General features: G+C 36.8%; 10 protein-coding genes, 7 long non-coding RNA genes and 1 pseudogene across 31 annotated transcripts in view; 6 read left to right on the top strand and 12 right to left on the bottom strand.

The window, feature by feature from the left end:
- LOC147481151 (HAD-superfamily hydrolase, subfamily IG, 5'-nucleotidase) overlaps positions 1-12834 on the top strand; it is a 19054-nt gene extending 6220 nt beyond the window's left edge. For 2 of the 5 annotated variants that reach the window (XM_086578308.1, XM_086578307.1), the window contains 11 exons: positions 2847-2918; positions 2993-3040; positions 4722-4799; positions 4878-4997; positions 5512-5617; positions 7566-7729; positions 8298-8432; positions 9033-9163; positions 9543-9605; positions 10313-10391; positions 10483-10893. In XM_086578308.1, coding sequence (XP_086434434.1) covers positions 2847-2918; positions 2993-3040; positions 4722-4799; positions 4878-4997; positions 5512-5617; positions 7566-7729; positions 8298-8432; positions 9033-9163; positions 9543-9605; positions 10313-10391; positions 10483-10548 — 1062 coding nt within the window. In that variant the 3' untranslated portion in view covers positions 10549-10893. Of the gene's footprint in view, positions 1-2846; positions 2919-2992; positions 3041-4721; positions 4800-4877; positions 4998-5511; positions 5618-7565; positions 7730-8297; positions 8433-9032; positions 9164-9542; positions 9606-10312; positions 10392-10482; positions 10894-11296; positions 11942-12227 lie in introns of those variants that run through there. The other 3 variants (XR_015205304.1, XR_015205305.1, XR_015205306.1) reach the window with 3 other exon arrangements.
- Positions 11059-12686, bottom strand: LOC147481152 (HXXXD-type acyl-transferase family protein). Its single transcript, XM_086578309.1, has 2 exons — positions 12234-12686; positions 11059-12077 (listed from the first exon to the last, which is right to left on the bottom strand). The coding sequence occupies exons 1-2, from the start codon at positions 12684-12686 to the stop codon at positions 11205-11207; spliced, it is 1326 nt and encodes a 441-aa protein (XP_086434435.1). The 3' UTR covers positions 11059-11204.
- Positions 12835-14513: 1679 nt separating the features above from the next.
- Positions 14514-16188, top strand: LOC147481150 (uncharacterized). The gene is made up of 3 exons (XR_015205307.1): positions 14514-14653; positions 14738-14798; positions 16073-16188. It is a non-coding gene; the product is annotated as an uncharacterized LOC147481150 (long non-coding RNA).
- Positions 16189-16542: 354 nt separating this feature from the next.
- Positions 16543-17689, top strand: LOC147481149 (uncharacterized). Its single transcript, XR_015207024.1, has 3 exons — positions 16543-16630; positions 17184-17251; positions 17332-17689. It is a non-coding gene; the product is annotated as an uncharacterized LOC147481149 (long non-coding RNA).
- A 9360-nt stretch (positions 17690-27049) lies between these two features.
- Positions 27050-33074, bottom strand: LOC147481148 (uncharacterized). Of its 10 annotated transcripts, none has more exons than XM_086575748.1 (17): positions 32677-33074; positions 32209-32302; positions 31976-32120; positions 31775-31893; positions 31615-31635; positions 30505-30650; positions 30320-30411; positions 29912-30241; positions 29639-29760; positions 29427-29476; positions 29260-29324; positions 29047-29112; positions 28797-28895; positions 28611-28688; positions 27738-27890; positions 27539-27614; positions 27050-27168 (listed from the first exon to the last, which is right to left on the bottom strand). In XM_086575748.1, the coding sequence occupies exons 1-8, from the start codon at positions 32792-32794 to the stop codon at positions 30059-30061; spliced, it is 918 nt and encodes a 305-aa protein (XP_086431874.1). In that variant the 5' UTR covers positions 32795-33074; the 3' UTR covers positions 27050-27168; positions 27539-27614; positions 27738-27890; positions 28611-28688; positions 28797-28895; positions 29047-29112; positions 29260-29324; positions 29427-29476; positions 29639-29760; positions 29912-30058. The 10 variants fall into 10 exon arrangements, with proteins under 10 accessions (XP_086431874.1, XP_086431870.1, XP_086431871.1 ...); XM_086575744.1 differs by having other exon boundaries at positions 28611-28693; positions 29639-29722; XM_086575745.1 differs by having other exon boundaries at positions 28611-28693; positions 28808-28895; positions 29639-29722.
- An 11863-nt stretch (positions 33075-44937) lies between these two features.
- On the bottom strand, positions 44938-49083 carry LOC147481147 (uncharacterized). Its single transcript, XM_086575752.1, has 12 exons — positions 48971-49083; positions 48810-48830; positions 47701-47846; positions 47519-47609; positions 47113-47440; positions 46841-46924; positions 46629-46678; positions 46464-46528; positions 46252-46317; positions 46000-46098; positions 45814-45896; positions 44938-45093 (listed from the first exon to the last, which is right to left on the bottom strand). Exons 1-5 carry the CDS (start codon positions 49039-49041, stop codon positions 47398-47400), a joined length of 372 nt encoding a protein of 123 aa, XP_086431878.1. The 5' UTR covers positions 49042-49083; the 3' UTR covers positions 44938-45093; positions 45814-45896; positions 46000-46098; positions 46252-46317; positions 46464-46528; positions 46629-46678; positions 46841-46924; positions 47113-47397.
- Positions 49084-49175: 92 nt separating this feature from the next.
- Positions 49176-49774, bottom strand: LOC147481146 (uncharacterized). Its single transcript, XR_015203674.1, has 3 exons — positions 49654-49774; positions 49403-49496; positions 49176-49315 (listed from the first exon to the last, which is right to left on the bottom strand). It is a non-coding gene; the product is annotated as an uncharacterized LOC147481146 (long non-coding RNA).
- A 6409-nt stretch (positions 49775-56183) lies between these two features.
- LOC147481145 (uncharacterized) lies at positions 56184-57191 on the bottom strand. Its single transcript, XR_015206055.1, has 3 exons — positions 56942-57191; positions 56645-56758; positions 56184-56503 (listed from the first exon to the last, which is right to left on the bottom strand). It is a non-coding gene; the product is annotated as an uncharacterized LOC147481145 (long non-coding RNA).
- A 3909-nt stretch (positions 57192-61100) lies between these two features.
- LOC147481144 (uncharacterized) lies at positions 61101-63075 on the bottom strand. The gene is made up of 3 exons (XR_015205729.1): positions 62943-63075; positions 62778-62852; positions 61101-61219 (listed from the first exon to the last, which is right to left on the bottom strand). It is a non-coding gene; the product is annotated as an uncharacterized LOC147481144 (long non-coding RNA).
- Positions 63076-63615: 540 nt separating this feature from the next.
- On the bottom strand, positions 63616-67827 carry LOC147481143 (uncharacterized). 2 transcript variants are annotated; one of them, XR_015205730.1, is made up of 4 exons: positions 67445-67827; positions 67062-67267; positions 65210-65275; positions 63616-63715 (listed from the first exon to the last, which is right to left on the bottom strand). It is a non-coding gene; the product is annotated as an uncharacterized LOC147481143 (long non-coding RNA). The 2 variants fall into 2 exon arrangements; XR_015205731.1 differs by lacking the exon at positions 63616-63715 and adding an exon at positions 64580-64711.
- Positions 67828-74954: 7127 nt separating this feature from the next.
- LOC147481142 (uncharacterized) lies at positions 74955-75552 on the bottom strand (annotated as a pseudogene).
- Positions 75553-80244: 4692 nt separating this feature from the next.
- Positions 80245-82143, bottom strand: LOC147481141 (acyl transferase 4-like). Its single transcript, XM_086580298.1, has 2 exons — positions 81643-82143; positions 80245-81234 (listed from the first exon to the last, which is right to left on the bottom strand). Exons 1-2 carry the CDS (start codon positions 82048-82050, stop codon positions 80359-80361), a joined length of 1284 nt encoding a protein of 427 aa, XP_086436424.1. The 5' UTR covers positions 82051-82143; the 3' UTR covers positions 80245-80358.
- A 2351-nt stretch (positions 82144-84494) lies between these two features.
- PDE320 (pigment defective 320) lies at positions 84495-101256 on the bottom strand. Its single transcript, XM_086576316.1, has 5 exons — positions 100935-101256; positions 98628-98874; positions 97529-97880; positions 85899-86227; positions 84495-84816 (listed from the first exon to the last, which is right to left on the bottom strand). Exons 1-5 carry the CDS (start codon positions 101210-101212, stop codon positions 84619-84621), a joined length of 1404 nt encoding a protein of 467 aa, XP_086432442.1. The 5' UTR covers positions 101213-101256; the 3' UTR covers positions 84495-84618.
- Positions 88646-91043, bottom strand: LOC147481140 (uncharacterized). The gene is made up of 5 exons (XM_086576180.1): positions 90700-91043; positions 90278-90450; positions 89457-90161; positions 89316-89328; positions 88646-89191 (listed from the first exon to the last, which is right to left on the bottom strand). The coding sequence occupies exons 1-5, from the start codon at positions 90899-90901 to the stop codon at positions 88764-88766; spliced, it is 1521 nt and encodes a 506-aa protein (XP_086432306.1). The 5' UTR covers positions 90902-91043; the 3' UTR covers positions 88646-88763.
- Positions 101257-101375: 119 nt separating the features above from the next.
- LOC147481138 (two-pore potassium channel 5-like) lies at positions 101376-105181 on the top strand. Its single transcript, XM_086576317.1, has 2 exons — positions 101376-102556; positions 104511-105181. The coding sequence occupies exons 1-2, from the start codon at positions 101589-101591 to the stop codon at positions 104662-104664; spliced, it is 1122 nt and encodes a 373-aa protein (XP_086432443.1). The 5' UTR covers positions 101376-101588; the 3' UTR covers positions 104665-105181.
- Positions 105182-113666: 8485 nt separating this feature from the next.
- LOC147481137 (rust resistance kinase Lr10-like) lies at positions 113667-116343 on the bottom strand. Its single transcript, XM_086581522.1, has 2 exons — positions 115555-116343; positions 113667-115249 (listed from the first exon to the last, which is right to left on the bottom strand). Exon 2 carries the CDS (start codon positions 115162-115164, stop codon positions 113893-113895), a length of 1272 nt encoding a protein of 423 aa, XP_086437648.1. The 5' UTR covers positions 115165-115249; positions 115555-116343; the 3' UTR covers positions 113667-113892.
- Positions 116344-117036: 693 nt separating this feature from the next.
- LOC147481136 (uncharacterized) lies at positions 117037-125531 on the top strand. Its single transcript, XR_015206993.1, has 2 exons — positions 117037-117085; positions 124749-125531. It is a non-coding gene; the product is annotated as an uncharacterized LOC147481136 (long non-coding RNA).
- A 997-nt stretch (positions 125532-126528) lies between these two features.
- LOC147481135 (uncharacterized) lies at positions 126529-132370 on the top strand. Its single transcript, XM_086578851.1, is given in 2 exon segments — positions 126529-128561; positions 128563-132370. Coding segments are annotated over 2 exon segments (5487 nt in total). The 5' UTR covers positions 126529-126732; the 3' UTR covers positions 132221-132370.
- The last annotated feature ends 11809 nt before the right edge of the window (positions 132371-144179 follow it).

Genomic DNA, 144179 nt, shown 5'->3' with positions numbered 1-144179 from the left:
TCGTTAAGTTTAACAAGTTTAATTCATGGAAATAGAGTTTGGTTGAACTAAATTGAATTAACTTTCACTTGGTGGGGTTAACGTTTTCAAAGAAATATAGTTTGGGTCATTATTGGCAATGGCTAAAATATCCTAAGTATAATTCCAAAGTGTATCAATTTTCTTTTTGCACTAACCCCATTATACCAATGTCTCATGTTTATATTCCATGAAGAAGGAAACTAATGAAACCACTAGATTGAACTGACTCAACTAGAAGTAGCAAAATATTTGTGAGTTTGCGTCCCATTGGTCTTATTGGAAGTGCTTACAAAATCATTTCAAAGGTTCTCTCTATTAGGTTAAAAAAGGTGTTATCTTAGGTTAAAAAAGGTGTTATCTAGAGTGATCGCTCAAGAGCAAGGGGCATTTTGTTTTTGGATGACAAATTTTGGATGGGGTGTTAATTTCTAACGAGGCCATTGATGACAGGAAGAGGAGCGGTAACCCGGGCATCTTATGTAAAATCAATTTGGCTAAAGCATATGATCATGTGAACTGGGATTTTCTAGATTACATTATGATGCGTTAAGTGGAGGGGTTGGATAAGAAGATGTGTCTCCTCGGCCTTTTTTTCTATTCTCATAAACGGGTTGCCTGCGGGGTTTTTTAAGAGTTCTCGAGGTATAAGGCAGGGGGATCTTTTATCCCCGCTTCTTTTCCTCATGGTCGTGGAGGCTTTTGGTAAAATGATCGAGAGGGCTAATAGGTTAGGGTTTTTAGAGGGTTTTAGAGTTGGTAAGGACCAAGTTTTGATCTCTCATCTTCAGTTCGTGGGTGATACAGTGGTTTTTGTTGGGCAGGACTTAGAGCAAGTGAGGTATCTTAGGGGTATCCTATGCTATTTTGAGGCTGTATCGGGTCTTAAGGTGAATATGGCGAAGAGTACTATTTTTGGTGTGAGTGACGGGGATAATTTGGATCCTTTGGCGTCCTCTGTAGGTTGTAACATCGGAACTCTTCCCTCTAGATACTTGGGTCTTCCTTTGGGAGCTAGTTATAGATTGAGTTCTATTTGGGATTCAGTTATTGAGAGATTTAGTTGTAGGCTAGCTAGGTGGAAAGAACGTTTTTTGTCTAAAGGCAATCGAGTGATCTTGATTAAAAACATTTTTTCCAGTCTTCCTATATATTATGTCCCTTTTCCACATGCCTAAGAGTGTTGTTGCTAAATTGGAGGCTATTATTAGAAATTTTCTTTGGGATGACAGTGAGGAGAGGCATAGGTTTCATTTGGTTAGGTGGAAGGTGTGTCGTTCTAGACAAGAAGGTGGTTTAGGTATTAGAAGCTTACGAGAGTTTAATCTTGCTTTGCTAGGTAAATGGCTTTGGAGGTTCGGGGAGGAAAGAGATAGCCTTTGGAGGAAAGTGATTGTGTCTAGGTTTGGAGAACATGGTTTGGGGTGGAAGAGTAGTCATGTGGCCATATCATATGGTTGTGGTATTTGGAAAGGCGTTCAGAGAGTGGGAGAGGCGTTCTACAAACATTTTAGATTTGTTTTAGGCAAAGGTGATAGCATCTGTTTTTGGGAGGATATATAACTAGACGAGAGGCCTCTGTCACACGTTTTTCCTAGATTATATGCCGTTTCTGATTTAAGGGACCTGCCAGTTCGATCATTCATGAGGGAACACAATGGTTTTATTGTTTGGGACCTGGGTATTCATATTGCTCTCTCTTACAGAGATATAGTGAGTGTGGCTGCTCTCATGATGATGTTAGACTCTATTCCTTCCGTGAGACCGGACAGAGATAAGAGGCTCTGGTCTATTGACAAGAAAGGGAGATTTTCTTCTAGATCTTTTTACTTTAAGTTTCGTTCACTAATCTCTTGTCATGATCTTAATGCCCTTCCTAAATTTCCTAGTCATATTATCTGGAGTTCTAAAGTTCCGTCAAAAGTTGCATTTTTTGTTTGGTGTGCATTTCTTGGTAAAATCTTGACTATTGACAGTCTCAGAAAAAGACATGTCAAAGAAGTTTTTGTCAACTTTTGTCCGTTGTGTTTAAGAGATGGGGAGTCTGTGAATCATATTCTTTTGCTTTGTCATTTTTCATGGCAGGTTTGGTGTCATTTTATTCTAGAGTCGGGGTTTCTTGGGTTTGTCCGGTTTCGGTGACGATGTTATTAGCCTCATGGGACTTGAGAGTCCACTTTGAGAAGGGGAGACGACTTTGGAGCATGTTGCCTTTTGCGATTCTGTGGGGTATTTGGTTGGAGAGGAATCAGAGACACTTTGAGGGAGCAACAACGCCTATGGAGAAAGTTGTGCTTGCAATCAAAGCTCTTTTATGTTTATGGTCAAAGATGCATATTGAGACACGAGACATACCTTTTGAGGCGTTTGCGTTTCGATGGGAGTCCATAATGAGATGATCGGGCTAAGAGACTTGTCACTTTATGTTTTTTCATTTCTTTTCTTTTCTATATGTATGTAATGGAGGATATCTCATCCTTATGTATCTATCTTTAATTATATTAATAAAATTATACTTTACCGATAAAAAAAAAAAAAAATACGTGTTGTATACAATTTCAAACTAGGGTTTCTTCTATATCCTAAAAAAGACAAAGAAAATGAACATTAAAGATATTGTCACATAGAACATCATCATTTTTCATTCTTGTTATAAACAGCTATCACATTGTTTCAAATGATTATATGCATTATTCCGGGTCCAAGAATCCCAATTGTTTGGTTCTAAGTCAGTTGAAAGCGTTTATACCCTTTTACTAACCATACTTCAAGTACTTCCACATGCATTTTCTGTATTTTTGTACAATTATTTGGTCTCTCTTTTTCAGATGGTTGACAGATTGGATGGAGGGGCTATACCAGCAGAACTTGGTAGACTTGATTATAAAGGGCTTTACAAGGCAATATATCCCATGATTTACCTTGTCATACTGGTCTGAGCTTTAAATGACTAATGTTTGACGTGGGTTTTCAGGCTGTTGGGAAGGCTCTTTTCAGAGCTCATGTAGAAGGTCAGCTTAAGGTAACCAGGACATCCACATGTTTTGTACTCGAAAAAAAATCTCTCAAAACCATTTCTATATTAGAGTTCTGTTACGAGACATACCAGAGATTTCAACACTGGTATTCTTGTATGTGCCGAAATTTCTGAAATGTCATTGATGTTTCGGGGGGAAATTTTCTTTTTCAGCCTTTTGAAATTATAGCCAATTAGAGATTCAAACTACACACCGTTCACTTTTATTAGCACATCTGATTGAACACTTGAGAGTGAAATATCTGAAGGCAGGTTCATTGTATTGATACTTTTGGGTTTTTGATTTTTACTTTTATTCTGAGACGTAAATAGGAAGTTGGAACTTAAAGATTAAACTCCAAGTGAAAAGCTTTTTTAGTTGAGAAGGTCTGGTTTGAGCTGAAGTGAAATTAAAGGCTTTTGCCCAATCTTTTGCACAACATTTTAGTACATAAAGTTATACCCATAACCTGTACTAACATTATAAAATGACAAAATCATCATCGGAAAGTCATTGTTGAATAGCTGTGGACGGTTTTGCATATTTGTTGCTTAGAGGAATGAATTATAAGCAGTGCGTCACAGACTTACTCCATTTCAGACATTACTTTACCTATACAAGTTGCACAGTAATTTGATGTGGCATCTGTGCAGAGTGCAATAATACCTAGATAATTATATACTCATTCCAGATTTCTGGACAAATTCATGTAGATTTAAACTGGTAGAAGCAACAGATTAACGAAAATCTACACTTTTACTAGTAAATCAAAACCCTAAATAAAAGCTCTCTTTATTTCTTCTATAAAATTCAATAACATCAACTGAAAACACCAAAGCCTAAATAACCCTAATCGTTATTATCTTTTTATAACTTAGGTTTCTTGCTAGCCAAGAGACCAACTCAAACAAGGAAACTAACTAAACCAAAAATAGATAATACTGGAAATAAAATAAGTTAACGGGCCCATGATGGGCTCACTAGCAGCATCATCGACTAATACATATCCCGTAGAAGCATTTAGAGGTTATAGCTCATGCCGGTCAGATACTGGCAAAGGTTATAGCTCACACAGTTACATGGTCCATATGGTTGGAACACAATCGTCAAACTTTCGACGATGAGTCTAGGGATGTCCAACAGCTTATCGTCAAATGTAAAACTCCTATGTGGGCATGGGTGTCTTTCTTACCTAGTGTTAGAGGTTCGAAATTGGAAGACCTCATTTTTAGATGGGAGTCTGTGGTTGAGGGGTAGCATTTATATGTAATTCTAGTAGTGTGAACCTCTCACACTACATCTTCATTATTATTAATATAAAATATTGTTTTGCTGATAAAAAAAAAAAGAAGCATTTAGATGCTCACACATCATATGACCATGGAACGCCTTTTAATTGGCATGGCGAGAACCATGCGCACTATGCTCTGCTTCACAAATTAAATCACTAATATTGTTTGCACACCATTTTAATTGACAAAAGTGTACAAACCTTTATTAACTTTATAATATGAAGAATGTGGTTATTGCATTGAATTGAATTGCTGTGTATGGTTATGGCATAGCAATGTGGCAATGTGCTATAAGCAATGAGTCATAGGCTTACCATATTCCGAACTCAACTCTACTTTTACAAGTCACAACTCACAACTCACAAGTCTAATTTGATGTGTGGCATATGTGCAGAGTGAGATCATGTCTAATCCGGAACGTTTTGTAGAGCCTGATCCAAAGCTTCCACTTGCACTTTTGGATCAAAAGGAGGTATTTGCTATAACTCATTATAGTTAATATGTCAAATCATTGTTCTCGTCATTATTTCATGTAGATGTCTTTCATCAGGCTGGTAAGAGGCTGCTGCTTATCACCAATTCAGATTATCATTATACAGATAAAATGATGCAGCATTCCTTCAATAAATTTCTTCCCAATGATATGGAATGGCGTGAGCTCTTTGACATAGTAAGTCTGTCATATCTGGCTATGAACTTTTTTAAAAATTTAACAATCTCGTCCTTTTATTTTAAACGCTGTTTGCTTAATTCCTTTGCACTTAACTTTTCAGTGATGACTGCTACATTTGAAACTAAGATTGGAATGAGCTGACAGCCCTTGATAACATAGTACCCAATCACTGTTACTGAGATTCTTGAATTACAAATCTTTCATGAGCATTTGTATCACACTTTTTTCCCCCTGTTAAATAAAGAAGGAAAAATATGTGGAATCATAGCATCTATAGGCAATATTAGTACCCCAATATGGGGGTAGATTGCATTTTTCAGAGAAATAAACTATGTGTAAAATTGTCTGATGTGTAAATATCTGTAAGATGTTGACTAAGATCCTTGTAAAAGCTGATGTAAAATTGAAAGAAATAATGTAGGAATGTAAGATATTGGCAAGATTATAAGTGTTCTAGCAAATCGTAAGGCACTTGTCAGTACATTTATGTGATCTAGCTCTTCTTGGCCAGGTCATAGTGTCAGCAAATAAGCCGGAATTCTTCCAGATGTCCCATCCCATGTATGAGGTTGTTACAAGCGAGGGTTTGATGCGACCATGCTTCAAGGCCCGGTCAGGTTATTTTTCCTTTTGGTTCACTTTATTCTCAACCATACATCATACTAGTGACATCCCCAATATGTAAAATATACTAATTGCAGACTGTCTAATATATTTTTGGTTTAAATTTAAGTTTCCGTGCATAAAGAAGGTGGTACTGGTTGATAACGGTGTCTGGTAGTGGTTGCTTGTAAGGCATCAACAGTTGGAGAAGTGTTAGTCATGGAGTTCAATATCCGAGTAACACTTTCTCTTTGAGTCTTTTACCGTTACATCATTCGACTCTCATGTGCTATTGTGTGATTGACACCAACCTTTATAAGTAATGGGTGGTAAGACATATCGAAAAACATAGAAATGGGAAGTCATTGATGATAAGAAAGCAAGGAATGAGATACATATTCTTAGGGTTTTTCTGGCATATATATTGTAATAAACTAATACTTGGTTTATGGCGTTTCAAACTTCGGAAGTTTCATGTGGAACCTTTCTTTGAGAAACTTTCTTTCTTTTTTTTTTTTTGAACAGTAAGATGTGATGTGTATATAATATATAATTAAAATGTCAAACTTCGTAAGATTAAATATCCCACTCAAATACAACAGATGGAAAAAAAAATACAAGATCGATACTAGAAAACGCTACAACTGTGAGAGAAAACGTTTTTTTCTTTGAGAAATTGCTTGAATGTTTCGAAGTCTATTATTTATTCCATTATTGTTATGTCCCTGATGAATCTTATGTAGCACCCTACTGAAACACGGACACTCCTCTAAGGGCAACGTATCCGTGTCGGACACATAACCGACACTCCCCAATATGCCTTTGACACGTGTCGGATACTCGATTTGGAGTATCGGATTTATTAATTAATTTATAGAATTTCCGACACTCCATGGACACGCTGGGGACACACAGGGGACACTTATACATTTTACTATAAATTTTTAAAAAATGAGTAAAATACTTAAAAGAAGACATGACTTGGTAGGGGTTTTATTTCACTCTTGAAATGAGGCACAATGCACAACCGCACACTTTTGATGATTGCCAAGTCCTTTTTAAGTTTTCATATATATTTGTTATGAATCTTCTGTAATTGTTATTTCTTTCGTTGGCATTAGCTTACATTTTTGGACATGTATGTTGTTGTTTAATCTTTTAGAGATAGACATGTTCAAGACTAGTTTTCATATTTTGATTTAAACTTAGTGGAGAGGGTTAAATTTCATGACGTATCCATATATATATATATAATTTTTTCTTTGCCGTGTCCATGACGTATCCGTGTCCTACTTTTTTGAATGATGTCGTGTCCGCATATCTGTGTCGCGTGTCGGTGTCCGTGATTCATAGTCACCCTAGTGCTTGTATATATGCCCTATGAAGCACCAATACATCCCTAAGGGTGAAGTATCTGTGTTTGATACGTGTCCGACACGGATACGCCCTAATACGCGTCCGATACGTGTCAGATACGCGATTTGGAGTATCCGATTTTATAATTAATTTTTTAATTTCCGACACGCGGGGGACAGGAATCTCACACATACAAGAAATTTTTTTGGAACTTCAACAAAAAAAAACAAGTGAAATAAAATCCAAGTTAAGAAGAGATGCAAGAGAAGAAAGATGAAGTGAATCCAAGTTATACATGTAAGTTGCTGCTTAATGTGTTTGAATTGGTCATTTTATGAAGTAGAATTGCCATTTTAATTTGAATTTGTTGAAAAATGCTCAATTATATAATATTTATATATATATTATTCAAACGTGTCAATGACGTATCCATGTCCGCATATCCGCGTCATGTCGTATCCGTGTCGCGTATCAGTATCCGTGCTTCCTAGTATATGCCTTATTGTAGGTAGCTCATCTAATGGTCATGCAATGCACTAGTACAATGTATATACTGCTAGTTTGTCTAATAGACATCGTTTCAACACTCATTCATTTGTTTTAAAGGGGGCTTGTATTCGGGTGGAAGTGCTCAAATGATCGAGAGTTCCTTGAAGATCCATGGAGATGAAATCTTATATGTTGGTGATCATATTTACACGGATGTGAGCCAATCAAAAGTTCATCTACGTTGGAGGACAGCACTGATTTGTAGAGAACTGGAAGAAGAGGTCAGCGTGTACCTGTTCATTCTGTATACAACCCTTTCCCCGTTATATCCAATACTTGATTCATAGTTGGTTGCTTAAAATGTCACGAAATTTCATAATATCTGCTGGAACTTCAGGTAACCTTTGTCCAAATTTTCATTAGTTTCCACGTTATAACGGAATTTCGGCCACTTAATGTAGAAAATCATTATCAATTCCAGTTTTGAGTATACCAAAATAGCATTTTGTACCCTTAATGGTGTCATTAAAGAAAGTACCATTGATGTTTTTACTGGGCAATCATTACTTGCATGTGATGCTTCGTCCTGACTCTTAGTGTAGATGTAATGTCAGACCATAAACGTTTGCTGGAAATACTATAATTAAACTACAGGACATAGGTAAATGGAGAATGAATCGAAATAATTTGATACTTAATCAAGTCCAAATCATGAATGCTAGGAATGGTAATGAATTAGAATTAGCTTTGCTGTTCATGGTATCTCTAATACTTGGTATTAGTTTCTCTTTTTGGTACTTGGTTGTTGAGACAGAGGTTTGTATTTTGTCCTTAAATTTCCAACTGCAGTATATAGCTCTGATCCGTGGTCGAGGTCACCGAGCAGCACTTATAGAGCTTATAAATCAAAAAGAAGTTGTAGGTGACCTTTTTAATCAACTCCGTCTAGCTCTACAACGAAGAACTAAAGGTCGGCCAGCTCAGGTATTATATTCGTGGTCATAACATGTTGTAGATGTAATTTTCTATACATATTCTAGTTTATATATATATATATATCATGATGATATTGAATTCTTAATAATTAGTACTGCTATACTTGTTTCACTCACCAATTCGATCTAGTCTTTATTTATTTATTTTTATTAATTTTCTTACTAGTAGCTATAGTTGCTAACTCTTCTTCCTTACTAGTTTTAAGATTCCACATAATAGCCTGTGCTTACCCCATTCCATATTTTGGAAGGAGCGCAGTTAGGGTGTTGTGTTCTTTACAGATTTAGAGAGAACATGTAATACAATTGTAATGACAGCACTAAGCTGCAATGTAGTATGATACCGGTTTTTCTCTATGTCGCTTGTAGTTCAGGGGAAGTTTGAGAAGTATAATGAGAATCTTGTGCTTCCTTTTACAAGGTGTGACGTTTGTTTCATCAGATTTTGAACAAGTTGATATATTTTAAGAAAAATGAGATGGGCATGGGATAAATTTGCAGTGACTCTTATTTATTATTGGAATTCAGTTCTCATACTCTGTGATCCTATATCTATTGTGGGTTTCATTTTGTTGATCCGTTTTTTTAGAGCCTTGCTGCAACAAATATGGATGATCAAGAGCTAACGGAAAGCATGCAAAAACTTCTTATTGTCATGCAAAGGCTGGACCAGAAAATAGGTCCCATGTTAGAAGCAGATGGAGAGGACTTCAACAAAAGGTAAGATGGGAAACTTTATTGCTTTGAGAGCTGATATGACTGGGTGTGTCTTGACTTCATGACATGTTAGCTTAGCAGATTGCTAAATTGTATAGTTTTCTCTGTCATCCATAGATTAGGGAAACTTATATGAATATGAGAATTCTCATATTTCAAGCTGAAAGAGACCTAATAGCACTTTGATTTGTCTAAGAGTTAGATAATTCTGATCAAGACCCTAAATCATTTAATTGGAATTCCATCTGTTCCTTCTGCGGTTAGATTGTACATTGAGACATTGTTTTTCCTTCAATTGGTTACTCCAGTTAAAATGATTCAGTCGCATGATCCACCGAAGGAGTTTTAGAATACCTGTACTGACTTTTTTTGTGTCTTCCAGGTGGGGTTATCTATCCCGTGCAGGTCTTTGGGATAAGAGTCACTTGACAAGACAGATTGAGAAGTATGTTCCTTGTTTCTAAATTTCAGAGGATTTCTTATCAATTGTTATTGTCATAACAAAAACTTTGTATTCCTCTGTTATTGTTTATATGGACTACTTAAACTTTTGTGTTCCTTGAGGTAAAGCACACAAACTATTTTGAAAGCAGAAGATCATCTGATCCAAAAAAATTACGAATCCTGGTTCTTTTGAACGCAGACCATGTATGTCTGTTTTAAGAAAATAAACCTGCCATTAGACACAGGATTTGTTCAAAAGTATTAGAATTCCAGTTGGGATTCAGTGTCCTTGTGTAGGTTCCCTAGTCAATTTCTTGGCACCCTATACTGTAGATTGTATTATAGTTATTGAAAGAGAGGCATCTCTAAGATTGTAGGTCACAAAGCTCAAAGATTCATAGATTATGATCTTGCTATTTTTCTCCGGAGTAGCAGGATATGGCCATTCTCTCTATCTCTCTCTCTCTATATATATATTGGAGTCTATTTACAAATGCTGTATAAATAGATTTCTTGGTATTTCATCAACACAGTTTTATGTATGCTTTCAGAAGGTCAATATAAATAGATATTATCAAAGCCAACTTTTTTTAGAAAAAAGTAAACACAGGTTTATTAGTAATGTCTAACTGGCACGTCTCCTAGATATGGCATGTAATTGTGTATTTCATATTTGTTTTGTTATGACATTTATTTTTTTAATTGCAGATACGCTGATATATATACTTCTAGGGTGTCAAATTTCCTACACTATACACCATTCATGTACTTCCGCTCACAGGAACAGGTTAGTAAATTCGGACTGTTTTGTTTATCAAATTCTTAGAGTTTTCTTTACACTAAATTATACTTTGGGTATGCGTTTTTTCTTGTTGCAGATGCTCGCTCACGATTCATACTGTTATTCCCCGCCATATCCTAATGGCTTCACTGTTGATGAATGAACAAGGCCCCTTCCTTGTAATTTAGCTGTGGTAAGGACCACAAGGGGAATGCAGAAAAAGGGACGGGATGTGTGGTATATATTGCAGGTCGTGGAATCTGGTATGGTAGCAAAATAATTATTTATTTTGGGTTCTCCAGCTTCTAAAATCTCTTTTTTTTCGTAATTTGGGTTTTTGCATATGAAAGAAACAAGCATTGCATGCCATTAGTGTTCAGGTGGTTCTCCAGGATATGTAGAAGACAAATATACCCTAATGCATTTATGTTTTGGGTATCTGCCTTCCCTCATTATGTAAAAGATGATTGTTTTTATAGCAGATCAACAACGAATATTCTGTCATAAATTCTATCAGGAGTTACTTTACCTTTTTAAACTACACTAAAGATTGCAACTTTCATGCTTTATTTTTTTGATGTGTATGCCTTTTCTTATATGCGTAGTGCATAATGAGGTCCATTAAAATATAGGTATCTTTGAAAACTGGTATTTAGAAAATATCCACACTAAGTGACCCTAAGATGCCGATATATTGTGATGCATCGCTTAAGTATCATGTATCAGGATTTTCAAAAGCTGATAAATAAAGTAAATATATCGGGATACATCGCGGCATTTTTTACTATTGGTTAGACGTGTCACTTATAAAAATAGCTATTATGATTGGTTCATCATCTGATCTAGAAAGGATGGTAGGTGTGCACTGTGGACACACCACGTCATTAAGCGAGTACCCTTCTTTGGTGTAGGTGGGGATCCTACAAGGCTAACTGGCATTATGCTGGAGGCTTGTATTGGCAAAACATGGAGCGGGTGACCCCACCCGTAGTCGATCTGATTGAACCCTAAACGACTCCATTCTGATATGAATAGTGTTGTGTATTCGAGTGGGGAGGCAAAAGCATCCTCACTGTCATCCAACTGATCATTCTTCAGCCAATTTCTGAACGTAGTTGGAAGTCTCGCCTTTGCTTCTCTAATAAGTTTCACAGCCTGTGCATTTGAGGCTTCTACAAGCCATCCACTTGAAATTGTGACTGTCACTGGAAAGAAACAGTTTCCGTAGAAGCCTTCTGGCAGTGGTGGGTCCAAGAACTGGCGTGTATTAGCGAAGAATACTAACTTGACACTAGTGTCTGTTTCCAAGCGGATGGCTCGAGTTCGATGGCGCCACAGACTGGCAGCTACGACGTCGAAAGTGGAGCAATATTTCCCAGTCAACTCTAAGAACTCGTTCTTGAGCCAGTAGATTTGGTCAATAGAAATGTCAAAAGAGGCATGCTCTAGTTGGTCGCTTGGGCTGAGTGGAGATGGAGGTGGAAGTGATAGTTTTGGCTCTCTTAAGGCGTGGGCCAGCCATGCAGGAGCAGGGATAGTTTCTCTGTGCCACACAGGTAAAGTTCTGTGATGCGTAAAACCTCTAGCAAACTCACCAACTGTGTTTAGAAACTGCGCAGCCCCAAGGCCATCGCAAACACTGTGGCAGAATGTGACACCGATCACGAACCCTTCACATGTGAAATGAGTCACCTGCAAATAATAATAAAAAAAATCAATGCTAAGATTTTTGCTTGTTTCTCATTAATATAGTGTCCTATTGATTAAGTCTATGTGTATGTTGGCCAAATCCGTTTTAAAATATGACAGAGCTGCAAATTTTGAAAGTTTTCACTATTACAGAAGTACCTGAATTTGCACGAGCGGATCTAAGCTACAGGTTTCAGGTGGTGGGGTTGGCAGGAGATTATCATTTGGAATCATGGGAACATTATCTAAGTACTTAACAGATTCAAGGCTGCAATCTGTGAAAGCATCGACAAACCACACTCCTTCTCCACTACAATAAATCTGAAGATCGCCATAAGGTGATTCTTTCAATCTTCCTGCAAGAGGATAATATGGAACCAATGCTTTGGACAAGGCTTCCCGTATGACCCTGGCAGTTTCATGTCCATGCCTGAAGACATGAAGTGTCTGAACGTTGAGTCGTAGGTTTGGCAATCTATCAATCACAGAGAGATTGAGAGTGCCAGATGGTGTAGACTCAGATGGCTGAACTATTACTCCAGTTGATCTGGTAACAGTGAAAGTCATGGCTTTAAGCTGGGGTGACAGTGGAAGTACTTGGCAAGCATGCATATATATAAACTTTTCTTTTGCTCCGTCTTGTTCAGCTTACGTACTTTTTAAATTACTTTTAGAAGCACAACTAACAGGGCCTTACTACAACCTATATGAAGTTTAGCATGCTTAGCTTGCAAGCTTAGATTCAATAAGTTTGGTCATAGCACATTGGCAATACGATAACTTGGCCTGGATATGGATTCACTCCTGCAAGCTGACTCAGTTAGGTGATGTGGTTACTTTATATTTACTTGTAGAATGTCCAGGTTTGAACAGGTCTGCATGATAACCACTATTACTGCTGTGGATGACACTATGACACTATGACATCGAGTCAGTTTAGCATGTAATGGTCGAAATTGTAACATTAGTCAACTTTACAGAAATTGAAATTTTAATCAGTCGCAGTTTCCAAAGGGAAATTATAGAGTAACACAAGGTGTGACACTTGCAATATAACACAATCCACTTTAAAATAAGCCACCTGTAATTTTACCCATTCAACTTGCAAGAGTGGTAAATAATTTTTTTTTTTTAAAAAAAAATTTCAATCATCACCAACGCCATTACGCCAGTGCCACTACAAACCATCAATGCTGGCGACTTTTATACTTCTAGTCTCCGTTTTCATCACTGGGCGGTAGTAGTGGCTTGAGGTCTTGATGCAGACAGTTGTGTACTGACTTACTGGTAGTGGTGGCTCGAGTGCATCTTCCTCTTCACAAGTATTTTCTTTTTTCTCCTGTGTACCGGTTATTCTTGTAAAAGGTTTCCCAATCCACGTGGTGTAACCATACTAGTTTGTGTTACACTAGAACGACTCTTTTTCAAATTTTCCTGGGACAATTATATGTCGCTTCAGACTTTCAGATTTAATATTAAGTATGAATTGATTATGGAAAAAAAAAATGTATTATAAGATTTTATAACAGGTCTGCAGCATTTTTTTCTCGGTACAGAAAGCTCTAGATTAGGTAATTTTTTGACTAATGAACTTGAATCTTTTAGCCACCAAACTGGTGCTGATAAATTGATAATTACCTTGAGTTTGACCCCCAAAGGCCAAAAAACTTTACTATGGAACGTATGCTATCTGATACTCTGAACATTTAAAGTCTTGCAACAGAAGTATTATCACCCATGTATCCTCTTCTTTTCTATAGATCAAGTGGAGGTCTTCGTAATAATCATGATGACATAAAAATTTGCTATTGAGAGTTAGAACTTAGAAGGTGATATAGGCTGTGTGTTTTTTGTTTTCAATGATAAATTTATGTGTTGAAAACATAAGAAAAAAATAGAATGGAAATTAAATTTTGGTATTGTATTTTTGGTAAATTGGGAAAAAAAAAACCAATTAATGGAATACGAGAGATTTAAAAGGCCTTACGGTATCAAAGCCCAGCCCAAGCTCAACAATCACCGTTGGCAGTTTCAAAATAACAAAAGTCGCAATTAACACCAAAGCAAAATAGAAAGAATGTATTTAGAAACTAAACTCTTTTTAGAACCTTCCTTATTTTACTTTCTTCCTTGTATAAATAAATGAGGGCTTCTTCAGTGCGCCAAATGTACCAAAACTCTTGGTGCGCATGATTATCAGCCACATATTTTAAGGGCAAAACCGGAAACGACCGGAACAACAAGTTTTTGCTATAAGCGCAAAAGAATGGATTTTTCCTTTCGCGTCTCGTTCTAAAATCGAAAAAAAAGTTGGGAGATATTAAAAGAAGAAGGGCTTTATTTTTCATATTTTCTCATCAACAAAATCACAATTTGAAGAAAAAAATGGAAAGAAAAAAGAAAACAAATGCCAGTACTTGTCAGCCACATCACCCAAGATGTCTAGTTTCACTTCTTCTTCAAGCATTGCACTAAAAGCTTCACTCTGTCATTCCCATTCCCATTCCACCACTTTTTCTTCTCTCAAATGTCTCCGTTCTTCTTCTTCTTCTTCTTCTTTATTCCTCGAATCACCCGAGGTTGGTTATTACAATCTTACCTCTCATTTCCACTTCTCTTTATTTCTCAGTTTTAAGTACTGACTGTTTTGGTTTGTTTTGCAGACGCTTCAGAGAAGAAGATCACTAACTCATTCAGTTGGTGGTGGTGGAGCTGTTGTGACTTGTGAGTGCTCCGACTTTCTTTGCATCAAATCCTAATAAGTTGAAAAGTGCCAGAGAATATATGAAAGAGCTTCTCAAGTCAACATTTTCACACCCCATCATGCTACTTCCAACTCTTTACTTGTTTCTTTTCTTTGTTTTAGTTTTGATTGGAATTTAATTTTGAATACAATATAGTGATTTTAGGAATTTTATCTAGTGAGTTATATTGCGGCATGTATGCATTTGGGATTGTCGAGAAACTGCCTTATAAGATGGATGGTCTTCATCCCTTTTTGGTGTTATACAAAAATTTCTGATTTCTAGATTTTATGTTTAAATTGGGTAGATAAATTTGTTATGCTGCATTACATTTAATTGCAATACCCATAATTGTTTACTAAGTGGAGATTGGAATGTTGAATGTCACTCAAATGAATCTTCATATCAAAATCTAGTCCAATTTGTAATATTATTATATTAACACTTGGTTGTGGTTGTAGAATATCTCGTATGGCAGTTATGTTTATTTCAAATATTGTTTGAAGTAGACCTAAAATTGTTTTTTAGTGTTTTTGTGCACCCAAAGGTGTTGATGCATGTATTTAATGTAAGTAGCACAGCTGGTTCGGCCTTGGGTTTGCTCCCCAATGGTCACTAGTTTGATTCCCCTCAGGGCCATTGGCGAGGCAGTACTCTGTCGAATGTTTAACCAGGGCCCCGGGATTAGTCGAGGTGTGCATAAGATGACCAAACACTTTCGGTTAGCAAAAAAAAAAAAAAAATGTATGTATTTAATGTAAGTAGATAACCATAAAAATGGTACACACATGGTGCTCCAAACTTGTGTATGGTGTTTTTTAATACATCTTTTAGTTGTAACGAATATTTCTAAGCTTACAATATTTCTATAGATTCCACACAACACAATGTGCCTACAGTTGTTGATATTTACCTTTTTGTAAATGTTCTACGGTTCTAAAAAGGAAGTTTCATTATGCTATTTAAATCTAAAAAGACATCTATTTGCAAGTGGCTACTATCTTCAAAGATTGCTCAACGTATATTGGGCTCTTTACGTAGCCTTTAGACGTAACATCTTGTTATATCTATGTCTAAATGTTAGGATCATGTCATTGCACTTGAGAAAGTAGTATGGAAGGTTATAGGCTTATAGCTGTTTTGCATGTTTATTTACAGAGGCCTTTATTGTATAGACTACGCATATCAATACATCGATAGGAAAAGTGAAGAGTTTGTTTTAGTTAATTATGAGCCTATGTTAATACTTAATAGGTTCGCTTGGGATGGCATGATGCTGGTACTTATGATAAAACTGTTGAAGAGTGGCCAAGAAGGTGGAGCCATTGGGAGTTTGAGAAATAGAATTGAAACATGCAGGTAATGCAGGTAACAGTTCTTATCTATGCAAAGCCTTAGCCTTATCTTTGGTGATTATGTGGCTTACTCAAATCTATCACAGTGTCTTGTAAATGCATTAAAGCTTCCTCAACCTATCAAGGAAAATTATTTAGGAGTCACTTATGCACTTATTTTTCAGTTGGCGATCTTTCTACGGCTATGTAGGTCTTTCCTAAAATATTCCTTTTTTTTTTACTTATCATATCCTTTTGATTAAATAGCGTGCATTATGTTGAAAGTAAAGAATGTATGTTGATACTATTGGAATCAACAAAAGTAGTTGTTGTATACTTCTAATTGCTTGGCAACCTTGCTTATAAAAACAACTCATTGATAACTCTCAGGAGGCTGGAGGCCCCAAAATTCCCATGAAGTATGGAAGAGTGGATATTTCTGGACCTGATCAGTGCCCATAAGAAGGGAGGCTTCCAAGTAATTTGTTGTGCATATTTCGAATATTTGCTTGTTAGATGGTGATAATAGAGGGTTCCTGCTTTTTTGAAGTTTCTTTTAAAGTAACCATTGACATATGCAACAGTATACAAATTTATGTGTCCGTTAGTTTCAGAAAAAGCTCTTAAACTTTGGACTTTGGAGCATCCTACTCAAGACCAATTGGAAACGAGTGGAGAGTCCCCAAGATCATAACCTATATATATTACGACTTCTTTTATTTACTTAATCATATACTAGAGACATAGTACCTGTGGCAAGTATTGTATTCTTCTCAATCGGAGAAGAACCTAGTTTGATTTGATAAGGGTTTGTTAAAGACATGAAATCCTTATCTTAAATCCTATGTTAAGAATTTGCTAATTTATTTTATCATAGCAACTTCCTACCTTTGAAATTTTCATCAGTTGGTTATTTTGATCATAAATAGTAATTTGTTTATTTTGATACTTTCCAACACTTTATTTGGATCCATCACTATTCCGTATTAATATACTATGAACCTGACATGTGGAGCTTTGTTTTGTTTTAGATGTGAGGCCTCCTTCGCCTGCTGGCCATGTACGTGATGTCTTCTATATTACAGGATTGAGTGACAAGGTTATACTCATCATGATACTAAAATATTCTCACTCTCTTACCCACTTCATGGATCTGAAAGTTTGTTGTTTGACTTGTAGGAAATAGTTGTTTTGTCTAGTGCACACACATTGGGAAAGTCTAGATGAGAGCATAGTGGTTAGAGCAAGCCAGAAACAAAGTACATTGTTGGTCATCAGATCATCCTTCTAAATTTGTAACAGTGTCTTACGCTCTTACTTTGATTGTTAAACTGATGACCTGTGATTTCCACGGTTCTTTGCTGCTGCACAAATAATTTAGACACTCATTGAGAAGAAAACAGTATCGCGATGTTTTATTTAAGATTATTAAATTGGTGTAGGTTAAGTCTACAAACTAAACGATTTGATCTTGTTAGTCTCATACTATGTTTGTATGTTTGTATGTAACAATATGATTAATGGCACTATGGACATTTTTTTTCAGTTGTTTGGAATGGAAGAGAACCAGTTGTTGTGAGTGAAGCAAGTTTGGATTTTATTTGCATGCATAAAGTAGGTGGATATTGCTTCTCTTGGCCCTTTAGAATCTTTGAGATGTTAGTTACTACTTTACCTCTTGGATGGTATTGTATATATATATATATATATATATGTTTTGGTTTTTAGAATATGAAAAGTTATATATCTTGATAGAGTTGATCAATGAGAATTGTGTTGTTTTAATTTTTAGGTTATGATAGGTTGTATGTGTTTTAAATGTCGAAAATGCAGAGGAGACTCTGTTCGGATTTTATATGATGATTTATCGTTGATTTATATTAATTAATTTTGAATGTAGTTCTATTAACGCCTTGTAATCTTTCTTTGATCCTGAGGCGTTGTAGTAAAGTCATTGCATTCATTTGGGAAGTTTTATTCTTGCATCCTAAAAGTAGGTGTAATATGTTTATAACTACTCAACTTTGGTTAGATATTTTCTTTTGGTAAAGATAATGCATGTGTCTTATATTCACTTTGGATAATGTTGTAATTGGATCTTTAGCTCAAAAGGGAGAGCACTTGGAATTTGAGTGTATCTAATCTGTATTCCAAGATATGGTGGTTCAATTCCACCAAGGTCTTTGCAGATATTTTCTTAGTTTGGTACTTCAAAACTTATTTTTAGTGTTGGACAAGTATTGAAATGCAAAGCACGTATATGTACTTTGGTATGTGTGGTCTTTTAAATCTTGGAAAATTAGGTTGCATGGTGGTAGGTGAAAATGAAGAAATCTATTAGTCTTTAGAGAAGAAAACCCATGTTGTGGTAGATACGACTATACATAAGACATTTTCCAGCACCAACATGGATCTATATGCCATTTGGAATGACATATACCATTATTATGCCACTTAAAATGACATAAATATAACTTGTTTCAATTAATTTTTGGTATCATGTTTCTTATTTTTTTGTATGACAAAAAATAGGCATAATAACATCGTATGTCATTCTACATGACTTATTTGCCATATGTAGCATTTCCCTCGTTTAATCAATATATGTCATTTGCAATTACATATATTTTTACTATGCCAATTGAAATGATATACCATTTGGAATGACATGTACCATTATTATGTCACTTAGAATGACATAAATATAGCTTGTTTCAATTAATTTTTGGCATCATGTTTCTTATTTTTTTGTATGACAAAAAATATGCATAATAACATCGTATGTCATTCTACATGACTTATTTGCCATATGCTTATAAAAATGACATGTAGCATTTTCCTCGTTTAATCAATATGTCATTTGTAATTACATATACCTTTACTATGCCAACTGAAATGATATACCATTTGGAATGACATATACCATTATTATGCCACTTAGAATGACATAAATATAGCTTGTTTCAATTAATTTTTGGCATCATGTCTCTTCTTTTTTTGTATGACAAAAAATAGGCATAATAACATCATATGTCATTTTACATGTTATTTGTCATATCTTATAAAAGTGACATGTAACATTTCCCCTCGTTTAATCAATATGTCATTTGCAATTACATATACATTTATTGTGCTTGAAATGATATACCATTTGGAATGACATATACCATTATTATGCCACTTAGAATGACATAAATATAGCTTGTTTCAATTAATTTTGGCATCATGTCTCTTATTTTTTGTATGACAAAAATAGGCATAATAACATTGTATGTCATTCTACATGACTTATTTGCCATATTTATAAAAGTGACATGTAGCATTTCCCTCGTTTAATCAATATGTCATTTGCAATTACATATACCTTTATTATGGCAATTGAAATGATATACCATTTGGAATGATATACCATTATTATGCCACTTAGAATGACATAAATATAGCTTGTTTCAATTAATTTTTGGCATCATGTATGACAAAAATAGGCATATATAACATCATATGTCATTTTACATGACTTATTTGTCATATGCTTATAAAAGTGAATGTAACATTTCCCTCGTTTAATCAATATGTCATTTGCAATTACATATACATTTATCATGCTTGAAATGATATACCATTTGGAATGACATATACCATTATTATGCCACTTAGAATGACATAAATATAGCTTGTTTCAATTAATTTTTGGCATCATGTCTCTTATTTTTTTGTATGACAAAAAATAGGCATAATAACATTGTATGTCATTCTACATGACTTATTTGCCATATGCTTATAAAAGTGACATGTAGCATTTCCTCGTTTAATCAATATGTCATTTGCAATTACATATACCTTTATTATGGCAATTGAAATGATATACCATTTGGAATGACATACCATTATTATGCCACTTAGAATGACATAAATATATATAAATATAGTTTGGCATCATGTCTTATTTTTTTGTATGACAAAAAATAGGCATAATAACATCGTATGTCGTTCTACATGACTTATTTGTCATATGCTTATAAAAGTGACATGTAGCATAGGATTTTTTCCTAGTTTAATCAATATGTCATTTGCAATTACATATACCTTTACCATGCCAATTGAAATAATATACCATTTGGAATAACATAAATATATATAAATATAGTTTGGCATCATGTCTCTTATTTTTTGTATGACAAAAATAGGCATAATAACATCGTATGGTAAAGGATAGGATTTATGTTATTTTTTGTAGCATAGGATTTATTTCCTAGTTTAATAAATATGTCATTTGCAATTACATATATCTTTACTATGCCAATTGAAATGATATACCATTTGGAATGACATAAATATAAATATAGTTTGGCATTATGCCTTTTATTTTTTTGTATATGACACAAAAAATAGGCATAATAATTTATTAAGTCATTTTCAATGACTTATTTGCAATATGCTTATAAAAATTATGTGCATACATAGGCCTTTTTCCAAGTTTAAACAATGTCATTTGCATTTACATATATCTTTATTATGCCAGCTAAAGTTACATAAGTACGACTTGTTGCAAACACCACATGAAATTTTGCCTCATATGACTCCAAATTGTTTGTGCATGACACAAAAATACGCATAATATATTGTATATAATTCTCAATATCATTTCAAATGACATTATACTTTATTATGCCAGTCAGAATAACATACAATTTTATTTTCTAAAACTACTAGCCGTCACATCAAATTTGGTCCCATTTGACTCTACATTGTTTTTACATAACACAAAACGTAGAATAATGTTGTAGCTAGCCCCTCCTTTCAATAGAAAAATGATCTGGACATTAAGAAGTTTTGGCGCCTAGGCATTAAGCCTGTAATTCCTCCCTAGAGTTCAAAATTTGAGCATCATATTCAATAGCCATTTTTTTGCTATCATCGGTCACAAAGTATGAACAGATATATATAACCACATTCAACTTGTATTCCTTCAACAATGTAAAGGCTTCCTTCGACAATGTAAAGGTTATTCTTGGAGCTTTTCCCTTCTTTGAACGTGTTATCATGCCCTTTCGGCCCACCTTACTCATTGACATCAACTATTAAACTTTTGCCTTCATAGTTGTTATTTGCACTAGATCAGCCACATTTGCTAGTCATTGTCTTCAACACGCAACACTGTAAGGCAAAATGCAACATGCATATAAATACCACAAATGTAAATAAAAATGACAAAATCTAATACATAAAAGCATGGATTACATCAGCTGCAAGATCATTACATGATGAGAAGGGATATAGCCACTCCCAAAACATACAAAGTCATATGTCGTCCTACAAGTTGAATTAAAGGCTGGTAATAACATGGGAGAGAGGTCCAACAATACCTCTGTTGACATAAACTTCAGCTTGATAACAAAAGCTTTAATAGTCTTAATTGACCTGGGTTTGTACGAGCTGCTGCCACCTGAATGTATCAAATTTGATTTAGTAATGTAGAATACGGATGTAAATCTGAATTTGAAATAGGAAAGTAGAAGCCTCACAAACCTAGCTTGATACCCCAACAATTAATCCTTGTGCGGAACAACAGATGTGATTGTCCCATTCCAAGCCAAGTCGTTCGTCTTTGAACCACCTTGCCTTACTAACTCAGCACCAATGTTCTCAACAGGTCTTCTAACTCAACCAAAGAAACAAATCACAAAATTATCAACCACAGGATCCTACCATTTATTGCATCTCGTTATAAGTTTGTGCATAAAGATAAACCATATATAATTAGTCAATTGATTGAATCTCTCAAGCAAACAAATAACAACTAGACGAATACTATGCAAACTCTTTGAAAACAACAAAGAAACAATGAGAAACACACATATATGGATGCTCAATTGACATTGCTTCCGCAACAGTTAGCACCATCTTATCTGCCACATGTTCCTAATAGTATTATGAACATGGTAAAATCTCATGTCACTTTAAATATCATGTTTGCCGAATGTTTATTAAAATGGCATACGTAAACTTTTTTAAACATCTAAGTTCAATCCATATGCCATTTGGAACGTCATATACTTTTATTATGCCAGTTAGAAGGACATAAGTACAGCTTATTTCAACAAATATTGATTCCATCATATAAAATGTTACAAATAGTTCATATTTGTAATTATGACATTAAAACTTCATTCAATAAGTCGATAGTTAAAGAAATTCCATCATGTCAAATCAATCAAATTCATTCAAAGGTAAGTTAAAGAAACTTCATAAGAATCATTATGCATAGTCATGATTTTGATAGCCCATCCTTGTACTAAAGAAGAAGACTAAAAAAAATTGCATTCCGTTTGTATAGATGCAATTTTCGGTGCTATAAAATGTGATCCTCACCGAGATACGACACAATTCACCTCATCTATATGTTTATGCTTTTGTAACTAGTTTAGTGTAACTAACTACTCAATCAAACCACAACACTACCTAGAAAGACTACTAAAAAGAGTACTACGGTATCTTCTAGTATAGGCTCTAGAGACATTGACTTAGTTATACACAAATGAAGACGCAATTACCTTAAGACCAGGGTGCCCATGCATTGACTGATCAATGACACAAACAATAAACAACTGTACTGAACTCAACAACACAAACAATTAACTCAAACAAAAACCAATAATCAATACACTACTAAAATTATAACTAGTTCGTTAAGTAGTGTTCACAATTGATTGTCTCATTTCAATTAAATTTTAAATAAATGTTAATAAAATTGAGTACCTATTGTTGATGTTAGGTGTAGCTTGCAACATTTTTGGCTTCACAGCTACATAAGCTCCACAATTTTTGACCTTCAATCTCTGGCTTCTTATGATCTGAAACATGAAACAATACGACATATATTTTTTTACCAATAATCCAATAATCACCCTAACAAAAAGAGCAAATCATTAGAGGCAAACACCAACAAAAGAACTTTTCCAATGTGAAATTTTTTGATGAAACTATATCGGTAATATTGAGATTCTATTTTGTAGTGTGTCCAACTCAATCGGACTAGAACCATCATGGATCTGTAATTCCTCATGAAGCCCACACACTCGCTACAAAAGAAACAACTTTACCCGACAGACAATAACTGTCGCCAAAAATATTACCCGACAACCAAAAATTGCCGCTCGACCGTCAGAAAATGCTCGGTCAGCATAGGCTTCCGACAGTTATTAACGATCAGAACAGGCCGTCGGGGTTGATGATCTATGCTAACGGTTATTTCCACTATTTTGGACCGTCAGATATTGACTGCTTGCTGTCAACCGTTGGCTATATACATCTTTGTCACTAGTCAGTCCGGATAGGATAAGTGTTATAGGCCATGTATAACATGTATCCTAACCATGTATCTGTTGGCTAATTCTTTCAAGTATCCCAATCCCAACATTACATTCTTTCCCCTCCAATTACATCCTTGCAGGTTCCCACTCAAATGCTACAAGCTCCAATATATTCATAAAGAAACAATTAGAACAACAAAATGCTAAAATTAAAAGTACCTTGCTAAAAAACATTGAATAGTTTGTGACTTGCATAACTACAATAATCTTGCCTAACATGATTGTTCAAAGAAGAAACAAGACTCCAAACTAAGATAAGAACAATATCGGGGCAAAATTTAAATTTAAGACCTAACAAAAAATGTAAGACTGAACAAACATCCCTTAATATATTGCTAAAGCTATTCCCAATAACTTACAAGGAATGGTTTTACTAAAACCAACATTTACAAAGTATGAAATTAAATCTAAGAGCACTCACCCTATTTCACATAGCAACCATCAGAATGTACATTTCAAATTTCTGTACGGAGAAAAAAGACAGAAAATGAAGTTGTTAACACCCCTACCGAAAAGCTTTGATAATAGTATAATATTGATCCTACAAAAGCATCCACACCTTTTCTCCTTAACAAAATGAGCCCTTTGCAAGAAGCTTGTATCCAAGAATGTTCTCTATTGCAAGGTTGATAAGGATGGCAATAACCCCAGTTAGCAGGCCAATAAGGAAAGCCAATGTCCATTTTAGGAAAATATATTGCATAACTTCGATTTTTGATCGACTCCTCCAATCATGCTTGAAAAGTTCTCATTGATCCTGCATCTAGGACATTAGAAAAAAAAAAAAATCATTATTCATGGCAGAAAGAAAAGTTGCACATAAGCAGAGAAGCTCAGATGCTGATCTTTAGTAAGGAACAAAGGTATTGTATCTGTTTTTCTGATATAAAAATGCAAAGAATCAAAGCTGTGTAGAACATATGCATGTAACATTTTCTTCAATGATTGACAGTATGCCTTTTTATATTGTTACTATCTTTTATTTATGTTGTTGGGATATCTGCTTTGCATCAAAAATACATTTTGTCCTCTTAAGAGTCAATGAATTTCATTAGAATAGAGTACTAAAAGTGGTGTCCTGAATCCTTAAAAACAAAGAAATAAATCACGGTTGGAAAGCTCACCCTAATGGTAACAAATTCTGGAGACGCGCGCTCAACTTTTGCGCTTCCCCATTCTTCTTTTGCCACTACCTTGACTAAATAGGTTGTCAGGTATAAATCTCCTCAGCCGATAACTCCCAGAGGAATCAGTTCATGTTTCCTCATAATAACCTTTTGATTCTGATCGGGCTTCCACAAAAACACCTTCCTTTGGCTGGCCAGAGAGTAGTGAAATAGTACCCATAGCACTGGAAAAAATTCACACCATATAAGGAGTTTACTTTTGAAGATTGTAGTTAAAATAGTTTTCATTGTCCTTATAAAGGAAACAAGAAGTGAAATACGCATATGAACTACTAATACTATGGTGATTTATTGCAGCATTGAGCCAAAAGTCATAACGATCACTAACAACCTTTCCTGACTTATTGCAGTTTGGAGCCAAAATTCACATTGATCACCAATATGTGAAGACAATTTAAAAACAATTAGGTGCAAATCATAGACCAGTTTGTTTATTACTGTTGACATATATAAGCCTCTAATATATTAATAGAATTGACCCTTCACATAAGTTCGAGCTTATAGAGAAATTGGCAATTTAACATGGTATCAGAGCCACTGGTTTCTGAGAGGTCTCGGGTTCAACTCCTACCAGGTGAAGATGTCCAGTCTTTCTACTTATGTATTTCCAAATATGTCCTCACTGGGAGAGTGTTGACATATATGAGTCTCTAATATATTAATAGAATTGACCTTTCACATAAGTTCGAGCTTATAGAGAAATTGGCAATTTAACAATTACCAATACCACTTTAGTTTTCAACCCATGCAATCTTTAAAACGTCTCCATATTTGATAATTTTTATATAATAGATATGTTATATAGCTATTACCCTACAAAAATAAATTATAATGAAAACAACGGTGACATTGCTATAACCCTTCTCTTTAGCCTTGCATTTTATCTCCTATTGACAAGACGACATTAAATGCAAAGCATTAATTTTTTAGACATCAGATCTAAGTTTTTTACTTTAACACCACTCTACATATAGATATTATTGAACTAGAGGGAAGCTATACACCGACAAACCTGTAAGCAACATGAGTAGCCTGGAAAACGACCTCTTTCGACTCACCAGAGCCAAGTTCTATCACATGTGCTGAAGGTGAGAACGAATATTCCTACATCATAATATAAAAATAAAAGTTAGCAGAGTTTGGTATAATATCATTTGCTTAGGCGCTTAGCTTTTACAAAGTAGCTTATGGAACCCTTTCCTAAAAAATATAAGGCGTAATAACTTTGACCACATCATCCAAAAGAAAATAAAATTCCCTTAACCGACAGGGCATGGCAATTATTTGACACGCACTAACCAACATATATATGAATGTAACCAATCATATGGAAAAGAATATATATGAATGTAATCACAAGTTTAATTATAATAAAAAAGGGGTAGGGACCTCTCTAAAATCCTCGCCTTCTTGGTAAAAAAAAAAAAAAACAAATAAATTTGTTCTATACACAACAACACCATCTCTTTTGAAGAGATCAACCCCTAGCAGATATATGAAATCGGGTAAGCCATAGCCCTATAGTCTACCTCCTCAAGACTCAAACGAGCCACAAGGCTTTCATTAAAAAACTATGCCTACTCAAGACGTTGTCCCCGTTACGTTCAATATAACCGATGCTCCTTACACTGGGCCAATAACATTGAATATAGCAGCCGGATTATATAAGATCTGATTTTGAACAAGTGGATAATTACTCCTTAAGGTCAAATCTACAGACTAGAATACTATGCTCAAGCTGGGTATGTTTATTACCTGTGTTCCAGTGTCAACATTCTTTATCTGTTTATGTTTGAACGTGATTATCAATATGTGGGTGTATTACTGTGTTAAGGTGTAGTATGTAAGTTGGTACATATTCTTATGCAAGTTGCCCACAACTTAATTATACTAATATACAAGTATGAGGAGAAAAGACCAAACATAGAACAGGCCAAACATCAATCATCTCTCTGTTCTCTCCATTTTCTTCATTTTGTAAAACTTCACTTATACTGAAAAGAGAATGATATGGATGGATGCACATATTTAAATACTGGTCATATGCTTTTGACCAGTGTGAGCAATCAGATGGGAATTACGGATGAACAGAGAATTAAATATAAAATGACAAGCACAAAGGGAAGAAGTATTCTAGTTTGCTTTATACTTGACAATTTTTTTAAAAACGCAAACTATTGACAATGCATTTTTTGTTCGGTGGGAAAGTTAATTTTAAAGATCAATATGGAATTAAACGAATAGAAGATACACATGAATTGTAATTTGGTCACAGAATCTAGTTATACTTGGAAGGTGGATGTAGGAAAAATACAATGGAGAAATTGAGACACTTACCAGTTTATTCAAGAGATGCAGCACTCTCATTTGAGCTTGGGGAAGTAACAAGTGCCAACTCCCAGCCTGCTCCACTAGCAGAATTGTAACCAGTAGAGGGGCATCAGCTGAGGGAGTAGCTACAGCAGCAAAAGAAATTTTAATTTAGTTGAGCTGCAGCTTGACTCATCCAAAATTTCAAATATTATGAGAAGAAACTTTAATGTAGTTGAGACTCGAGCAGACTTGCCAAGTCGAATTTAAGCCCAATGGTTTCAACGTGGTGACCAAGATATGGATATCACAAAAGGGCAAGGGAAAACTTATTTCCTCACTCAAGTAAAACCTATAGCGGGTTATAAGTATAATTACTCTTGCAACTTCCCCAAAATAATCTTTCAAATCTTTCTATATACCGTGTAACTTATTTATTTCTCTTCATCTTCTTTAGTTGAAATCTTAAGTTAATTGTAGATTTTGCACTATCAATAATAAGATGACAGAGATTACCAACTGGAACAATGGCAAGAGCAAAAGCATTTTTCTCATCAAGGTCCGAAGCATATGGAGTAGCATCATTCAATCCCTGGAAGCCATGTGATTTTCAGAATTTTCAGCAAGGATCACAAATTCCGACTAATATACAAATTGGTAACAGACAAGTATACAACCGTAAATCATGAAAGACGAAACTGGTTTGACTAGTTACCAATAGGTCAGGCGGTTCAGAAACCCAAGTTTGAATTTCCACTTCAACTGTTTCTGCTGGAGGGGAGATAGTGGGCGATGGTCTCCTCTTCTGAAGTTTTATTGTACTCAATGGCTAAGATCTTTTAGGAGCAGCAATTTTGTCAACAGAAACCTGCTTAATGATATGAAGAATCACAGATGAGGGGAGATTATTTTATTAAAAAATAAAAAATAAAAACATTGCAGAGCAGGGCAGTATGGCAAAGACTTCCTTATTGGACAGAAGATGGACTTGGGTGAGATACATAATAGGAATAGAGCATCAGTTAGTGACAAACTTCAACATTGACCAATCAAACCAGTAATTCTTAATCATAAGAAATTCCCACAAGTCAATATCCCCATGTTTTAATACTTCTACTCACAAGACCATTTTTTGTTATTAAAAAAAAAACATTTGCTAAGAGTTAAGACCATTTGTCCATTTGTTGACACCCATATCTGTCCAAACTCATCACCTCTGTGACGAACAAAGACAGCTAGCATGAACACCATGCAGATGAAATTATAAGTATTGCAAATGTTTCAAGCTGTATAGCCACAAGAAAATGACATCTCCATGTACAGCTGCAAGCAATTATCACCATGTTACTCTATTCTAATCAATAAAATGGAGATTTTACCCTCTGTTTCAGATATATTAATAAACATTTTCTTTTAAACGAAACGGTGTTTTTACAAATTAACATGATGTTACTAAGAGCCGATAAACAGGATTTCAATTTTTGGTCAGCAACAATTAAGGACGGTCAATTTTAAATTCGTATAATGATGACGCATTTATACATCTCAACAAGTTTTCCTGACATTTAAGAATAGTAATTGTCCCTACCTTATTACTGTGAACTGATGAGGCTCGTGGAGCATCTCTCACATACTCTTCCATAGCTGTTAAAAATGATGCTGGGGCCTGCACTGTTGATAAACAAAATAGTTTAGTAAGGTCTTGTATAATAGCAACAATAGCCTAAGCTGTTCACTTGTTCAGGTATCCGTTAAAAAAACATTCAAAAGGCACCAGTAGAAAACCAGAAATCTGTTCAATCTTGATAAACCTCTCTCCACGACCAAGATCGATGCTTTTGCATATTTCGTAAAACTCAGACAGTCTCTCCGCCTGGAACTCGAGGGGAAAAGAAAAGGAAATGTTACGAGGCTAAGACAGTTACATCATAACATAGAAGAGCCCATATAAGATATCTCCCTAGAGAAAAGAATACAAGGATATAGGAATTAACAATATAAATAAATATTATGACAAACGATACCTGCTGACCAGCCCTCCGGTATATATCAAGTGCTAATACAGCATCATGGCGTGGCATCTCAAAGAACTACCACAATCCCATTAAAGAAAGCATTAAATTGCAGAACGGCATACTAAACATCCATTACCAAATAATTGACCGCAGCACCACTAATAGCAGCATAGCATGCCACAATGAATTGCAAACTTTAAGTTTAAAGGGGAAGGACTATACCTTATCAACATTTTAACTGTACCATCACTAATAGCACTGTAAATTTTCTTGCTTTCTGCAGCAACCTATTTGACATTACCAAAAAGGACAAAAAGAACTGAATTTACATTTTGCAAGAATATCATCCTAGAGAAATAACAGAGATACATCACATGTTGGTCAACTACCATTGAAAGTGCTAGCTGAATAACAAAATTATAACCGCTGCTCCTTGTGGCTGCACATCAAAAATCATAAACAAATTTTAATCTTCCACTTATTTACTTGGAGAAATTATGTAGTTGTGTGAATCTATTAGGTTCTATATAGTTCTAAGACATGGAAGAAGTATTTAATTTGGTATCCTTTGACACTTGAATGGAAAATCGTCAATGTGTACCTGGCAACCAAGAACACGAAAAAGAAGCTGTTGCAAAGCTGGTATTTGCTCAAGTAACTCAGCAGTATCCAGATCCCTTGTTCTCTGGAGATAATATCCAAACCATACATCATCATGGACTACTACAGATAAGAATATGTATGGATTTAAACAAATGTAAAAGGAAGAGATGGGTTGTCAATGCAATACAAAAGGTTCGCAAGGTTTGAAAAAAGATTTGCATGCAGCCCAGTAATATATTATCAAGGAAATCAAATCATTTAGATTTCAAACCTTTGAAGCCTCAATATTGTAATCAACATCATCATACAGAGGCCCACCAATAAAGAAACCATCTGGTCCAGTTGTCGTTTCCAGCACTAATTCACCTTTCTGCAGACCCTCGATATACAATCCCGGCCGACCAAAAAGGACCGGCCCCTACAGATTGGAACTGTCGGGTAATCTTTCTCGAGTTTGTCGGGTAAAGTCATTTTTTTTTTTAGTGACTCTTGGACTCATATCATTCACTGAGAGCTCAGATCCTTGTGTAACAGATATTTGTGATGTCACTGAATCCTTCATAATATGTTGCTCAGTGTGTATAGAGGAAGCTTGCCAACCCTTGTTACCAACAGCAAGCTTGTAAGCATCACCTAGATCCATCAAATTGAACTTTGATTGACCCGGATTATTTGTTACCTGGTTCGTTTTCAAACCCTGCCCAGCTGTTGTAGGCAACACACAATCTGACAAAGATACTTGCCCAACATCAACACTTCCCAGAACATCAACTACAACAAAGCATACCATAGAAGAGAAAGGTCATAAAGGAACTTAAGATTGGAGAAGGAAAAAAAAATAGAGAAACAAAAAAATCCACTCACAAGTTTCTCCTGATACTTGAACCAAGTCTTTTTCTAAGCCTGATCTTGTTGCAACAAACAAACCAGTTTCTGATTTATAGACTCCTCCGCTCTCATTTGTAGATGTTCTTACAAGATTACCGGTACGGCGGTACCCATCACACCAGCTGAGATAAAACAATCGACACAACAGAGATGTCAAATAGGTAAACATAATATTTGAAAAAAGTAAAAGAAAACAATGAGATGAAATTTCAAAATACAAGTTCCCTGGATACTTCAACAACAATTTCCACAAATGTGATTGTGAGGGAACATCATCTAGTGAAATGAGATCCAACACTGCTGGAGTGTGGGACTTTTGCTCCAATTGTTGCCAGTTGAGCTCCTCCAAACCATGCCCAGTAGCCATACCAGAGGCTGAAGATGTCATATGATGCAGTTCACCAATATCATGTTGTTCATGATGAACTAAAAGTGACGGAGGTATGGTGTCCTAATCTATCAACTTATTTGGGACCAAAACCTCAACAGATGCATTGAGCAAAGTGTCTGAAACAATGGTGCGAGGCACTGGTTGAACAAACCGAGCAGCCATTTCTTTCTTGTGGCTGTTGATTTCACGACCAGAGTATTTGTCATCTGAGAGAGGAATTTCCGACTCAGAATCAGATGTAATCTTCAGCTTGCTGTTTCCAACACAAGATAAAGGATCAAATCCACAACTTGGGTGAGAATGTGCCACTGACCCTTCACCTATACAATCCATCAAAGAAGTTGAATTCACTATATCCCACTGAACCTGGTAAGGGACCATCACTTTCAGCAACCTTATAAGCAATTATTTTATTCTGAAGCAATTTGGGGGTATATGGCCTTGTGTCCCAAAACTCTTAAGCAACAGGAACAGTGTCTTTCACTTTCGATGAAGCAAGCATACGATGCTTAAGTAGCAGTTTCTTATCTACAAAACCTTCATGATCAATTACCAATTTACCCACCAATAACCTATATGTTTTAGAGTTGGATTTCTTTTCTGTGACAGATGAAAAGAGACAAGCTTCACACATTCCATGTACATCAGAAAGCTTAAAATGTTAAAAAGGAATCATCAATGGCAAAGTTAAGAACCTTATCAACTTTGGTTCCTTGCTTTTCCAGCATCCCGTCAAGTTGCACAAAAGGAAGATACAAACAAGAGAAAATTTCAATAAAATGATATTCAAACCAAGAAAGAAAATATGGGACGCAAAAGAATAAATTTATAACGATAAATGAAAAGATTGTAAACCTTTTCTGCTTGAACCACAGTTCTAGGTAATCCATCAAGAATGAACCTTTCTGACATGATGGCCTCTTCATTGCTTCATCGATTATTCCAACAACCAAGTCATCAGTAACAAGTTCTCCCTATAAACGAGCTCCACAATCAGGAATCGACAACAAATATAAACTTGTCTCATGACCAAAGAACACTTTGTAAAGTGTATACCTTCTCCATTGCTTCTTTCGCCTTAATTTCAAGAGGTGTTTTAGTAGAAACAACAGCTCTGAGCATATCGCCTGTAGCCAAGTGGCACAAACAACAGTCATCCTTGATAATAGGAGACTGGGTTCCTTTTCTGATCTGGGTGGACCTGTCAGTCAACTAATTTTTTATTAATAGGTTTATCATATGTATTTAAATAAATCTTTAATCTAAAATGATAAAAAAAATACACATACTTGACACCATAATCTGGAATGGAATTTTTTTTCCATGTGGACCAAAAACCAGAATGCTGACAATGGTATATAAACATTGCAACAACACGTTCACCTAATCATACAAATGTTTTATGTAATATTCGATGTTGTCACTCAATAAGACGATAAGGAATTATCCCCTTGATAATCTAGAAAAAATTGTTACAAACAATTGAAATCAATCCTACTCACTTTATAAAGCCTTAAAAGGCAGTAAAAGTTTTTAATACCTTTGAAAGTTTGAAACTCACATCCAAATTCTAAGCTACAAACACAGACAAAGTACGACTTTACAGCCAAAATTATAGTCAAATCAATCAATTAGGGGTATAATATAAATCAAAATAAAAAAATAAAAATAAAAATCATAATGTTTAAAGCCCCAAAATGAAATACCCATTCATCTCGCTCAAGAATCAGCAAAAACATTAAAAAAAAAATGTATACCGATGAGAATGAGACGCTTATCGGGTTTGGATTGACACTTGAGCCGACGAAAAAAATCGATCATTGTATTATCTACTGATGGCACGTTCTCCAAATCCACTGCGGTAGAGCTCGCCATTATTTTATTTTTTCTGTCTCTCTCTGTGAAGAACCCCCGGGATTGGAAAAATGAGGAGTTTTTTTGGGTTGGTGTAACCAAATATTGAAATTATACCTGCCTGCCAATTTGCAGACGTTGGTTTCAAAGCTTGAAATTAGCAAAAGCAGATCAAGTCTGGAACTGAAATCTTTAGTGGCGAGGTGGAGAGAGAAGATAGTAAACTTTATGACGGTCTCTAAATGTTTTAGTGGGAAATTGAAATTTGGGCGGCATACTTAAATTTTTCACCGAGGCGGGAAGAAAATGGTTAAGGGCTGTCAGTCACATCTTCTATCTAATCTATCTAACAAATAGAGAAGTGTGGGGCCAAAAGGACCTATCTAATGGTAGGTAATCATTCTTACCAAAATATGATTCGGTAGATCTAAGATCTAAGTGTGTGGAGAGTTTGTACAATTTTGTTAAGTGCAATCAATACCATGAAATCTATCCAAAAATCAGCCTAAATGTCAACAATTGCTGCTAGACTTATAAATTGTTCGGCTAAATTTATAAACCGGCATTGGGCCTCCAATTTTGACATGGTAGTGCACAATTGCCTGACCCAATTGATGCTATTGGGCTTATGAATAATGGGCAATTGGGATGGCCTTGCGCCGAAAGTGCGACAAGTTGTTGGGGTAGCGCCGCAGGCGCGTCGAGGTCTCGCGGGCCGTAGGCACGGGCATACCCTCGTAAACGTACAAAATAACGACTTTGGAAACAACCTGTGACAGGCACAACATGGTTTCCACTTTCCATAACCAAAATCGGTTCTTTTAACCAGATTGGGACCCGATCCCGGTTCAAACCACTAGTTCAACTAAAACTCTTATGGTTCTTTGTTAAAAAAAGTAGTAAACTATATATTTAATTAATGTTAACAAATATAAAATAAAAATAATTAATATTTGGGTTGAGTAAAAATCACCGAGTTGAACCGATTTTTTAACCGAGTTTAATGGCTTCTAACTTGAATCGAATAGTTCAAATTGGTGTTGAAACTGGTCTATGTTGAACCAAGGGTAGCTCCACTCTGCTTCATGCTTGAACTAGCCGAATCGTGAAAACCATGGGCACAAGCACTTTCGTACTAGAACAAATGCTACTAACCCTACACGACTTTGGTTCGATTAAGCTTGACGTGAAAATTATGAGTTGGCAAAAGATAGCTTCAATCATATTGTCAACCGTGCACTGAGTTGAAAGACTTGATGGGCATATCATAATTGATGTAGATCTCAACATTTATGCCAACTTGGTCTATTTGAAAACGATATTACTTAACCGGCTAGATGATTAAACATGATAAAACTTTAGGTTTGCATTAGAATCACATAACACTAAATCTTAATCTATATAATCTTAATCTTACTCTGTATAACTAATAACTTTACGTTGAGTAGATGCCTTATTTGAATTTTGATTCCCAGGGCATAAAGGATGTAAAACATGGGAATTAGCTAAGCTAAGCAATATTTCTCTAGAGATTGCTACAAACTTCGAGTCAAATGTAATAAATCACATTACATACACTAAATTGGTGTTGCTATCCTCAGTTAGTAATTACGCCTAAGCAATCACCTATAAATAGGAGAACCATAACTACTTAGCATGACTTTGATCCTTATCTACCAAGGCAACTTCTATCATGGGGTGAATATTGTTGTTATTATACGTGTCACATTGTGATTATCTTGTGACTGGGGGATGAATTTGTAACATTTGTAAATACATTACTTACATTTCTCGTACCTCGGTATTTAAAAGATTACTCAATGAATCTTCAATTGGACACCTTAACTATAAGAGCATAGGATAATTCCATTTCATTGATGACTCGGCCTATTCACTTGTTAAACTTAGTTTCATGTAAGAGTTATAATTGGACAAATTTTTTACGAAGAACAAAGAATCTAAAGAGTTATTATTGAACGAAATAACCCTAATTGAAAAGTACCTCTATACAAATCATATTAAAATGAATACTACAACATCTCGACACAAATCATTTATTTCAAAATTTCAACATAACCTCTTTTGTATTTTTAACGTTTTTAAGAATGTGAGACCTGTCATAATGCATTTTCAACCAAATCCAATCATTTTCCAATCAATCCAACAAAAGCAAGGAAACAATAGTTTACAATACATTACGTAAAAGAAGATAACATCGCTCTCCCAGAAGACGTTATTACATATACAAACAACACTAAAGGTTACACGTAGGGTGCAACATGTTCCAATCTTAATGTACACGGCACGAAGAACATATTATGTCAAATCACATACCAAAATTCATTCATAAAACAAGATTCAAATGAATACATTTTATTTCTTCTTCATTTAAATCATATAAACGAATTCCCCGCGTATTTAACTAATTAACATGTGAAGGTAAAAGACATGCATTAAGCGACTTCATCGTTTCTGTATCATCTTACTCAAGGTAGACCTGGAATTCACAGATTAATAAAGAGAGGTCAGTGTAGTAAAAGATGTAGATCGAAAAGCTTCAGGCTCCAAAACTTTAAAGGACATTCATACTAAATATTACACGAATATTTGCAAATGCCAATTTTAAATCTAAAAGTGTAGCAAATATATGAAAACTTAAAATTCTTGATGAGCCCAAGGCATTCTGAAAACAGTAATAAAATTCAAGTTCATGCAAATACCGGAGAAATAAAATACAAAACCAGGTTATTTCACTAACAACAAACTCAACCATACTAACATTTAGTTCTGATTTTAACCATACTCACATGCCACGGATTAAATAGTGAGACCACAAAAGGTCGAGGATGGTAACAAAGAAATGCTTGAGAGCTAAAATTCAAACCCCATGAACAGTTACAATGTATATTTTAGGTTGTACATGTATATAAAATGTGTCATTGCTTTAATGCTTAGCATTAATCTTAATAGTTAGTACAAATTGTCCACCCCAAACTTCACCACAAGTATTTCCAAATCTCCCAATATCGAATTCTCAATCAACACAAACACATATATTATAAGATACGTTTTAATCATAAAATACCTATAAGGGCCTACCTTAATTGGATGAGATTTATAAAGAAGATTTTTGCAACTACAAACGCTCTATCTTCGTGACTCTTTGGCCTTCAGCTAGTTCAGTTACACACTCCTTTACCTCAGATTCGTATGGTATTTGGCCCTAACTAGAAATTAGATTTTGTTCTCGAGAAACAAAACAACTTAGACACCATTTTAGTGAGAAGTATTGAGCATAATATGGTGAAATGATCGAGACTAACAATTTAGACAAACACACTTTCGTAAGTCATAATTCTCAAAGATTCATGACCCAACAAAAACACAATCGAGTAGCCTCCACACATAATTTTTTTAATAGTTTTCCAATCTAAACCACTCAATTCTATATTTTCATATCCATGAACATAGAATAAACTGCATTATAAGGGAATTCTCTTATGTAACCATAATCCTCAAAGAAAGAACTAAAACTACCTAATAAGCACTCTAAACCCAACAATGTCAAATATAGTAATAGAAATAAGAACACTACATATGTGCTAGATTTTACGCTTTTAACCAATAAAAATCATCCCAAGTCAAACAATCCACCACCAAAGTAATCCAATTAATACCCCCACCTCACTAGTATACCAAATACCCAATACCACCAATGACTTTCAAAATCATAAAATTTTTGTAGTATTGTGTTTCATTAAAACAACGAAAGTCTATTCACCTAATAACTATGAGAAGAAGTTGTGTTTTATTAAAAGGTGGTGCTATGGCAACGTAGGGATTCAGTTATTCAAAATTAATAATTAATCTTCAACTGAGGTTTTGTAGTTAAGGGGCACTCCTACAACTTGCTTAAACACCGAAGTTGTATCAATGGCTTGAGTAATATTTGGAGGCTAGTAGAGCACCTTTGCTCAAAAATTGCTCTTGGGTTGCCTCAAACCAACGACAAATTTAAGCTAAACTTAGTCGGGTATATTGAGGAGAGTCTTTAAATTGTTGGTTATGGTATATGTTAGTTAAGAGTCTTACATATTACAATAAACCTTCTCTATCCTCACTACCTCATGTACTCTAGCAATTGGACAACCACTATATTAGTTTATGATGTATCCAAGTTTTTAAGTCCCCTTTTTACATCACCTAGTGAAGTAAGACTTAAAGAATGGCCTCCTTCCTCTTTTTAAGTCCCGCTTCTCAACACATTTATAATAGGGGAAGAAACAAAAAAGGACACTAGACTCACTCGATCCATAACATTGTGTTTTGTCAACCATGATCCGGATATAAATCACATAACAACCTAAATAACAATGGCAGATTAAGAATTCAATCAATAGAAATTGACTAATATCTCCGATCACTAATCATATATTACCATGATGCTTAAAAGAAACATCGAGATTAACTGAAGGATTTCTGCATAATGTAATATAAAATGCCTCCAAATCAATGGACGATAACGTATTGGTGTTAAGATATCATTATTTACATTATGCCTCATAAAGTTCTCTTTTTTCACTCAAGATCCCCAAAACTTCCCCAATCATATCGGTTCTAAGTACCAAAACAAACTAGTCGCTGAAACGTGAAAATAAAAAAACCACACCTATAAGATACTAATAACAGGATTTTAAATTATGAAACAAAAATGTGTTCAAGATCATTTCTTCAGTGTCACAACTCACAACACAAATTTCTGTAACAATTCCATCGACAAATGATTAGTGGGATTCCCCAGACTAGCTCAAGCACGCACCCATAATCAAGGACTGAGATGGCAAGGGAAAACATTATTTGAAATGCAGAAGCATAATTATGATAATACCTGCCCGACAAAGACATGGACAAGGAAGTGATTATCCTAGAATAGTTATTAAATGATGAAATGAGATCATGTTGACATACCAAATCGTCATCAAAAACTGTGAAACTTTTTTTTTTTTAATCTGAAAAGAAAAATGTCAACTCACTCTATTGAAATTTGCGATTGTAGAAATGGATACCCATCCTTGCCCATCCATGTACTTCTGCAAGTAAATGTCCTTGCAAAGATTCTCAGGATTGAAACAACCGATCAAGTGGATCACAATATAGTAAGTTAGACAAGTGATGATTAAAACAAAACTAAATTGAATAACACATTCAAGACAATACCACATATTGATTACCAGGAGTAATACTCTATTTGTTTTGCTAACCTAGCGAGGTAAAATAGGGTCTAGAGGTGCTAAAACATATAAGTTGTTGAATAAAAAATGGGAACACCCGTGCTGGTCTCAGGTTGGGGAACATTATATATTGGGGGAGGCATATTTGCAAGTGAAAAAAAAAACGCCAATAACATAGACAAATTAGATTACAAAAAATTCATATAATGAAAAATTACCCGAGGGAAGCCCGAGGGATTGACAAAAGGCGAAGAAGTTGGGGAGCTAACAAATGGGGCAATACTAGGTGACATATGTCTCACAAAATTTCTTTGAGGAACCCTCGCTACATGTGTCAATCCCTACTACCATTATAGCCCGATGAGTAGTGTTTTGAATCATGATTAGCAACACGATCATGCTCACCACTACTACATAAAACTCATATATACCACCTGTTATATACAATGGTAAAAAGCCTTTAGCCACTGTTTTCAAACCGTGGTAACAACCACCGTGACAAATACTTCTAACAAAACCGTGGTAAAAAGTGCCTATTATATACCACGATTTTAGCTAAAACAGTGGTATTAGGATTTGCGAACCGTGGTTAATAGTCTTTATAGTTTTCTCTATCCGAGGTGAACCGTGGGAAATAGTGATGTTATATACGACAGTTGGATAAAAACCGTGGTTTATAGAATATCCTTATACCTCAGTTCTTACAAAACCGTGGTTTATAGACATTTAAAAAAAATAAAATAAAAGCCCCAAATTATTCGATTTTCATCATATTCAACCCTGCAACCTGTCCATTTTCACCATATCCACATTGGATTTAAAAACACATTGCTCAAATAAACAATTCATAGTGCAAAAAAAAAAAAAAAAAAAAAAATAGACATTGAATTGCTAAAAGAAGTTTGAACTTGTTCCATTTGGCCAAAACATCAAAATAATAATGACCAACTTGTTCCATCTAAAACATCAAAATAATAGCGACCAACTCCTCCATGTCTAATACCATTATCACTCTCCAATTTCAAGTCATCACCAATATAATGAGCTGCAGGGAGCTTGTTTCAAAGTAACTATATAAACCGATGCCCCTCATTTCTTTTCATGAAACAAAACACCCCAAGTAAGTTAAAACTTTCTTCTTCAACAAGAATTTCTAAAACTTTTCTAGTACTTAGCTCATTTCTTTCAAGTACTAGAAAAGTTAACCAACAAAACTAAACACACTAGTCTTCAACTACTTTAACACAAGTTTAAAATGTGTCCCATCCAGAATATTAGGCGTGGCCTCATTCACCTTTGTCACCAAACATGACCTGCAGTTGAAAGATTTTGAATGTAAGGGACCGAGGACTAATGAAGTTTTCTTATAGCTATCGGGTGTTAAATGCTAGCACAAACGTAAAGATATAATGTTATGTATGAATAGCAGAATTAACTTCAGGCATATGGCATACCACACTCTCCGAACTCCGTGGTGGCAAGGACAAAGTTTCTTGGTGGAGGACCCGCGAAGATACGATCTCTTGTCGAGCGCCACTCCCCAAATTTTCCATATGTTAGCTTCCTGTAAATGTATCAATTAATAAAATAGATAACTTTAGAACCAATAATGCATCTATCCCATTCATGTGAATGCGTCAACAAAAGGAGGATTAGCATTACTTATAAATAAAACCAAATGAGAAAAGAGAAAACCATCATCAATTCTTAAAGGTGTTTACAATTAAATGGGAAAAATGCGACCCACCTTCAAAGAGTAGTCACATCCATAAGTATAATGGATAATAAAATTCTTTCCAACCTCAAGATCCCATGGGGGCTATTTCACCAATTTTGAAACGTTTTAGCACATAACATAGATAATTTTTTTTTATCTATCACAACTTATAAGGGATAAAAAAAAAAAAAACATGTATCATAAAGTCATCTGTTAAGACTATTCACGCTGAGTTTCCACCAGTTTTCTTCCTTAAGAAGATACATTCAACTAAAGGATATAATGCTTGAACTTGCGGTTTCAAAACAACTTTCCCAAATACTATGTTTAGCAATAACATTTTCACGAGATGCATCTTTACCCGGTCCAGCAAAGATATGTGTGGCCTTTTCCCTGGATTATCTACGGACCTCTGAGAATCTGTCATCCCGCGATCGTGAATGTTCTTTAAGCCGGACAACTTCTTGCCAAATCTGAAGTCTACAAGCTGTATTAATGGGGAAAAATACATGTTAATAATCTAATATCTAACTTGTGGTTGGAATGTCAAAATTTGCTACATCCACGATACCAAGAAAAAAAGGCCACTAACGAATCAGATCATAACAATGACGAATTTCTACAAAACTTTCAGCTCCATAATGACTACAAACTTTTGAAGAAATTTGAAACCACTGTCATATGTCATAAAAAGACCTTCCCAGGACACAATCTAATCCGTGAAAACGGATCCACCCCAAATTTTGCTAAGTAAAATTTTTCTATTGCTTTAGAAAATTATGCATATCAAGGAATATGTACAAATACAAACACCCATAAATGTAGCTTATAGTATTTTCCAAGACCAACCTGTACATAGCCTGCTACAAACAATGACACAGGCGGCACGGACAGTCGCGGATGATTCATCCAATGGGTACGGAAGGTATTGAAACAAACGGGCATGCCGGGCATGTGTTGATAATATTCCAATGTGTGTTTGATCAAAGCACAAGTGCATATAATTTGTGGTATAAAAGCAGATGGAATCAAGCTCTTCATCGTCTCTTTCTCTTTCAAGACTTGTGCTTCTTTACCCGGTTTGCTTAATCTTACGCTTTGAGAACCTTTTCAAGCTCGGCATGTTTTGTTAGTGGTCAAATATGTAAAGAATCAACTATCACTATATATTAAAGCGCCAAATTAAGAATATAAGCAATCACCAACCCGAGCCTCGAGAAAGAACAAGCCGGTGTCCGCTGTCTGGAATACATACATGTTCTCCACTCCTACTGATCGATATTATTGAGTAATTCAGATGTTTATCTAATAAGCATAGCATCACAAACACCATGAACTGAAGAAGGTTTAACAAGAAAATGTATTTTTGTTTAGGTCACCTTACCAAATCGAAAAGCTAAACTTTTGCCAGATTGGAAGCATCGGTTCTCTCGGCCAGATTCCTTTGGATAATTCAAAGTAATATCCTTCAACCTGATTTCCATGATATCATACAATTAGGAACATGAAATATTAGTTAACCGGGATAAAAAAAAAAAAATCAAAAAGATTGAAACATACTTCAACAGGAATCAAACTTCTCCTTTGTTACAAGAACACATACCACATACCACATGCATGCCTTGAAGTCTATACAATTTGCAATTGGTTTCACTTTAGAATTCTAAGTGAGACATAAGTAAGACACTCCTCAGCGTGCACAGGTCGGAAGTGTCCCTGTGTCGTGGGACCCCTTGATCCCCAATTTTTTTTTTTTTATGTTTCTATATTGTAGTCGGACTAATTTTCCTATATAAAAAGTGTGAGAGAAGGCCCGAAACTAACTTAACAGATCCTCCCATTGCTAACAAAGAAATATTAAACCGTGGGAGTAAATTGTCCTAAGAAAAACAAAATGTTGATATCTTAATACCTTCAAAGAAAGAATAAATCACATTTAAATAGACTCACAAGTCAAACAAGAAACTTATAAATAACCCAAGACAATATGTCTTACATCGATGCTAGCTCCCCGAAGACAACAACTTTTCACCGTATAAAGTTCTTGAAACCACGGAACCTCTTCATTTTTTCTTCATGCAATTCCAAAATTAGTTATCATACATCACCAAGATCATTCAAAGCATGCAAGAACGGATCAACCAAGACTCGCTACCTCTATTAGATATTATAAAAAAAAAAAATAGAATCAACTAGCCTACAACAATTAGAATGGAATCAGATATTTAAAAAGAAATTTCAATCTATTTGGGAAAATATTAATTGAAAGAAAAAAATACTAATCAAATATATTTTGACACTATTACCGGGTGGCCAAGACCTCAAACTCACTCTGCCAACAACATAAAAAAGCAATCCCCCTCTCCACCCCGCAACACAGAAAATTAGTTCAAAGATCCGTGAAGTATCTAAAGATGCACAAGAAAACTCTACTATATGTTTAGCTCGAATAGCATATTTATAGTGTAAAATAACCCGAAAGTCTCGGGCTTGGCTCGCTTAAGCTCTCGGCTTAACATACTATGAGCCGAGCTCGAGCTCGAGCTCAATTTAAAGCTTATTGAATTAGCTTGAGCCGAGCTTGAGCATGGTAAAGCTTCGGCTTGTTTAGCTCGAATTCCACCCTTATTATCGTATGTGATGTGAATCTTAATACATGCAGTTATCATTGTACCCAATAGTAGATTGGCGGAGATACACCCACTAAGGTTCCATAAGAGTGGTTATCTTAACTTCTAAAACGGACCTAAGGCGTGCATTGGTACAAAAAATAAAATAAGAGGAATGAGAGTAAAGCATACACTAGATAGGGGTCCAAGTCTATCCTACCCTAATCGCGATATATTAGACAAATCTTCCATAAATTTCTCATCCGCAATTAATGGCGTTGAAACTTTTCAATAAATTATGGGAATATGGGCTAAGCGAAAGGAAATGAAGAGCCCAATCCGGTTAGTATATGGATGTACACGGAACACCATACGTATATGGATGTACTTCCTACGAGTTTGTGTTTCTCTCAAGACATAACCTAGCTTGTAATTTTAAGTGAAGTTGCCAAGTTGGTGATCATCATTCTTCAAGAAATTTAGAAACATGTGGGGAAAAGCAGGTTGTATACAATTATCAAATATGATTAAAACAATGAGAAAATATACTTCATACACTTAATTAGGTCGGTGGGGCGTTATTGTTCTCTTATAACTAACACAAAGTCCCAAATACCACTTGTTTCTCAGCTCTTTGCATGAAATCGGACATAGCATTACTAATAAACAATTTAATCGAACACTTTATAGGCGGACTACAAACCAAAACAAAAGGAGATAAAATCGCAAACAACACATTATTTCCAGTTAAACAGAATTAAGGAGTTAAGAAGGAAGACAACTTATAGAGGGATGCAATCTAAGTTTGAGATTGGTAGAACTACAATAAATTTTTCCAAACCAACAAGAAAAAATAAATAAATAGAATGATTCCTCTTTTCAGTTCCAAATTGCCAAGACATGAGGATTTCAAAAGAGCGTAATTTGACGATAATCGTGATTACGACTATGAGCTTTGAATTAAAATGACAAATTTAATTTATAAATTTTGAAATCGCAATAAAAAGAAACACATAAAAATTTTGAACTAAAAGTTTAAATTCTTACCGTGATCAATTGAAAATGGAGATTTTTGAAGTGACCAAAATTGCAACGTAGATAGAACAACCTTGTCCTAAATGATGAACACGAATCGAGAAATCGAGAGAGCGTAAAACCCTAATGACTGTCCCGTTCACGTTCAATATAACGATGCTCCTTACACTGGAGCCAATAACATTTGAATATAGCAGCAGGATTATATAAGATCTGATTTTGAACAAGTGGATAATTACTCCTTCGTCAAATCTACAGACTAGAATACTATGCTCCAAGCTGGGTATGTTTATTACCTGTGTTCCAGTGTCAACATTCTTTATCTGTTTATGTTTGAGCGTGATTATCAATATGTGGGTGTATTCTTGTGTTAAAAGGTGTAGTATGTAAGTTGGTACATATTCTTATGCAAGTTGCCCACAACTTAATTATACTAATATACAAGTATGAGGGAAAAAAGACCAAACATAGAACAGGCCAAACATCAATCATCTCTCTCTGTTCTCTCCATTTTTCTTCATTTTGTAAAACTTCCGCCTGCTGAAAAAGAGAATGATATGGATGGATGCACATATTTAAATACTGGTCATATGCTTTTGACCAGTGTGAGCAATCAGATGGGAATTCTGGATGAACAGAGAATTAAATATAAAATGACAAGCACAAAGGGAAGAAGTATTCTAGTTTGCTTTATACTTGACAATTTTTAAAATGCTTAAACTATTGACAATGCATTTTTTGTTAGGTAGGAAAGTTAATTTTAAAGATCAATATGGAATTAAACGAATAGAAGATACACATGAATTGTAATTTGGTCACAGAATCTAGTTATACTTGGAAGGTGGATGTAGGAAAAATACAATGGAGAAATTGAGACACTTACCAGTTTATTCGCAGATGCAGCACTCTCATTTGAGCTTGGGGAAGTAACAAGTGCCAACTCCCAGCCTGCTCCACTAGCAGAATTGTAACCAGTAGAGGGGGCATCAGCTGAGGGAGCTTCTACAGCAGCAAAAAGAAATTTTAATTTAGTTGAGCTGCAGCTTGACTCATCAAAATTTCAAATATTATGAGAAGAAACTTTAATGTAGTTGGAGACTCGAGCAGACTTGCCAAAGTCAATTTAAGCCCAATGGTTTCAACGTGGTGACCAAGATATGGATATCACAAAGGGCAAGGGAAAACTTATTTCCTCACTCAAGTAAAACCTATAGCGGGTTATAAGTATAATTACTCTTGCAACTTCCCAAAATAATCTTTCAAATCTTTCTATATACCGTGTAACTTATTTATTTCTCTTCATCTTCTTTAGTTGAAATCTTAAGTTAATTGTAGATTTTGCACTATCAATAATAAGATGACAGAGATTACCAAATGGAACAATGGCAAGAAACAAAAGCATTTTTTCTCATCAAGGTCCGAAGCATATGGAGTAGCATCATTCAATCCCTGGAAGCCATGTGATTTTCAAATTTTCAGCAAGGATCACAAATTCCGACTAATATACAAATTGGTAACAGACAAGTATACAACCGTAAATCATGAAAGGCGTAAACTGGTTTGACTAGTTACCAATAGGTCAAGGCGGTTCAAAACCCAAGTTTGAATTTCCACTTCAACTGTTTCTGCTGGAGGGGAGATAGTGGGCGTATGGTCTCCTCTTCTGAAGGTTTATTGTACTCAATGGCTAAGATCTTTTTTAGGAGCAGCAATTTTGTCAACAGAAACCTGCTTAATGATATGAAGAATCACAGATGAGGGAGATTATTTTATTAAAAAAATAAAAATAAAAACATTGCAGAGCAGGGCAGTATGGCAAAGACTTCCTTATTGGACAGAAGATGGACTTGGGTGAGATACATAATAGGAATAGAGCATCAGTTAGTGACAAACTTCAACATTGACCAATCAAACCAGTAATTCTTAATCATAAGAAATTCCCACAAGTCAATATCCCCATGTTTTTAATACTTCTACTCACAAGACCATTTTTGTTATTAAAAAAAAACATTTGCTAAGAGTTAAGACCATTTGTCCATTTGTTGACACCCATATCTGTCCAAACTCATCACCTCTGTGACGAACAAAGACAGCTAGCATGAACACCATGCAGATGAAATTATAAGTATTACAAATGTTTCAAGCTGTATAGCCACAAGAAAATGACATCTCCATGTACAGCTGCAAGCAATTATCACCATGTTACTCTATTCTAATCAATAAAATGGAGATTTTACCCTCTGTTTCAGATATATTAATAAACATTTTCTTTTAAACGAAACGGTGTTTTTACAAATTAACATGATGTTACTAAGAGCCGATAAACAGGATTTCAATTTTTGGTCAGCAACAATTAAGGGCCGGTCAATTTTAAATTAGGTATAATGATGACGCATTTATACATCTCAACAAGTTTTCCTGACATTTAAGAATAGTAATTGTCCCTACCTTATTACTGTGAACTGATGAGGCTCGTGGAGCATCTCTCACATACTCTTCCATAGCTGTTAAAAATGATGCTGGGGGCTGCACTGTTGATAAGCAAAATAGTTTAGTAAGGTCTTGTATAATAGCAACAATAGCCTAAGCTGTTCACTTGTTCAGGTATCCGTTAAAAAAACATTCAAAAGGCACCAGTAGAAAACCAGAAATCTGTTCAATCTTGATAAACCTCTCTCCACGACCAAGATCGATGCTTTTGCATATTTCGTAAAACTCAGACAGTCTCTCCGCCTGGAACTTCGAGGGAAAAGAAAAGGAAATGTTACGAGGCTAAGACAGTTACATCATAACATAGAAGAGCCCATATAAGATATCTCCCTAGAGAAAAGAATACAAGGATATAGGAATTAACAATATAAATAAATATTATGACAAAAGCGATACCTGCTGACCCGCCCTCCGGTATATATCAAGTGCTAATACAGCATCATGGCGTGGCATCTCAAAGAACTACCACAATCCCATTAAAGAAAGCATTAAATTGCAGAACGGCATACTAAACATCCATTACCAAATAATTGACCGCAGCACCACTAATAGCAGCATAGCATGCCACAATGAATTGCAAACTTTAAGTTTAAAGGGAAGGACTATACCTTATCAACATTTTAACTGTACCATCACTAATAGCACTGTAAATTTTCTTGCTTTCTGCAGCAACCTATTTGACATTACCAAAAGGACAAAAGAACTGAATTTACATTTTGCAAGAATATCATCCTAGAGAAATAACAGAGATACATCACATGTTGGTCAACTACCATTGAAAGTGCTAGCTGAATAACAAAATTATAACCGCTGCTCCTTGTGGCTGCACATCAAAAATCATAAACAAATTTTAATCTTCCACTTATTTACTTGGAGAAATTATGTAGTTGTGTGAATCTATTAGGTTCTATATAGTTCTAAGACATGGAAGAAGTATTTAATTTGGTATCCTTTGACACTTGAATGGAAAATCGTCAATGTGTACCTGGCAACCAAGAACACGAAAAAGAAGCTGTTGCAAAGCTGGTATTTGCTCAAGTAACTCAGCAGTATCCAGATCCCTTGTTCTCTGGAGATAATATCCAAACCATACATCATCATGGACTACTACAGATAAGAATATGTATGGATTTAAACAAATGTAAAAGGAAGAGATGGGTTGTCAATGCAATACAAAAGGTTATAGAGTTTGAAAAAAGATTTGCATGCAGCCCAGTAATATATTATCAAGGAAATCAAATCATTTAGATTTCAAACCTTTGAAGCCTCAATATTGTAATCAACATCATCATACAGAGGCCCACCAATAAAGAAACCATCTGGTCCAGTTGTCGTTTCCAGCACTAATTCACCTTTCTGCAGACCCTCGATATACAATCCCGGTCGACCAGAAAAGGACCGTCCTACAGATTGGAACTGTCGGGTAATCTTTCTCGAGTTTGTCGGGTAAAGTCATTTTTTTGGTAGTGACTCTTGGACTCATATCATTCACTGAGAGCTCAGATCCTTGTGTAACAGATATTTGTGATGTCACTGAATCCTTCATAATATGTTGCTCAGTGTGTATAGAGGAAGCTTGCCAACCCTTGTTACCAACAGCAAGCTTGTAAAGCATCACCTAGATCCATCAAATTGAACTTTGATTGACCCGATTATTTGTTACCTGGTTCGTTTCAAACCCTGCCCAGCTGTTGTAGGCAACACACAATCTGACAAAGATACTTGCCCAACATCAACACTTCCCAGAACATCAACTACAACAAAGCATACCATAGAAGAGAAAGGTCATAAAGGAACTTAAGATTGAGAAGGAAAAAAAAAATAGAGAAACAAAAATCCACTCACAAGTTTCTCCTGATACTTGAACCAAGTCTTTTTCTAAGCCTGATCTTGTTGCAACAAACAAACCAGTTTCTGATTTATAGACTCCTCCGCTCTCATTTGTAGATGTTCTTACAAGATTACCGGTGCGGCGGTACCCATCACACCAGCTGAGATAAAACAATCGACACAACAGAGATGTCAAATAGGTAAACATAATATTTGAAAAAAGTAAAAGAAAACAATGAGATGAAATTTCAAAATACAAGTTCCCCTGGATACTTCAACAACAATTTCCACAAATGTGATTGTGAGGGAACATCATCTAGTGAAATGAGATCCAACACTGCTGGAGTGTGGGACTTTTGCTCCAATTGTTGCCAGTTGAGCTCCTCCAAACCATGCCCAGTAGCCATACCAGAGGCTGAAGATGTCATATGATGCAGTTCACCAATATCATGTTGTTCATGATGAACTAAAAGTGACGGAGGTATGGTGTCCTAATCTATCAACTTATTTGGGACCAAAACCTCAACAGATGCATTGAGCAAAGTGTCTGAAACAATGGTGCGAGGCACTGGTTGAACAAACCGAGCAGCCATTTCTTTCTTGTGGCTGTTGATTTCACGACCCAGAGTATTTGTCATCTGAGAGAGGAATTTCCGACTCAGAATCAGATGTAATCTTCAGCTTGCTGTTTCCAACACAAGATAAAGGATCAAATCCACAACTTGGGTGAGAATGTGCCACTGACCCTTCACCTATACAATCCATCAAAGAAGTTGAATTCACTATATCCCACTGAACCTGGTAAGGGACCATCACTTTCAGCAACCTTATAAGCAATTATTTTATTCTGAAGCAATTTGGGGGTATATGGCCTTGTGTCCCAAAACTCTTCGCAACAGGAACAGTGTCTTTCACTCGATGAAGCAAGCATACGATGCTTAAGTAGCAGTTTCTTATCTACAAAACCTTCATGATCAATTACCAATTTACCCACCAATAACCTATATGTTTTAGAGTTGGATTTCTTTTCTGTGACAGATGAAAAGAGACAAGCTTCACACATTCCATGTACATCAGAAAGCTTAAAATGTTAAAAAGGAATCATCAATGGCAAAGTTAAGAACCTTATCAACTTTGGTTCCTTGCTTTTCCAGCATCCCGTCAAGTTGCACAAAAGGAAGATACAAACAAGAGAAAATTTCAATAAAATGATATTCAAACCAAGAAAGAAAATATGGGACGCAAAAAGAATAAATTTATAACGATAAATGAAAAGATTGTAAACCTTTTCTGCTTGAACCACAGTTCTAGGTAATCCATCAAGAATGAACCTTTCTGACATGATGGCCTCTTCATTGCTTCATCGATTATTCCAACAACCAAGTCATCAGTAACAAGTTCTCCTATAAACGAGCTCCACAATCAGGAATCGACAACAAATATAAACTTGTCTCATGACCAAAGAACACTTTGTAAAGTGTATACCTTCTCCATTGCTTCTTTCGCCTTAATTTCAAGAGGTGTTTTAGTAGAAACAACAGCTCTGAGCATATCGCCTGTAGCCAAGTGGCACAAACAACAGTCATCCTTGATAATAGGAGACTGGGTTCCTTTTCTGATCTGGGTGGACCTGTCAGTCAACTAATTTTTATTAATAGGTTTATCATATGTATTTAAATAAATCTTTAATCTAAAATGATAAAAAAAATACACATACTTGACACCATAATCTGGAATGGAATTTTTTTTCCATGTGGACCAAAAACCAGAATGCTGACAATGGTATATAAACATTGCAACAACACGTTCACCTAATCATACAAATGTTTTATGTAATATTCGATGTTGTCACTCAATAAGACGATAAGGAATTATCCCCTTGATAATCTAGAAAAAATTGTTACAAACAATTGAAATCAATCCTACTCACTTTATAAAGCCTTAAAAGGCAGTAAAAGTTTTTAATACCTTTGAAAGTTTGAAACTCACATCCAAATTCTAAGCTACAAACACAGACAAAGTACGACTTTACAGCCAAAATTATAGTCAAATCAATCAATTAGGGGTATAATATAAATCAAAATAAAAAATAAAAATAAAAATCATAATGTTTAAAGCCCCAAAATGAAATACCCATTCATCTCGCTCAAGAATCAGCAAAACATTAAAAAAAAAAAAATGTATACCGATGAGAATGAGACGCTTATCGGGTTTGGATTGACACTTGAGCCGACGAAAAAATCGATCATTGTATTATCTACTGATGGCACGTTCTCCAAATCCACTGCGGTAGAGCTCGCCATTATTTTATTTTTTCTGTCTCTCTCTGTGAAGAACCCCCGGGATTGGAAAAATGAGGAGTTTTTTTGGGTTGGTGTAACCAAATATTGAAATTATACCTGCCTGCCAATTTGCAGACGTTGGTTTCAAAGCTTGAAATTAGCAAAAGCAGATCAAGTCTGGAACTGAAATCTTTAGTGGCGAGGTGGAGAGAGAAGATAGTAAACTTTATGACGGTCTCTAAATGTTTTAGTGGGAAATTGAAATTTGGGCGGCATACTTAAATTTTTCACCGAGATAACAGGGGGAAGAAAATGGTTAAGGGCTGTCAGTCACATCTTCTTCCATCTAATCTATCTAACAAATAGAGAAGTGGGGCCAAAAGGACCTATCTAATGGTAGGTAATCATTCTTACCAAAATATGATTCGGTAGATCTAAGATCTAAGTGTGTGGAGAGTTTGTACAATTTTTTGTTAATCAATACCATTGAAATCTATCCAAAAATCAGCTAAATGTCAACAATTGTTGCTAGACTTATAAATTGTTCTATTTGGCCCATAAATAAACCGGGCCTCCAATTTTGACATGGTAGTGCATAATTGCCCCACCTAATTGATGCTATTGGGCTTATGAATAATGGGCAATTGGGATGGCCTTACCGAAGTCGCGACAAGTTGTTGGGGTAGCGCCGCGCCGCCGAGGTCTCACGCGTCGTGAGGCACGCATACCCTCGTGAACGCATAAAAATAACGACTTTGGAAACAACCTCCGCGATTCGCACAACATGGTTTCCACTTTCCATAACCAAAATCGGTTCTTTTAACCATATGGGACCCGATCCCGTTCAAACCACTAGTTCAACTAAAACTCTTATGGTTCTTTGTTAAAAAAGTAGTAAACTATATATTTAATTAATGTTAACAAATATAAAATAAAAAATAATTAATATTTGGGTTGAGTAAAAATCACCGAAGTTGAACCGATTTTTAACCGAAGTTTAATGGCTTCTAACTTGAATCGAATAGTTCAAATTGGTGTTGAAACCGGTCTATGTTGAACCAAGGGTAGCTCAGGACTCGCTTCATGCTTGAACTAGCCGAAGTCAGTAAAACCATGGGCACAAGCACTTCGTGCTAGAACAAATGCTACTAACCCTACACACGACTTGGTTCGATTAAGCTTGACGTAGAAAATTATGAGTTGGCAAAAGATAGCTTCAATCATATTGTCAACCGGGTGCACTGAGTTGAAAGACTTGATGGGCATATCATAATTGATGTAGATCTCAACATTTATGCCAACTTGGTCTATTTGAAAACGATATTACTTAACTTCGGCTAGATGATTAAACATGATAAAACTTTAGGTTTGCATTAGAATCACATAACACTAAATCTTAATCTATATAATCTTAATCTTACTCAGATAACTAATAACTTTACGTTGAGTAGATGCCTTATTTGAATTTTGATTCCCGGGGGCATAAAGGATGTAAAACATGGGAATTAGCTAAGCTAAAGCAATATTTCTCTAGAGATTGCTACAAACTTCGAAATCAAATGTAATAAATCACATTACATACACTAAATTGGTGTTGCTATCCCTCGGTTAGTAATTACGCCTAAGCAATCACCTATAAATAGGAGAACCATAACTACTTAGCATGACTTTGATCCTTATCTACCAAGGCAACTTCTATCATGGGGTGAATATTGTTGTTATTATAATGTCACATTGTGATTATCTTGTGACTGGGGGATGAATTTGTAACATTTGTAAATACATTACTTACATTTCTCGTACCTCGGTATTTAAAAGATTACTCAATGAATCTTCAATTGGACACCTTAACTATAAGAGCATAGGATAATTCCATTTCATTGATGACTCGGCCTATTCACTTGTTAAACTTAGTTTCATGTAAGAGTTATAATTGGACAAAATTTTTACGAAGAACAAAGAATCTAAAGAGTTATTATTGAACGAAATAACCCTAATTGAAAAGTACCTCTATACAAATCATATTAAAATGAATACTACAACATCTCGACACAAATCATTTATTTCAAAATTTCAACATAACCTCTTTTGTATTTTTAACGTTTTTAAGAATGTGAGACCTGTCATAATGCATTTTCAACCAAATCCAATCATTTTCCAATCAATCCAACAAAAGCAAGGAAACAATAGTTTACAATACATTACGTAAAAGAAGATAACATCGCTCTCCCAGAAGACGTTATTACATATACAAACAACACTAAAGGTTACACGTAGGGTGCAACATGTTCCAATCTTAATGTACACGCACGAAGAACATATTATGTCAAATCACATACCAAAATTCATTCATAAAACAAGATTCAAATGAATACATTTTATTTCTTCTTCATTTAAATCATATAAAATGAATTCCCAGCGTTTTAACTAATTAACATGTGAAGGTAAAAGACATGCATTAAGCGACTTCATCGTTTCTGTATCATCTTACTCAAGGTAGACCTGGAATTCACAGATTAATAAAGAGAGGTCAGTGTAGTAAAAGATGTAGATCGAAAAGCTTCAGGCTCCAAAACTTTAAAGGACATTCATACTAAATATTACACGAATATTTGCAAATGCCAATTTTAAATCTAAAAGTGTAGCAAATATATGAAAACTTAAAATTCTTGATGAGCCCAAGGCATTCTGAAAACAGTAATAAAATTCAAGTTCATGCAAATACCAGAAGAGAAATAAAATACAAAACCAGTTATTTCACTAACAACAAACTCAACCATACTAACATTTAGTTCTGATTTTAACCATACTCACATGCCACGGATTAAATAGTGAGACCACAAAAGGTCGAGGATGGTAACAAAGAAATGCTTGAGAGCTAAAATTCAAACCCCATGAACAGTTACAATGTATATTTTAGGTTGTACATGTATATAAAATGTGTCATTGCTTTAATGCTTAGCATTAATCTTAATAGTTAGTACAAATTGTCCACCCCAAACTTCACCACAAGTATTTCCAAATCTCCCAATATCGAATTCTCAATCAACACAAACACATATATTATAAGATACGTTTTAATCATAAAATACCTATAAGGGCCTACCTTAATTGGATGAGATTTATAAAGAAGATTTTTGCAACTACAAACGCTCTATCTTCAGACTCTTTGGCCTTCGCTAGTTCAGTTACACACTCCTTTACCTGTATTCGTATGGTATTTGGCCCTAACTAGAAATTAGATTTTGTTCTGAGAAACAAAACAACTTAGACACCATTTTAGTGAGAAGTATTGAGCATAATATGGTGAAATGATCAGACTAACAATTTCGACAAACACACTCAGAAGTCATAATTCTCAAAGATTCATGACCCAACAAAACACAATCAAGTAGCCTCCACACATAATTTTTTTTAATAGTTTTCCAATCTAAACCACTCAATTCTATATTTTCATATCCATGAACATAGAATAAACTGCATTATAAGGGAATTCTCTTATGTAACCATAATCCTCAAAGAAAGAACTAAAACTACCTAATAAGCACTCTAAACCCAACAATGTCAAATATAGTAATAGAAATAAGAACACTACATATGTGCTAGATTTTACGCTTTTAACCAATAAAAATCATCCCAAGTCAAACAATCCACCACCAAAGTAATCCAATTAATACCCCCACCTCACTAGTATACCAAATACCCAATACCACCAATGACTTTCAAAATCATAAAATTTTTGTAGTATTGTGTTTCATTAAAACAACGAAGTCTATTCACCTAAATAACTATGAGAAGAAGTTGTGTTTTATTAAAAGGTGGTGCTATGGCAACGTAGGGATTCAGTTATTCAAAATTAATAATTAATCTTCAACTGAGGTTTTGTAGTTAAAGGGGCACTCCTACAACTTGCTTAAACACCGAGTTGTATCATGGCTTGAGTAATATTTGGAGGGCTAGTAGAGCACCTTTGCTCAAAAAATTGCTACTGGTTGCCTCAAACCAACGACAAATTTAAGCTAAACTTAGCTGGTATATTGAGGAGAGTCTTTAAATTGTTGGTTATGGTATATGTTAGTTAAGAGTCTTACATATTACAATAAACCTTCTCTATCCTCACTACCTCATGTACTCTAGCAATTGGACAACCACTATATTAGTTTATGATGTATCCAAGTTTTTTAAGTCCCCGTTTTACATCACCTAGTGAAGTAAGACTTAAAGAATGGCCTCCTTCCTCTTTTTTAAGTCCCTGCTTCTCAACACATTTATAATAGGGAAGAAACAAAAAGGACACGACAGACTCGATCATAACATGTGTTTTGTCAACCATGATCCAGATATAAATCACATAACAACCTAAATAACAATGGCAGATTAAGAATTCAATCAATAGAAATTGACTAATATCTCTGGATCACTAATCATATATTACCAGGATGCTTAAAAAGAAACATCAGATTAACTGGAAGGATTTCTGCATAATGTAATATAAAATGCGCCTCCAGTCAATGGACGTATAACGTATTGGTGTTAAGATATCATTATTTACATTATGCCTCATAAAGTTCTCTTTTTTCACTCAAGATCCCCAAAACTTCCCCAATCATATCGGGTTCTAAGTACCAAAACAAACTAGTCGAAAACGTGAAAATAAAACCACGACCACCTATAAGATACTAATAACAGATTTTAAATTATGAAACAAAAATGTGTTCAAGATCATTTCTTGATGTCACAACTCACAACACAAATTTCTGTAACAATTCCATCGACAAATGATTAGTGGGATTCCCCATACTAGCTCAAGCACGCACCCATAATCAAGGACTGAGATGGCAAGGGAAAACATTATTTGAAATGCGTAAGCATAATTATGATAATACCTGCCCGACAAAGACATGGACAAGGAAGTGATTATCCTAGAATAGTTATTAAATGATGAAATGAGATCATGTTGACATACCAAATCGTCATCAAAAACTGTGAAACTTTTTTTTTTTTTATCTGAAAAGAAAAATGTCAACTCACTCTATTGAAATTTGCGATTGTAGAAATGGATACCCATCCTTGCCCATCCATGTATACGCAAGTAAATGTCCTTGCAAAGATTCTCAGGATTGAAACAACCGATCAAGTGGATCACAATATAGTAAGTTAGACAAGTGATGATTAAAACAAAACTAAATTGAATAACACATTCAAGACAATACCACATATTGATTACCTGGAGTAATACTCTATTTGTTTTGCTAACCTAGCAGGTAAAGTAGGGTCTAGAGGTGCTAAAAACATATAAGTTGTTGAATAAAAAATGGGAACACCCGTGCTGGTCTCAGGTTGGGGAACATTATATATTGGGGGAGGCATATTTGCAAGTGAAAAAAAAAACGTCAATAACATAGACAAATTAGATTACAAAAAATTCATATAATGAAAAATTACCTGAGGGAAGCCCGAGGGATTGACAAAAGGCCGAACAGGCTGGGAGCTAACAAATGGGGCAATACTAGGTGACATATGTCTCACAAAATTTCTTTGAGGAACCCTCTGCTACATGTGTCAATCCCTACTACCATTATAGCCCCGATGAGTAGTGTTTGAATCATGATTAGCAACACGATCATGCTCACCACTACTACATAAAACTCATATACCACTCATATATACAATGGTAAAAGCCTTTAGCCATCATTTTTCAAACCGTGGTAACAACCACCGTGACAAATACTTCTAACAAAACCGTGGTAAAAGTGCCTATTATATACCACGATTTTAGCTAAAACAATGGTATTAGGATTTGCGAACCGTGGTTAATAGTCTTTATAGTTTTCTATCCGAGGTGAACCGTGGGAAATAGTGATGTTATATCGACGACAGTTGGATAAAACCGTGGTTTATAGAATATCCTTATACCTCAGTTCTTACAAAACCGTGGTTTATAGACATTTAAAAAAAAAATAAAATAAAAGCCCCAAATTATTTGATTTTCATCATATTCAACCTCGCAACCTGTCCATTTTCACCATATCCACATTGGATTTAAAAACACATTGCTCAAATAAACAATTCATAGTGCAAAAAAAAAAAAAAAAAAAAATAGACATTGAATTGCTAAAAGAAGTTTGAACTTGTTCCATTTGGCCAAAACATCAAAATAATAATGACCAACTTGTTCCATCTAAAACATCAAAATAATAGCGACCAACTCCTCCATGTCTAATACCATTATCACTCTCCAATTTCAAGTCATCACCAATATAATGAGCTGCAGGAGCTTGTTTCAAAGTAACTATATAAACCGATGCCCCTCATTTCTTTTCATGAAACAAAACACCCCAAGTAAGTTAAAACTTTCTTCTTCAACAGTAAATTCTAAAACTTTTCTAGTACTTAGCTCATTTCTTTCAAGTACTAGAAAAGTTAACCAACAAAACTAAACACACTAGTCTTCAACTACTTTAACACAAGTTTAAAATGTGTCCCATCCAGGAATATTAGCTGTGGCCTCATTCACCTTTGTCACCAAACATGACCTGCAGTTGAAAGATTTTGAATGTAAGGGACTGAGGACTAATGAAGTTTTCTTATAGCTATCGGGTGTTAAATGCTAGCACAAACGTAAAGATATAATGTTATGTATGAATAGCAGAATTAACTTCAGGCATATGGCATACCACACTCTCCGGAACTCCAGGTGGTGGCAAGGACAAGTTTCTTGGTGGAGGACCACGAAGATACGATCTCTTGTCGAAGCGCCACTCCCCAAATTTTCCATATGTTAGCTTCCCCTGTAAATGTATCAATTAATAAAATAGATAACTTTAGAACCAATAATGCATCTATCCCATTCATGTGAATGCGTCAACAAAAGGAGGATTAGCATTACTTATAAATAAAACCAAATGAGAAAAGAGAAAACCATCATCAATTCTTAAAGGTGTTTACAATTAAATGGGAAAAATGCGACCCACCTTCAAAGAGTAGTCACATCCATAAGTATAATGGATAATAAAATTCTTTCCAACCTCAAGATCCCATGGGGGCTATTTCACCAATTTTGAAACGTTTTAGCACATAACATAGATAATTTTTTTTTTATCTATCACAACTTATAAGGGATAAAAAAAAAACATGTATCATAAAGTCATCTGTTAAGACTATTCACGCTGAGTTTCCACCAGTTTTCTTCCTTAAGAAGATACATTCAACTAAAGGATATACGCTTGAACTTGCAGTTTCCAAAACAACTTTCCCAAATACTATGTTTAGCAATAACATTTTCACAGAGATGCATCTTTACCGGTCACCAAGAAGATATGTGTGGCCTTTTCCCTGGATTATCTCCGGACCTCACGAGAATCTGTCATCCCGCAGATCGTGAATGTTCTTTCGCCAGACAACTTCTTGCCAAATCTGAAGTCTACAAGCTGTATTAATGGGGAAAAATACATGTTAATAATCTAATATCTAACCTGTGGTTGGAATGTCAAGCTGCTACATCCTGATACCAAAAAAAAAAGGCCACTAACGAATCAGATCATAACAATGACGAATTTCTACAAAACTTTCAGCTCCATAATGACTACAAACTTTTGAAGAAATTTGAAACCACTGTCATATGTCATAAAAAGACCTTCCCAGATTAACAATCTAATCCGTGAAAAACGGATCCACCCCAAATTTTGCTAAGTAAAATTTTTCTATTGCTTTAGAAAATTATGCATATCAAGGAATATGTACAAATACAAACACCCATAAATGTAGCTTATAGTATTTTCCAAGACCAACCTGTACATAGCCTCGCTACAAAGAATGACACGCATAAAGACAATCGTCGCGGATGATTCATCCAATGGGGTAAAGTATTGAAACAAACGGGCATGCCGGCATGTGTTCGAAATATTCCAATGTGTGTTTGATCAGCACAAGTGCATATAATTTGTGGTATAAAAGCGGATGGAATCAAGCTCTTCATCGTGTCTTTCTCTTTCAAGACTTGTGCTTCTTTACCCAGTTGTTTAATCTTACGCTTTGAGAACCTTTTCAAGCTCAAAGATGTTTTCTGTTAGTGGTCAAATATGTAAAGAATCAACTATCACTATATATTAAAGCAAAATTAAGAATATAAGCAATCACCAACCCGAGCCTCGAGAAAGAACAAGCCCGTTCAATCGCAATGTGGGAATACATACATGTTCTCCACTCCTACGGATCGAGATATTATTATTGAGTAATTCAGATGTTTATCTAATAAGCATAGCATCACAGACCATGAACTGAAGAAGGTTTAACAAGAAAATGTATTTTTGTTTAGGTCACCTTACCAAATCAGAAAGCTAAACTTTTGCCAAATTGGAAGCATCAGTTCTCTCAGCAGATTCCTTTGGATAATTCAAAGTAATATCCTTCAACCTGATTTCCATGATATCATACAATTAGGAACATGAAATATTAGTTAACTGGGATAAAAAAAAAATCCATCAAAAAGATTGAAACATACTTCAACAGAATCAAACTTCTCCTTTGTTACAAGAACACATACCACATACCACATGCATGCCTTGAAGTCTATACAATTTGCAATTGGTTTCACTTTAGAATTCTAAGTGAGACATAAAGACAGACACTCCCTCACAGCGTGCGGGGAAGGAAGTCCCAGTGTCGTGTGGGACCCCTTGATCCCCACGACCCAATTTTTTTTTATGTTTCTATATTGTAGTCAGACTAATTTTCCTATATAAAAAGTGTGAGAGAAGGCCGAAACTAACTTAACCAGATCCTCCCCGCTAACAAAGAAATATTAAACCGGTGGGAGTAAATTGTCCGGCAAAAAACAAAATGTTGATATCTTAATACCTTCAAAGAAAGAATAAATCACATTTAAATAGACTCACAAGTCAAAACAAGAAACTTATAAATAACCGCAAAGAATATGTCTTACATCGCTATGCTAGCTCCCGAAAGACAACAACTTTTCAGCTGTATAAAGTTGCGTAACCCCAGAAACCTCTTCATTTTTTTCTTCTCCCGCAATTCCAAAATTAGTTATCATACATCACCAAGATCATTCAAAGCATGCAAGAACAGATCAACCAAGACTCGCTACCCCTATTAGATATTATAAAAAAAAAAGGGAATAGAATCAACTAGCCTACAACAATTAGAATGGAATCAGATTACTTAAGAAAGAAATTTCAATCTATTTCAGGAAAATATTAATTGAAAGAAAAAAAAATACTAATCAAATATATTTTGACACTATTACCCTGGGTGGCCAAGACCTCAAACTCACCACTCGCCAACAACATAAAAGCAATCCCCTCCACCCCCGCAACACAGGAAAATTAGTTCAAAGATCCGTGAAGTATCTAAAGATGCACAAGAAAAAACTACTATATGTTTAGCTCAAATAGCATATTTATAGTGTAAAAAATAACCGAAATGCTCTCGCTTGGCTTGGCTCGTTAAAGCTCGGCTCGTTTAACTATATGAGCGAGCTCGAGCTCGAGCTCAATTTAAAGCTTGTGTAATTAGCGAGCCGAGCTTGAGCATGGTAAAGCTTCGGCTTGTTTAGCTCGAATTCCACCCTTATCCGTCTGACAGGCAGTGAATCTTAATACATGCAGTTATCATTGTACCTAATAGTAGATTGGCGGAGATACACCCAAAGACTAAGGTTCCATAAGAGTGGTTATCTTAACCCGGTAAAACAGACCTAAGGGTGCATTGGTACAAAATAAAATAAGAGGAATGAGAGTAAAGTATACACTAGATAGGGGTCCAAGTCTATCCTACCCTAATCAAGATATATTGGGCAAATCTCCATAAATTTCTCATCACAATCAATTAATGACGTTGAAACTTTTCAATAAATTATGGGAATATGGGCTAAACAGAGAAGGAAATGAAGAGCCAAGAACCGGTTAGTATATGGATGTACACGTAACACCATACATTATATGGATGTACTTCTCCTCGAGTTTGTGTTTCTCTCAAGACATAACCTAGCTTGTAATTTTAAGTGAAGTTGCCAAGTTGGTGATCATCATTCTTCAAGAAATTTAGAAACATGTGGGGGAAAGAGCAGGTGTATACAATTATCAAATATGATTAAACAATCAGTAAAATATACTTCATACACTTAATTAGGTCCGGTAGAGGTTATTGTTCTCTTATAACTAACACAAAGTCCCAAATACCCTTGTCTCTCCAAATCTTGCATGAAATCAGACATAGCATTACTAATAAACAATTTAGTCAAACACTTTATAGACGGACTACAAACCCAAAACAGGGAGATAACATCACCCAAACAACACATTATTTCCAGTTAAGCAAATTAAGGAGTTAAGAAGAAGACAACTTATAGAGGATGCAATCTAAGTTTCAGATTGGTAGAACTACAATAAATTTTTCCAAACCAACAAGAAAATAACAGAAATAGAATGACTCTTTCAAATTTAATTGCCAAGAAGACACATGAGGATTTCTCAAAAGAGCGGTAATTTGATGATAATCAGGGATTACGCACCATGAGCTTTGAATTAAAATGACAAATTTAATTTATAAATTTTGAAATCGCAATAAAAAGAAACACATAAAATTTTTTGAACTAAAAGCCAGAAATTCTTACCAGATCAATTGAAAATGGAGATTTTTTTGAAGTGACCAAAATTGCAACAGAGATAGAACAACCTTGTCCGAAATGATGAACACGACCGGAGAAATCTGGGAGAGAAGCGAAAAACCCTAAGTGACAATTGAAAAGAGGGAGTTTTAGTTGTTTTTTGTCTATTTTTGTTTTTTCTCTTTTTATTATTTTCTCGAGCAAGTGATTTTGGAGACTCTTTATCCACGGTAGGGGTAATTTTTGGAAAAACATAAACCACCATTTTTCGGAAACAAAGGGGGGAATAAGAATATCTTAAAACAAAATGGGCAATATTTGGTAGTACCGTGGCATATGCGGATATTATATACCACTGTATCACGTAAACAGTGGTATTTGCTTGTACCTAGATTTGCAAAGCGAAATGTACCGTGGTAAATGACTATAACCCACTGTTATTATAAATACAGTGGTATATACCATTTGACCAACCGTGGGTAATGACCCTTTTTGTAGTAGTGCACGCCTATTATTTCCAAGCCCATAATGGTTGTTCCCATCACCATGATGATGTGCCCATCACCACCTCTTCTAAAAGAATTCCTCCTGCAGTGCTTTCTCTTGTCCGGTATTAGGTGACCTAGATTGATAGTATATATATGAAACATATATTTATGAATGGAAGTGTGGAACTAACAGTGCATATAGGTAATGAGAGAAAATTATACATTTTCTAGAAATCAATATCCTCTTAGCAAACCTTCAAAACCCATTGTTCTTTTCGTAATCTTTTAAAATAACATTTTTCCGGTTCTTCTGGTTCTACCCCTCTCATTGTGTGGCCAGGAATAGTGCGCACCACTACTTTCAAGTACAACTCAAGCAATCAAGATTTAGCATTTTAATTATCTTCTGCAAAATGAGCAAAAGTTATTATTATCGTTGTTCTATTTGCTTATCAACTTGAATTCCTTCGATGTAAACCCTAGGTCCGTAACTGAGCACAACCATAATAAATATGCTACTACAACATGGAAGTCTAAACTCAGAAACGACAAGAAATCCTAATTGCTAAAAAGCAAAGATGTCATATTAGCATTGAAATGAGATGGCCTTGTTTCTAGCAATATGGAACCTCTAGTGGGAGTGCAAATTTGCTAGTGAAGTATGGAAATGACTAATGAATTGGTTCATGATTATGTAATACTTCACCAATTTCAATGAGGCTATATGTCTAGAAATAAACGGCGAAGTCTATTCACTAAACAACTATGAGAAGAAGTTGTCTTTCATTAAAAGGTGGTGCTATGTCATTTGTAGGGATTCAGTTATTCGAATTAAATCTTCAACTGAGTTTTTTGTAGTTAAGGGGCATTCCTACAACTTGCTTAAACACCGAGTTTGTCACAGCTTGAGTAATGTTTGAAGAGCTAGTACAACACCTAAGCTAAAAAAAGTGCTACTAGTTGCCTCCAACCCAACTACTGAGTTTAAGCTAAACTTAGATGGTGTATTGATGTATCGAGGGGAATCTTTAAATTGTAGGTTATGGTATATATATATGAGTTAGAGTCTTAGAGATTACATTGGTAATTTCGTATTGATTATCCAAACTACAATCAACTGAAGAGATAGTAAATCTCGTTCAAAGAAGATGACCCCTCTAATAATAACCTATTACATATCTCTACCTAAAATAGCTAAATCTTTTGTGGGAGCTGTACCGAAAGATAATTAAACGATAATAATAACTTTTATTGCTCATTTCTGCAAAAGTTTTTAGAACCGATTTGGGCCTAGGCGAGTTGGTTGGGCACCGTATAGTGCCTAGAGACCTGCGGCCGGTCGCCTAGGCTGATTTTTAGAACACTGCCTACATGTATTTCGAATAAAGTTTCAATCCATCAGTCCAAAACGCATTGAATAGACACAGTTGTTAATAGTCATAAATCAATTCATGTATTGTCCAATATAATTTCTACCATATTCGTTTTTTTTTTGTTATGTATACACTCATTTGTTCAAACTTTTCCATATGTTCATTCTACTTAATTCTGCCTTTCACAGTCACATTCTATTATATCATCAAAGTTTCAAATAACACATGAATTGAATAAAAAGGAAAATAAATCAAACAAATTAATTATGAAATTTCACATTGGCTGCACCAATTTAAAAATAAGATGAAATCAACTAACCTAAAGAAAAGGCAAAAATTGTAAATAAATCTTCTCATTCTCTCTCCTCTCTAAATCAACATCACCACCAGGTACCTATTATCAAGCAATATTTAGTAACCAAATGGACTAAGAATATACCATATGAGAAAAAGGCAGGGAGATGTAAAATTGAGATGTATATACTTGATTTGATTAGGATCACCACCATAAGTAGCACTTGATAATGCCCAAGCAGCCTCTTTCTTAATATCAAACTCAGCAGTTTGGAGCAAATGAACTAAGGGGCCAATAATATCTGCAGCAATTACAACCTGTAGAATAAGAAGATATATTAAGGTAAAAATGGATTAAACGAAATAATAAAGGAATATTTTTAAGATAAGTTTTACATTCTATGCTTTTAAAAGCGCAGACACCCCCAAGCCGGGAGAGCTTTTGCCGGCCTTGTTCACATCACATTTCATTTCTTTCACAACCAAATGTAGGTATAAAAGCAACAGCTGTGTTTCTTCACTTTAAAAATTCAGGTAACATTCCTAATTAGGTTTTAACCTAAACTTAGCCTGATTCAAGGATTTGTTGTGCTAATTATACAACCAAAATCCCTACAAAGAAAATGTAAACTCTTATAAAATTTTGTAGTCTTGAAGTGGCAGCAAAGTTTTAAACTCAAATTACATCTTATTTCAAAGGATTTCGGTTGTGGAAGCACACCCACCAAGTCCTTGAACCAACATACAATATCAGGATAAAAAAACATATCCCAATTCACAGTAGCAGACTAAATATGGTAATAATAGAATAGTGAAAGGAGAATATATTCCGTACCTATATCCGATCCTTATTTCCAACAAATATTTTTGAAATGGTCCAACAAGCTTCTTTCTTGATACTCTTCTTGTGATTATTTGTTAAGAGGCTCAACAGGCAAGGAAGCTTTGAAAGTTGATTATAGCCTATAAAAAAGTAGAAGAAAATCATCAAAGACAAAACAAAGTAAAGATTCAACGGTTAAAAATATATTAATGTCTTTAAAAACTTTTTATTACTTAAATAGTTACATCATATCTCTCCCTAACCAAGTAAAAACCGGTTATAAACTTGTTTGCCCTCTAGGGGGTTCAGAGTCACATCACTAAGACTCTTAAAAAAAAATAGGTGTGGGCTCATTTTGTAGAGAAGACAAACACAGATTGACAATGACTGTAATAAGATTAAACATATTTGACTATAAAACCATGTCGGAACAGATCATGCTGATTTTTAGGGAGGGGATCTCTCACAAACATCAAATTCCAACATAACTCGAGTGACCATGAAAGATAGAATCAATATTAATGGGAGAATTTCACTATATGTATTACCTGAGTCTGCATATCATCTCCAGTAACAATATTTCCTACTGTTCGAAGGGCAGGGATTAACACTGAAGGCGATGGATGATTGAGAAAGAAAGAATGCATATGTTCAAATTTCAATCAACCGCAGATAATTCATCAGTTGATATATTTTTAATAGAACTTAAATGAAATCCAACACTCACATCAAGAGCTCAACAAGCCGAGGACAGACACCAACTTGGATTTTGTCATTTGTACCATCAGACAAATAAGAATCTTTATAAGATAGTGCCCAACATGCATCTGTCAATACTTCCTCATCACTTGAATGAATAAGCTGCTCAAGAGCAGGAGTGTAGGCTTTGATTACCCAAAAGTAATCACAAATAAGTTACACCACAGTAAAATATCTACTAGAATCTATGTCACTCACGATATACTATGTGGATATCCAACCTGCTTTGAAAGGAGGCATGGTTTCCCCACGGAAAAATTTGATAAAGTCGAAGTGGCATTTCTAAGCATAGAAAGCTTGGCATGCTCATTCAACTGTGCAAGCAATGGGATCAAGGCACCATGGCCAAGAACAAGACCTCGGCATTTCCTATACTTCTGATAAGATGATGAAGAATAATAATTTCCGACCAGTAAACACTCCAATTGCTACAAGTTGATTATGAGAACTCTCTATTTAATCACCATGTTCTTCGCTTTTCAGGTGCATGAATTGAAAATAAAAATAAAATTTTTAGGGAGACGAAACTTGGTGGAGTCGTGCAATAAAAAAAATCTAATACACTATTTTTTTTTTTATTGAAAGTGATATACCCTTTTTACCCTTTTTTGTAAACTTATTCTCTTGGTTGCCATTTTGCGAATGAGTGGACAAGACTATCACAGATCCGATGCATCTCGTGCAACATAGATTTAGCGTTAACAATAAAGTAAATAACTTTATATATTGCTTTTAAAATTTATTAGATTGAATTTGGATAATCCGATTCAATCAGAAGTACTTTGTTGTGGTAACAACAATCTACACATTTCTAAATTTTCTATAAAACGAAGTTTGTTATTGTTCAGAATTTACAATAAAAAGAATGGTCTTACTTCTTCTGAGCTGCAGCAAATAACTGTTCATTGTGCAAGAAAACCACATCTCACAGTTTCCCCGACCTGAAATTAAAATAGATTATAAATTATTAGAAACCATACAACAAAAGCTATAAGAAGATTCAATCTATTGGTGTACATAACAACCCACCACCTCTCTCTCTTGGAGGACTTGTGATCATCTTGTAGAAGTAAACATGATGACCATATGTTGAGCATTTGAGTATATAGGCTGTAGTTAGGAGCCTCCAACTTGTAGGTGGAATTAACAAAGAGATATCACAGTTGTGATATATACCACTGAACATGAAAACTAAGGGAAACGTCCAAACCTCAGATATAAAGTAGAATTAGTATAATTATATGATGTGTTGAGTAATAGTTCATGTATCATTCCTCCAAGACTAGAAGACATGTCTTCTATAAATATTTCCTTGCTCAAAAGGGGTAGAGTTGTGCTGTGTAAGTTCCTAGAAGGTGATTCGTATCAAAGCTGTCCGGATATGTACCAATACTAGTTTTCAGTGATATAATCAATTTCTCATTTATCTTGGTATATAACATAGTAACATACAATGAAGAAGAAAGTACAAATAAATCATGGTCGCAATTGCTATAGTGAGTAAAATTGGACCTTAGGAGTAATACTTTCGAATCTTTATTAGCTAAACCAATGTGCTAATGTATCATCCAATTATCCAAATTACACATGAACTGAATGGAAAATAAAGAAAACAAACAGTTTAATTTTAAAATCAAATAGAAGCAATTCAAACAGGGATGAAATTGAGTTTGCATTATACTACAAAAATGTGAACCCCACCGATCTACTTACCTTAATTCACCCCATCTATATGTTTATGCTTTTGAAACTAGTTTTAGTATAACTAACTGCTCAAACCACAACACTACCTAGAAAAACTAATAGTTTCAGTATAACTAACTACTCCAATGTGAATACTTTTGAAGAAACTATACTGGTAATATGGTGCAATTTGTAGGTTAAAATATGGGTCGTATTAAAATCAAAGAATGTAAAAATACCAATAGTCACATAATAATAATAGTAACAATAATAATAACTAATAAGAATAATAAATCACAATGGCTGTAATGTTAAACCTACATAGCTCACATTACCATAAAAGAATTGATAGGCTAAAGAGCTACAACATTCAAATGGATACAATTTCTAGACCATTCCATTACACCTTTAATGGAAGATTATAATGCCAAAGTAGTGTCTTGCAAATAATACCCTCACTCTGTAAACAAATCAAGATTCCATGAAGTAATGTTTGCTTGGAGACTAAGATGCACCAAGTCAATCAGTGCTCTTTTTCACTATCCAGGCTTGTGGTTACTAAGAAAGAAATAAAAGTAATCAAAGCATCAACATATTCACAAGCCCAACTGCTCCAGCATATACTAATCCCATTTAGAAGACTTCTAAAGGGAAGAAGTCACAAAATACAAGAAAAACAACCATCTAAAGGGACTCAACAAGAAAAGCACCTCACTTTTTATCATGTATATATTGGGATAGACCGAAAAGAGATAGAAATTAGGAAGCCTATATTTTATATTGTATATACACCTAACCATGGATATCTGGTTCCGTCAACACCTCTAATGGGTTGGCAAAACAGCAAAAAGAATCCTTGGTTGGATGACCTCATGCTGATATTGAAAAATATACTTTTCATTTGACATCTTTTGTGAGCAATTTAGTGTAATTATCACTCAACCAAGTACCCACCATCTAATTCTATTTGTTTCGCGTAGCAAAGAAAATAATAACATCTTAAAAGAGAAATATTAGTCAAGTACATTTTAAAAAGATAATTACCAATGCAACAACAATCTTCTCCTCGGTTGTTGACCATTGCAATGAAACACAAGCACAGCAGGCACGGACAAGGACTTGCATCTTGACAATGGCCTAAACATAGCGCAATGCTCCTAGCCTCCTATAGCATGCCTTCTTTCCAAATGCCCATAGAAAGCAGCTTGCAACTTAACTGTATTCTTAAGTTTCAAGAGTGCTCTCTAAGCCTATTAAAGTCAATGTAAAGAAGAAACAACAAATATAAAATCCACAAATACTAAGTAACCAATCAAATATTCCACAAGTATGGAGTCGACTAAAGAAATCATGTTTCCTCCATTCAAATCTATTTAAAGTTAGAATCATATCATGGAAATAAAAAAAATACAGGGAAAAGAAAGTACCAAGTATGCTCTGATGGCAGCTTGGACGACGATGGCAGAAAATTCATTCAAGTTGCAACTAATCTCACTTGTATTCTCTTTTGTCACTAACGTACCATTTTTTTCAGAAATCTGCATGGAAACTAAGGGGTCAGTCTTGGCAACACTTTCTTTAGCAATCAACAGGACAGAAAATTTTGAATTCACTGTAGTTGACAAGGGAGGCATTTCTTCAGTCCATTGCGATACAGAGATTTTTTCAGGAACACTGCGCCCATTTTGTGCATGGAACTCGTTACTAGTTGATTCCAGGTTCTCCTTATTTCCAGAAAATGGAATTTCTAAGGTCACAGTGTTACTTAGCACTCGATACCTTGTAGATTTCTTCTGGAAACTCCACCGCATCAAAATTTTGTAGTGTTTGTCATATACTATATCCCACCCACCCCATATTCCCCCTCCCCCCCACAATAGAAATACTAGTAACAATTAGTGGAAGCACACGCCCATGGCAGAGAATCCTATAGGGGGTATAGGTTATGACAATTACTACTATTTTTTGTGGGAAAATTGGTGTGGGCTGTAGCCCTTCCCCCCCGGCGGAGAATCTTGGATCCGCCTTTGAGTAGTGTTCGTAGCATGGCAGCACTTCACTGCCAATTCTAAGCCTGGTAGTGGCATGTGCCAGTTTCCCAACTGATGTATACTTTCAACAATTCCTACAATAAATCCTAATCCTTTTCATAATTGGGGTGTTACATCTATTCACTGAACAACTATGAGAAGTTGTCTTTCATTAAAAGGTGGAGCTATGGCACCCAGGGATTCAGTTATTCGAACTAAATCTTCAATTGAGTTTTTTGTAGTTAAGGGGCATTCCTACAACTTGCTTAAACACCAAGTTATGTGTCACAACTTGAGTAATATTTGAAGAGCTACTAGAGCACCTAGGCTAAAAAAAGTGCAATTGGTTGCCACCAACCCAACGACAGTTTAAGCTAAACTTAGATGGTGTATCAAGGAGAATCTTTAAATTGTTGGTTATGGTATATGTGAGTTCGAGTCTTAGAGATTACATTGGCAATTTCGTATTGATTATCCAAACTACAATCAATCTCATTCAAAGAAGATGACCCTCTAATAATAACCTATTACAAATACCTACCTAAAACAGCTCAAACCACCTACAGGTATTTTGAATAAAGTTTCAATCCATCAGTCCAAAACACATTGAATAAACACGATTGACAATAGTCATAAATCAATTCATGCATTGTCCAATATAATTTCTACCATATTCATATGTTCATTCTACTATACTTAGGTTCCACAGTCACATTCTATTAAATCATCAAAGTTTCAAATAACACTTGAATTGAATAAAAAGGAAAAATAAATCCAACAAATTAATTCTGAAATTTTACATTGGCCGCACCAATTTAAATAAGATGAAATCAGCTAACCTAAAGAAAAGGCAAAAATTGTGAATGAATATTCCCAAGGGCAAAATATCCACTATTCCAATGTGCTGAGATCGATTCTACTCTCACCAATGGTGCAGGAAAAAACTATAAAAATGTATGCACTAAAATATTGAGGATTCGTTTCCATTAGGCAAGTAGTTTAATAAGAAAATGCTTTATCACTTTTCTTGACAAAAGAAAATGCTTCATTGTTCATACCTCAAGATAATAAGTAGTCCCGGCACGCTCCTTTTAAATCGGATGAGTAAACAACAGAGGCTTTATATTCTTTTCGACTATCGATCGAGCACCTTCAAGAAAGAAAGTACCCAATCAAGTATCAATAAAAGGAAAAGGATCTCCAGAAATATACACTTACTTCTGCTTGTTGTCTCCCAACCTCATTGAGTTCTTCGCTTTTCAGTTGCATGCATTGAAGCGAGAGAGAAAAATTTTAGGGAGATGAAACTGGTGGTCATACAAAAGAAAAATCTAATACACTATTTTATTTTTAAAGAAAGTGAGATACCCTTTTTACCCTTTTTTGTAAACTTATTCTACCGGTTGCATTCGGCAGAATGAGTGGACAAGAATCAAGCGTATCGCTACATCTTGCGTATTGTAGATTTAGCCCAAATAAATATGAAAACAACACAGTAGTAGTCCTACTGTTCTAACAATTCGGAAAGTTTCTTATTCAGTTGATCACTAACGCAAAGGCTTGCAAAATTACGTATTTAAAAAGAAAGATGGGTTTAGAGAAGAAACTTCACGAACTAACGACATTGTGTTTTGGTAGTGATGGTGAAGTTAGTATCTGGCCTAAAGAAGAAAATAAAGTTCGTTCAGTTATTAAGAGGTACAATAATGGGCTAACAAAGAAGAAGAGGGTAGAGGAGGATAAGTGGGTGTTTGGTTCTCATTTTTTCAAAAAATCATTTTTTCTTAAAAAATATTTTTATGAAAAAGTATTTATTCTAAAAACAGTTTTTCAATAAACATTTTTTATTGTGATTTTTCTTAAAAGCTATTTTATCAAATCAGATTTCCCATTATGTTTCTCGATATATTTTGGTATATTGTGGCATAAATCACTAAAGTCTAAAACATCCGGAGAGTTCATTTGCCTTGAACACCCAAAGTGTTTCTTTCAAAGAAAAATAGTTTTTTAACTTGTAAAACAAGTTTTATCTAATTATCATAAAACAAGTTTTTGGGACCAAAAAGTGTTTTTGGATGAAAAACTATTTTGTTTTTTAAATAGAAAACCAAACACATTTATTTTTTCAAAAAATATTTTTTCACTAATAAACACTTTTTGACAATAAATAAATAGGATCCAAACACCCCCTAAGCTTAATGAGTTATCGAGAGAGGGTTTATCTAGTTTGGTTAGTTTGTTGGTTAAGGTGAGAGAGAAGGAAGAGTTGCGGTTAGTGGAAGTGATCTAATGATACATGATGACGCTGCAACAATGCCGTCGAACGATCACATTACAAGTGAAAGTGGTGATTTTTTGTGGAGTGACGTTGATTTTGACCACTTTATTAACTTTGATATTTCTTATGTTGATCTATCAATGAGTTATGAATCCCAACCGCAACCGCTCCAGACAATGCCAATGTTTGGAGGGACTAATTCTATACTGGGGATGGATTCTTGATCAATGTGGACGGACCTAAGTGGTCCAACCCACTTACATCTCCCACTCGCCCACATAGGGCAAATCTCAATCTCTTTTATTCATCTTTGCGTACATGGAATAAAGTGTGCGACCTCATGAGAAAAACAAAGAGCAACAGGAGCGATATTATTAAGTTTTCACCCAACTAATAAAAATGCATCACCCAGAAGCATCTCGTATATGCCTTAGACATTGTTGATTACACTGGAATCAACACTCTTAATCCCTCGTATAAAGCAGTGCTACATCCCCTCCTTGTTTTGTACTCATGACATTAAAATATATAGTCGCGGGCCCGCTATGAGTCACAAAATATATGTAATATCAAAAAGTCTTCCCTAAACATTCATGCATGCCATTTCAATTATATTTAGTCGCTTTCCTAGAAATGCCCCGTAATATAGTAAATCTCGTCTTACTTAGGAAGCACACTAAAGTAGCGTCACCAAATATTCTCTTCATGACATAACCTTAGGTTAAAAAAGGCATACAATGGGAAAATGTTTTAATTATCCCAGTGGCTCACATAACAATGAAGAAGGGATTCATTCATTGTTCTCAGTATTTGTCGACAAATCACATACAATATGTTATGTATGATATGGTGTTATCCCATTAAAATAGGTATGTCACTTGCTAAACTGTAACACCATACGAATTTTAGTCTAGTCGCTAAACAAGCGCCTAACTTGAATTTTATCCCAGTCACTCTCTAGCGCCTGTAAAGAAAAACACTTATATTCGGCTTAACTACATGCTACATAAAATTGTGGACAAATTTTATGTTCGACCTTTGTTTTATAAGGTCTCATCTTAGTTCAACTAAGGTGACATTCAAGAATTTAAAAAATATATATATTCTTTTTCGTTCTTCTAGCGCTAAGAATATAGATGTCTCATCTTGCTCGCTCTCCGGCCAAGCGCTAAGGTGAATCACCTATGTGAGTAGGTCGATTCAAGCCCCGTGACAAAAACAAATCAAGAATGTGTAATTAAAAGAATATTCCAAAAAAACTGAATTAATGAAATATATCAAAAACAATGTCAATTACATAAAAGATATCCAAACATATCAAATCCTACGAAGTCCCATACTCCTAACATGAGATTTAAACGCATCTCATGCAATAAGTTTAGTCATGGGATCAACCAACATGTTAAGCGTGGAGATATGTTTCAAGACCACATCTCCTATTGCAACCTTATCTCGAATGTAGTGAAAACGAGTCTCTATGTGTTTGGCCTTCCCATGATACTTAGGATCCTTGGAAAATGCTAGAGTTGCAGTACTATCACTATAAAGTAATACTGCATTCTCTGCATGAGCTGTGATATCTAAGAGTATCAAGAATTTTCTTAGCCAAACAGTTTCTTGGATTGCAGTTGAGCAAGCAACATACTCTGACTCCATTGTAGACAAAGCAACACATTTTTGCTTCTGGCTACACCAAGTAATAATTCCACCTCCGAGCACAAAAGCATAACCCGAAGTGGACTTGTGCTCATCTTTATCACCAGCCCATTCTGCATCGGTGTAACCTTTCAGTTTCAAGTCTCCACCATGGTAACTTAGGACAAAATCAGCAGTCCCTTGTAGATATCTGAGTATCCTTTTTCATAGCTTTCTAATGAGCTGGACCAGGATTACTCTGATAATAACTGACTAACCCAACTGCAAAGCTGATATTTGGTCGAGTACACATCATGGCATACATCAGACTACCAATTGTAGCCGCATATGGCACATTGGACATTTGATTCTTTTCTTCATTAGTTTTGGGACACTGATCAAGGTTTAAGTCACATCCTTTTTCCAATGGGGTGTCTATTGGTTTGGAGTTTTGCATACGGAAACGCTCAAGAATCTTTCTAATGTAAGTCTCCTGAGACAAACCAAGAAATTTCTTTTTGCGATCTTTCGTGATCTTACCTCCTAACACATAGTCTGCTTCATCCATATCCTTCATGTCAAAATTGGAGGACACCCACTTCTTAGTGGCAACAATGGAATCCGTATCATTCACAGCTAAAAGAATGTCATCAACATACAACGAAAGGATAAGAAAACTCTTTCTGGATCGTTTAGTGTACACGCAGTGATCTTCTTCAATCATCTCAAAACCAATTGAGGTAATTGAATTGTGAAATCTGAGATACCATTGCCTAGATGACGTACTCCATTTGAAAAAGTTATAAATCATGTTGTGCGACAATAGCTAGAATGAGGCGAATTGAAGCGAATCTCACCACAGGGGAGAATGTCTCTTCATAGTCTATACCCTGTTGTTGGGTATATCCTTTCGCCACAAGGCGTGCTTTATGCTTGTCAATTGAACCATCTGCCTTGCGTTTAACTTTAAAATCCATTTATTTTCAACAGTTTTACGCCCAGGCGGAAGATCAACTAACTCCCAGACCTCATTTTTCCCCATTGAGCTCATGTCATCTTGCATAACAACCATCCACTTGTCTCTAGCAGGAGAAGAAATTGCTTCTTTGAAAGAATTAGGTTCTTCCTCATCTAATGGAGTACACATAAAAATATCCCCTTCAATCTCGAAATGACGACAGGGAATATTTCCACGTTTACTCCTACGCACTTGAGGATCTAGTGGTACACTCCCACTGTCTGGTACACTCCCACTAGGTTGAAAACCACTCCCACTATCTTCAGCAATTACAGGATGAGAAATTAATTCCCCACCCTCGCTTGAAGATGGTAGGATGTTTTCGTACTCCTCTATCTCATAGAGGTCAAGATCTTTCTTTGCATTACTTATGCTAAGGAAATCATTCTCAATGAAATCTATATCACGAGACTTTATTTCTGTCATTCCTCCATCAGGATGTTTACCATACATAACATAACCTTTTGAGCTATTAGAATACCTTACAAAGATACACTTTCTAGCTTTAGGGACTAGTTTCCCATACTTATGAGAGATGTTGTGAAAAAAACCTGCTGAACCCCATGGGTGCAAATGCTCCAAACGGGGCTTTTCACCTTTCCAAAGTTCATAGGGTGTTGAAGGAACTAACTGAGAAGGCACTCGGTTAAGTATGTAAGAAGCAGTCAAAAGTGTGTCCCCCCAAAATGATATAGGGAGATTACTTTGCGCCATCATTGATCTAACCATATCTAATAGAGTTCTATTTCTTCTCTCCGCTACACCATTTTGTTGCGGAGTATAAAGAATAGTTAATTGTCTGCATATCCCTTTTTTCTCACATAGTTCCTTGAACTGATCAGATAAGTATTCACGTCCTCGGTCAGTTTGAAGAGTTTTTAAGCTCCTCTCTTTCTGTGTCTCAACCTCTACTATAAAGCGTTTAAAACAATTCAAAGCTTCATAGCGGTGAGTTATTAGATAGACATAACCATATCGTGAGTAATCATCTATAAGAGTGAGAAAATAAAAGGCACCATGATGTGCCTTAACATTCATAGGCCCACAAATATCTGAGTGGATTAGCTCAAGCGGCTGAGTAGCTCTTACTACCTTTCCAAAAGGCTTTCTACATGCTTTACCAGCTAAACATGGTTCACATATAGGTAGGTCAACCTTAGCGAGTGGGCCCAATAGGCCTTCTCTCGCTAATCTGGTCATCCCATCTTGTCCTATATGACCTAGTCTAGCATGCCAAGTAACAAAATTAATATTTCTACTTGCACTAGCCATGTAAGATAATGAAAAAAAAGAATCATTCAATTCAACTTTAAAGAAATTATTCATAAGGAATCCATGTCCAAAAACAATACTATCCAACTTAATATCCAACCTATCAGCCTTAAAATCAAAAGAATATCCAAAAGAAAGAAGTGCTAAAACAGAAAGCAAATTATGCTGAATTCTAGGAACATAAAGCACATCATGTAGAAGAAGTACGCGCCCAGTGTGTAATGAGAGTTGGTATGTACCAATTCCTAATGCATCTTCACTAGTGCCATTTTCCATATAAAGCCTCTGGGTGTTTGTTGGAATTTGACGATAATCTCTAAACCCTACTCGCTCTCGAGCTACATGCCTAGTTGCTCTTATATCTACAATCCATTTAGGGAGAGAATGAGCAACTAAAACATGTGTACATACACTTATGTAATGAGAGTCAGGGGAAATGGATGGAAATGGATACCTGCTTCAGCTCAGTGCAATCATGAGCGAAGTGTCCCATCTGCTTACAGTTGTAGCATCTCACTTTGGTCATATCAATTTCTTTCTTTCCACCACGCTTGCCTCTGTGGTGCTTGGCTATTCCTACCTTAGGAGCCAACTTATTGGCCCCTCCTTGCTTCTTGGGTTTGTTATTACCCGTGTGCTTAGACCCATTTGTCTTGCTTTCGCGGATGCAATTAAAAGGCGAGAAGCATTACGGTTATCCTATCCTAGCTCCGCCTCCGCCTCCAATGTCGAGAAATATCAAAAAAATTCTTAATACTCTCATTGTGAGTCATGATTTGCTTCATATGCATCCAAGAATCAGGGAGATATCTTATCACAGCTTGGACTTGCTGCTCATTAGTAAGGAGATTTCCAGCGGTCTTTAGCTCGTGAATCATGCTTGATAACACCCTTAGGTGTTCAGGCATGGTTGCCTTGGGATCTTTCCTAAACATCTCAAACTTTAAAACTAGACTTCTAAGTCTAGTAGTAGATGTTCCACCGAAAGCAAATTTCAGTTGATCCCACATGTCCTTAGCTATGGAGAATGTCTCATATTCTCCAATCAGATCATCATGCATGCTGCTCAACATAATGTAGCACGCACGACGATCCATTTTGGTCTATGCTTGATAAGTCTCAAGGTCACGACGATTTTGGGCTATAGTCCCAATTTCAGGATGGGCCATCAAAATGGTTAAGTGTTCCTGGAGTTCTTGCTCATTCAAGAGGTATTGAATTTTCCTATGCCATATATCATAGTTTGCCCCCATCAAGTTTAGTTCCATGGTTAAGGTCTGCAACTACTGTCTTGGTGGCCATCACTACATTCAGATTGTGCAAGGATTGACATATGTCAGCAACTAAGTTTTTGTATCTATCTTCTACATATATGCAATGGTGGATATAACATTAGTCTATACACATTCTTTAAATTTATTCCAAAAAATCCAATCCAAAAAATATTATCTTATTTTACATATTGGGATCGAAAACTTGCAAAGCTCATAATTATCTCCCAACAATGTAAATAAAGAGTATATCTTCCAATTGATTTTTGAACAAATTCCATATTAGGAGGAACAAAACCTCTACTAATCATATTCCACATAATACGATAAAAAAAAATATGCCAAACAAAAACAAAGAATAATAGCTATCATTTTATGGCATAAAGAATCATATGGTTCTACTGTAACTATATGTAAAGCTCGGAATCATGACCTGGGATCTATCCCAATGGATTCAGAAAGGTCAAAAACCCTTGTATACAAAAAAACAGATCATTTGGCCCTCTCCAAAGGCCTGAACCGGCTCATAAACATTATACCGGTTCATCTAAGATATACTGTCACAGCAACTTATACCTGGCATTTGGATCAACCGATGATTCCAACAGATTCAAAAGGGTCAAAAACCCTTGGGTAAGAAATTTCAGGTTAATCAGTCTTCAAAAAAGGCCTGAACCAGACCAAAAACTATAACCGGTTCATACTTAACCGGATAGAACCGGGTTGGTTCAGGTGCAAAAAACGAGTCAGAAAATAGTTCCAGGGAACTAAGTCAACTCAACTTATTAAGCTGATTCGAAACAGATCTAACCAAGTTAACTCGTGAGCTAACTCGGTCATCTTTTTCAGTAAACATGCAAATATTTATGGCAAGGTAGGCATGCTTAGAGACGTGTATCTATCTCATTATAGATCCAAACTAAACATACTTTATACTCTTATGAAGATCTCACAATATAGATTACTAACATGCAAATATTAAGCATCAATAAGATCTGTAAATCGATAAAAAAACAGTCCAAAGTTATGAAGAAATGGTGTTAAAACTTTGATTTGAGTTTTCTCTCAATCTACTTAACGGTTTTCCATGAAATTTTGGGAGAACATTCCTCTCACTAAGAGCAAAAAACCCTACTAATTAGTTTTTAAAAACTCATGACATGTAGAGATTGAAAATCAATAGATTGTTTATTAATGGTTTTTGAGAAAAACTAACAAAACTTGATTTTTATCAATGCATGTTACAATGGCGAATCAACAAACATAAACAGCTCTGATACCAATATAAGTATTACACTAACATGCTATTCGAGTTATAGAGCATACCTCTTGTCCAGCGGAAGAAACTCGAAGTCAAAGAATGATAACCTTTGAGAGTTGTTAGTAGCCTTGTCTCTAGAGAAGGATTGTTACTAGAATCAATCCCCTTTGTATCCACACCTTAAGCCCCACTTCTCTGTTGAATTGAGAAAATAAGAGAGAGTCTTTCTTTTTGTTCTAGCTCCTTGTGTTTTTAATACCTACATAAGGTATATAAAACCAACCAAGCAAACAGCTAACCCAACTCTTGCGTAACAAGAGATTCTGGATAGATTATATTCTATCCAGTAGGACTACTATCCTACGATCCAGGGAGTAGCTTATACTGGGAGGATCCTTCATCAATGTGGGCAGACCTAAGTGGTCCAACCCACTTACAGTTTGTAATGTCGAATATTGTGATTTTTTCTTCTGTAAGATGTAGTTTAATTCAATGGAAAAAAGGGTTTCCACCTTAAATTTTACTTCTGTCGAATATCTTTTTCCATAATAGTGTGACATAAATACTATTTGTGGTGCTTGGAATACTAATTAATAATGTTAAACGATATCTACTTCAACTTCTTAGGACTAATGAGTACTTTCTACCTCCTTGGTTTATCGACTAATGATAGCTAGTACTTAGCATAACATCATGTTCATACTTTCCGTGTTAACCAGAAGACACTCTGGGAGAAGTACCGTCGCCTTCAGTTTTAAGGACCATTAGAAACCTTTCTGGTATAAATATGGACACCTGATTTTAGATATCTCAGTATGACATGGCCCCCCATAGTGTACTTCAACCTTCATAGTGACACTTCTCACCTGTTATTCGTTGATTAAGTATCGATGCGTATATGAATGCGAGTAGTATGTTTTTTTTTTGTAGTAAACTTTCCGTAATACTTAAACTTTGACCAGTAGTTCTACATTGTCATGCAACCAACGAGGTGGAGGGCTAATCCCAGCATACTTGTTGGCCCATTTAGCTACCTGACTCGCATCTTTATTACAATTTCTAGCTATCCAAAAGAAATGAACCAGTAAGGAGGTGTTTACTGCATGATAATCCGTAATTGTTGCTTGAATCTGATTATAATTGTCTTCAAAACTCCATAGAAAACTGTTATCTTTTGTTGTGAGAGCTTTCATTAATCTTTGGTTATCACCGAGTACCACCAAATTTGAAAGTTGTAGTCTCTGAGCAAGAAGTATGGCCAGTGCAACACCTTTACATTCTGCTTACATAGCACTTCGCACCTAAACTTACTATAAACTGCACCAAGTGTACTTCCATCTTGTCGTTTGCATACAGCTGCTGCTCCTCTGCCTGTTTCTGGCTCATAGGCTCCATCACAAGAAACCTTGTGCCAGTGCTCATACTTCACTCTCTTCTCAGTACTGAACTCTATAGGGATATACAACTTAATTGTACTTACTCTTTACCAATTATCAAACTATACAAACTTTTTGTCTTGTACTTCTTAGTTAAATCCGAGCCTAGTGTAGATACACTATGTCTTTAAGACATATTTTTCCCCTCACAGTGCTTGAAGGTTGATGGGAAATTGTCTCCCAAGATAGAACGAATTTCCTTTTATAGAAAGCTATCACTTCAATTCTATAGAATCAGCGAACTCAACATAGTATTTGACTAAGAACAGGAGGAGAAGAGAAAGATCAGAACTCTGTGTGATCTGGTGTGTCTTTCTCTCCAAATTCATCCACTATTTATAGGTGAGTGGTGCCTCTTCGAAACAACACAGTGACTCTTGGAAAAAAGTAAGTAAATCTTTGAAAAGTCACATGTTTCAAAAAGACATACCATTTCGGCATAAAACACTGTTTCGAACTAGTGTCTATTTCGAAATGTCACACCTTTTCGCCATGATGCACTGTTTCTAACCAGTGTATCCTTTTGAAAATGTTTTTCTCACTTTAGGTACTGTTTCAAGATAAATCCATTTCATCTCAAGTGGGATAACTTGGGAGACCAATTACTCATTCATATCTCAATGCATTTGTGCAAATCCATTTTTCTAACAAACTCTATTTCTTTAGAATTACTCTCTGCATTTGTATGAGTTGCAACTGTTTTGTAAGGCTGAGTCCAATGGCTCCCTATCCCTTTAAAAGTAGTGTTAAAGTCAATAAAGTAGAGCTAAAGTCAACAAAATAGAGCTAAAGTCAACATATTTTACTCTCTATCATTATTTTTCTATGTATATACACAAAGGATTTTTACTTTTCTATCTATTTTTACTCTATATATGAAATAGAAATAAATAGATTAAAAAATAGAATAGAAGAAAATCCTTTTTGTTTATGTATATAAAGAGGAAATTAATGATAGAGAGTAAAATCTGTTGACTTTAACTCTACTTTTAAAGAAATAGGGAGCCATTGGACTCAGCCTAAGCTTCAGTGACTCGTGACGCATGAGAGTGTGTGTGACCATAGATTTTTTGAAAGCTAGATTCTTTTTTTTCAAACCGAATCATATTCCGGGTTTTCCAAATCTGCTCTAAAAGACATAGTGCATAGGTCTTTGGGCATACTGACCTTCCAAGTCTTCTTTCTTCAATCCCCATTCTAGCAAGGAATCTAGTGCCACTCTAACATCTTTCTTTTCGTTGTGCATCATTCTTTGTCCGAGAATAGATCCCATCCAAAGTGCTCTGGCCCTTTCACAACCTATAAAAAGTAGTCTGTTCCAATTTCTTTTTGTCATTAATTATGTTAAGCACGTTGGTTTAGCATAGGCTATTGATTGAATAATAAAGAATCGCTTGTCACACAGGCCCATTGATACAGGGTTTAATTATTTATATTGGTATAGTAACTGCTTCAATTTATGTTACGTATCTTTTTCTATTTAAATCTTAGGAACTTTTAGTCTGTTGAATTGAGAAAGCCTTTGTGGAGCATTTTGACAGCAAAGAATTTGGGGGGTTCTTCATCGAGGGTTTCTACCAGACCGCTGAGCTCTATTCTCCCTCCCTTAGCTTGTCTGCAAACTCTATTGGAGCTTTGGGAAAAGCAACGTGCATCTAGTGCGTTATTCCATCGGTTGCTTGGAGGGGCCAAAACTTCTTGTTGACACCCGAGGTGATTATTGAGATACTGGCATTCCAGTCAAGAAGGGGAAACTCCATCAGTCCCCCATCCTAAAAACAAAGAGATCGAGTTCACAGCTTAGTTTTGATTAATTAGTAGCATGTTATTGGTGGCAAGGTATTAAACCAGTCTCTGCTGGGAATGCATCAATATTTCTAGAGACTTAAAAGTACAACACGGTAGTATCAAAATGCATTATTTCTAAACTTTGACAAACTATATTCTATGTGCACATCTTTTCAGAATGGTTTGTAAACATGTTCTATGTGTGTTGTTCTCGTATCCATGGCTTGACCCAAAAGCATCGGTTTAAAGATCGCTTATCTGCAAGGAAATTAAGTAATGATTTTCAACAGACATATTATTTGATCGAACAATATACTTGTAAGGTTGTTGCTATAATTATTAATAGTTACTCCTACAACCGAGACAAAGGCTCCTTCTTGTAGTAGTTAACTAAAGCCGGTAGGTGTTCCATCTTGACACACCATGTTAATAGACGAATGCCCTTCTTCGGTGTAGGCGGTAGTCCTATTGTCAAAATGGGTGCAATACTAAATCCATGTGTTGGAAAGACATGGACTGGAGGTCCCCATCCATAGTCCACCTCTTTTATCCCCAAATGACTCCAATCTGTGAGGCTAAGTGTGGTGTAAGCAAGGGGATTATGAAATGAGCCATCAGTAACATTCAGCTCCTCACTTTTCAACCACTTTGTAAACTCAGTTGGAATTCTTGCTTTCGCATCTTTAATGAGTTTCACAACCTCTGCGGTTGACGCCTCTACAAGCCAACCACTTGAGCTTGTCACTGTCATAGGGAATACGAAGTTTCCATAGTAGCCATCTGGTAATGGAGGGTCTGACAAGTGCCTTGTATTGGGAAAGAATACCAGGTGGACAGTGGTGTCTTTCGGAAATTGAACGGCCCGAGTTCGATGGCACCAGATACTAGCAGCAACAACGTCGAAAGTGGAGCAAAGTTCACCAGTCAACTCGAAGAATTCATTCTTGAGTTTGTATATTTGTTCCTCAGAAATGTCGATGGAAGCATGTGCTAGTTGATAGCTTGGTGTGGGTGGGGGAGGTAGTAGTTTTGACTCTCTTAAGACATCAGTCAGCCATGCCGGAGCAGGAAGTGTTTCTCTGTCCCAAACAGGTGCAATTGTGGGATGCAGAAAACCTCTAGCAAACTCGCCAACTGCACTTAGAAACTGAATAGCTCCCAAACCGTCGCAAACACTGTGGCACAATGTGAACCCTATTACGAATCCTTCACATTTGAAAACTGTCAACTGCACCAATAAAAAGTAACTAAAAGAATTCAACACTCTGATTTTAGCTGGCATATTTCTCACTAATTCAATTTGATAATTGACTAGTATTTGTATATAGGAAGTTTGAAAATAAGATGGCCGGCTGGCAATACTCTATCTGCTGGTGCTGACTACCAAAGTCGGTAAAACTTTTGGGTGATAATACCCGAGTTCTGGTGATCGAACCCTGCCAGCATCAAAGAGTTACTGATCTCATTTAAAACAGGCTTGTCAATCAAAAAAAAAAACTCTGTATCTAAGTATCCAACATATATGCAATATGCAATGAGCTAATTCCAAATGTACCTCCATTGTACTGTGCAAATCCTAAAGTGAAAGATGAAAATTAAAGTTTGAATTTTAAGAAGAATTTTTGAGTTATAGTACCTGAATTTGCACGAGCGGGTCCATGCCATGAGCTTCTGGTGGAGGGGTGGCCAGGAGATCATCATGCGGAACCAGAAGAATATTATCCAAGTACATATGATCTCCAAGGCTGCAATCACTGAAAGCCTCGACAAACCACACTCCTTCGCGAGTACAAGCAACCTGAAGCTCACCATCGGAAGATTCTTTCAGTCTTCCTGCAAGTGGATAATAAGGAACTAGTGCTTTGGACAAGGCTTCCCTTATGACCTTGGCAGGTTCATGTCCATATTTAAATACGAAAAGTGAATGAACCCTGACTCGAAGGTTTGGCAAACTATCGATCACAGAAAGATTGAGAGTGCCAGAGGGTGTATACTCAGATGGTTGAACGGCAACCCCTGATGATCTGGTCACTACGAAAGTCATTGTCGAAAGCTACCTGGGTGACTACGACGCACTAGAAATTATTCAGCCAAACACATGCATTTATATAACATATATATTTTCTTAAACAATTTGCTCTGGCCCAATCGAAAAGCACAGAATAACTGAAGAATATGTGAATATACACGAACTAGTTAGCCGAATGGAATCTGTGTTATTCACAACAGGCACTCACAACAGGACAACATCACTACTAGAGAAAAATGCACAGAGAATAATAGCAATTTTTTTTTGTAATCTCATAGCCCTTTCTTCTTTTAAATCGCCCTTCTACCCCTTCAGATTCTCTATTTTAAGATATTTGGATTGCATGCTTGGCCATAACTTCGCTTGGAATCACAACGCACCAGGACTTTCAGGCTATGATTTCCTGTTCTAAAGATACTATATTTAATTACTAGTGCAGCAACGGGACTGCATTGTACAATGACTGAAGTACTTCTGATTTAGGACTATTTGAACTCAAACTCAAGCATGAGCAAAACCAATATGCAATGCTGATGCAAACACTGACTTTGCCCATTGCGAATGAAAGTGAAGACACTGCATTTATTTACATATGGACATGAAGGCATGAAGCTGTCAAGATTGTAAAATGACATAAAAATTTCGATTCCGTTCATTCATTTATTATGAATTCGTGTAAGCTAATATTACTGTCATACTTTATTTTAATGAATAAATATTTCGTTCGCAGTTGACTCGTTTCACATGCCAAAGGTTTGTGATGGGAATCACATTCAACGAGTGTTAGCGATGGTCTTGGAGCTGCAGAATTTCTGAACGCAGTAGGAGAGTTTGCTAGAGGCAGTTTGCATCCCTCAGTTGCACCTGTGTGGCACAGAGAAGCTGTTACAGTGTCCTCAAGGCTTATTCGCGACGTTGGAAAACCAATAACCCAACAATCACCCATTTCAAGCTACCAACTAGAACACGTCTCCATCAGTTTTTCTGAAAAACAAGTCACCAAGCTCAAGGAATTCTTAGACTCGACTGGAGACTTCTGCTCCATGTTCGACGCTGTAGAAGCTAGTATCTGGCCCGATAGAACTCGAGCCATTGACTCTTGTTCATACACACCAGTTCTTGGACCTGCCATTGCAAAAGGGTACTATGAAAACCGTGTCTTTCCAGTGACGGTCACAACCTCAAGTGCATGGCTTGTAGCCTTGTAGAGGTGTCGAATGCAGAGGTCGTCAAAGTTATTGAAGATGCCAAAGCGAGAGTTCCAGATGATTTGACAAAATGGGTGAAGAGTAAAAAGTTTGAGCACGGTGATAACACATTTGCTTTACCCCTCACGTACACCACTGTGAGTTTCAGAATAGGGACATCCAATTAACATTTTACCAGTGCAGTAGCATTATGCCAATTGGAGTTGTTGGATTCACACCTACACCTAAGAAGGGCATCCATTTGATTACGTGGGGTGTCAGCGAGGCGGATATACCATGCTTAGTTGATCGCATGGCGAACCTATCTTGAAAGCCACTGTTGCTCGTTGCAGCTTCTAAGAATATAAGATTAAGCAATTATTTGCAAAAAAAAAAGTGTCCTTAAGTCCATTATTCAGCCTGTCAAATGTCATAAAACATTCATTATGTACTCCCATTGGTTATGCAAACCAGTTGCATATAAAAACATGGGTTAACTAGTATTACCCCCCACTAGATGAGCCAATTAGGATTTCTCCCCCACTAGATGAGAAATTAGGGTCTCTCCCCTAAATACACACAAAAAAAAAAGTCAAAGTGGGTTGACCGAAATTTTTTTGTGTGTATTTAGGGGAGAGACCCTAATTTCCCATCTAGTGGGGAAATCCTAATTTTAGTGGGGTAATACTAGTTCACCCTAAAAACATTACCAAGTGTGGTTCGGGTTACATTTCTCTTTTATGAAGTTTATCGACAAGATCCACCCACAACTCCCAAAAGAACGCCTCCTTATGTATCTACAGGTGGCCTAGTGCATCTCAAACCTGCATGAGTGTGGCTTGAGATACGTCAAATCAGTATTAACGGTAGAATTTTAACTACATGCAGCAATGTCTCCCCTATATTGTGGGGGTGCAACAGAAACAGTACATCCATTTCGATCAACATGTAGGCTGTTGTATTTATCAGCCACTGGTTTAACGGGAAAACTGCAAGGGCACTTGGTGATTTCCCCTAGCTCCAATGGAAGTACTAAATCCTGCACTAAGCACTTTTCATGTGTAAAGTGTCAATTAGCGCAGCTAAAATTGACCCTAGGATTCATTAACATCTCTGACCTACATGCAATCTTAAAGCAAGTCCTAAATAAGTCCACAAATGCCTTCCTAACTCTGGTTCTTCCATGGTGTACAACTACCAGAATTGGTTTATTTGAAGGACGCCTACTTGGATCACCAGTTCACGACTAGCTAAGTTAGCAAGATCTAGTCATCGGTCAACAGAACTATATAAAAACAAGAAGAGATCATCTCCTTAAGCATTCTAAAAACAACAAAGAAAACAGAATTAAGTAAAATCAATTCACTGTAACTGGTAAAACGGAAATCCAAAATGACTAGGTCTCAAAGAATCTTAGCTCAACCATGGCTTCTCTATTTTTCGAAGAATACCAGGCAACAGCCTTTGCAGAACCAAGAACTTTCAGTGCATACTCAAGAGAGTAGACTGTGTCATCCACCTGGGGACACCTATCTCTTCTCGTCAAGTCAAAAGCAAGGCTTGAATCTACCCGAAAACTAAATTCTCCAAAAATCTGTCACAAACAAACAACGAAATGCAGATGCATTGTTTTGGTCACTGCTTGAGAAAGCGTATACATAAACAAGATAGAGAAATAAAACATAAATACAACACTAATGACAAGTTTGTTGTATATAACTCCGAAAAAGTAAGTTGTGTCATTCTAGTGATACATTTTTATCAGCATCAGATAAAAATACGCCGTTTGATAAATTTCACAAAGTAGATTTCTTGAGCTGGCTACCAGAGTTTGTCTGTAAAGAAAGAATGCATGTCCCACATTAATTATAGTGGGTTTCCTGGGCCTCAGACCCAGCCCATGATGACTCTCACCTTTAAGGCATAAGCAGCCTTTGTTGAATTTGTACTCAAATCCTGTATACTGGAATGATGGAATCATCAAAATAGCCTACTGAATATTCACTATTGAACACTTACAGAATCTTAAAATAAAACTACATAAATAAACAAAATTCCCAAAGGTTTCAGCTTCTCATCCCAAACAAAATCCTGTCTACACTTTGTTCGGTAGTGCTATAAGAGGCTCTGGCTTCAAATAAGGAGAATGCTAAGTGACTTTTTTTTTTTTTTTGACAAATTAGGATGCTAAGTGACATTGACTGATTGACACAGGTACATATTTTTCAATATCCCAAAGTGTCAGTCGCGCATCTTGAAAGCATTTTATAAGGGGACGCGGTTGTGCTAGTACTCTGTTCAGACTAAGTAATCCGAACTCCTGTGAATCTATTTTAATTGGTAATCATAGGTATCTTTACATTAACCCCAAACATCACTCGCGTCCGTTCATAGACCATAACCCCTGATTTAGATGGGTAAAGTATCATTGCCCTCGTCCCCTTTTCTTCTTGTCGCATCATCCAAACATCACTAGGAAAATAAAAAATCCCCTATCTCTCCTTATATCTCACTTCTATCTTCCTTTTCTTTTTCTTCTTTTAAAATTTGCATCAGCGTGTCTACGTGTGTCCGACAACTGTCAGTGGGTTCAAAACAGATTATTTTGAAAAAAAAAAGAAGTGCTGATGGTACATTAGATAGGTGAAAGAGGCTGACAAAGAAAAATAATATTACCTGTTGCTGAAACGACAGGGTGACTTTGGGGCAAACTGCCTGAACAGCCTCCAAATCAGGTCGTTGTGACTTGTAAAGATCTTGTGCCAGACGAGCAGCTCCAGCAACAAGGTTCGAACCAGAGGGAAAATCCAGACGGGCATGTGCCCTTGTAAGATCAAAGAAAAACCTCTGGAAATTCCCATGTTGCGCGGTACATGACAAAGACACAAAGAAATCACCTAAAAGGGCACATTTGTTTTCAGGGCGACAAAAGTTTATGCCAGCAAACCAATCTTCTCTCTGTGATCTCATTGAACTGTCTCCAAGGCTTGCAGTTAGTACAGTGCCTACGGGATGGGAATGAAACCTTCTAAGATTGAATAACATTTGTGAAGAACATAAAAACAGATAGGCTTGCAGATGAACAAATACTGATACAACAGAAACCAAAAATTTAAGAAATACAAATTTCAACATAGAATAACTCAATATACATCGACCAGTTGACAAACTGGACATATAATAACATCGAGAACAGCATGCAATATACCTGGCTCTAATATCACTTTCTTGAAGGGGGGGGGGGGGCTCAGATTCTGTACATGAATACCACTACTGGTCCTACTCAACGTTCATATGGATTCATTGTGCTAATGTCCATGGGGTGTTTCGGGATATATGGAGGTCGCAAAATATTAACAAAAAGGTGAGCCTACAAAGAAAAAAAAAATGAGAAATCAATATAAATTTAGCTTTCTGTTTTTAAGAAAGCAGAAAATGCATGCCATAATGATGCTTCAAATATGAATATTGCATTAAAGATTGTGTTAGAGGCCGAGGGCCTCAGGTATTGTGGAATGTGCAGCATTAAAACAAGTGGATAATGTAGTACGAGATAAAGGCAGTGGTCAACTAAGGTGTTCTCTATAAAGTAGAGCGCTTCAGGGATTCTCTACTGCAGAGGTAAATGCAATGGTTCTTCCACCTGACTAGAAGGACACAGGTAAAGAGTTAGATGAAGATATATAGTATGAGATGAAGACATGTAGGATTCACATAGAAGCTTTGATTGTTGGGAATTTCAGACCTTAACACAAAAGAATTGGATTGCTCAGTAGTTGGGTACAATGAGATGAAGAAGAATTTATATAGCTTGTTTACAGGAAAGAAAATCTGGTAGAACGGAACATGTGAGTTTTTTATGGATATAAACTCTATTTAATAGCCTGGAACTTTCTTTTCATGGTAATGCAATTATGTAGTAGAGTTTTCCCATTTTCCCACCATGGGTGTTTAGGGTTATGAAGTTTTTCTGTGGTTTCGATTGGAAAAGAGGATTCAAAGAGTAGAGAGGTCCGATTCGCTAATTAAGATTGTGATTAAGATTCCACTAAGTGGCTTTCTGGATAGAATTTCTACTGGTGCTAAATCTTGAGTAGGCACTGATCCCTTTTGATATCTCTAATGTAATTCTGAAGTATGAAGGGCATTTCTGGTAGTCAATACTTTCTAAACCAATAAAGTAAAAGGGCAGAAAAGAAAACTTTCTCAGAATGTTGTAATAAACATTAAGAACATTTTCTTTTCATGTTGTCATCATCCTACACTCCTATCTAGAACAGCTGCTACACAAAGATGTCGTAAGTTGTAACCATCTTTTTTTATTCATAAAATTCACTTTGTATTAATAATAATGATGCTAAAAATTACAATGTTATTGGATACAAGTAGCAAGGAGCTAATTGACCAATTTCACTGTCCCCCAATACCCCAAGAGCTGGCTCATATCACTATCCCATCCCAATTGCACGTGAAATCAACCAATCTTACACCATAAACAATGATGTAGCACATGCTCAATCAAACAGAAGCTCCTTGATCTCCCCTATTAGATTTTACACATCCTCTACTCCTTCTGTTCAAATATCCACATGTTTCTTTCTTTCCACATTATGCACATAATTGCATTTGGAAATTGATCCGCTAACCATTTGCTTTTGTTTGATAGTGGACTGGAAATGATACTCTTTTCCAAAGCCTCCTTAATATTAAATGGTGGTGCCCAAGTAACATTAAAAGACACAAAGAAGAGTGCCCAAATCCAAAAAGTGAAAGGACAAATAAGAAGAAGGTGGTCCGCGTCTTCCTCCACTACTTTGCAATACATGCACACATTGTCAATATTAATACCCCTGAGATTCACATAGTCAATGGTTTGAATGCTATCCAAAAAAGTCCCCCCAAAAAAAGAGAGCAACTCTATGTGGGATGGAGTTCTTCCAAATCCTCTTGAATGAAAAATTAGTGATCCTTGCATTCGCCACAAGAAACACCAAGGCATACTCCTTAGGCAAAATGTTGTAAAATGATTTGACGGTATACACATCCTTGTCATCCCACACCCATAATCTCTTATCCACTTCTCCAACGTTTCTAACCAATTCGTTAATTGCAAGCAAGAACTGTTCGTATCTTTCGATTTCACAATCATTGAGTCATCTTCTAAGTGTCACGCTCTAATTTACACCATTAAGACCCCTTTAGCCCGAAATTAGAGCTTTCTAATTTAAAGCAACTCAGCAAATTCCACCAAATTGTTCTTTAAGCGAAGTCTCCCCCATCCAAATGTCATCTCTAAAAGATTTTTTTTTTTTTTTTTATCAGTAAAATTAGGACATATATATTGATAAAAGAAAAACAATTACAAAAAGGATGAGATATCCAAACTACAAATAACAAAAATAAAAAACTTAAAAACAAAAAAGAACATTCCCTAAGTTCCACACCTCGAAACCTACTACCAAGAAAGAAAAACATCGGAATCAGAACATGAATGACTCCCATCTACACACAAAGTACTCAAAAGGAATGTCTTTGGTCTCCTCATGCGCCATAGACCAGAAAAGAAAGAAGGCCATTAATGACCATAATGACCTCTCCCAAAGATGCCTCAACTCCCTCGAAGTGTCTGTTGTTTCGCTCCAACCATAGTCCCCACAAGATGGCAGAAGGAACCATACTCCAGATTCTCCTCCCCTTCTGTGAGTGAGCAAATACATTCCAAGAGGCTAGAAGCATCTTCACTGTACCTAGACACACCCATTGAACCCCTGACATATGAATAAAAGCACTCCATACCCTCCAAGAGAAAGGACACAAAATAAAGGTATGGTTAACAGATTCACCATCAGACAAACATAAAGGACATAAATTGATCAAAGCTTCCTTGAAGCATCTCTTACGAAGGTTATCAATAGTTAACACACGACCCAAAGAGCACACCAAACAAAGAAAGCAACCTTGGAAGGGACCTTAGCACCCCAAATAAAATGGCTAGGAAAGAAAGACAAAGGTGTAGGAAAAGGAGGGGGACGAAGACTGAGAAGCGCGAAGTAAAAGGATTTTGTGGAAAAACTCTCATTTTTGTTAATAGACCAAAGGCGTTTATCTTTGTCCGGTCTCACAGACAAAATAGAATCCAGTTTGCTTGTGAGTATCGCCGCACTCACTATGTCTCGGTCTGAGAGTTCTTTATCAATACCTAAATCCCATGAAATACAACCATTATCCTCTCGCATGAAAACACAAACTGGGCGATTCTTGAAGTATGATAAAGCATATAAACGAGAGTAAGAGAGGTCTCTCATCTAACCAAACATCATCCCAAAACCTAAAACTCTCTCCATCCCCCAAATAAAATCTAATGTTCCTTTGGAAAGCCACGAACACTTTGGAAATGCCCTTCCAAACCCCACAACCATAAGGAATGGTCACAAGACCGCTAGCCCAGCCAAAGCAATCCTCCCCAGATCTAGATGAGATAACCTTCCTCCAGAAACTCTCTCTTTCCTCCCCAAAACGCCATAGCCATTTGCCTAGCAAAGCTAGGTTGAATTCATGAAGCATACGAAGGCCCAAACCCCCATCTTGCTTAGATAGGCATAGTCCATTCCACCACACCAAGTGATATCTATGCCTATCTTCAGTGTCATCCCACAAAAAGTTTGCAATAATGGACTCGATATGGTGAGAAACACTTATGGGTAAGCGAAAAAGGGACATGTAATATACCGGTAAACTAGATAAGGCGCTCTTTATCAGAATACCACGATCCCCCTTGGAAAAAACACGCCCTTTCCATCCGGCAAGTTTCTTACTAAAACTCTCAATAATCGGGTCCCAAATGGCTTTAGATCTATACTTCGGGCCCAACGGAAGTCCTAAGTATTTAGACAGTAGAACTCCCGAGGTGCATCCATTGAAGGAGGCCAAACTATCCACCTACCCCAAAAATAGTGCTTTTAGACATGTTTACTCTCAAACCAGAAACCGCCTCAAAGCAACATAAAAAACCCCGAAGGTATCTCAATTGCTCACCCCCCCTCCCCAAGAAAAACCACAGTATCATCCACAAACTGTAAATGAGAAACAAGGACCTTTTTATAACCTACCCTAAAACCCTCAAGCACCCCTAACTGATTTGCTCTCTCCACCACCTTACCAAACACCTTGACAACTAAAGGAAAAAGGAGAGGTAATAATGGGTCCCCTTGCCTAATAACTCTCGATCCTTTAAAGAAACCAGCAGGTGAACCGTTAATAAGGATAGAAAAAGAAGCTAAAGAAACACATCTCCTGACCCAACCTCTCCATTTAGCCCCAAAACCCATACATCCCAAAATGTAGTCAAGAAACTCCCAATTGACATGGTCATAGGCCTTTGTTATATCAATTTTGCACACCATGCCGGCCTCACCACTTTTATTCCTACCGTCAATGGCCTCATTCGTGATCAAAATCCCATCTCAAATCTGACGACCATGGACAAAAGCCCCTTGTTCTTGTGAAATCACTCGTGAGAGGACCTTTTTTAACCTAACAGAGAGAACTTTCAAGATAATCTTATAATCCCCACTAATAAGGCTAATAGGGCATAAGGCACTAATACCCTCCACACCTTGTTTCTTTGGGATGAGTTTGATAAAAGTAGAAGAGATTGTGAGCCAAAAAACTTGTTTCATAAAAGTCCTTTACCATAGCCATAAAATCCAGCCTCACTACATCCCACACTTTCTTGAAAAACTCAATCGGGAAACCATCACGTCCCGCTGACCTATCACTTTTTAGCCACGACATTGCCTCCAAAACCTCCTCCTCATCAAAGTTTTTTTCTAAAGCTTCATTCTCCTCCTCCGATAAGTGATTCAAACTCAAATCATCAACATGAGGTCTAAACTTTTCCAGCTCGGAATACAACTTCGAATAATAATCCACTACTTTCTCCCTCAAACAATCCTCTCCACTCACCTCCTCACCGTTAATCTTTAAACTCTCCAAATAGTTCTCTCTATGTCTAGCACTTGCACAAATATGAAAAAACTTAGTATTGGATTGGCCCTCTTTGAGCCAACACACTCCTGATTTACATCTCCACGACTTCTCCTCCAAAAGAACCATCTTCTCAAAATCAGCCCTCAACTCTTGCCGCCTGCTCCTCTCTAAACTAGATAGGGGATCCTCCTCTTCTTTCCGATCAAGATACGTAATGTCTCTCAAAAATAATTCTTTTTTTCTATTCACCCTACCGAACTCCGTCTTATTCCATTCCTTTATTTTATTTTTAATAAACTGCAATTTCTTGGCAAAGCGGATGCTTAGTCTATCCCCATCCTGGTTCTCCTTCCACCACTCTGCAATCCTATCTACCAACTTAGGGTCAGAAAACCACATAAGCTCGAATCCAAACAGGGTAGGTTTCCCACCACCACCTATCTTCTTAACCAAACAAACAAGATGATGGTCGGAGGCAGAACTAGAAACCACAGCTTGGTACAGCAGTGGCCACCTCTCTTCCCACTCACCACTCACTAAGAAGCTATCTAACTTAGACAAAATGGGATTCTCTTGGTCTATTAGACCAAGTGAACTTCTCCTCCCCGGAAGAGGGAAGGTCCAAGAGCTTGCACCTTCGCACCCACTCCTCAAAACCCCTCATGTGTTTGGAGATCCAACAACCTCCCTTCTTCTCATAAGAAAATCTAATCACATTAAAATCACCAGCCACACACCACGGACCCCCCTACTAAAAGCGTAAACATCATCCAACTCACTCCAAAAAGACGGAAAATCAACTTCTTTATTATTTGGGGGTCCATACACCCCCTGTCACCACCTTAAGCCCATCATCCCCCACAAAATTGCATAAAACGGAAACTGAAAAAAGAACACATGATGTTATCGGTAACCTCAATTTTCTCTTTGTTCCAAAAGACACATACTCCACCCCTAGACCAAACAGAGGGAAGCTCGAGCCACCCAATGTCCTGAATACCCCAAATCTCTCTTGCAACGACATGCGAAAAACAATGGAGTTGGGTCTCTTGCAAGATAACAATGCTCGGTTTCTCTTTCCTAATCTCCTCTTTGATTCCTGGTCGTTTCTTCCTTTTACCCAAAACCCTTATATTCCAAGATAAAATCTTGTGATTCATTGGGAAACAATGTTCTTCCCTCTCCTACTACTACCCGCTTCAACCTCTTCACCATAGTTAACAGAGGAGGTAAGTCTAAGCAACTCCCTTAGTACCTTCTGAGAATATGCCTCTCCCTTCCTAGAAAGTCTATTCTCATGTGTCCCCTTACCTTTACCTCCACTCTCTTTATTCACATTACGCTTAACTGGAGATGAAGTAGCCGTCGTGAAAATCGACCTAAGAAGGTCTTGGGCGGCCTAATTTCTTCTCTCACAAATCAAACCCGCCGCCTTGATAAGGTCATCGGTGTGTTTTGACAACCAACTAGCCAAATTGTCATCCTCGTCTGCTCGATGGAAAGCATTTAAAGGAAGAACCTCCATTATATTCTCCATACCACCCTCCCTCTGTTCGTGGTCATTACCAAAACCAGACTCACAAGGATTGACCCCGTCTACACGATTCCCTCCTTTATACACCGAATCAGACTCGGAAAATCTAACCATTTGTAACAAGGGATGTGATGTCACACCAGATTCATTGTGTTCATGCTCAGTGATAATGGCCATATTACTCAGTCTCAATGATGCTTTAGTTATCCCAGGCTGAGCCATAGTGAGTGAGGATACCTCCATGTTAACAAATCTGGATGTATCCATGTTTCGAAAGATAGGACTTGATAGCCCGCCTTTGACTAGGCAAAAAGGAGAGACCTGATTGCAAACACCAAAAGGAAGATCATCATGAACCACATTAATAAAAAAATGAATCCTACTATTGGGAAGCTTAAAAAGATCAGACACAGGAGATAGAGGAGAAGATATTTCTAAAACGACGTTGCCGGAAATTGACTCGCCGTTGCCGGAAAGAAAAGTAACCCATTTAGCAAAAGTATCCCAACCATTAGCGATGCCTCTCCAAAGAGTGATACCAAACGGGTTTCTAGGTTCCTTGATCAAACATTTCCTCCCTCCCCCTACTTGTTAGCCACCACTTTCCTACACAAGTGATTCTCTACTTCTCCGTATCTTCAAAACCACTTACCAACAAAGCTAGTTTCGTTAGCAAAGCGTGTTTACAACTCAAGTCACTCTCTTCTTTAGGAAGACACACTCTATTCCACTTAACAAAGTGAATTTTCAATTAATTATCTCCTTCGTTACCCACCCGATAAAAGTCTTCTAAATATTTTTTTCAAACGTCTCATTACAACCAAAGAACCTAGGTAAAACAGGAATACTAGAGAGAGTGGACTTAATCAAAGCCAATCGCCTTAGGAAGACACTCATCTTTCCACCCCACCAAACAAGAAGTAACTTTCTTTATCACCTTGCTCCAAATATCTTTAGATTTGCTTTTAGCTCCCCAAAGGCCCAAACCCATATATGTAGTAAAAAAAAAATCAACACCACAACCTAACACATTAGCAATCTCCCCCAAGTTATCCACCAAACCAACACAATATTTCTTAGACTTCGACAAGTTGATCTTGAGGCCGGTCTGAAACCAAACAAAAAGGTTCTTGAGAACACGCACTGTAATACTAGTAAAGAACATTGTATCATCCACGAATAGCAAGTGAGAAATAGAAAAGGCCCTTCCCGATTAGATGCTTTGAAAGCCATCAAGCACACCATCATCTACTAAGTAGTCATCCTCTACTAAGACTGGTGACCATGATAAACAAGAAAGGTAAGAGACAATCACATTGCCATAATCGCCTAGAATACAAGAAGAAATCATGTGGCACACCATTATTTAGAGTGGAAAACCAAGCCGTAGAGATGCAAACTCTAATCTACCGCCTCCAAACACTACCAAACCCCATTTTATCCATAATGAGAAACGTCCATGACACGATCGAAAGTTTCATGATGTCTATTTTGAGAACCATGCCACCAGTACCCATATTCATCTTAGAGTCGATCAATTTATTTATTGGCAATTAAGCAACAACCGAAAATTTGCCTCTTTTTAACAAAGGCATTATGACAGTTAGAAATGATACCTCTCATGACCGCCTTCAATCTCATAGCAAGAACTTTGGTGGTGATTTTGTAAACTGGCCGAAGGAGACATATGAGTCTATAGTCTTTGAGTTTCTAGGCTCCTCCCTTTTTTAAGATTAAAGTGACAAAATAGTATTAAGCTTTAAATCAAGAAAACCCTTGTCATAGAATTCCTTCACTAGTTGCATCACATCAGTTTTCAAGAAGTACCAACATTATTGTAGAAAGCTAAAGGAAATCCATTGGCCCCCAGTGCTTTGCCTAACAAAGGAGCTTCCAACATTATGCTATATTGTAAGAAAAATTCTATCAAGATTAATCCCTTCCAATCCTAGCACCACCTATTTGGTTCTTTATAGAGAGTTTCATAAAATCCCGCCACATGATTAGTAATAGCATCTCTATCCTCCACTAGCACACACAATACAAAGTTTTGGGAGATCATTGGTTCTTCCCCTAGCCTTTGCCAGACATGATGCAACCGAGTGATTTGCTATTGCTCGATTGCTATCAATACTTACTGGTTGGAGAAGCGCTGCCCATACTTCTCTTCTGAAACTACAACGCAACATGAGATGGTCTATTATTTCGTCTTCTTGATCACATAATACATATAGCGGGGATACATCTTTCCCTCTTGCTCTCAGCTAATCCCTTGTAAGAATCTTCCCTTGGAGCATAAACCACAAGAAGAATAGCACTTTAAGGGGGCACCGCTACAGCAAGCCAAGATAGAGTAGATGGAGACACTCCTTGAGGGGAGTATTTTGTACCCAGTGTATCTGAAAACACCATTTTCTGAATGCTTCCATGCCCATTTTTCCAGGCCATCCAATTAGGAAAACCTTGAGAGGGCTTCCAGCAACCTCACCACCCCCTTCAATGTACCAATCACGTACACCATGACGCAGTTTGAGATCCCACGGTAGCTCAAGGTTTTTCACAACCATGAGGTCTTGTACTAAACCACCCTTATCACTTGCATTCAAAATAGAAAGTCGAACTCATCCATAAATGGCCTGTCCATACACCACGAATCTTTCCAAAACCTAGCTTTATCCCCTTTCCCAACCTAAAAATTTGTGTTCTCTTTGATTAAAAATTTGGCAGCAAGGATGCCGCGCCAAAGACTACAAGCATAAGTGTTAGTTACATCTCGTGTTACATCTTGCGGCCAAGATTCCACTTCAGAACTCCATACTTCGCCAAGATTACTTCCTTCCACAGACCGCGATCATCCTTGCCAAACCTCCAGACACACTTGCCCAAGAGAAACCTATTTTCAAGTGCATATTTTGTATGTTAAGACCTCCCAAGTATTTCGGCTTACAAACACTATTTCATGCGACGAGGTGACATTTTCTACTTTCCTCCGAAGAGGCCCATAAGAATCTCTCGATATCTTTTCTATTTTCTTTGGCAACACTCACAGGAATAGTGAATATGGAAGATGATAGATAGGAATGGAAGCAAGTGTACTTTTGATGAGTTAAGCGCCCTCCCTTAGATAACATCTTCCGTTTCCATCCTGGAGGCTCAAATCCCTATTTGCCTCTGTTTTTCATCTTTAGAAGAGCTTGATATTTCATCCGTACTGGATATTCTTCTTCAAATTTCTCAATATGGTAATCTAATACTTTGGATAAAAGATGTACTAAGCATCTAAGCTCCTTGAAATTCATAGAAACTATTCCAGAAAACCAAACTCTCACAAATTGAGCTACAGTTGCTTTAACGAGAGGAAAAATATTTTATATTGATTTTTAAAAAAAAACTTCATAGATAACATGTTTCACAGTAACTTATTTTCGTTTGTCATACCATTTCGTATATATCATATTGCATTTTGTATTCTAAGATACAGGAAAAAGTAATATATTTCTATTGAATTGTTTAGTTTCTATTGAACTGGGTCACCAGTTCAACCAGTGGGTCATTGCTCGGTATTATATAATTATATTTGTTAATATACCTCATAAGTTTAGTATTGCCGGGTGGTTTTAGAGCTAGTTTACTGCCACCAGAGTAACAGGCCAAGGTTCAAATCCATGCGTGTTCAGTTTTTCACAATTTAAGTAGTACTTTACAATTAAATACGGTTATATTTACTATACTGTATCCCAAACTAACCAACACAAGTTGAAGTAGTGTACTGGTAAAGCATTTGAGTAGTTTTCTATGCACGCAAGGTTCGAGTCATTGTACAACCAATTCCAATTTTAATATTTCTAACGTTATTTATGGCCTGGTGATTCAGTCTAAACCATTTGGGTTTAAGCGGATTGCACTAAAACTGGACGAGTTAACCGGGTTCTACCTGGGTTAATTGCTTAAACGATCTGCTAAGTGACCCAACCCGGATTGGTGACCGGTTCACCGGGTCAAACCACTGGGCCGGGCCGGGTCTGATAACACTGGTATTTTGTACTGTACAATACTTGCAACTACAGATTGATCCAGTATCCAACCTGCCCAAGAACAAATAACTTAAACGGTTACCATTATACCCCACTTAAAGAAAACCTCAATTACAAGAAAATACACCTACAATCTACAGGTCAATCTCCCACCCCCGCCTTTCTTCCAACCTTGGAACCACCCATTTTCCCCCATCAATGGAGACAAAACCACTTCTGAAGACTGTTCCCTTTTTTCACTTATGGATATCGCTTTTGCCTTCTACTCCACTGCACTCAAGCAACCACTTAAATTCTTAAAAAGTGACCTCTGTTTTTCTCCCAGTTTTGATGTAAATTTTACCTCATGTAGTAGAAAAGGATGCTCTTCGCGATGTGAGATGGGTATAATTGTAAACTACACTTTCATTGATCAATAAATCTGGTGGACATCTAACTAAACCCAATTTATCATACCGCAAGATAAGATAACCAACATATACAAGTCAAAAGAACAAAATATTTCCAAACAAGATATATAGATGTTTCCTATACTCAACTTATCTAGCATGCCAAGGGCAAGTATGCAATTTAAGTTGCAAAAGGAAAATACATGAGGGGGCAAGGCAGATATTCACTAACAAATGACAAACCCATGTCTACTGGATTATCATTTTCCTTACCGCATAAAACTTATTCCTTTCGATAATCTACAGGTTAATTGCATTAATCAGAATTTAATTCCAATAACTGAAATATCTGTAGCTTACCTAGAATTCCTGATGCTGATAGATGTGGATCTGAGAGGAACACATCAAATGGTTGCACCATTTTCAACTTCCCTTCTTTGCTCCTCCATATATCAATATTCTTCTTGACTGAAAAACCAGATTTGAAACATAATCCAGGATGTAAAGCTGCATGCTCAGCTACCTGATCACTATAAAACTGTATTGGAGTCCCTTTCTTGCGGTGTACACAAAAATGATAGCTTGACCCAGAATCTGAAGCAATGGAAGCAAAATCTATCTCGACCAGTGATGGCACGTCCCAGTAAGTGCCTGTATTATCTATAAAAAGTCCAGGCCATGCTGCTTCTACTTTTAAATTGTGATGTGGAAACTGCAAGAATTTACAAACCAAATCCTTGTCAAGCAGCATATTGGCTAAACTTTTGGTCCTCACTCCTCAGCCAAGTTGCTAAGAAACGATATTTCACCAAGACAAGTAACAAATTAAGTATATAGATCCAGGTATATGCATCCTTTCATCTGTACAACCATATGTATACCGAGGAATAGTAAGATAAGAAAAAGTTTGAACTTGAGTCTTAGCAACAGAGACCATGATGACTGAAGAACATAGGAGAAACAAAATATACTCTGACATCCATATAAAAGCAACATGGCATCAAGTTTAAAAGGATACTTGGAAGATGAAGATGGTGCAAACGCAAATAACTGTTACCAAACATAATTTGCGCCCCTTAAAGTTAACTTGATAAATACAGTAGTTCCTATTGATGATTCCAGTACTAAATGATGACATGTAGTTTCAATAAAACTTGTGTCTTAGATACTTATATGTAATCCCACCAGCAACAGACAGATCTACTCTACCTAATTCATCACAAGGCTACAGGAATCTCAATTCCCAAAAAAGGTATTGCTCATAAGGAATTAGAAAGAATTTATCCAGTGGCCTACTAGTTAAGACTTAAGACTTGGGAGGTTGGGCCTAGGGTCTTAGGTTCAATTCCCACCTTCACTGGGGGGGTAGCGAATGCTCTAACTATCAACAAAATAATAACAATAATAAATAAATACATTATAACCAAGAAATTACATCCACGAGAAAATGACCACTTGCCTTGTGGTGATAAACTGCTTTGCTTCGGCGTGTTTTCTTGTCGCCATATACTTCTGAGCTCACAAGGAATGTGTCATCAGGTGTGATAAAAAACTCTGAGCAGAGACCAAGGGCATAAAAGGACTTGTCGGAAAGATGATTTCCAAGATTTTTAAGCCACGAAGATTCCGCTGAATGTCTCAATCCAGTCTCTGTCACAAAAGATACTAATTTCTGTAGATTGAACTGGCCTAGCACAGTAGCAAACCTGTTTGGCTTCAAACCAAAAATATCAGTTAATATGAACTAGGGAGGAGATTCACAAAAAAATGAAATAAAATAAATATAAAAAGTAAAAAATCTCCCATCACAGTTTAAGATAGTTATCAATATATCAACACAAAGAACCAAAAACATTAGAAGAATGGTTCAGGTTTTTCAAGTTGGCTCCCAGTGTGAAGTACCCTTCAGCTGGTCTTGGGGACCAGTAATGTGCTATAAAAAAACTGGACAAGAAACTGAAATGTATAATGAGATCGAAAAAAATTCAGGACGTCCATCCCAAAATATACTAAGTTTACTAGTACAAGAAGCATGAAACTCAAAGGGAGCAACACTTGATAAATCTCGGAAATAAACTCGCCTCTTTTTTAGTTGACTCGTCTGTGATATCGTTTTTTTCTTTTAGATTTTTCTTTATTCAGTAAAGTGAAATATCATTGATAAAAGAAAAGTAGGCTGGACGGGGGGGGGAGGAATTAAAAATAAAGCAACCCAGAAAAAAAAATCAAAGAATACAACCCATCCCCCCATGTCTAAGAACGTAAGACGGTCTAACCAAGCTACAAAAGACTTAAAAAAACATCATCTGAACTCCTTAAAGACAACAGACCATTGAAAAACTATACATGTGAGAAAAATTGTTTGATGAGAAGAGTTCCTCTACAAATGGTTCAAGAGATTGAGCCTCAGCAACCTCTTTCATCCACCGGCAAAGTGCATCGGAATATACACTACACATATCTTGATGCTTTTTGACAGTGGATGGGAAGAGGTTGCCGAGAGCTGATTTCTTGTTTAAAACATGTTACCAAAACTATTATAAACTTTTGAGTTCTTTCAGCCCTTCTGTTATTCCGTATATACTGTCTATAATGTTTCAAGCTCATCCTAGATGATTATCATAATGCTTCTGCTTATACTACAAACAGTATGACGCAAGCATTCATGTTATTTATAAAGACCTCGAGCACTGAATAGAGAGCTCCTCGACCAACATTCCCAGTCCTCTTAGACCAAATTGCAAGTATTTTACATTAGTTTGGGTTACTAACTTCGATATGATATAAGGTCTATCGACATGATTTTCTGTTTTCTTAACTAAGTAAACGAATTTTGGACTTTTCCCCAGTTGAGACTTATCCTGTTTACTACTTTCATTTATTCTCTCTTCTTTTACAGAAATTGTGCAAAGTGGTTGTCTTCTATGTTAGGTCTTTCCACAACATTTTGCTTGCAGCAGTTTGTAGATCACGCACTCCCCAATTACCATGCACTATTTTGACTTCTCAAATCAGTACTGTAAAATTTTCACCTCAAGTCACGTCACCAGTGGTGGTGGATCCAGAAATTTGTTTTAGGTGGGGTACTCGAATAATTGACAATTTGTCTCTAATTTTGACAATCTATAGGACAAAGCGAAAATTATTTGTTAATTTTTACCAGGGCTGTCCATCATCTGCACCAATTAAATTCCCATAACAAATCTTTTGTGAGATACACCTTAACATGGTGACAAGTTCTATTAGAAGAAACGGGAAGATGACAAGCTAACGAAGGAGAGTAAGATAGACCAATATATTCTGTAATATACAGAATTACATGACAGAGTAAAGCAGGATAGACCAATATATACCGCAAGATACAGACTCATAGAATAGAGTTAAATAGACCAAGCTAACTGCAAATCCTACTTGCATTACAAAATGTAAGGTGTTGCAATCGGCCGATTGTATAAGTAAACATATGCTAAAAAAATTCTCAAATTCTACGTGGGGCATTCCAATGGTGGCAAGACACAAAATAATATATGGTCGGTTTTCTACAGTCTATAGCACATTAGCAAAACATAAATAGCACAGTCTATATGAACAATTGTACCACAGCCAAATTCTTGGGACTTTATAAATTAATATTTTACATTAGTATTAATATTGTACATTGTTTATGAATGTGTGACATTTGGGCTCAAAATGTTACTACTTTACAATCATACAAAACAACAACAACCCATACAAGTAAATGTACTAAAAGTGGTGAAAAATGTACCAGTTGTCATTGAATGGCAAGGCGAAAACGTGTTCGAGAGAAAGCCCATTGCCACCAGTAGTAGTATTACCACTACCATTATAAGAAGGAACAAAAGGTAAAAACATGAAACGTTGCAAGAAATCAACTTGTTTTGGCCTAGATAATTTAGTTCCTCTTGATAAGCCAAGTGGTAATGGGTGATTAGGAACTGGACGTGCAATACCATCTACTGTAACTGGTGTTGATAAGTCTAGATCCCAAAACCCACCATCCATTACCCATCTCAATTTCTTCATTTTTTTACAACTTCTTCAGTCTTGACTACTTTCTTTTTAACGGTTTTAAGCTCGACATATCGCGGGCATATCGTCAATTTTAACTGGTATTTCGAAATGCCCATCTCCTCAGACATTTGAGATCCTCTTTTTATTTGTTTCTCAATGTGTGCTCCTAGTGATTAACGTTAGCTGGATAGATAACAAGTTCTCTATCTACATTCCATAGTATCTAAAATTTGTTTTTCGGAAAAAATGATCGCGAAATACTAAAAATGCACGTGTCTTGACATGGTAATAACGTACCTGTTAAAGTACAATTATTGGTTTTGAGTTTAACGTATCCAATAAACATGGTACTTGGCCACAAATAGTATTGTTTTCAGTTAAACTTTTTATGGAAGCACAAGCTTTTATCTCCAACACTCCAACTCCCACCCAAGATGAACAACTTATCTCTGAAGAAATCAAAGACCCTTTTCTTGAAAGAAGTTCTAGTGTGCCAAAAACATTGCATGGACATGGTGGTCCTAAAAAGACTAGTTATTTGCACCGTTCCAAGACTGCCCCAGCTATGGCAGTAATGAAAGACTTAAAACAAAACACACCCGACCAAGTCGATAAACCAAAGAATGAATCAGTTTCAGTTATCAGGCAAGCATTGTTTTTACTAGTCTTGTATTTAGCACTTGGTGTTTTGATATACTCATTTAATAGAGATAATTTCTCAGGTGTTGAAACACATCCAGTTATTGATGCTCTTTATTTTTGTATTGTTACTATGTGTACTATTGGGTATGGTGATATTGCACCATTGACACCAGGGACTAAGTTGTTTGCTTGTGTTTTTGTGTTGGTTGGGTTTGGGTTTATAGATATTTTGTTAAGTGGGGTTGTGAATTATGTACTGGATTTACAAGAAAATATGATTTTAACTAGTATTCAAGTTGGTGGGAATCGTCGAGGCTTTTCGGCTAAGAATTATATTTTTGATGTACAAAAGGGTAGAATGAGGATAAGAATGAAGGTGGCATTGGCACTTGGGGTTGTTGTAACGAGTATTGGGATTGGGTCATTGGTTTTGTATTTCTTGGAGGATTTAGATTGGGTGGATGCAATTTATTTGTCTGTTATGTCTGTTACTACAGTTGGTTATGGTGATAGGGCTTTCAAGACATTGGTGGGGAGATTATTTGCTTCAGTCTGGCTTCTGTTTTCTACACTGGCAGTGGCCCGAGCATTTCTGTATTTGGCAGAGGCAAGGATTGATAAAAGGCATAGACGGATTATGAAGTATGTGTTGCAGCGAGAAATCACTGTCCAGGATTTGCTAGCGGCTGATGTCAACAACCATGGTTTCATCAGGTTAGTTCTAACTTATTTCATGGCTCTTAGATAAGCAATCAGTCATTTTAAGTCATGTATCTATGCATTTGTAGATTCTTGTATGTATGAGTTGCATTTTGATACTAGTTATCTTTGAAGGGGAAATGTGAAATTGGAAATTAAGTCATGTGGAATGTGCTGGTTGTACAATTAGGCATGCTTAGAGAGCTTATTCTTGTACAATTTGGTAAATATTTAGGGTACTAGATCTCTGTGTGATTAACATCTTTGAGAACAACTATATATTTACTTAATTGTTAAAATGACTTGTTGCCGTAGGGCCAAGTTCAAACTTAATGGAGGAACAAGATTCGCTCAGCCGCCTTTTATGGTTTGGGAAAAGCTGTTCTTGTTCTTCTTCTCAATGCTGATTGTAAATGTCAATAGTAATACGAAGTGGTTGAGCAGTTTTCCCACCTAATATTTTCTTATGCCATATATAGAGGTAACTAGTTAGAAACAAAAGTAAACTGTCTGGTACAACTTGTGATGATTAAAGTATGCACTATGTCATATTTTGCTTGGAATACAACCCCTTATTTGTTGATAATGAAAAAGAACTATACACTAGGAAGGGGAGTGGGTTTCTTAACAAGACCATTTGAGACTAAAACTTTGATAACTGAGATCCTCGGAATAGTCCTCTTCTCCAAACTGAAGTTGAGCACCATTGGGGTTTTGGAAATTAGTAACGAATCATAACCCCCCTTTTCATCTCCAGTCAAAATTGTTTACAATTTTCTCCCTGAACATTTCAAAAACAGTTAACCAACAAGTTGAGACATTGCTGGAATTCTGTGTACTCAATTCCTATCTCGATTAAAAGGTTTAATATGTTGGTTGTTTTTTTGGAGACTTGGTTGAGTATTCTTTAATTGGAGGAAACAGATATGTTTCTACTTAAAGCAGCAGAGCTTGAGCTTAAGACAACTTAGCTTACATAAATACTGGTCTCATAAGAACCTATATGTGCGTACTAATACACCAGTTCTGGTACTGAAGAAAATTAAAAATATTATTGAATCTTAAATCTTTCTTCTTGATGTTAACCTTCTTCTGCACTGTAAGATTACAATATTAACATATAGCATCTGCCTGAACTAAAAATGTCCATAAGTAATGCTAGTATTGTAAGCTTCTAGCATTCAAGAATGAGTATTGCAAGAACGAGCTACACTATTGTATTCTGACCTTAAAGGAATAAAAGGATAACACTGGGAGGGTTTTTCATGATTGTATTCATTGGCTAAGTAAACTTTATGAATGACCACCCATTTGGAGATGCTTCTGAGAGAAATGAACAGGTGTATTGTGAAACATGAAAATCTTGACAACCTACAATGGAAAAATACATGCATGGGGGTCTAGGATCAGCAGATGGATCCCCATGCTGGAAAATCTACTTGTATACTCTCTGTATGACAATTCAGAGGCAAGACTAGTCAGGCTAGGTGATTTTTTTGCTTAGGGCTTGTGCTAGATGCATTGTTACCATTGACTGAATCTTTAGTTGTTCCAAATCTTTGTTGTGAATGTAATGAGACTACTCTACAGGCATTCTTTTTATATGCCAATCCCTTATTCTCGTACTTAATTATGGTCGCACTGTAAAAATCTGGAGTGGTCTAATTGTATCTTGTCACACGATCCTACTACAGATCACAACATGAAGGAAATCACTTTTCAACAAAAATCGCAGCTACTAAACTTTTCAAAAAATTGAAGAAACTTTTGCTCGATCTTTTTGTCTTCTCTTTCTCCGTGACATTTGCCTATAGTTTATCTTACTGTTCTGTTTAGTCTTGGTCACAAAACAACTCTCTTTTCCTTTTGTTTTTTCAGTCTGCAATTTTTTTGTATACTGAGCAGGGCTTAATCTGTGTAGTAAATCAGAATTACTGACTTCTGATCTAAATATCTTGTCTGTTTCCAGTAAATCAGAATATGTTCTATACAAGCTCAAAGAAATGGGGAAGATTAACGATAAGGATATAGTGCTGATATGCAACCAGTTCAACAAACTTGATCCCAACAACTCTGGGAAAATAACCCTTCCCGATCTCTTGGAGAGTCGCAATCTACCTTGAATCGATATGAAGAAGGTCAGTATTCTTTTATTGGGGAATCTGATTTGTTGTCTACACGGGGACAGAAAGAAGACGTGGAAAATTAAGTATCAAAGCTAAGAAATTCCAAGAAGCAACTCACTAATGAGATGCGTACATGATACACACCGCCACACCCAAAAGCACACCCCTTTGTCTTGGAATTGGTCCTCCCAGTACACTTATTTTCTTCCCTAGAGGGCAAAAAGTTTCTTTTAATGAGGTGGACTTATCCAACTGGTTTGGAGTTACATCTTCGCACTCCTTATCAAGCCTTCCGCTATCTAAAGATCTATTCCTCTATAGGACTGTGTTACTGTGTAAATGAACTTAAAACTTGTTATCTGATTTTATAAAAGCTAGGAAATGTATTAGATATTCATCACAATGAGCTCTGGCATAGTTGGTTAACCAACTATTGATTTAAGAATTATATATTATTTGTAATGACTCAATAGTAGAAAGCATTGTAAATAATTACTACTGGATCTTATTATCACTTTCTGTTCCTCTATAATGTTTTGCATTACCATTTACCAAGCCTAAACCCAGGTGCAGGAAGGTTGTGTCAAAGTTAACCTGATGAGAATTAAATCACATCCCAGAGGTATTCATTGATGAAATAAGTTAGCGAATACTGGTGCAGGTCATATGTTATCACGTGGTTTTCCGAAGCTTAAGTTTTGAGCTAACCTCAATCCATTTTGAACTTGATATGACACCAGTTGAACATGACATATTTTACCTGTTTGAGTTAAGAATTCACATGGGTTTGAGATGATACAGACTGAAGCCGAATTTTATCTTATTTTACGAGTTCTTTAGTTAGGCATTGGTATTATTGTAACAATAGGCTATGAAATAGTTCGATCTCTTTATCCTATATTTGTTTTCTTTGTCAGTATTTTAGTAAGTGAAAGAAAGGAATCTTAAGCAACCATGTGTAATATAATGCTAATACATTGTTGAGTTGTTGGAACCGTCGAGCTTTGCTCCGGTGTCCGTATGCCACTCTCGACCCCTGAACCTGATGAAGAGGGCGCGATCGCTATTCATCCACAAAGACACACTCAGCTCATGCTCGATGAAGAGGGCCTATTCCCTACACTATGGCGCGCTCATGCTCTAAATGAAGAGGGCGCCAAGGCTTCCTTTCTGGCCTTCAGCATCATGCTCTAATGAAGAGGCGCCATGCTCATGTTCATGCCATACTCAATGCCCAAGCCCCCATTTTTTTTCCCCCCTTGTCTATGTACACCTATATAAAGGTAATAGATTAGGGTTTTGAAGACAACTTTGAGAGATTCATTTCTAGGGTATTGTGGGAGCTCTATTGAGCTAGGGTTTGAGTGAGGCCTCTTCTTATTGATTCTTGATCTCTTGTAAACTCTCCAATCTTTATTATAAAGGAAACTTCGGCTCTTGTGTGTGGATGTAGGTAACATTTACGAACCACCTAAATCTTTGTGTCTCTTTGCATATTTACTTCCATTATTATTGTTCTTTATGAATTGTGATGATACAGTAGTGGTTTTGCTTGGTTGAGGTTGTTGTGATAACTACCAAAGTCTTGGGTGGGTGATTTCCTTGGTGTGATCTCCAAGTTGAAATCATTTGGGATAGAAAGTAGCTAGATTGAGGTGTGACCTTCTAGTAAAATCTCCCAACAAGTGGTATCAGAGCACGGTTTTGAATCATTGGAACAAGGTGTGTGAGGAAAGTTTCCACCTTTAGCATTTGAGGCTAGGTGTTTGAAGAAATTCCTCTGAGAGAGTCTCCACCGTTGTGTTGGTTCAAGTGGAAGTCATGACGACCGAAAAAGGAAAAAGCTACAAGATAGAAGTTTGTGGAACAAACTTCGGCTATTGGAAGATGCAAATCGAGGACGTACTCTATCAAAAGGATTTGATGGAAACATTGATATGTGAGAAGCCCGATGAGATTCCGCAAGATAAATGGGATTTGCAAGATAGAAAGGCCTTGGCCACAATCCGATTGAGTCTTTCGAAGTCGGTAGCCTTCAATATTAAGACTGAGAAGACGGCGAAGTCTCTCATGGAGGCACTTACTACGATGTATGAACAACCCTCGGCCGCGAACAAAGTCTATTTGATCACCAAGCTATTTAGTATGAAAATGTTGGAGGGGACCTCCTTCAAGGATCACCTAAATGAATTCAACCAAACTAAGGACCAATTGGAGTCGGTTGAGATTACATTTAGTGATGAGGTGCTAGCTTTGGCGATACTTGGACAATTGCCTCCAAGTTGGAAGGCGACTATGACGCTATTAGTGGCTCTGGGGAATGACCAAGTTGAAGTTTGAGCACGTTGTTTGTATGGTACTAACCGAGGAAATCCGAGACAGATTGTCCGTCATCTTCGGGATCAACTTCGTGGTCGGCATTGAGCGAAAGTAGGGAAGAAAGTCAAACGAGTCGTAGTAAGAAAAGTGGAGGGGGGAGATCGAAATCTCAAGCCTCCCAATTGCAAAGCGTTGAACACAAACCTCGAGACATAAGTGAAGTGGTGTGCTATAATTGTGGTAGGCCGCCACTATAGCCCCATTGCCTCTACCAAGAAACAACAACAACATTAATAAGAACAAGAAAAGAATCAAGAAGCTAATGTTGTTGAGATGGTAGATGACGCTTTGATATGTTCGTTGGAGCACAAGAAGAGTCTTGGGTACTTGATTCCCAAGATCATTCCATGCTACCTCACATCGAGAGTTCCTTGAGAACTACACCGGCGGTGACCTTTGAAACGGTCTTTCTCGGTGATGACCAACCTTGTGACATTGTCGGCAAGGGGGCGACGCATGTCAAGATGAATGGCTCGTCATGGTTATTGAGGGACGTCGGAACCGTTCGCCCGGATTGAGGAAGAATTTGATTTACGTGGGGCAATTGGCAAGTGAAGGATTTGTTCTGATCTTTACTTGGTGATACTTGGAAGGTCTCGAAGGTTCATTGATTGTTGCAAATGGTAAGAAAGATGGTACTCTCTACATGATCGCACATGGTTGTGAGTCGATTGCCGTGGCACATGGCAAAGAGGATCCGAATGTTTGGCACCGCAGACTTGGTCACATGAGTGAGAAAGGAATGAAAATCCTTCACTCTTCTGGTAAACTCCCAAAGTTACAGTCGACTGAAATTGACTTCGAAGAACTGTATTTGGAAAGCGTAGCGGGTGAGTTTTCGAGAATGGGTCGACTCAAAGCTAGAAGGCTTGAGTTGATACATCTGAGATGTCCGGGGCCGACTAATGTCTCTTCACTTGGCGGAAAGTCATATTTTGTGACTTTCATTGATGACCATACTAGGAAAGTGTGGGTCTATTTCTTGAGACACAAGTCGGCAGTATTTGAAGTGTTCAAGACTTGGAAGGCCATGGTTGAGAATGAGACAAGCTTGAAAGTAAAAGAAGGCGAGATCCGACAACGATTGAGAGTATGAGGATTCGGGTTTTAAAATCTTGTCTTGACAATGGCATCAAGATGGAAAAAGACTTTGCCGGGGACACCTCGCCAGAATGGGGTTGCAGAGCGGATGAATAGAACAACGAGAGAGCTAGGTGTATCGCATTACACTAGCGAGGCTTACTTGCCCGCCAGGCGAAAAGTGTTAGCAATGCAAAGACTTACGATCAATAAAGGACCATCGGTGCCTTTGGATTTTAAGATTCCGGAGGAAGTGTGGGAGCGGGAAGGATGTGAACCTTTCCCATTTGAAGGTGTTTGGTTGTGTGTCCTATATCCACATTAGTGACCAAGCTAGAAGCAAGCTTGATGCTAAGTCACTAAAGTGCACCTTCATTGGCTATGGTGGTGATGATTTTGGGTATCGTTTTTGGGATGATCAAAATCGGAAAATCATTCGTAGTAGAGATGTTGTGTTTAATGAGAAGGTGATGTACAAGGACGAGATGAAGCCTGAACCAAGGAATCGGGTACGAGAGAGCGGCCTGCAGTATGTTGAGTTGGAAGACTTCGATGTAAGTCGTGGTATAGTGGAGCCCCCACATCGAGGATGACGATAGTAGTGACTCGAGAGAATAATGAGGATACTACACCACCGAGTCCATCTCCACCTCATGCCCCAAGGAAGACATCCGGGCCACATGTACCGAAGTTCGAGATATCCGCCCTCCACCTATGTGAATTACTTGCTACTTTATCGATGGTGGCGAGCACCAATGCTATGATGAAGCATTGGATGGTGAGTGATGCAAGCAAGTGGGAGCTTGCTATGCAAGATGAGATGAAGTCCCCATCTCTTGGCGCATGGGGGAGTTAGCCAAACTACCCACGGGCAAGAAGGCTCTACGTAACAAATGGGTGTTTAGAGTCAAAGAGGAACATGATGGTTCCCAGAGATACAAAAGCAAGGCTAGTAGTCGAGGGTTTTCGCCAAAGCGTGCATTGACTTCACGAGATATTCTCCCCAGTGGTGGCCCGAATACTATTCGGTCGGTGTTGAGTATTGTTGCGTGGAAGATTTATATCTTGAGCGGTTGGATGTTAAAACGCCTTCCTCCATGGTGACCTAGTTGAGAAAATTTATATCAAAGAACCTGGAGGGTTTCATCAAGAAGGGTAAAGAGAATATGGTATCGCAGCTCGAAAGAGCTTGTATGGTTTGAAACAAGCCCCCAGCGTTAGTACGGAAGTTTGATAACTTCATGCAAGGAAATGGCTACTATAAGTGCAACCGACCATTGTTGCTACTTGAAGAGGTTCGACTCCATTTACGCATCCCGTTGCTATATGTTGATGATATGTTAGTAGCGAAGTTCGATATGTCGAAAATTGGGAGATTGAAAGAGAAGTTAGCAAGTGAGTTCTCTATGAAGGACTTGGGTGCGGTAAAACGATTCTAGGGATGAGGATCGAAGAGATAAAGCGAAAAGGTATTATTCGGAGTTGTCTCAGTGAGTATATTGAGAAAGTATTGAAGATGTTCAACATGGGTAGTCTGAAACCGGTTTGCACACCTTTGGCGATCCACTTCAAGTTGTCCAAGAACACTCTCCCAAGATGTTGAGGAAAGAAACTTCATGGCTAAGGTACCATACCGCCATTGGAAGTGTTATGTATGCCATGGTTTGCACACGTCCCGGATATAGCCCAAGCGATTAAAGCCGCCGATGATTTATGTCTAATCCCCGCAAGCAACATTGGGAAGCCGTGAAGTGGATATTGAGATATCCGAGAGGTACTACGAGAAATGCCTATGTTATGGAAGGGTGTTGTGAACCCGCAAGGGTATGTGGATGCCGATTTTGCGGAGAAGTAGATCGCGGAAGAAGCACTCTTGGTTATGTCTTTACAAGTGGTAGTGCTACCGCAGATGAGTTGATTTCTCGATTCTGAAGATTGTTGCTTTGTCTACCACGTATGTAGTATGTGGGTCGCTACAAAGGCAAGCAAAGAGATGATCCGTTCTGAGGATTGATGGAAGAGCTTGGGATGAAGCAAGAGAGAAGTGTGTTACACGGATGGCGGTCGAGTGCTATACATCTTGCCAAGAATTCCGCCTTTTCATTCTAGGACCAAGCACATTGGTCTCCTGTATCATTTTATCCGATCTCTGTTGGAGGATGAGGTTTTGGCACTTGAGAAGATCCAGGGAGTGAGAATCCGGCGGATATGTTGACCAAGACCGTTACCCTCTTCGGAAGTTGAAGTTGTGTTCAACCCGGTGGGTCTTCTTGCTTGAAGACCATGATGGACGGCCGAAAGTGTTTTCCTTAGTATATTGGATTTGGATTGAGTTGTTACAATTGAGATGTGATGTGCATGAAGAATCTCGGGTTCCAAGTGGGAGATTGTTGGGTTGTTGGAACCGTCGAGCTTTGCTCCGGTGTCCGTATGCCACTCTCGACCCCTGAACCTGATGAAGAGGGCGATCGACAAATCCATCCACAGCGCACTCGCCATCCATGCTCGATGAAGAGGGCTCGCAAGGCCACCTACCGCCATGCTCTAATGAAGAGGCTTCGGCCACATGGCCACCTTCAGCCCATGCTCCGTAATGCGGCCTAAGCCCATTTTTTTTTCCTTCCCTTTGTCTATGTACACCTATATAAAGGTAATAGATTAGGGTTTTGAAGGACAACTTTGAGAGATTCATTTCTAGGGTATTGTGGGAGCTCTATTGAGCTAGGGTTTGAGTGAGGCCTCTTCTTATTGATTCTTGATCTCTTGTAAACTCTCCAATCTTTGTTATAAAGGAAACTCGGCTCTTGTGTGTGGATGTAGGTAACATTTACCGAACCACCTAAATCTTTGTGTCTCTTTGTATATTTACTTCCATTATTATTGTTGCTATGAATTGTGATGATACAGTAGTGGTTTTGCTTGGTTGAGGTTGTTATGATAACTACCAAAGTCTTGGGTGGGTGATTTCCTTGGTGTGATCTCCAAGTTGAAATCATTTGGGATAGAAAGTAGCTAGATTGAGGTGTGACCTTCTAGTGAAATCTCCCAACATACATCACCATTGTTGACCTAAATGAATGAGGCACCAACAAATAATTGTTAACTTATGGAACTCTGTCTACGGTTTTGCTATAATATTACAAGTAATTGGGCTGAGAGCCATTTTCCCAAATATTTTTGTTCTAAGTTCATTTTAATTTTAATTTTGCCATAAGTTCTATGTAAATTTAAATTTGCATATGAAAAAAATATATACATATGTAAATTTAAATTTGCATGTAAATTTGTAAATATATATATTTTCATATGCAAATTTAAATTCACATAGAACTTATAGTGAAATTAAAATTGAAAATGTGTCTTTGAGCCGAAACTATAAAAAAAAAGTGATGATGTCAGTACGGTCTGGTTTGGGATTTATGCCGAAATAAAAAAATTATTTTAGGCTTTGTCCTTGCGCCCGTAATCTCTGCATATTAAGGTGTCCAAAGATAGATCTCTTGTTTCTTAGTGAAATTCCCATTATGACGTGAGATTGTGAGTACCTCTGCTCTGCTGCCAAGCTGCCAAGCCTTGGCATCTTTCATCACTAACTTGTTTAGTTGATAGATGATAGACAAAACTGAACACAATTTGGTTTGGCGGGATTCATCTTCATTCGTCAAAAACATTTTTCTTTTTTTTCTTTTTTCTTTTTATGGAACTGAGGTGCTTCCCTTTGTCCACCAGTGGGGAAAACCAATTAGGCTCAATTTTCTCGTTTTTTGCCACTAATCTGGAATTTGGTTATACTGATCTAGGTAGAGTTACTCACGTCCTCCAATACTATCATCATAATACAAAGGAACAATAAAGTCGGAGAAGTGCAGTGGTAATAACTAAGACCGCCGATATTTTATACAATATCTAGCTAAGCTATCTGCTACGCTGTTTCCTTCCTGATAGGTATGCTTAATCATGCTAACAGTAGAATAGTTTGAGTAGATTACCACTTATCATTTGTTTGTTATCTTCTTCAACGAGACATTTTACCAGACCCCTGCACACCACATTGAACGTGTACATGAGTGACCTTGTGATATATAGTACCAATAATGCTTCAGGCCTTCAGCCATGAAGGCATCCTCTGTGGAAAGATAACCTAATGCAGCAGGAGCATACAACAACATGATCCAGGGCTTCCTGATGAAGAAGCACTATGTGTTGAGGACTTGAGCATGACGTGATGAAAGGTCGTTCTCGAGGGGCCTATAGTCACTGTTAAATATCATGCATTTTATCCTGGATCTCTCTACTAATACCTGCCTTTCGTCATGTTGTACCCTAGTAATTTTCATTCTTCTTCCTCAATGGCAAGCTCGTGGTTGTCAATGGTTTTTTGTTATGATATTGCTTTGGGACAGTTCATGCATTCGATTTAGGAAAGAGTAATCCGATCAAACCATTCACTTCCAACTTAAATCTATGCTTTGGGCGTGACACTTCCTCAGGTGTTGTGTTTACGTCTTGTCGTGTCCTGGCCCATATCTGGTTTATGTATGTTGGAGGCCAAACGTGGGCTCTTGTAACCACATACTACTCACTAATGTTTCATTGCCCTCTATTTAGCTCCCAAATATTGGTGAACAAGAAGAAGACACATTGGATCTCATCTTTGAGAAGCTTTCACAACTTTTCCTCACTGCTCCATCAATCAAATACCCCGCGGTTGTATTGATATCCAAACTATTTTTGTATCGTGAAGTCGTCCCTCACTTGTTACCACAAGAAGCCAATCGAGCAGAAGAATCATTAAAAAGCTAAGTAAAATGGATTGGTTCATTTTCCAATAGCACATGGCGGGTAAGTATTGGTGCTGCTGACTGCTATGCAAAGCAGTGTTGCCAAAAGGGGACCAACAATGGAGTAGGAAAAAAACTATTTGTACGGCTCGATTTGGTTTCCAAATAAACTGTTGATAGTTTATACTTGAAATTATCCCATCTCATTTGTTGCAACTTGCAAGGCACATCATTTAGATCAAAATGTTTTCGTACCGTGCAATCAAATCAATTGGTATGCATGCTCTCTTCTCTTTTATGCTCAATTACTAAATGCCTAAACAAGGACATGAAAAATCAGGTATCTGTTCTTTTTATTTTGTAAATCAGTCTATCGTGTTAGATCCATGGTTGAACACTTGAACCTGGTTAGACCATTTGAACAGAAAATTGATTCGATCATCATCAGTTTCGTTAAGTTTTGAAATAATTAGATATTTTACATGATATAAATTGTCGTCTTTCTTTGTCCGATCATAATTCATACCCACTTAAGAGGGTTCCTAGATGAACTTTACTGTTCGGACAAACTACGCGTTTTCTAATGGGAACAGGGCTGCATTCATAATGTGATAGTGCCCCTCGTCCACATGTTCAGGCCACCTCGAATACACAATGTGCATAGCGAGGCTTATCTCATAATAATGCATACCACCGGGTGCTTCAACTATAACACTAAAGATGTAGGTACCCAAGATGTATGAACTATGAAAACTAAAGTAATAGAATCATCGAGTATATAAATGAAACCCCAAACAAGTACCTTCTGATGTAAGTAACAAAAAGCAACCGAAAGGAACTAGAATCACAGTGAAAATAAAATAACACTGACACAAGGAACAAAATTCAAAATAACAATTTTGAAAAAGTGAGCCATTCGAGTGCTTATGATAATGCCATCCGTGATGTATGCCCCTTGTTGGTCATCGTACGTGTTGTTGTGGAACTATCTAGCTCTGGAAATGCATGCACTTGCAGGGATGCTTGACGGCTCGAATGGATTGGGAGGTGGCGTAAATATTATATCCCCCTCAAGAGCCTTCACCACAATGCTCATGGAAGGTCTTGTCGCCGGCAGGTACTGTATACACCAGAATGCAATGATACAGACTGTCTTTGCACTTCCTTTATCCTTCTCCCCAATGCCGCACTTTGTAACCACTTCATCTAGGTTACCATTCTTGAACTTCTCCCAAACTTGTCGTGGGAATGAATTTCGGACATCACAAATCGTCCTACTCAAAATCTCAAAGAGCATAATGCCGAAACTAAAAGTATCACATTTATAAGTTATCCTTGGCATGTCCATACGAACCTCTGGGGCATCGTAACCACGCATCTCTCTGAGTCCGGTGATTGTGAGGTGAGTTTTGTCTCTGTTACAAAGCTTAGCCAATCCAAAATCAGACACCTTAGCAGTACATTTTGAGTCAAGGAGCACATTACCCGCTTTTATGTCACGATGAATTATTCGCTCTTCATGGCAATTATCGTGCAAATAAGAAATCGCTTTGGCTGTCTCAATTGCAACTCGATGTAACTTTCTCCATGGTAAATTCAGGTGGTTGTCAAATAAAACCATATCGAAAGATCCATTCTCCATATACTCGTACACTAGTGCTTTCAATTCACCACAAAAGCAAAACCCATAGAGTTTAACTAAGTTTCGATGATAACTTGTGTTCATTGTTCTTACTTCAGCCATGAACTGATTTTCAATGTCATCCATCATCAGGTCCTCTCTTAGTTTCTTAACAGCGATTTTCACACCATTAGGCAACTTGCCTGCATAAACAACACCAAACCCACCGGAACCTATTTCAGTTTGGAAATCTGTATACTTCCTAAGCTGCCAGGGAGAAAATCGCAGTGCCTTTTCTGTTGCCACTTTACTTATAAATGTTTCCATTGTTTGTGAGATTTCATCAGCCATTTCTCTTAAAACTTTCACAAGCTTGTAAGTTTCAAGCACTTTCTTGTTAAGCTTCTTCCTCGCTTTGATCTTACTGAGAGATGAATATATACTTTCAGGAGGCATGTCCCTGAACTCCTTCTGAATTACTTCAAACTCGAGTTCTCTCTCTTTTACATTTTTCGACCACGTGTCCATTCGTTGTTCCCCAGTTTTTGCCGAATCCTTCATCAAATCTTTCAACTTATTCATTTCCTCCAACAAAGCATTAAAGTTTTCCTTAAGATAACTAGGATTATCCTCCATGATCTCAGACAATGTAATATTGGTACAGGTAACAATTCCACCAAGTAGAAGTTGGAAGAGAGTTACAACAATGCTCTAACCAAATCTGAGAACAGAAATAGAAAAAAAGTTTTAAAAAACTTTAAACTGATGGAAAAAATCAAGAAAACAATCAAAGCAGACCAGAGATAGAATTATTTTATTCAGTCAGTTAAAAGGACTTATATGTATAACTTTAAAGATATTTCACTCAAAGGGAATTATGAATTAGCAAAATGAAATGATATCCTGATTCTGAGAATTATATATATTTAAGTGAAAAAAACAGATATCACAGTTAAAGATCAGGTGAACATGATAAAACTGATACTACAAAGAAAACTCAAGATGAACTAATTCTTCAAAATGTACCTAGAGTGATTGGAAGATCAACTATATTTCAGTCAAGCTCCGTGATGATGGCTGGTCCCATTTCTTTGTAACCTGTAAAAGTAAGAAATGTTTTTTCTCCTCTGTTTTCGTATTATGAGATACAATTAAAACTTCATAATGACCAAGAAATGAAGACATCGATACATTCCAAGAAATGCTTTAGATCTCAAGTTGAAAGGAGGGATGACTAAATAATGGCTATCGTATTGGATGAAGTTGAAAGGGTATGAACCAAGCACACCATGGATGCCTTGGTTGGTAAGTCAACACGGTATATTTTAGAAATCTGAAAATGAATTTCATTGAAAAAATAATGCTAACAGAATCTTTTACGCGGCCTGATCATGGTTTGGTGCATTGGGCTTTCTTCTGCGAAGGTCAGGTACATTGGTTTACACAAATTCATTTAAAAAAACAAGGTCACCTAGAAATCAATCAACTTTCTTGACTAGGAAAATACCTCCCCTGCCCAGTTAGTTAGCTGTTAACGAGTACTCTTTTGACTTCTAGGAAATGGGAAAACAAGTAGTTGGATGTGAACAGATTGACTTCATATTAAACTGGATGGACTTGTCAACTCCATCCAAATTAAACAATATTAAGGAGATGGATTATTCCGCCAAAGTAGACCTGATTTCTCTCAAGAATGTTCATGTCTAAGACATTGGAAGATAAATTGGTAGGTGAGTTTAGCCTGAAACAATTACCAGATTGTTGCAACAGCGCAAAGTTTTGTCAACATTTGAGTTCACAGGCCGGCGTAAAACCTTTTCTAAGCGTTCCGCGTTTTCTAATATACTTGTTCCAATCAATCCATATTATTAAAATTTAGAGCACAGGACAGTCTACAAACTCAAACGCGGGTGTTGCTTGGTACACGCAATATCAACTTGTTCACATTACCATTAGAAAAGAACAAGCGGGGTCCTTTTCAATTTTCAACCCAACAACCTGGATTAGGTGACTCTTTGTTTTATTGCATTGACCATAGATTCTCACAGCTTCATTCTCCTGGCTTAGTTTCCAACGCGCAGAGAAAACAAGCTCTCCAACGCGACAGAAGAAAAAATCTAAATAAAACACACGACAATCAGCCAGGCTTTCTCTTAAACGGTGGGGCAGCTTATACAGTGTCTTGAACAACTTTTTTAATTTACGCTTATTAACTTGTTCGTGGCAGTTTATATATGACACTATATAAGTTGTGCAAGACACTATATAAGATACTTAAGACACCATATAACATGTCTGTAAACGGACGTCCCTTTAAGAGAAAGCCTGGTCAACTATATATATCATACTTTTTTTTTTTTTTTTTTTTTTTCCTGGTAAGTGTCTGATCCGTCACTTGTTATTTAGTACGTAGTTTAGATTGTACATACATCCAGGGAAGTAAATGTCCATCTCTCTTCTACAGGTACAAAAGAAATAGGAGCAGACTATTAGGATATATACAACTTAATAGTACTTACTCTTTACCAATCACCAAACATTACAAATCTTTTGTCTTGTAAGTATCTTGTACTTTTTTGTTAAATCCGAGCTTAGTGTAGAACTACTATGTCCTTAAGACAGATTTTCCCCCTCACGGTGCTTGAAGGTTGATGGGAAACTGTCTCCTAAGATAGAACGAATTTCCTTCTATAGAAAGCTAGCACTTCAATTCTATAGAATCAGCAAACACAACATAGTATTTGACTAAGAATAGAAGGAGAAGAGAAAGATTAGAAATGTGTGATCTGGTGTGTCTTTTTCTCCAAATTCATCCACTATTTATAAGTGAGAAGTTCCTTTTCGAAACAGCATAGTGACTCTTCGAAAAAGTTAGACACCTTTTTGAAACGTCACATGTTTCAAAATGACGCACCATTTCGTCATAAAACACTATTTCGAACCAGTGCCTATTTTGAAAGGTCGTACTTTTTCGGCATAATGCACTGTTTTGAACTAGTGCACCTTTTCGAAAAAGTTTTTCTTTCTTTACGTATTGTTTCAAGTGAAACCCATTTCATCTCAAGTGAGGTAACTTGGGAGACAAATTACTCATTCATATCTTAATGGATTTGTGCAAATCCATTTTTCTAACAATCCCCCACATGAATGAAGATTTGGCTTTTACACTCATAAACAATGGATTTCTGTTCTTTTACAAATGAAAAGATATCGCATCAGGTCAAGTAGCATGGGAAGCCTTGAACTTGCCTTAGTGAAAGACGATCGGATTTAATTGGATGATCAGTATACTTCAATTAATGTCATTGACCTGTCAGCTGTTTGTATAAACCTAGACAATCATCTTCACGCAGTACTTTCTCGAATACTGTTGGTTCTCACGTTTGTGTTCATTTTGGCCTTGAACACTTCTTGGTTTCAGATAGTGCTTCTAAGACATTTGCCTTTAAAATTCTCATAGAAGTGGCCCCACTTCACACTAACATAGGTAATTTCTATAAAGAGTATCCTGCAATACTCCACTTGGATAACATAACTTTTCAAAGATATAGTAAATAATTAAAAGCTTAACTTATTCTGGGTCTCGCGGCAGATATGCACTATCTTATATAAGAATGGGTTAGAGTATAGTATTACTCTCTAGTGCTTACTGAGTCACATACATAATTCAGTTGTCCCTTTGGACCTAGATCTTGGGATCTCCAGTCAACTAGGTTGGTTTTTCTATTATGAGGACTCTTGGTTGATTATCTAAAATGATTTAAGCTCATTCCCCTTGATAATCTTTCCACTTGCTCTCTTGGTAAACATGTTGTAAGCGAATCCGCAATGTTATCTTTTGATCTTACATAGTCGATTGAGATAACTCTATTTGAGAGAAATTGTTTAACGGTGTTATGTCTACGACATATATGTCGAGACTTTCCGTTATACATGCTACTCTGTGCTCTACCAATATTAATAGCAGATTGGCTGTCACAGTGTATACATATTGCTTGCACAGGTTTAGCCTAGTTTGGAATATCCTCTAAAAAATTTTGAAGCCACTCTGCTTCTTCTCTAGCCTTGTCCAATGCTATGAATTTTGATTCCATAGTGGACCTCGTTATGCACGTTTGTTTTGAGGATTTCCAAGAAACAGCTACACCTCCAAGTGTAAAGACATATCCACTTGTGGACTTTGAGTCTTTAGTGTCAGATATCCAATTTGCATCTCAGTCCAATCTGGAACGGCTGGATATCTTGTATAGTGCAGACCAAAATTCTGAGTATACTTTAAGTATCCCAAAACTCTCAGTATGGCAATCCAATGATCTATGCCAGGATTACTCATATATCGACTTAACTTGCTCACAGGGTATGCTATGTTAGGCCTTGTACAGTTCATGACTTACATTAAATTGCCAAGTATACGAGAGTACTCTAATTGAGATATGCTATCTCTAGTATTTTTGGTTAAATGAAGATTTACGTCAGCTGGTGATCTTTTTGGTGTGATGTTATATTTCTTGAACTTTTCAATAAGTGTCTCAATGTAATGAGATTGTGATAGAACAAATCCATCTTCCGTCATAGAAATCTTAATTCCTAGGATAACATCAACGACACCTAAATCTTTCATGTCAAACTTACTAGACAACATTTGTTTGGTAGATTTTATGACATCCATATTACTACCCAAAATTAGCATATCGTCTATATAGAGACAAGCAATGACACATCCTTTTTGAGTGCTTTTGACATAGACACACTTGTCACATTCGTTTATTTTGAAATCATTTGACAACATTGCATTGTCAAATTTCTCATGTCATTGCTTAGGTGCTTGCTTTAATCCATATAAGGATTTAACAAGCTTGCAAACTTTTCTTTCTTGTCTAGGAGCAATAAACCTTTCGGGTTGTTCCATGTATATTTCTTCATCTAGCTTGATGCTAGCACTTTGTGGTGTAAAGAATTGTATTTTCTTTATCCGTTTTGGTTCTACTCAACTTCCTTACTCACTGTTTTTCGATATTTTAGTTAGAGTAGGGATTCGTTCTAATCTAAAGTCTAGGATGGCATTACAATTAGAGTTTGTTCAAGGGAAACTAGTGAGAAAGATTGTTGATGGTTTAGTAATATTCAAACTACTTAGTTTGATTTTAGATATCTTAAGTTACAAATTACGTAAACATGCACCGCTAAAAAGAGAAATGGATAGATGGAAAGGTGTGGAGAGTTAAATCCACTCATGTGAATAAAAAACCTTTATTCTTTGAATCTAGTTTATTGTATCTCTAATTTTTATTGGAATTCATAGACAAATCATAATAAAAATTAGAGTTTTGATCCCTAACAATATGTTATTATCTCTAATATCATATTGCTAGTATGAGCAACAAAAGTAATGACTTATCTCTAAGAAATCACCTCAATTTCTAACTAGACTCTACACCAACTACCATTTTGGGGTAGGATATAAAGTCTAGTTTATTTGTCCTAAACAAATAACTAGAAATCAATAACAAAAGTTGTTCCTCACATGAGCATCATTAACCCTCCACAAAGGAAGGTTTTAGCTCATGATCATTGCATGGATAGTTTAGACTAATTTAGATTATAATGTATTAAGAACAAGAGAAGTAGAAGAGTAATCAGTGTTGATTTACCTAAAATATGAAGAGTTTATTCAAGAAACTAAAGTGTTCTTAGTGTTACAAGAGAAGAATTCTAGAACTTGGAAAAGAAAACATGAAAGTGAAAGTGCAAAAATGAGAGAAAAATGAAAAGTGAATGAAAATGTGGCTAAGCTCCTCCCTCCCCCAAATCAGCCCACATTTAAGCTTTCTCCCTTTTTCTCCCACGTAAAACCACCTCCCATTTATTACATTTATTACAAACCTATCTTCAAAACCAAATTGTTTAGACCCCCACCTACGTGGCAAATGTTTATTAATTAGTAGGGGTCTCTATTTTATACATTTAATCGACAGGGCTAAAGCCCAATTTGCAATACCATTGATTAATATACATGCCCATTAACTCATGTGTCTAAGGCTGAACCTTAGCCACATGGCTTGCCACTAATGTACATTGATTTATGTCCAGATTCATTTATTATCAAAGAGATAATTACCAGATGAGAGTTATAGTCTATCACAATTACTCAAGCTACAAGATTACTTAAGCTACAAGGACTCTCTACTCTACCTATATAAATACCACATTATTTTTCATAAGGAACTACGTGGAAACTTGATCCCTAGAGAATAGATCTTGGGTAGATAGGCAGCCATTATTTGGTTCAGTTTCATCTCCCCCAACATCAAATTCCTCTGTTTCTTAGTGTGTTCTTTACCATTGCTCTCGCTGTGTTGAAGCAGTTTACTGCTGAAACATAATTGGCGCCGTCTGTGAGGATTTTAGAATTCATTATCACGTGAAATAATCAAGATGGTAAGCACAAGAAGCAGACCAAATAGTCAACATATTCCTCTTGCTAATAGGAATCGCAACCCTCAAAATTCCAATTGGCCAATGCAAGAACTGTTGAACAATCAAGTTGCTCCTAGTGGTAGGATCAATTCTCAACATCCAACTGTAGCAGTGCCACCACCACCGCAAAATGCAGTGCAAGCGCCGCCACCACCCCTAACAATCTCGCAACAAGAAAACCGACAAGTCAATAATCCTCCATGCGGTCCGCCGTCTGTCCATGTCGATCCTTCAGTTGACATGGATATGGACGTGGACATTACTCTCACACCAACTAACGGAAAAGGTGATAGTAACAGCCAATTCACCCCTAATACGGTTGAGCGTGAATTACGACAAGTCAAAAATTTAAATAAGAACTTGAGAAGGAAGCTGGCAAAGAGGCAAAGGCCGGTGGACGATGCTGCAAATTCAACAACATCAAGGCGACCACAAAGGGATGCAGGCCATTCTAGTGTATGGGACCGTCTTGAAGATCCACTTCATCGTCCTCAACAACGTGTTATTTCTCAAGCACAATCAACCAGTGTACACTCTAAGAGTAATGACCCTATTACCCATAATTATGGGGAGAATTGGATTGGCAGGGATAACTACTACCCTAGACATGTCCGATCTCAAAGGGAAGATTTACCTCTGAGAAGCAATTTCAGGGAAGACCGCCATCCGAGATATGTCCGACATGACTGGGAAGGCGGGCATCCCAGACAAGAGCAACAAAACATGGAGAAGCGGTATAATTATACCGACTACCGGCCTAGACAGGCTGGTTACAGGGATAGACAAAAACAATCACCGGTCAGAGCTAATCGTGCGTACCGCCAAAGATCTCTAACTCCAATAAGAGATAATGGAAGGTATCCTTCTCCACATGGGCACGACCGGGGGAGTCCAGTGGTTCGAGCCAATACTTTAACTCTAACAGAACAATAGTTGAAAGAGTTGATTGCAAAAAAACTTAATGATAGAGAATCAAGGGATGTAAGAATGAAAAACTTGACAGTCAATGATGGCGTACTTGATAAGTTTTCGCTCGACATTCAGGAAGTTTACCACCATCCCGACTTCAAACAACCCGATTTTGAACTTTATGATGAGTCGGAAGAAGATCCTGACTTGCGTGTTCTATCGTTCAAAAATAAGTTGGTGTTATAGGGTGGAGATGATCTGCTCATGTGTAAGCTCTTTCCATAAACTCTAAAAGGAGAAGCATTACACTGGTTTAGTGAGTTGCCTTCAAGATCAATTCACCAATTCAATGAACTAGAAAATCAGTTTGTTAATCGTTTTCGCCACAATTGCAAGACGCCAAAGGATGTCGACTCACTTCTGAACATCAAGCAACAACGTGACGAAAAGTTACGTACTTTTGTTACTAGGTTCCGAAAGGCAACAGCAGATGTTCTAGAAGTTTCTGATGGGATGCTTCTTTTTGCATTTAAAGAAGCATTATATTATGAAAGAGACAGAAGTTCGAATTTCATTGTAAGGGATCTTTACCACTCTCTAATTAAAGATGTCCCTAAAACTCAGTATGATCTGTATGTTAGGGCTGAACAACACATCTGTATCGAGGAGAACCTATCGCAAAAGCAGCAAGAGACAAAGATATTCGGAGTAAAGATTTTTCTGACAGGAAGAATTCTAAGCCGAAGCAAGGACAGTCAGATCAACAACATAACGATGGAAAGAATGACAATCAGAAGCAAGTCAATTTCAATCGTGATGGAAAAAAAACTACCCGAGCTAAAAGCGACCCTTCCAATGCCAAGTACTTGCTATATATATGAGAAGTTGAAAAGTGGGAATCTTCTTTCCCCGCCTTATCCACTTTCAGAAGATACCAAAGGTACAAGGGACAAATCCTTGCGGTGTAAATTCCATAATGACTATGGCCATGAGATAGAACTTTGTCGCTCTCTCCGGGGTCGGATTCAGAAATTAGTGGAGAAAGGACTTTTAAACGAATATCTTACTAAAAACTCTCAACAAGCAGTTGTTGCAACTTATGAGCATGTCATTAATGTTTCCCATTCTCAATTTGAGTCTCTTTCCAAAAGTCAGAGTAAGAATCAAAAGCATTTGAAAGTTAGTTATGTTGGTGAGTTTAACCGTGTCAACAAAGTCGATTTTGTCAAAGGAATCCAGACTGAAACTTCTAAAGAAGAGCCCCTCCGATTCACTGATGATGATCTCCTTGGTGTATATCACCCTCACTATGACGCAGTCATAATTATTGTGTTTATAGGTGCTTCTCGTATTCAACGGGTTATGATCGACACAGGGGCCACTTCCAGCGTCATTTTTAGTGGATGTTATTCTCAGATGCAATTTCATTAGGGTATGATCATCGCCGAAAACAATCCTATCATCGGTTTTGACGGGACAACATCTTCAGCGGTTGGAAGAATTACCTTACCAATCATATTAATGAACAAAAATGTTGAGCTCGATTTCTTATTGATAGACTGTCGCTCCCACTATAACGTAATTTTGGGCAGAGATTGGATACATTCCATGGGGGCTGTAGTCTCCACATTTCATCAGTGTGTCAAGTTCCCATTCTCTGGGCATATTTGCAAGGTTCGTAGTGACCAGGTATCTGCCCATGCCTGTCATGACAAAGCAATGGATGACTATAAAAAATCGGAAGTTCGTGGTAATATAATCCTTGCAAGTGCCCTGCCCAAGTTACAGTTACCAAGCGGCGTGCCCTCCATCTATAATATTGAGGCTAATGTGAAAGGGCCGCCTACAGTGGATCGACTTTTGGAAGTGCAAGTAGGAGATTCAGCAAAAGAAACCAGTTTTATTTCCGCCGAACTTTCGAGCGTAGAACAAAAAGAGTTGGTTTCCCTTTTATAACGAAATAAGCGTATCTTCGCTTGGAAAATTGAGGAAATGCCGGGAATAGACCCTTCTGTCGCCTGTCATAAACTTGACATTGATCCAAGTTTCAGGCCAGTTCGCCAAAAACCAAAAAGAATGGCACCTGATCGGAAGCTCAAAGTTAAGGAGGAGGAGATTGATAAGCTACTTACGGTTAACTTTATCCGATAAGTTAATTACCCAAAATGGCTTGCTAATGTCGCCGCAGTGCCGAAAAAGAAAGGACAAATCAAAATTTGTATTGACTTTACAAATCTTAATGAAGCTTGTCCGATTCATCCGTATCTGTTGCCACGAATTTCCGAACTGGTGGACGCCACTTCGGGCTTCCAACGCCTATCTTTCATGGATGCTTCTTCAGGGTACTACTAGATATCTTTGAATGTGGATGACCAAGAGTTCACCGCCTTCATCATCGACCAAGGCATTTTCTGCTACACTATTATGCCTTTTGGTCTGAAAAATGCCAGTACAACCTACTAAAAGCTTGTCAATATAATTTTTTGCGATTTGCTGGGAAAAATAATAGAGGCTTATATCGATGATATAGTCGTTAAATTGAAGCTTACTGGTGATCATCTTTCCGATCTTCAACTTGTTTTTGATAGGCTTAACAAGTATAACATGAGACTCAATCCCGCTAAATGTTCTTTTGGCCTCTCTTTTGGAAAATTTCTGGGATACCTCATGACTCGTAGAGGTATTGAGGCTAATCCTGATCAGATACGCACCGTTATTGATATGCCATCATGATAAGTGCAGAATTATTACATATTCACGCCCAATTTATATGAGTTAGTCCAGTTATTTTATATAATCTCCTATTGATTATCATGTTTCCTTGGTTTTTGCAGAAATGGTATGAATGCGTGAACAGGTTGAAAAGTGCTGGAAGTTGATTGATTGTGCTATAGAGAGGGCCTCTATTTCCTAGCGCTTGACTAAGCCCAAGTGACCAAAGCCCAGAACCGAGAGTTAAAAGGTTGGACCGAACCAGTTAACAACTAATGGCCATACCGGTTCATGTCCACCCGAGAGCACCGAATCAGACCTTATGTTTCTCTTCCATTCTCACTAACAGAAACTCTAGTTTCCTTCTAAAAATCGAATTCGCACGAACAGAGAAACCAATCCCTCAAATTTCGGCCGACCAAATTGAACACGCGCCCACACAACCTAAATCCTATACAACCGGACTACCTTATCAGCTTCCACCTTCCGTTTCACGAACAGAAACAAAGACCGACTTCGACTAAAACTGATCCAAACCTGAATCTCTCGCCACCGACTTCGAATCCCATTCGAAATCAAACACTGCCCTAACCAATCCATTATATAAAGAGGAGAGAAACAGTAGAGGGGGGCGCTCCAGAACACAGAAGACAAAACATAACACCGGAGAGCGAGAATTGGAGACGCACAAAAATCGAGAACGAGACGAAGGAAAGCCAAGGAGATTTCACTGTCAACATGAGTTCTCCTAACTTTTACTTTATTTTCAGTTTGATTATCATGTCTAGCTAAATTCCAAGCTAGGGCTTAGATGAAGCCATAGACTTGCATAGGTTTTCTAAGTTTAATTGGGTTATTGTTCTCTGACTTAAGTTTTACAGTAAATAATTAATTGAATTCTCTGATTTCTGTAGAAATTCTATCATTGATTATATCCTGCATGTTTAATCCATGTCTAGACTAGTCAATTGTTGGATTAAGTTTCTGTTGATATCAAAGCATCGGTTCTAAAGTTTATTTAAACCTGTGAGAAGTTGTACTGTAAAAAGACAATTTTTGCTAGGGGTTTATATCTGTTTGCTGAAATTCAATTAATACGATTTGTTAGAATTATTTAAGAATTACACGCTCACATCTTCGAGCAAGCAAGGGTTACCTTTCCCTCATGCTACTCGTATTAAAAAGAGAACTTTAAAATTAATTAAACTAAGATAATCTACAACGGTCTAGGGTGGATTCGAATGCCTTAGTGTTTTCTTCGTTAATAGTTAATCCATTCAATTTATTGCTTTCATAGTAATTAGTTAATTTTAGTTAATAGTAATTCAAACTTCTATAAAACAACATTGTCGAATTAGGTTAGGTAATATTTTAGTACTTTCGTTTGTCCTAAGTAGCAAACCCTCGTGGGATCGACCCATTTGCCGACTATTTTCAACGATAGTCGTAAACTTTGGTTTAACTAGGGTTAGATTAGTCTATTTAATTAGACTGACTAATTTCTTATCAAGTTTTTGGGGCGCTGCGGGGATTGCAGAGGTGCAATCGAGGTTTTAAAGTCTTATTTATCGTGATTTCGTAGTTTAAGTTTAGTCGTAGTTATATTAATTAAGTAGTTTACGTGTTTAATTTTAGTTATTTTTGCAGATAGTTAAGCAAAGATTTCTTCTTACGAGGTTGATAGTTGTGATTTGTTGTGGACTTTGTGAAGTTGCTTGCTTGTCGTCACCCGGCGTCGCAAGTAGCCCTCGAAGGCTCACGGAGGAGAATGCGTCTCTTTCCTTTGTGGGCTTGGACTTTGTTTGTTTTGTGTGTTTTGCTTGTTTTATTGTTTCTTGCATTTAGGATTGGTTAAGTCACCTTTGACCAGCCTTTTAGCATCTTGCATTAGGACAGGTTTTAGCCAGCTCACTAGGAAAACTCTTTTGACACGTGGATCGAGTGACGGTGCTTTTGCACAAGAACTGGGAATCGTGTTATTTGGGTTTAGGAGCAAATATATTAAACAATATTTAAAATTCAATCTGGGTTGAAATATTTGTTTGATATTGTTGTGTGAGCATCGTTTGCATCATTTATTAGAGTCTTAGGTTTTAGAAGTGGTTTATGATTGAGACTCGATCCAATAATCCAGAGTTAGCACTGTTTGATTCAGAAATTGAACGGACACTCCATAGAAGGATTAGAAATCTCGCCGAGTTAGAGATACCTATAACCTTTGTCGACAATACACCAATTTTTGCTGACATGGCTGACAATAATAATGACATTGTTGCCCAAGTACCTAGGTCTATTAAGGAATTCATATATCCTACTAGGACAACTCGACCATCTTGCATCGTTCCTCCACCGACCAATGCTAATAATTTCGAGTTAAAGCCCAATCTACTTGGGTTACTTCCTAAGTTTAGGGGTACGGATGAGGAAGATCCATATCTTCATGTAAGGGAGTTTGAAGATATTTGTGGGACTGTGAAGCTTCAACAGTTTAGCGATGAGGCTATAAAGCTGAAGTTATTCCCTTTTTCCCTTAAGGAGAAAGCGAAGAGTTGGTTTCACACTCTTCCATCTAATTCCATAACTACATGGGAAAGATTATGCATTATGTTCTTAAAGAATTTTTTCCCTAATCATAAGGCAACTGCTTTTAGAAAAAATTTATCATCTTTTTGCCAAGCTGATGGAGAGTCATTATGGAAGTGTATGGAGAGGTTCAAGGACCTGCTCTTGCAGTGTCCTAACCATGGCCTAGAGAAGGGTAGGCTAATACAGATTCTCTATGAGGGTCTTGATTTTAGCTCTAAGGCTATGATTGAGACCATGAGTACCGGAGATTTCTGTGATAAGACTGTGGATGATGCATGGTCGTTTTTAGAAGACGTTGCTGAAAAGGTCCAACAATGGGAAACTAGTAGTGAGCCTAAGAAGGTGGCTAGTAGTACTACAAAGAATGTTATGTTTCATGTTGATAAAGATTTTGACTCGAATGCCAAAATAGCTGCCTTAGTTAGAAGAGTTGAGGCTCTTGAGGTAGAAAAGGAGACAAAATCTCCAGCTCAAGTTAATAATGTTGAGACCCCTGGTTGTTTGTTGTGTGATAGTCTTGATCATGTGATTGATAATTGCCCTGGCGTTACTGCGCAAGTTAATGCTTTTAATTCATACCAAAAGCCAGGCAATAATCCGTTTTCTAATACGTATAACCTTGGGTGGCGTAACCACCCCAACCTATCTTGGTCCAAGGGTATACATCAGGGTGGTCCAGTTAGTAATATAAACCCGGTGCAACAGTATACACCCCAACCACCTACGCTGTCACCTTTAGAGGAAACTATGGCTCAATTAGCACAGACCACCATGAAACTTCAGGAAACGACTGATCGGTTTATGCAAACCAGTCAAACGGCTACTCAGGAGAATGCTCAAGCCCTTAGGAAGTTGGAAGTTCAAATTGGTCAAATTGCTAATACTTTGAATGAGAGGGACAAGGGTAAGTTTCCTAGCCAACCAGTAGCTAATCCTAGGGGACAATTTGAAATAGGTTCTAACTTGAACCAAGGGAATCACCAGGAGCAAGCCAAGTCTATTACTATTCTTAGGAGTGGTAAACAGGTTGATAATAGGGTTAAGGTACCTAAGGATGGTGAGGTCGGATCTGATCCTATAGAGATTGAAGGGGAGGAGAATGACGTAAGTGGGACTACTAGTCGTAATACTTCCAAGGAGAGCTTAGAACCTCCTACTCCTATGCAGACTAGTCCTATACCTTCTTATATACCAAAAGCTCCTTTTCCCCAACGGTTAGATAAGGCTAAGAAAGGTTCTAATTTGAGTGAGATGATGGAGCTGTTTAAACAAGTTCAAATCAACATTCCATTACTTGATGCCATAAAACAAGTTCCTTCTTATGCCAAGTTTCTTAAGGATTTGTGCACCTAAACGTAAGTTGAATGTGCACAAGAAAGCCTTCCTTACCGAGCAAGTGAGCTCCATTATCCAAAACCAAACCACGCCTAAGTTTAGAGATCCTGGATGCCCTACTATTTCTTGTGTAATTGGTGATCATATGATTGAGAAGGCATTGCTAGATTTAGGGGCTAGTGTTAATTTGTTGCCCTATTCGGTTTATTTACAGCTTGGTCTTGGTAAGTTAAAACCCACCACCATTACTCTTCAATTGGCGGATAGGTCTGTGAGAGTTCCACGGGGTATTATTGAGGATGTTTTGATTCAGGTTGACAAGTTTTATTTCCCTGTTGATTTTATTGTCCTAGATACACAGCCTGTTCAGGACCCTAAGCACCACATTCCTGTTATCTTAGGTCGTCCATTCTTGGCCACATCTAATGCTATCATTAACTGCCGTAATGGAGTGTTGAAGCTTTCTTTTGGTAATATGACTACCGAGCTTAACGTGTTTAATGTGGGTCAACAACCCCCTGAGCCTGATGATTTTTAGGAAGTTAATCTTATTGAGTCTGTGGTCCATAAGACTTTCTTAGAGAGTTATTCCGATGACCCTCTTGAGTCTTGTTTAGCTCATTTTGGCGGTGATTTTGATGTGGATAGTTATATTTGTAAAGTTAATGCTTTGCTTGATGCTACCCCGATCTTAGATACTAATAAGTGGAAAACCAAGGTAGAACCTCTTTCTCTTTCTGAGTCTAAACCAGTTTCTTCCATAGATAGTCCTCCTAAGCTTGAGTTGAAACCATTACCAGATACTCTTAAGTATGTCTTTTTGGGGCCTGATGAGACCTTGCCTGTTATTATTGCTTCTAATCTTGATAGTGAACAAGAGAGTAAATTGCTTAGGGTTCTTAGAGACCATAAGACAGCTTTAGGGTGGACTATTGCTGATATTCATGGGATCAGCCCCACTGATTGTATGCATCATCTTTATCTAGAGGAGAATGCTAAACCAACCCGTGAGTTCCAGAGACGGCTTAATCCTAACATGAGAGAGGTAGTGAGAGCCGAGGTTCTTAAGTTGTTAGATGCGGGTATCATTTATCCCATCTCCGATAGTCAATGGGTGAGTCCAGTTCAGGTTGTCCCTAAGAAGTCTGGTATTACGGTAGTTAAGAATGCGAATGGCGAGTTAGTTCCTACCCGTATGACTACTGGGTGGCATTTTTGTATTGACTATCGTAAGTTGAATCTAGCCATTAGGTTTCCTCTTCCTTTTATTGACCAAATGCTTGAACGGTTAGCCGGTCATAAGTATTATTGTTTTCTCGATGGTTATTCCGGTTATTACCAAATATGTATTACACCTGAGGATCAAGAAAAGACTACATTTACTTGTCCTTTTGGAACTTTTGCCTACCGTCGTATGCCATTTGGGTTATGTAATGCACCTGGTACCTTCCAGAGATGCATGCTTAGCATTTTTTCTGACATGGTAGAGAGGTTTCTTGAGGTGTTTATGGATGACTTCTCTGTATTTGGTGATTCTTTTGATGAGGGTTTGCACCATTTGGAATTAGTGTTAATTAGGTGCAAGGAGAAGAATCTGGTGTTGAATTGGGAGAAGTGTCATTTTATGGTTCAACAGGGTATTGTTCTTGGTCATATTGTTTCTACTAAAGGAATTGAGGTCGATAAGGCTAAGATTGATGTCATTTCTAGTCTTCCACCACCTAAGACTGTGAGAGATATTAGGTCTTTTTTAGGTCATGCTAGATTTTATAGGCGATTCATTAAGGACTTTAGCAAGATTTCTCGTCCCTTATGCAATTTACTTGGTAAGGACGTCGATTTTGTCTTTGATGATGATTGTTTGAAAGCTTTTGAGAAGCTTAAACATTTATTGACTACCGCTCCTATCATACAACCACCTAATTGGAGTGTGCCTTTTGAGTTAATGTGTGATGCGTCGGACTATGCTATTGGGGCTGTTTTAGGTCAACGGTTTGATAAATTGCCCCATGTAATTTATTATGCAAGTCGAACTCTTAATGATGCCCAAATGAATTACACTACAACCGAGAAGGAGTTGTTAGCTGTTGTGTTTGCTTTAGACAAGTTTAGGTCTTATCTCATAGGGTCTAAAGTTGTCGTGTTTACTGATCATTCGGCTTTGAAGTATCTTCTTTCTAAAAAGGATGCTAAAGCGTGTCTTATTCGCTAGGTCCTCTTATTACAAGAGTTTGACATTGAGATTAGGGATAAAAAGGGTACAAAGAACGTGGTCGCTGACCACTTGTCTAGGCTTATAGTAGAGTCTTCTACTAGTCTTTTGCCTTTGAATAAGTCCTTCCCTGATGAGCAACTTTTTGGTGTCTCCCAGTTGCCTTGGTATGCAGATATTGTTAATTATCTTGTTATAGGTCAGTTTCCTTCTCATTGGAGAAAACAAGATAAATCTAAGTTTCTTGCTGAGGTTAAGTATTTTTTCTGGGATGACCCATACTTGTTTAAGTCATGCCCTGATCAGATTATTAGGAGATGTGTTCCTGAGAGTGAGTTTCGTAGTATTCTCTCCTTTTGTCATGACCATGCATGTGGTGGTCACTTTGGTCCTAAGAAGACGGCTGCTAAGGTTTTGCAGTGTGGTTTTTATTGGCCTACTCTCTTTAGAGATGCACATGAGTTTTGTTTAGGATGTGATCGATGCCAGCGTACGGGTAATATTTCCCATAGGAACATGATGCCTCTTTCCCCTATTTTGGTTGTTGAGCTTTTTGATGTGTGGGGTATAGACTTCATGGGTCCGTTTCCTCCTTCCTTTGGTTATCTTTATATCCTCGTCGCAGTAGATTATGTTTCTAAGTGGGTTGAGGCAGTGCCATGTAAAACGAATGATCACAAGGTTGTAGTTAAGTTTTTGAAATATAATATATTTTCTCGTTTTGGTACTCCTCGAGCAATTATAAGTGATAATGGCACTCATTTTACACATCGTGCATTTGAGTCCTTAATGAAAAAGTACTCTATTACTCATAAACTTGCTACCCCATACCATCCCCAAACTAGTGGCCCAGTTGAAGTATCTAATAGGGAAATTAAACGGATTTTAGAAAAGACGGTACGACCTGACCGTAAGGATTGGTCTCAACGTCTTAATGATTCCCTTTGGGCTTATAGGACTGCTTATAAGACTCCCATTGGTATGTCTCCTTATAGGCTTGTGTTTGGGAAGGCATGTCATTTGCCTGTGGAATTAGAACATCGTTCTTTTTGGGCCATTAAAACTTTTAACTTTGACATCGTAGAAAGCGTGTTTCAACGTAAGCTTCAATTAAATGAGTTAGCTGAGTTAAGGAATGAGGCATATGAGAATGCCAAGATTTACAAGGAGCGGACTAAGATTTTTCATGATAAATCTATTCTTCGCAAGTCTTTTGAATCTAATCAAAAAGTTTTGCTATATAATTCTCGTTTGCGTCTTTTTCCTGGTAAGTTACGTTCTAGGTGGACTGGTCCTTTCATTGTTAAAACTGTTTTTCCTCATGGTGCTGTTGGGATAGAGGATCCTATGGATGGTCGTGTGTTTAAGGTTAATGGTGAACGCTTGAAACCATATCTTGATGGTTTTGCTAATAAGGATGTGGAAGAGGTGGATCTTATTGATCCTGTTTATCATGACTAAATGAGTATGCTTGTTGTATTTTAGTAGTTTAGGTTTTGTTTTTCATTGTTTTTAGGTTTTGTTTTTCTTTTGTAAGAGTCGCTTCGCATTGTTCCCAAATATTTCATTCTAGCCCCTAGTCTCCATTTGGGTCAACCAATGAGAAACATATTATTGTTATTTTCAGGTTGTGACAGGTTTTATATTTATGAAATGTCGAAAATACAAAGGAGACTCTGTCGAAAAATTTTCAATTTTGGGGCGTTCATTTTGTGTCTAGTTGGTAGACAAAATGCTAATCTAAGAATTGGGTGTCTTGAAGCATTAAATGCGCTAGAGACGTTAATGTAGCACTTATGGGAGGCAACCCATGTTTTTATTTTTGTTGAGTCTTTTGTGCACGTGTATCATGCATTCCACTCTAGCACCTTTTCTCCGCCTTTTTGGAGATGTGTAACTCTATGGGATGAGACACGTGACACATTTTAGTCATTGTAGTAACTTGGTCCTCTTTTATATTATCATTGTTATATCTTTTGTGAGGTACTAATTTCTACAGGTGACTCAAAGATATTATTTTTCGTTTTTGGAAGCTCTTGGTAACCACTTTCCTTATATAATTTTACTTGTCCATGTTGTCATCTTTTAAATTACGCATCTATGTTAACATTGAGGACAATGTCTATAAGAAGTTTGGGGGTGGGAACAAAATGTTTGTTTAGCGAAAAATAAATATGTCCAACATGGTATGATTAATGGTGATTTCCTATGATGAGAAACTTAAAAAAAAAAAAAAAAAAAAAAATGATTTCTAAAGCCACTGATTTTCAAGGAATCTATGAAGTTAAGAGTCACTTTTGAAGTTATTGTTGCTTTTAGACTATTTTCTACCTCTAGAAATAGATTTTGTTGATGAAGTCTAAGCCAAAGTGGAATATGCACTATTAGCCACCTGATACATGTCAAATTGAAGAGTAATTTAATCTCCTAGTGAACTAGAAGAGGAATATGGAGACTTAACCCGTGAGACTTGAGCCTTTGAATTTCTTGGAGAGTTTTTACGTAAATTCTGAGTCCAAGTTGACTCAATCATTTTTCTGTGCTTAAATTCGTTGTATGGTCTCATTTTTTCTTATTTTGGTCGATCACGAAGTGATATCAACTGGGGAGATAGCCATTAGGTCTTGTAGTCTATTCGAAGCGGAATATCATACTGATAAGTCAAGTAGTGAACCAATTAGCCTTTATTTATCCCACCTAGTAGGATCATCATGTTAACCCCTTTTGAGCCTTATATATTAAGCCTTTTTCTTCTCAAACCAACTATACTTAACCCAACTCCAGATAAGGAGTGTAAACCCATATTATTGGCCTTACCCATATTTCTGAGAATTTCTAAAAGACTAAAGAGAAAGCTAGAAGAAAGAAGATTTAGAAGGAAAATTTACCAAAATCAAATGAAGAAAATCATTTCTTTTGCTCAAAGTGATTCAATAGAAAAGAAAGAAAAATATATAGAGAGAGAAAAGAAAAAGAAAAGAAAAAGAAAGAGAAAGAGAAATCATTGAGAAGAAGTAGTGAGAAAGTAAAGTAATGTGGTCTACAAAGTGAAGAAATTTTCCATGAAGGTCAAGTACAAGATGGTCTTTAGTTTATTCTCAGAAATTTTTTATTCCTTTTTACCATTTTCTTGTTAACCTATCCTAAGCCCCGTCTTAATACCCAGACTTATCACAAAAGTATGATATGAAGTGTAGAATAGGTGAGAGGATGCTAAAGTGAAGGACCCGACACTTCACATGTGATTGATGTTCTTTCCATGAGACTAATTTGTTTTTGAAATTTCATAAGTCCGTCTTTCTGGCTAAATATGTGGGATGTTCTATTATTTTACTCATTACCCTGCATATAGAGGTAAAAATTGAAAACTTATCTAAAAGAGAGACTTTCTTGTGAGTGTATGAATGGTGAGGATTGAGGTTGATGTATTCTTTGGATAGTAAGTTAGGAATTCCGTTACTTGGATATGAGCTTGTATTAGTTTGGCTAAACACACACACACACACACACACGCTTTGGTTTGGAGTAGTAGTAAATGATTTCTATCTTTGGAAGTAGTGATGAATCTTGGTGATGATGATGTAAACTGTGACAATTGCTGATTTTTGAACTTGTTTAGTAGTGGGCGAAAAAGATTTTATCTCTGAGAAAATTATTTCACCATTGGTTATGCTATGTTAATGTTTGTGGGTACCGTTTCTGAAAACCCTCACGAGACTAAACTCGTCCACTAGGGGTAACCTAGAGGTTTAAAGGCTTGTTACACATGCTAAGTGTAATCGTGATTCCTACGAAAGTGAGTTAGGATTTTTGTTTTTGTTATTAGTCTAGATTTAGTTTTGCTCGAGGACTAGCAAAATGTAAGTTTGGGGGTATTTGATAAGTGCAGAATTATTACATATTCACACCCAATTTATATGAGTTAGTCCAGTTATTTTATATAATCTCCTATTGATTATCGTGTTTCCTTGGATTTTGCAGAAATGGTATGAATGCGTGAACAGGTTGAAAAGTGCTGGAAGTTGATTGATTGTGCTATAAAGAGGGCCTCTATTTCCTAGCGCTTGACTAAGCCCAAGTGACCAAAGCCCAGAACCGAGAGTTAAAAGGTTGGACCGAACCAGTTAACAACTAATGGCCATACCGGTTCATGTCCACCCAAGAGCACCGAATCAGACCTTATGTTTCTCTCCCATTCTCACGAACAGAAACTCTAGTTTCCTTCTAAAAATCAAATTCGCATCGAACAGAGAAAACCGATCCCTCAAATTTCGGCCCGACCAAATTGAACACGCACGCCACAACCTAAATCCTATACAACCGGACTACCTTATCAGCTTCCACCTTCCCTTTCACGAACAGAAACAAAGACCGACTTCGACTAAAACTGATCCAAACCTGAATCTCTCGCCACCGACTTCGAATCCTATTCGAAATCAAACACTGCCCTAACCAATCCATTATATAAAGAGGAAAGAAACAGTAGGGGGCTCCGAACACGTAGGCGAGAACATAACAACACCGAGAGCTTAGAATTGGAGACGCGGAAATCGAGAACGAGCCAAAGGAAAGCCAAGGAGATTTCACTGTCAACATGAGTTCTCCTAACTTTTACTTTATTTTCAGTTTGATTATCATGTCTAGCTAAATTCCAAGCTAGGGCTTAGATGAAGCCATAAACTTGCGTAGGTTTTCTAAGTTTAATTGGGTTATTGTTCTCTGACTTAAGTTTTACAGTAAATAATTAATTGAATTCTCTGATTTCTGTAGAAATTCTATCATTGATTATATCCTGCATATTTAATCCATGTCTAGACTAGTCAATTGTTGGATTAAGTTTCTGTTGATATCAAAGCATCGGTTCTAAAGTTTATTTAAACCTGTGAGAAGTTGTACTGTAAAAAGATAATTTTTGCTAGGGGTTTATATCTGTTTGCTGAAATTCAATTAATACGATTTGTTAGAATTATTTAAGAATTACACGCTCACATCTTCGAGCAAGCAAGGGTTACCTTTCCCTCATGCTACTCGTATTAAAAAGAGAACTTTAAAATTAATTAAACTAAGATAATCTACAACGGTCTAGGGTGGATTCGAATGCCTTAGTGTTTTCTTCGTTAATAGTTAATCCATTCAATTTATTGCTTTCATAGTAATTAGTTAATTTTAGTTAATAGTAATTCAAACTTCTATAAAACAACATTGTCGAATTAGGTTAGGTAATATTTTAGTACTCGTTTGTCCGAAGTAGCAATCCCCTCGTGGGATCGACCGCTTGTCGCGAACTATTTTCAACGATAGTACGTAAACTTTGCGGTTTAAATAGGGTTAGATTAGTCTATTTAATTAGACTGACTAATTTCTTATCACATCACCAAAAAATATGAAGGAAATTCAACGGCTTACTGGTCGGCTTGCCGCTCTTCACAGATTTATTTCTAAATATTCCGATCGTTGTCATCCCTTCTTACAGACTTTAAAGGGGGCGGCAACTTGGAACGTTGATTATGAGATGGCATTGCAACAACTGAAGAAATACTTGGCCAGTCCTCATATATTGACAAGTCCTCCAACGGGTCAACCTATTGACATATACCTAGCAGCTACAACTCAAGCTGTTATTGATGTTCTTTTCATGGATGATGGTAAACCAGTCTTTTTTATCAGTAAGACGTTAACCAGAGCTGAGTCTCGTTATTCAAAGATAGAAAGAATTGCACTTGCATTGGTTCATGTCGCTCGCCGATTGAAACCATACTTCCAGGGGAGGTTGGTCAGAATTTATACTGAAAATCCCTTACGCAAGATCTTTCGTAATGCACAGGAATCAAGTAGATTAGCCGAATGGGAAAGTTATCTTAGTGCATATAGCATTGTCTTTGAAATTCGTACTACTGAAAAAGGACATGCTCTGGCTTCTTTGATAGCTGATTTTCCAATTGATGATTCTCCTATTGACGATGTCTTGCGCCAGAAAGAATCTATGGAAGACATTCTGTAGCCAATAACTGGAGGCGACGAAGACCAACATACACAATTCCTAATCCCATTGACCTATGGATTGTTTACTCAGATGACTCCCATAGTAAATCTGGGTTTGGAATTGGATGCGTTTTTGTTAAACCCGGCGGAAAAAAGATTAGGAAATCTGTGCGACTTGGCTTCGCCGCTTCAAATAACGAAGCCGAGTATGAGGCTGCCATTTGTGCCTTGAGAACAACTTTGACATTGGGGGCGCGAAAGCTCTAGTTATACACGGATTCTTGCCTTGTTGCCAATCAGTTTGGTGGGTCTTTTGAAACAAGAGATGAGCATATGGCGGCTTATCTTAGTTTGATACATAGTCTTGCTCGACAATTTGATAGCATCTCTATCACTCAAAGACCCCGAAATGACATACGTCATGCAGATTCATTAGCTTATCTCTCTGCCATCGTTAGAAGCGAAGGGTCAAGACACATCACTTTTGCAGTCATCTTTTCGTCAGTCTAAGTTTGAACGTTTTTACGCTCGCTTAGTTCGTTACTTTCATTATGAAAAAATCTGACGAAGTTACCATATTTAGCTTCATCAGTTTAAGTTTGAACACTTTTACGCTCGCTTAGTTCATTACTATCATTACGAAAAAATCTGACGAAGTTACCATATTTAGCTTTGTCAGTCTAAATTTGAACGCTTTTTACGCTCGCTTAGTCATTACTATCGCTACGACAAAATCTGAAGAAGTTATTACGTTTAACTTTGCCAGTCTAAGTTTGAACCCTTTTACGCTCGCTTAGGTCGTTACTATCGCTACGACAAAATCTGATGAAGTTATCGCATTTAACTTCGTCAGTCTAAGTTTGAACGCTTTTACGCTCGCTTAGTCCATTACTATCGTTCCGACAAAATCTGACGAGGTTACCACATTTAGCTTCGTCAGCCTAAGTTTGAACGCTTTTATACTCGCTTAACCTAATTTTGCAAAGTTAAGTACGCATTAGGGGGCGTTTTTCTCTACATGGGGGCGTCTCGTTCTATTTCATTTCAATTACATAAATCTACAACATTGTCAGTTTTCCGCTGGTATGTTATCTGACACAACGACAATATTCAATAGCAAACCTATCTTTATTTTTATTTTTCATCAAAAGAAGTTTTAGCTCTATGTTATTACATTCACACAATTACCTAATCAATTGTATCTGTCAATTGTCTTACAGTTGTTCGATTAAATCTTCATTTTCTTCTTCGAAATCTGCATTCCCTTCGCTTAACGCTTTCGGTTAACTATTTTCCACAGTCATTCTTTTTTCTAAGGCATTGTGCCAATCTTTCTACGAAAAAATTTCCGAGCGAAAAATTTCGTCAGCTTCATTTTTTTTTAAGGCATTGTGCCGATCTTTCTACGAGAAATTTTCCGAGCGAAAATTTTCGTCAACTTCATTATTTTTTCCAAGGCATTGTGCTGATCTTTTTACGAAAAAATTTCCAAGCGAAAATTTTCATCAGCTTCATTATTTTTTCTAAGGCATTGTGTCGATCATTCTACGAAAAAATTTCCGAGCGAAAATTTTCGTCAGTTTCATTATTTTTTCTAAGGCATTGTGCCGATCTTTTCTCTGAAAAAATTTCGGCGAAAAATTTTAAAACCGGTCATTATTTTTCTAAGGCATTGTGCCAATCTTTCTCCGAAAAATTTTCCGAGCGAAAATTTTCGTTAGCGTCATTATTTTTTCTATGGCATTCTGCCGATATTTCTACGAGAAATTTTCCGAGCAAAATTTTTTGTCAACTTCATTATTTTTTCCAAGGCATTGTGCCGATCTTTCTATGAGAAATTTTCCGATCGACAATTTTCGTCAGTTTCATTATTTTTTCTAAGGCATTGTGCCGATCTTTCTACGAGAAACTTTCCGAGAGAAATTTTTTGACAGATTCGTTATTTTTTTTTAAGGCATTCTGCCGATCTTTCTACGAGAAATTTTCCAATTGAAATTTTTTGACAACTTAATTATTTTTTCTAAGGCATTGTGCCGATTTTTCTGAACGAATCTTCCGAGCGAATTAAACCTTTCCAACAGTTTCATTATTTTTTTTTAAAGGAATTGAGCCGCTTTTTCTGAGCAAATCTTTTCGAGCGAATTGAAACTTTCCGACAATTTCGTTATTTTTTATAAGACATTGAGCCGATCTTTCTCAACGAAACTTCTGTCAGCTTCTTTAATTCTTCTACGGCATTAATTGACATTTTTTTGCGCAAAACTTTTATTCATCGACTCTTTGTGAATATATTTTGCTCGTAAAACCGTCGTTTCTCCGTGCAGCGTAAATTCACATTATATCAAATTCCTAAGCGAAAATTATCTTCACCTTCTTTATTTCTTCTAAGGCATTGAGATCATGCAGAGCAAAACTTTTCTTCATGACCTTTTTTTTTTGAATTTTTTCGCCAGTAGTATCTTCTTTTGTTTCAACCTCAAGGCAAAAAAAAAAAAAAAAATATATATAAATATAAATAAATATATATATATATATATATATATATATATATATAATCGGTGAGTTGGCTCGAGACAACTCATCGTCATCAACCTCAAGTTTGTACCAACAGTAATAGAAAACACACCCTTTTCTGTTCGCAACCGTACTGCCACCCCTCAAAAGCCTATCATCGGATTATGTAAACTCAAATCCAACCGTATGGATTGATCTCTACAATCACAAGACCTCATCCACCAAAATTCATCATAATCCAAAAGCAGATCACAAAGATCCAACGACTTAAAATTGAGAAAAAAAAAATAAGCTATTTCACGGGCTATCGAAGACGACGAAGCACATATAATATTTCTTCCAATACTGGAGAGCGAGTTCATGTGGGACACTACTAACTTATTCATCCAAAATAACGGTGGGGCACTTAAGGTCCATGAGTGAGTCCAGCAGTTATGTTAAGGCGATGCTTGTTTAACCTTATATCACTTTTTTTTTTCACCGACATTTATAGTAGTTTGTCATATTTGGACTTCTTTATGTTTTTTGTGTCAGGGGCTGGTACTATGAACGTTTCAAACTTAAGTTCTTTTTTTATTGTGATCGGAGTTTATAACAAAGCCCAATACACAGGCCCAGCTAATCCATCCAACCCCGTACAAGTCCCGTCTAATCGGTCCACCGATTACTTCAACGATTAGATACCAACTCAGTTCGGCTATGCGCCTAGCGCCGAGCCACCGCCTAGCCTGATTTTTATACCACTCCATTACACACCCTACTCCTGGTTCTTCATTATTCCACTTATCTTTTCTCATTATTTTTCCTCGTTGATTTTATTTTCTCTTCTTTGCCATATGAACTTCGTTCATTTAAGTTATTCCGCTGGCATGCGTCGTCGAAATCAATTTTCGTATTATTACGTAATACGTTCGGTACAGTTTCGACCATCAATTTCTTTTGCAATTTTTTCTGTGCATCTTTTATTTTTTCTGTGCATTGTCAGCCATCTTTTCTTTAACTACATTGCGTCCCGTATACGTTAGTTTGTAATTATTTCGTTTCCGATAATTCGCGAAATTTTCCCGACTGTCCATTTTCCTATCATTTACGTTCACACGACACTTTGTTATACATTCCACTTACTTTTTTCTTATTCCAAGTTTTCCTTGATTTTTCTTCTCTTCTTTGCCATGTGCACTTTGTTCGCATGCCAAAGAGGGGGCGGTGTTTAGACCCCCACCTACGTGGCAAACGTCTATTAGTAGGGGCCGGGTCTCTATTTTATTCATTTAATCAACATGGCTAAAGCCCAATTTGCAATACCATAGATCAATGTACATGCCCATTAACTCATGTGTCTAAGGATGAACCTTAGCCACATGGCTTGCCACTAATGTACATTGATTTATGTCCAGATTCATTTATTATCAAAGAGATAATTATCAGATGAGAGTTATAGTCTATCATAATTACTCAAGCTACAAGATTACTTGAGCTACAAGGACTCTCTACTCTACCTATATAAATACCACATTATTTTTCATAAGGAACTACGTGGAAACTTGATCCCTAGATAATAGATCTTGGGTAGATAGGCAGCCATTATTTGGTTCAGTTTCATCTCCCCCAACATCAAATTCATCTGTTTCTTAGTGCGTTCTTTACCATTGCTCTCGTTGTGTTGAAGCAGTTTACTGCCGAAACACAAATCATGCCAAAATTACACTATTTTGGATAACCATGCATTTAACCACATGTAAGGTCTTCATTTGTGCCAATAATTTGACACTTTTGTTTTGACATGCTCTATGATTGATGACTCATCTCTTCTTGTGGGCCAGAAGGTGGGTTCATGTGCTATGTCTATTAGTGGGCCCAGACATCGATTTCAGCAAATTCTGGGGTAGAGCTAGTCGTACTGATCATCTGGATAGCTTACTTATCGAAACCGGAGTCCAAGTTCAAGAGATATGAGCTCCGAAAGTTAACGCTTTCTTCCCCGTCTTTATTGAGCTTCACACGGCTGATTTAGAAGACTTTAGATATACATCGTTCCCGTGCTTTAACACAGGTTTAACCCATATTTTCATGTCTACTACGAAAACCTGCAAAAGTACGAAAATGTAATTATTTTATGATTATTAAACACATAATTAACCAAATTGCTATGTCTCTATGGGATTTAATATTACAGTTTTAATTTGGGTGTTTATCATAGCTCACCATTCAAGAATGTCGTCTTTACATCCATTTGATGTATCTCAAATACATTTGTTGATGCTATTACTATTAGCATCATTATGGAAGTTATTCTTGTAACTGGAGAGTAAGTATCAAAATTGTCCAATCTTTCCTTTTGTCTAAAGCCTTTGACCACAAGTCTAGCTTTATACCTGTTGATTGATCTATCAGTCTTAAATTTCTTTGTGAATATCCACTTATATCCCAAAGTCGGAACCTGGTGGTAAATCCACCAATTCCCATGTATAATTTTGCATTATGGATTCAATCTCGCTATTTATTGCTTATTTCCAATAAGTAGCTTCTGGAGATGATATTGTTGGGGTTTAACACCGATATCAATCGATCCCCACTACACATATACCTTGTATTTGAACTCACTTCAACTCTAGACAAATTCTAAATATCAACTACAACCTAGCTAACATGCCCAACTCTCTAAACAACTATTAACAATATATAATAATGTAAATAAGTAAAACGCATACCACAACACAAAGATATACCGTGGTTCGGCCAATGGTGCCTACTTCCACAAGAGCTAATCATTTTATAAAATGGGAAGGAAGATTACAATCACTCCTTTCAGTCTCTCACATTACTAAATCACTCCTCTCTCTTTACAGGCTTGTTTCCCTGTAAATGTTATCTCTCAATCTTGATTACTCTCAAAATTGAGTTTCCATTGTATTGCTTAGGTTTTCCAAAACCTTATTTCTGTTTATATATTGCCCTTCCAAATTTGCGGTTATTGTAGCGAATTAGAATGCAAATATAGGCACGGGCACGGGCGCGGCTTGGGCAAGGCCAATGTCGAGCGCGCGCGCCTTGAAAACACTGGAAGTCGTTCACGGCATGGGCGCGGGCGCGCCTTAGGCAAAACCAATCTGAGCGCGCACGTGCTCCGACTTCTTCACGTAAACAGAACTTCAGTTTCTCTCCTCATGTGAGGGATAGCTCTAACAATCTCCCCCTCCCGAACAGTGAGGGGGGATACCTCCATGCAATTTCCAAATCAACAGGAGGAGTGTGCTACCATTCCGGCGGTAGCACAACAAACATCAAACTTACCTTTTGGTAAGACCTTGGTCATCATATCCGACCCATTCTTGTCGGTATGGATCTTCTCGATACACAAATGCTTGTCTTCGAGTACTTCTCTAATCCAATGATAACACACATGTATGTGCTTGGATCTAAAATGAAAACTTGGATTCTTGCTCAAATGGATAGCGCTTTGATTGTCACATTGAACTACAAACTGTTTCTACTTTAGCCCTAGTTCATCGAAGAACCTCTGCATCCATAGCATCTATTTGCAACACTCAATGGCTGCAATATACTAAGCTTCTGTAGTGGAAAGGGCAACACACTTTTGCAACTTAGATTGCCAAGAAACTGCTCCCCCTGCAAAAGTAACTAGATAATCGGAGGTGGAATTCATCGAGTCAACATCACCTGCCATGTCTGCATCAGTATAGCCTTCAAGTAAGGGCTTACTTCCACCAAAACACAAACACGATTTGGAAGTGCCCTTGAGATATCTCAATATCCACTTAACACCTTCCCAATGCTCCTTACTCAGATTTGACAGAAATCGACTTACAACACCAACAGCGAAAGCAATATTCGGTATTGTACACACCATTGCATACATCAAGTTGCCTACGGCGGATGCATAAGGAATTTTTTCCATCTGACTCTGCTCATGCTCACCCTTTGGACACTTCTCTTTGGTCATGTGGAATTGGCCACGTGCACGAAACGGAGAACTGACTAGCTTCGCTTGATCCATGTTAAATCTCTTCAACACCTTCTCAATGTAGCTTTCTTAAGAAAGCCACAACTTGCCGCTCTTTCTATCACGAGTGATCCCCATCCCAAGTATTTGCTTTGCTTGACCCAAATCCTTCATCTCAAAAGACTTACTCAAGTCTTTCTTCAGCTTGGATATCTTGTTGATGTTTGGGCCAACTATCAACATATCATCCACATACAACAAGACTATGAAATCCCCATTTGGAAATTTTTGAACAAATACACAATGATCAAAAGCAGACTTCTTGTATCCTTGCTTCGCCATAAAGGAATCAAACTTTATATACCACTGTCTCGGTGCCTGTTTCAACCCATACAAGCTCTTTATCAGCTTGCATACTAGGTGCTCCTTACCTTTGGCCTCAAACCTCTCTGGCTGGTCCATGTAGACATCTTCTTCAAGGCCTCCATGAAGAAAAGTTGTCTTAACATCTAGCTGCTCAACCTATAGGTTCATACTTGTGGTCATACCCAATACCACCCGGATAGAAGTCATCTTTACTATAGGAGAGAAAATCTCATCAAAGTCAATCCCTTTCCTTTGACCGAATCCCTTCACAACAAGGCAAGCTTTGTGCCTTGGGTGTAGATTGTTCTCCTCATGCTTGACTTTGTAGATCTACTTATTATTGAGAATTTTTCTTCCTTTGGGTTTCTCAACTAACTCATAAGTGTGATTCTTATCCAAAGAATACATCTCATCATGCATGACCTTCAACCACTTCTCTTTGTCTGTACCTTCAAGTGCCTCTTGATAGTACATAGGTTCTCCACCATCAGATATTAAAACATACGTATGTGGTGGATACCTGGTTGAAGCTTGTCTCTCTCTGTCAGACCCCCTTGCCCCATCTGCTGGTGCCTCAGGAGGATGCACACTACT

Source organism: Coptis chinensis, chromosome 8 (genome assembly GCF_015680905.1).
Source record: "Coptis chinensis isolate HL-2020 chromosome 8, ASM1568090v1, whole genome shotgun sequence".
Lineage (NCBI taxonomy): Eukaryota > Viridiplantae > Streptophyta > Magnoliopsida > Ranunculales > Ranunculaceae > Coptis > Coptis chinensis.
This window is presented reverse-complemented; position numbering and strand designations above follow the sequence as displayed.

Excerpts from the sequence above, each read along its gene's own strand:
- LOC147481152 (XM_086578309.1), bottom strand. The coding sequence starts at position 12,686 with ATGCATGCTTGCCAAGTACTTCCACTGTCACCCCAGCTTAAAGCCATG. Across the intron at positions 12,078-12,233 it reads ATCCGCTCGTGCAAATTCAG|GTGACTCATTTCACATGTGA; the intron begins GTACTTCTGTAA and ends TATTATTTGCAG.
- LOC147481148 (XM_086575743.1), bottom strand. The coding sequence starts at position 32,794 with ATGGCGAGCTCTACCGCAGTGGATTTGGAGAACGTGCCATCAGTAGAT. Across the intron at positions 32,303-32,676 it reads TAAGCGTCTCATTCTCATCG|GTGAACGTGTTGTTGCAATG; the intron begins GTATACATTTTT and ends TTGTATGATTAG. Across the intron at positions 30,412-30,504 it reads TCAAGTATCAGGAGAAACTT|TTGATGTTCTGGGAAGTGTT; the intron begins GTGAGTGGATTT and ends GCTTTGTTGTAG.
- LOC147481147 (XM_086575752.1), bottom strand. The coding sequence starts at position 49,041 with ATGAAGAGGCCATCATGTCAGAAAGGTTCATTCTTGATGGATTACCTA. Across the intron at positions 48,831-48,970 it reads CTGTGGTTCAAGCAGAAAAG|CAAGGAACCAAAGTTGATAA; the intron begins GTTTACAATCTT and ends ATGCTGGAAAAG. Across the intron at positions 47,847-48,809 it reads AAGGAACCAAAGTTGATAAG|CTGGTGTGATGGGTACCGCC; the intron begins GTTCTTAACTTT and ends GTTTTATCTCAG.
- LOC147481141 (XM_086580298.1), bottom strand. The coding sequence starts at position 82,050 with ATGACTTTCGTAGTGACCAGATCATCAGGGGTTGCCGTTCAACCATCT. Across the intron at positions 81,235-81,642 it reads ACCCGCTCGTGCAAATTCAG|TTGACAGTTTTCAAATGTGA; the intron begins GTACTATAACTC and ends TTATTGGTGCAG.
- LOC147481140 (XM_086576180.1), bottom strand. The coding sequence starts at position 90,901 with ATGAAACAAGTTTTTTGGCTCACAATCTCTTCTACTTTTATCAAACTC. Across the intron at positions 90,451-90,699 it reads ACAAGGGGCTTTTGTCCATG|GATCGAGAGTTATTAGGCAA; the intron begins GTCGTCAGATTT and ends GTTTCTTTAAAG. Across the intron at positions 90,162-90,277 it reads AGTTTGTGGATGATACTGTG|GTGGATAGTTTGGCCTCCTT; the intron begins GTTTTTCTTGGG and ends TTTTTGGGGTAG.
- PDE320 (XM_086576316.1), bottom strand. The coding sequence starts at position 101,212 with ATGAAGAAATTGAGATGGGTAATGGATGGTGGGTTTTGGGATCTAGAC. Across the intron at positions 98,875-100,934 it reads TTGCCATTCAATGACAACTG|GTTTGCTACTGTGCTAGGCC; the intron begins GTACATTTTTCA and ends GAAGCCAAACAG. Across the intron at positions 84,817-85,898 it reads CCCTGTCGTTTCAGCAACAG|ATTTTTGGAGAATTTAGTTT; the intron begins GTAATATTATTT and ends TGTTTGTGACAG.
- LOC147481138 (XM_086576317.1), top strand. The coding sequence starts at position 101,589 with ATGGAAGCACAAGCTTTTATCTCCAACACTCCAACTCCCACCCAAGAT. Across the intron at positions 102,557-104,510 it reads AACAACCATGGTTTCATCAG|TAAATCAGAATATGTTCTAT; the intron begins GTTAGTTCTAAC and ends GTCTGTTTCCAG.
- LOC147481137 (XM_086581522.1), bottom strand. The coding sequence starts at position 115,164 with ATGGAGGATAATCCTAGTTATCTTAAGGAAAACTTTAATGCTTTGTTG.